This window comes from Silurus aristotelis (genome assembly GCF_946808225.1).
Source record: "Silurus aristotelis genome assembly, chromosome: 25".
NCBI lineage: Eukaryota > Metazoa > Chordata > Actinopteri > Siluriformes > Siluridae > Silurus > Silurus aristotelis.
In genome coordinates, this window is record NC_139598.1 from 5,873,334 (window position 1) to 6,017,512 (window position 144,179).

General features: G+C 38.6%; 4 protein-coding genes across 10 annotated transcripts in view; 2 read left to right on the forward strand and 2 right to left on the reverse strand.

Moving 5' to 3' along the window:
• dok6 (docking protein 6) overlaps window positions 1-13,467 on the forward strand; it is an 80,745-nt gene extending 67,278 nt beyond the window's left edge. The window contains exons 7-8 of the mRNA XM_083530314.1: window positions 2,187-2,307; window positions 11,131-13,467. Coding sequence (XP_083386440.1) covers window positions 2,187-2,307; window positions 11,131-11,282 — 273 coding nt within the window. The 3' untranslated portion in view covers window positions 11,283-13,467. The remainder of the gene's footprint in view (window positions 1-2,186; window positions 2,308-11,130) is intronic.
• A 5,895-nt stretch (window positions 13,468-19,362) lies between these two features.
• Window positions 19,363-35,448, reverse strand: cd226 (CD226 molecule). Of its 4 annotated transcripts, none has more exons than XM_083530313.1 (6): window positions 35,126-35,448; window positions 27,790-28,116; window positions 26,469-26,834; window positions 24,493-24,595; window positions 22,753-22,807; window positions 19,363-19,601 (listed from the first exon to the last, which is right to left on the reverse strand). In XM_083530313.1, the coding sequence occupies exons 1-6, from the start codon at window positions 35,190-35,192 to the stop codon at window positions 19,581-19,583; spliced, it is 939 nt and encodes a 312-aa protein (XP_083386439.1). In that variant the 5' UTR covers window positions 35,193-35,448; the 3' UTR covers window positions 19,363-19,580. The 4 variants fall into 4 exon arrangements, with proteins under 4 accessions (XP_083386439.1, XP_083386437.1, XP_083386438.1 ...); XM_083530311.1 differs by having other exon boundaries at window positions 19,363-20,850; XM_083530312.1 differs by having other exon boundaries at window positions 35,123-35,224.
• Window positions 35,449-38,585: 3,137 nt separating this feature from the next.
• Window positions 38,586-111,726, reverse strand: rttn (rotatin). Of its 3 annotated transcripts, none has more exons than XM_083530247.1 (49): window positions 111,553-111,726; window positions 108,507-108,694; window positions 106,173-106,356; window positions 105,929-106,009; window positions 99,692-99,782; window positions 99,447-99,561; window positions 96,874-97,021; window positions 96,480-96,645; window positions 95,517-95,668; window positions 95,229-95,351; window positions 94,714-94,880; window positions 90,576-90,788; window positions 88,094-88,206; window positions 87,782-87,908; window positions 85,929-86,054; window positions 85,563-85,679; window positions 85,122-85,261; window positions 83,647-83,818; window positions 81,141-81,240; window positions 79,423-79,511; window positions 78,703-78,820; window positions 77,712-77,805; window positions 76,792-76,857; window positions 75,575-75,766; window positions 73,996-74,235; window positions 73,772-73,916; window positions 73,514-73,668; window positions 73,089-73,308; window positions 71,573-71,701; window positions 69,218-69,328; window positions 67,818-67,976; window positions 65,932-66,009; window positions 64,841-65,009; window positions 64,591-64,676; window positions 64,396-64,477; window positions 63,554-63,743; window positions 61,563-61,653; window positions 61,126-61,276; window positions 59,742-59,879; window positions 55,192-55,379; window positions 53,651-53,756; window positions 51,543-51,640; window positions 50,595-50,672; window positions 49,510-49,636; window positions 41,520-41,710; window positions 40,211-40,493; window positions 40,001-40,104; window positions 39,814-39,883; window positions 38,586-38,725 (listed from the first exon to the last, which is right to left on the reverse strand). In XM_083530247.1, exons 1-49 carry the CDS (start codon window positions 111,581-111,583, stop codon window positions 38,643-38,645), a joined length of 6,585 nt encoding a protein of 2,194 aa, XP_083386373.1. In that variant the 5' UTR covers window positions 111,584-111,726; the 3' UTR covers window positions 38,586-38,642. The 3 variants fall into 3 exon arrangements, with proteins under 3 accessions (XP_083386373.1, XP_083386374.1, XP_083386372.1); XM_083530248.1 differs by having other exon boundaries at window positions 95,517-95,665; window positions 111,553-111,717; XM_083530246.1 differs by having other exon boundaries at window positions 95,517-95,671; window positions 111,553-111,717.
• Window positions 111,727-121,196: 9,470 nt separating this feature from the next.
• Window positions 121,197-127,723, forward strand: socs6a (suppressor of cytokine signaling 6a). 2 transcript variants are annotated; one of them, XM_083530302.1, is made up of 2 exons: window positions 121,197-121,434; window positions 123,197-127,723. In XM_083530302.1, exon 2 carries the CDS (start codon window positions 123,292-123,294, stop codon window positions 124,864-124,866), a length of 1,575 nt encoding a protein of 524 aa, XP_083386428.1. In that variant the 5' UTR covers window positions 121,197-121,434; window positions 123,197-123,291; the 3' UTR covers window positions 124,867-127,723. The 2 variants fall into 2 exon arrangements, with proteins under 2 accessions (XP_083386428.1, XP_083386427.1); XM_083530301.1 differs by having other exon boundaries at window positions 121,203-121,586.
• The last annotated feature ends 16,456 nt before the right edge of the window (window positions 127,724-144,179 follow it).

Below are 144,179 nucleotides of genomic sequence, written 5' to 3' on the forward strand. Positions count from 1 at the left end.
AAACTGACAGCGTGAAGCTTTTCGCTTCCGCTTTTGCATAACTGACTTTATATATATTCTGTAAGGTTTGTGGATGCCTAAGAAGATTTGTACAGGCTTTTGAACACCCAATTCCACATTTAGTAGCCATTTGCTGTAATAATCAATCAGTAATCGCTTTATTACCAAGTATGTTCACACAACACAAGGAATTCGACTTGGCGACAGGAGTTTCCAGTGTAGGAGAAAGTACAGACATTGTGCGCCATATGATAGTGCAGATGTACAGTACAATATGTTATTTACAAGGTTAATAATATCTCTATTCTTCAGGGAAGATGTTCCACTCCATTTTGGAGGCTGTTGTGAAGATTTTTTTTGCTCATTCAGAAGTCAGGTACTAATGTAGGTGAGGCGAGCAAGCCTGGGGTGCAGTCAGCATTTCAATTCATCCCAAAGGTGTTTATTAGGGTTGAAGTCAGAGCTCTATAGCAGGCCTCTCAAGATCATCCACTCAAACCCATGTAAACCATATCTTCACGGAGCTCACTTTGTAGACAGAATAATTTTCAAGCTGAAACAGTTTTGGGTCTCCTAGTACTAATTTATTGATACAATTGTTGGCCTCCAACTTTGTGGTAACAATTTGACGAAGAACCAAATTTGGCTGGAAAAGTCATGTGCCCCAAACCTTTGACCGTGTAGCATAAATAGTGGCTCTAAAAGTACAGACCTTTATATAAAAAGGCCCCGGATAGTTGATCATATTGTTGTTTCAGAGTTACTGTATACTAATAGCTTTCCAAAATTCAGATTATTATAATACAGTTACCCCGCTTAAACGACCTTTTCGCTTAGTGAACAGTTTTTTGACCGAAATTTGTGCCAGCTGAACGACCAAATGCCCAAATTTTTTTACCCCAACCCACATGGAGCGAGGGAAAGGATCTTCCCAGTCTCGCCTCAGCCTTCGTGGAGAGAGCATGTATCGTAAATTAAACTTCGGTTTGTGAACAATAAAGTGTTATTTAGCGGTCAATATAAAAATTAAGTGCGTTTATATTGTATATTGCGTGTACATTCACTTTTCGACCTTTTCGCATTTCGACTGGTTTTGAGGAACGGATTAAGGTCGATAAGTGGCGTACCACTGTAATTTTATAGTTTTAAATATCCATTGCAAAAATATATATTACAATCTGTACAGATTCTAAAATGACACATACGTTAGCCTCTCGTGTATCTGATTCATTACGATAAGTCCATTTAGCTATTGCACGTAACTATTCAGCTACTTTCTAAAAGTGAACAACACGTAGCTAGCAAGGTTCCAGGCATCTTTGGACATAACAACTAATCACTGCTTAGGTTCAACTGGCTACATACCTAACATATTGTTTACAGGAAGATAGCTTAGATAGACTATCATTACAGTGTATAAGTAAACTGAAATACTTCTGTTGTGAATGTTCTGTTCTGTTCTGAATTTTGTTTTTCACAATTCGGCTAGTGTGACATCCAACCGACTTTCCCAGACCACCACACATTTCTTATTGCTGTCAAGTAATGTAAGCAAAGACAGATGCAAGTTTAGATTTGATCGTATAATTGTGCTAAAGCTAGACTAAAACAAGGAACTAAAGGCATGACAAAGATCAGTGTGGTGAAGAACATTGATGAGGCATTACAGTGAGCTCCACAGAAACCAGAGATTCAGTACTGGTGGATATTAAGGTGAAACAAAGCAACAAGAGTGACTATGTTCAGTGATGTGTGACATGCCAGGAAGTAAAGTTTTTTTCTGCTTTTTATGCTACCCTGAAAAATCCAAATCAGATATTTTTTCCCTTCAATGAACCCTATAGGGAACCTTTGAGGACTTGCTGCATTTTATCAGCAAAACAGCATGAAAATGATATACCATATACTGTATATTTGTTAAATGATTAATGGGTTTGAAGTGTACTATATACAATTATTTGATGATTAAATTCATATTTAGGATAATCCTCTCTCTTAATCACTGTACACTCAAATATACAGTATCACATGGAGTTTTTAGAGGAACGCCTGCATGACTGAATGGTTGGAATATAAAATCTAAAAAGAAAATGCATGATTATTATTTGAACCAAAATTCTAATCTATGTAGACTTTAAAATAGCTAATGTAACATCAATGCTGTATGTGTGTTTGTTTTGTTTCAGGCCTTTTTGAGCGAGAACACATTAACCAAGTCGATATCTCTGCCACGGAGCGCTTACTGGCATCACATCACACGTCAGAACAGCATGGGAGACATTTACAGCTATCAAGATAAGACAACAGGTGCGCCGTGCACTAATGTTATTCCCTCAGTCAGGATTTGAAATACATTTCGACATCCTACAAAAAAAACATCTTAAAAGTGAGGGAAAAAAAAATAGCACTTAAAGCATCTGTTTCAGAGCTGTTTCTTGTATTTCAATGGCTGAACCATTTCATATTACGTTTATTAGGACTTTCTTTGTTGTTTGCATTAACGTGCAGAACTGGAGAGCAGTCGTGCCTTTTAGCGTTAACATGTTTTGAAGATGTTCTGTATCCAGAGCAGGCTGAAGGTCTGTGATGATTACGCTCATTCGTTTTTGATTCGCAATTGGAAAACAAATCATGAATTGCAACGCCTTCGTTTCTGGAAAATTGGCTTTTTATTGTTTCTGAGCGCACAAAGAGAGAAGGATTTGTTTATCCATTTCCTTTACTTGTTTAATCAAATAACGTGAAGTAATCAAAATCTCACAAACCCAAATATGATCACAGGCCTAAAGTGCACGAAATTTTCAATCTAACATCCAATCCTAACCTGAAAGTGAAAATGAATTCCTTTGCTGTCCTTTTCCTTAGGATGAAATGTCCACTTTGGTGCCATTCGCACAAATGAGAAATAATATGATACAAACTGGAGCAAAATATCCAGAGATTTAGGACAGTTTAGAAGAACATAAGATTGAACTGAAGATTTTGTGCACATTGTAAGAAGAGGTTGGAAACCCATTTACTTATCACTCTATTGTTGCAGTCTTTTTGAAAAGCACATAGTGATCTATATGAACTTCTCAGACCAAAGCCAGAATGTTAGCTGAAGCTACTGATGGATTTTACATTCGGGTTGTTCAAATACCAAATACCTCAGCGTCAAAACAACAAACAGATGACAAAAACGTTTAATTAGGGGTATTTGAAATATTTTACATTTTGAGCAAACAATTGTTTTTAAACTTAATTCATAATTAGTTTTTCATTAAAAACAATGAATGCAATGAATGTTTTGCTTTTAAAACAGCACCTGCTCTACCACTCTAGTTTTTGTTTTTTGTCCTTTTACGGTTGTCTGAGCTCCAATTAAAAAGCTATTTTCCAATTAAAAAGTCCTGACATTGTCAGGCTGAAAAATATCTGCAGTATCTATGCGCTCCTATGTGTTTGAGCACAGATGCTATTATTTACTAGCATGGTTACAGGATCGTACGTTATGTTCGAAATGCAGGAGTATGTTCATTTGTCACACTGCACATGACGAACTACTATAATTACTGTAATATCACTCGAACTGCAGATTTACCAACAAACAGGCATGTTACAGTTTGACTAATTTGCACCTGGAGGTGAAAACAAAGATCTTAATAAGAAAATAAGACCATAAGCTATATCTTGTCAATGGTTTCTTTTTTTTTTTTTCAAACGGAAATTCGTCTTTCTAATGAGGCAATGCCTTTAAAACGCAGCTCATCCATCATTGTGGCGTTTGTATTATCAAAGCGTTAGCGGTTGATGTAGTGGGTGTTCATCCCACTCATTTGTTATCCTTAGAAATACCAATTCGGCAGAATATAACTTGCGTTTTAAAAATGGAGAAATAAATTCTGCGTTTGAGGACATGGGAGAGAGAAAGAGAGAGTGTTAGCAGTGCAGTAAATGTTTCTGCTTTAATTCGAAAATAAGAAATAGTAAAATATTTCTCTTGGCAAAGCAGATGCCCTTTAGATTGCATTCTCGATTGCTAGATTTTTGATGAATGTGTAAATATGAACCGATGATGGGGATTTGATGACATTATTTGATTTGACAATGATTTATAGCACATTTTTCACTTTTCCTTTTATTATTTACCATTCCTTTAAAAAAAAAAAAAACACAGTTAAACAAGTTTTAACATTTAGTCAGGGAGTTTAGCATAAGTAAGGAATTTTTTTCCCATCTATCACCTGTTTTCAAAAACATTAGCGACTGACTTGTTGCGCGTTTGTCCTGCTTGTGTATTTTCCTCAACATGAAATCCAACAGAAAGTTTTTTTTTATTTTTTTTTTTTTATGATGAAATACACTTTGAGTGCATAACTAGAATACAAAAAAAACAATAGAGAGATAAAAAAAAAAAAAAAAAAAAAACTTTAAAGATGGTATGGTGATGTTTCAAAGCGTTTCTAGAGCTGTAAACGCATATAATTCTATCGAGAAAAAAAAATTCCAGATTCCTAATCACAGAGATTTAATGGTTCAATTTCAGGCTTAATTTTTTATTTGTCTGGCCCAGAATTGAACTTCACTCCAACCCGGAACAGACCTCCACACTTATATTTTAAAATAAACAACTAACAAAGCATAAGTAGTTTTAATTAAATGCATTGTTAAAATGTTTTTTATTTGTTTTGCAGTAGTTATTTAAAAAATTAGATTTTTTTTTTTTGCAATTTATTTAGCAGGCAGTAGAGGGCTCTTTAAATAATGCAAGGCAGCTTTTATATCTAGTCCACAGAACATTGTTTTAATGCCTGTTTCATATATTGGTTATTGACTCTGTACTGAGCTGAATTGCCCTCAGTAATTTAGACATCTTACCCACTTTGACATATAATGAATAATGCACACAGATCAGCTATAATATTAAAACCGCTGACAGGTGAAGTGAATAACATTGATTATCTCAGTGCAGTCACACCTGTCAAGGGGACATATTAGTTAGCAAGTAAAGGAAAATGAAGAAGTGTTTATAAAGGGCCAAGTTGGGATTTGATGACTGAGCCAGAGCATCTTCAAAATAGCAGGTGTTGTGAGGTGTTTCGATGATGCAGTGGTTAGTAAGTGCTGAAAGTGCTCCAAGAAAGGACAACCGGTCAACCTGCAACAGAGTCATGGGCACACAAGGCTCAGCGATGCATGTGGGGTGTGAAGACTGGCCCATCTGCTTTGATCCCACAAAGACCTATAAAAGGGCAAACTGCTGAAAAAGTCTATGTTGGGTATGACAGAAAGGTGTTAGAACACACAGTGAATCATAACATGCTGCGTATGGGGCTGCATAGCTGCAGACCAGTCAGAGTCCTCGGTCTGACCTCTGTACATCACCAAAAGCACCTACTATAGGCACATGAGCATCAGAACTAGACAGCAGAGCAATGGAAGAAAGTGGCCTAGTCGGATGGATTATGTTTTTTCACATCATGTAGACGGCTGTGCATATGTGCATCTGTGAGAAGAAGGCAAGCCACAGTGGTTTGGGCAATGGTTGGCTGAGAAACCCTGGTTCTGGCATTTACATGGATGTTACTTTGACTAGTACTACCCACCTAAACATTGTCACACACCAAGTGTACCCTTTCTTTAAAACTGTCTTCCCTATTGCCAATTGTCTCTTTCAGTGGAATAATGTGGCCAGACACACTGCAAAAAGAGTTCAGGAATTGTTTACGGAACACAATGAAGATTTTCAATTTGTTGAACCTGACCTCTAGTCCCCAGATCTTAATCTAATCAAGCACCTGTGGGACAGACTGGACACTCAAGTCTGATCTATGGAGGCCACCTTACAACTTACAGGACTTAAAGAATCTGCTGCTAACAAGCCATATACTGTACCACAGCACACCTTCAGAGACCTCAATGAGTCAGAGCTGTTTTAGAGGCACCAGGGGAACTTACACAATATTAGCCGCTAATCTATCATTCCTTATACCACAGCACACCTTCAGGGGACTTGTGGAGTCCATAGCTCTTTGATTGGAACCAGAGCCTATTCCAGGAACTCTGGAAATTCGCAAATAGGGGTTTCATGTAGCCAATCTAAATACAACATGTTTTGGGAGGTGTGAGAGGTCCTGGAGGAAACCTACACATATGTTGAATGAAAATATGAAGCTCCATATAACAGTAAAACTCAGAATCAATTTAGAGACCGGCATATAATGTCACCTATTCTGAAATATCTTACTTCTTTAATTCGTTTTCTAAACACGACAGGTATTTCAGTTGTAGATGCTACTGTTTGAAAATAAAACCAAAACACAATGTGATGCTGGAATTTCACATACACCATATGGACAAAAGTATTGGGTTGCCTGATTTTTTCAGCCATATGTAGTTCTGAACTGTTACCACACAGTTGGGTCAAACAATTGTAGATTCTGATGCAGTAGCATTACATTTTCCCTTCACTTTAACTAGGAGACCCAAACATGACAGTGACCCCTGTGCACAAAGCAGGCTCTATGAACTTATGCTTTGCATGGGTTGTAGTGAAAGATCTTGAGTGGCCTGCTTTAGAGCTCTGACCTAAACCCTATTGAATGCATTTGGGATGAATTGGAATGCTAACTTCAACCCAGGACTCAGTAGTACCTTGTTTTATTAACACCCTTATGGCTGAAGGAGCTAAAATTTCTACAACCACGTTTCAAAATGTAGTGGAACATCTTTCCAGAAGAGTGAAGGTTATTATAACAGCTAATTGGGGCTAAATGTAGAATGGGCTTTTCAAGTACATACAGTACACATTGTATGTATTTGATATTATCAAGCTGGACCCCTCATGCAGAAACATAAAATGTAAATAAATGTTCTTACCTAGACTGCACAATCAAACACGTAGACACTAAAATACCTTTGGGCAGTATGTGGTTCTAGTTCTGGATGAAGGTATATAACTTCCAGGAAAGTAATAGAAATAAGTTCCTAACAAGCTTCTGAACATGTATTGTTGGAGAATCACTGTTATAACTATGAATCCGTTATGGCTGTGTATTTAAAACAATTCTTATAAATTGACAAACCCTTCAACTTTTTTTGTGTGGTGTGAACGGGCTCTTTGTTCTTTTCTCAGAGCATAAAAACGTCAGTTCTTCTTTGTGGTAATAACACATACGCTACAATTGCAGTAGGCAGAGCTTTGTTTGACAAGTGCTGAAGTACTGTTTTAAATCAGCCGGTAGTGTACACTTGGTTCTGTCTCTCACTTGACTGCTTGTCTGGATGATTTTGTTTGTTTCTTTTGAAGAATAAGACAAAAGATACAGAATGCATACGTGGCTATTCACTTTGGCTTGGACAGGTGGAAAGGATGCACACACCCACACAGACACACACACACACACACACACAGACACACACACACACACACACACACACACACACACACACACACACACACACACACACACACACACACACACAGTAAAATGTTTTTATTAAGTGTATAAGTATACATGGTGCAACATACAAAATATTTCTATATGTATTTTAATAACCAGAAGGACCTTTAAAAAATGTCCCCACAAGATTTGGTCCCCATAAATTAAAATTAGTTAAAACACTGCGCACACACACACACACACTCACACGCACAAACACACATGTGCTGTGGCCTGCTTAGGAGGTTGAGAGCCACTGAAAGCAAAGATCAGCTTGATTGCTCCCAAGTGTGTCTTTCTGACTGCTTTGTTTTGATTAGTGTGTGTACATGTCTGTGTGAATGTGTGTATTGTCCCTCACAGTTACAGAAATGCCCACTTTGGTCAAAGCATGTGTTGCTCCTGTTAGTAAAAACACCAGTTTTGATGACAAGAAACTATTCAACATATAAATCTGGAATTATTGGCAATTGTTCCTCCCCCCCTCCCCTTCGCTTTCATTGCACATTAGCTATCATAGAAATCGATTTTTCCATTTGAAAGCTTCTCGCTTCGTGTCAAGTTAAAAGGAGAATGTTTTCGAGTTTACTAATGCGAAATAAAATCTGATGACTGACTGAATATCTATACTCCTGGACAAAAGAAAATAGACCAAACCCTTTACAGCACAATATGAATCCTTTAGTAGTTTTAAGAACAAACCATTGGTCAGGAAAGAAGCAAGAATTAAAGAAATGAACTGTTGAGCCCTTCTGTGCCACCCGTTGCTCTTGAACCTTTTAAAGAAACAGGGACATTCATGCATATAGTGTTTGTTTTACACTTACGATAATGATTTAAATGTTTAATGTCAAAAATAATATATAAAAAAAAAAGCAGTGTCTTGTGTGCAAACCTTTAGAAAAACATTTCTTTTGGGGTGTTTTTTTCTTAAAAGAAACAAATAAGTCATTTCTTTGGTTATCTGCCACATCTAGTGCAGCCCATCAAGAGCCTGATAAGCTTATAAATGGAACCAGGATTGATAGAGCAGGTAGAGATTTACAGTATTTGTTTCATTCCTGTTCATTCCCTGACTAATAATTTGTTGTTGAGACTATTAAAAGCATCTGATTTTGCCATTTGGGGCTTGGCCCAGTTTTTTTTTTTTGCCCAGTAAATACTTGTTGGTTGACTGTGTTCATTTGGAATTCAGCACAATTTTGGCCAGCAAAATATATTTGCTGAAAATGGTACAAAAACAATTATAAATAATAATAATCCCAACCACACAGTCATGGATCATGAAAGAGTTGCTTTCAGGGTCACTGCATTTTCTGGGAAATATGTGTAGATATGACACTGTTTTTTTTTACTGTGTATTTTGCCCTTTAAGAACCATTATCCAAATATCTAATTTAATTTATTTGTCTAGCGCTTTTAACAATAAACATTGTCTCAAAGCAGCTTTATACAGATAATGTGGTGATAAAAAATTTTCTTTATAAGTGTAAGTTTGTCCCTGACGAGCGAGCCGGTGGCGACTGTGGCAAGAAAAAAACCCCCGTCATTTTTCACACTTGCAACACAGTTCATCTAATTATTAACATGCTACACAGACGTCTGTCAAAGGTTTCTTTAGTGGAGGAGGTAAAAAAGGACCAAGCAATTGTGAGAACAGTTACAGCTACGGATGAGAAAAAAGGAAAAAGAAACTCTGACTTTACCCAAAAATATTGTATCGAAAATAGGTTTCTACCCTCATGAGATTGGCATCTTAAAACTAAACACCCTGCAATAAATATAAAAAATTAATGCTGGCAAAATAAATGCTAACGCTAACATTAATAACACATTAACACAAACTCTTTTTAACTGCACTAAATTTAATAATGCTCATTTAAAGGCTCGCATTTTTGTTTCCATTTTTCATGAAAAAATTAAAAATATAAAAAAGGGGAAATCAAAAACTTCAACGCAACACACGTTTATTCACGACGTCCTTTCTTTTTTTAAAGATAAAAAAAAAAAAACTCCACTGAAATTTTTTTTTTTATTCACTAAACATTTTTACTGATGCGCCAAGTCTCGAATTAAAATCGTCTGTTTGGTAATAGCAAAAGTTCTGTTCCTTATGAGATCAAAAATTTAAGACACCATAATTACTTTAAAACATTTACAAGAATATTTCGTCTTCATGCTCTATGTTGACTGATATTAAATATACATTTGCATAAAGCATCCATATTTGTCCATGCCTATGTTGATTAGAATATTAAAAACTTGAAAAGTATTAATTTAAGGTACATTTAAGACTATTTATTGCAGAAAGTAATGTGCGATCAAGTTGCGATTAATCACGACTGACAATTGCAATTAAGTGTGATTAAATATTTAAATCGATTGACAGCCCTTATATATTATATTAAGCTAGGCGTTTTGAGCCGTGGGCCAGAAAAAGCAAAGGGAGGCACCTGAGCAAATTTTGAAGTGTTGTTGCAAACAATTCGAATACTTATGTACATGTGATATTTAAATTATTTTAGTAAGCGAGCTGATTGTGCAACCTGATGCTCACTAGTCACGTCAGAACAGATCCAGTGCAACTGTCCTGAAGTTAGCAAACAGTTTACTCAATAGCACTTTATTAAACTACACCATTTTCACATGATGAGGAAATATGGTTTCTGCTCACCGCGCTGACGTTTCACCTTCATCTGTGACACCAGTGTGTTTTCTTTTCATGTGCTCATGCATCACCGTGGTACTTCCATCCCACACAAGCTCCACTTTGCATAACTTCCAGGTACAGTTTTCTTTGTTGGGTTTAACATAAAATGCTTCAACGCCTTGGATGATCCGGAACTTGCATTTTCGCAGGAGGCTGTGTTATCTTACCGTCACGCTAAGAAAGAGAGTTCACTCCTGATATATCATTTGACTTTTATGTGTGAAAGCCTTTTCCATTTTTATAGCCAACTTTGTTTAATATCAACTCCATTTTTTTCCAATATTTCTTTATTTATATATACCTAATTGTGTTTAAAGCATGTCTGTGTATTATCATTTATTCTGATTGTTAGCAGAAACTCTGGATAAAGAGAATAAATGGATATAAAAAATAATGTGGTTGTGAGAAGCAGCACTATGCCGTGACCAGTGCAGTGTTGCAGTGTGATTTTGAGATGCCATGATATGTAGGAGTAAATATAGTGGCAGTATAAATAGGAGACTGAACCAGCTGTGAATGTGTGTGTGTGTGTGTGTGTGTGTGTGTGTGTGTGTGTGTGTGTGTGTGTGTGTGTGTGTGTGTGTGTGTGTGTGTGTGTGTGTGTGTGTGTGTGGCTTCTGCTCCTTTATTCTTCTCTGCTCAGGCCAAATCTCAAAGCACCTGGGAGCCCCGGAATACACACAAACACACACACACACACACACACACACACACGCGCACACAGACAGAGCAACTTGCTTGACAGCAATTTCCAAGGTGACAGAATTGTTGGGGCACACACACACACAAACAGAGCTGTGTTTAAGCACAGAGGTGTGTACTGTTGAGTACGTGTTTAAGACCTGAGTTTCTCAATATCCCCCTTCACTAACTTTGGATCTCGATTAGTGATGTTCAATTCACTGTGATCAGCTCTGACATGAATTTCTGTTTGTGTGTCTGAATACCTGTCTTGCTGTCTCTTGCTAATAATCAGTCTTGTTTTTCTCCCTTTAGGCGTAAGTTCAATGATGACCCTCATCCCTCGTGCTCAGACTTTCCAAAGCTTTCTGACTGAAGAGAGAGAAGAGGATAGGAGACAAAAGGAGAGATCAGGCTCGCCCTCTAGTGAATATAAAGGGCACTACAGCTCGGCTCTGCTGCACTGACACTCATCCTTCTTTCAACACGGAGAGCAAGACGAAAAAAAGGAGAGAAGAACGGGGAGGGGGAGTAGGGGGGGGAAACATTTTACAGTTTAGAGAATCAGTAGACATGTACAGTACAGTACAGATGTATAGTTCTATAAATATCACTTGTAGAGATGAATATAATTTAGGACAGTTTTTTGTACCTGCTGTACAGCAACAGATGCCTCAAGTTACAACTTTATTTTTGCACCTTTCCTTTTTTCCCTCCTTCCACTGACAACACATGTGCAGATTACCATATTTTGTGGACAAGACAAAAGTAGTTTGCTGTGAGTTGCTCCAAAAAGTCAGCCATATTAGATTTCCTTTAGAGACATGTAGCTAGGATAATAGATTTAATATAATTTAATGATAATAAAATAATAATAAGTCATATGATCTGGTCTTTACACTCGGCAAATCTTCTATTGGTTTTATATAAATATATGTGTTCTAAAATATATAGTTTTATTTATTTATTCAAGGTGTTATTCTCAAAAAAGCATTCAAAACCATTTTTAAAAGCTATCTGGAAAAAATATATATAATATAAAATCGATATGAAACGTCTGAGAAGATATTTTGTTTTAATTTCCACTCTGTATGAAGACTTTTGGGATACTCAGAATAACAAAGCACACTGAAGCTCTATTAGAGTCTCATCATCATCTTGTATTGCCGATTCACTTCCTCACTAAGACACTGTGCAGTTAATTCGTCACCTGTTTCTGTGTCCATAGTTCTGCTTCCTCCTCTAGTTTCATAAAGACCTAGAATCATGTGTCCTCCGTTTCAAATAAACAAATTGAAATCAGGTAAATGGATAAAGGCCTCGACCTCAATATCCAAAACTGACACTTAGTCAATTCACTAAATATTCATTCCATACCTAGGCTAGTTTGTATTGATGCTAATGAGTAAGTAATATGACGTCACAGAAAGAGAAACATTTTGCATTTCAGTTTATCAAATCCAATACACAGCGCACATGGTGAGGACAAAACCACAACATTGTGGCCAGATGGAAACCTGCAAACTCTGTATAAAAGAGATGCTTGTTAATATGTCCAGAAAAATAAATAAATAAATAAATAAATAAATAGACTTTAGACTACAGAAATTGCTCTCGTGCCACCTCTAAACAAGAAACACACACTTGTCAATATTTATTAAAAAAATATACATATATGGTTTCTTTTGCCCAGGGCTTTTATTTCCTATTAATTTCTAGAACCAATAGAAACTTTCTTTCGGCTTCTCCCGTTAGGGGTCGCCACAGCGGATCCTCCGCATGTTTGATTTGGCACATGTTTTTACGCTGGATGCCCTTCCTAACTCAACCCTCCCTAATTTATCCGGGCTTGGGACCAGCACTGAGAGTGTCTGGGGTTGGTTCCCTGACCGGGGATCGAACCCGGGCTGCAGCGGTGAGAGCGCCGCATCCTAACCACTAGACCACCAGGGGACCTCTAGAACCAATAGAAACAATTTCTATAATTCCCTTTATAATACAACAAACCTGCCAACCATGAAGAAGAAGAATATTCTGCACAATAACGTTCTAATGTTCGTTATTAAATAATATCTAATTCATTGTAGGTTTATTTATTACATACGTATAATATATATAAAATTATAATAGAATAATAATACAAGGATGCGGCATTAGTGCTACTTTGAATCACAGCACAGGTTTAAACTTTGCTAGTGTGAAATGTGGAAAGTGGGTGGGGCTTTGAAGCATTCAAGGTACACTATATGGACGAAAGTATTGAGACATCTGACTTGCCACAAAGTTGGAGGCACACAACTGTATCTTTGGATGTGTTAGCATGACATTTTCACTTCACTTGAACTAAAAGGTTAGAAACCTGTTCCAGCATTATAATGACCCTACCCATGAAGATATGGTTTGCATGGGATTGAGTAGCCTGCTATAGAGCTCTGAACTTAACCCTATTGAACACCGTTGGGAGGAATTGGAATGCACCCCAGACCCTTTACCCTACATCAGTATCCGACTTTACTAACACCATTGTAGCTAAATGAGCACAAATCTCCACATCCAAACTCCCCAGAAAAAATGGTTATTATAACAACAAACAGACACTTAATGTGGAATTAGATGTAAAAAAAGCACATACGAATCTTATGGTCAGTTGTACATCAACTTTTGTCCATGAAGTGTAATAAAATGGGCACATCGATTTTGAAGGATCTTCCAATAAAAATTGTGTTCAAGGATGCAATTCCGATCCGTCAATAGGCCACGCCCCACTATATAAATTCCTCTACACTAATAGACATATTACAGTGTCTTAACATAGGTATCGATTTGTTTTTTTTTCCTCAGACAGAGGTGGGCATCTTAGACTGAGAAGATAGCGTCCATAAAATATGGTACATCGCTTGTACGTTTCCACTTTATTTTCATTTTCAAACACACACACACACACACAGAGGAGTGTCCATTCAGCTTCTCTCTATACAAGAAGAAGAAATCGTTTTGCACCCTGCACTTTTAACCCAAGCTTGGTTTGCACTTCAGTGTATTTGGCTCTTTGTGTATTGTGGAAATTTGTGACGTGACACTTAAAGTCTCACATATCTTTCATTTTCTTTTTTTTTCTTTTTTTTTTTGTGTTGTCCAAAATAAATATATAACAGTCTGTGCTTTTTTTTTTTTTTTTTTTGCCTGTCACTGGAGATAAAATCGAGGGTACATCGTTTCAACCTGTAGTTTGTATTTATGTATTTATCTCTATTTATTTCTTTTTAACAGGTGCATGTTCATTTAATTAGTTTTTAGGTCCAGTAATGCATCTTCGCATGTCCCCTTGATGGCGTCATCCCGGCTTTTATTTTCCCCAATACTGATAAGTAGTGCACCCTTATTGGCTTGTCTGAATCAATCATAAAGGTTGTCACATATCCGTTTTTAAGCTTGAGCGACTTCATTTTGAAGGGTGATTTTAAGGGTAGATTTAGAAAGGGAAAAAAAAATGGTTTTACCCAGAAGGCATTGGTGCAGTCTAGTGCTGATTCAGAAGTGTAAACAGGGTTGAGAGAAGACATATCCACCTTTCTGAACTCTAATATTTGACCATGTTTGGATTAGGATTTATCCTTCCAGCATGACGGGATGATGGAGCGTCGTGCGTTGTGTTGTGCGACTCTGTTCGGTGGACGCAAGTCTCAGAGGAAATCACTTCAGCTCTACTGTTGCTATAGTGCTGCGGAACAAGTCAACAAGGTCGTGGTGAAAACGGTACTGGAATAGAGAAGAGTTTACACAAGCCCTTCTATTGTTTGACAGATGTCCTCTTTTACTTGTCCCCTATTCCATCTTGGGAAAAAAAAAAAGACTTGCTGTTGAAATGTATTTTATGTTGTAAGTTTCCTTTTATTCAAAAACTGTCAACTGTCTAATGTGTCATGTTGCAACTTTTACTGCTGCATAAAACTCATTCCTACGTTCACACTAGCAAGTTGCTGAATTCACTTCTGGATTATCTCCTGTGGGCGTGGCCTGTTTCGGTTTCTTTAATTGTTCGCTTTTGTCTTTAGTAGCTATATTTATCACCGATGAAACAACAACAAGATCGTTCAGGTTATCATTTCTAGCAAATAGAAACGGTTGTTCTTTGAACGTCACTTTTTTTTTTCTAGTGAAATTAATGCAAAAAAAACAAAAAACAAGACTCTCCTAAGAAGAAACATTTTCAAATAAAAAGCAGACAAACACTGTAGCAATCATTCACCGTATCAGATTCCAATTTTATATTACAGGCATAATTATACAAAACGACATGCAAATTTAGTTTTTTTCCACATTTCTTATCCCTTTCAAAGTTACAAATCTATAATGTATATACACCAATCAGGCATAACATTATGCCCACCTGCCTAATATTGTGTTGGTCCTCCTTTTGGTGCCAAAACAGTCCCAACCCTTTGAGCAGTAACAGCATTAACTTCTTCAGTAATTTGGGCAACAGTATCTTGTCTGGACACGGACCAGCCTTTCTTTTACCACTATTTATAGATACTGACCACTGCAGACCAGGAACATCCCTCAAGAGCTGCAGTTTTGGAGATGCTCTGACCCAGTCATCTAGACGTCACAATTTGGCTCTTGTCTGACCCACTCAAAACCTAACGCTTGCCCATTTTTCCTGCTTCTAACACGTCAACTTTGAGGACAAAATGTTCACTTGCTGCCTAATAATATCCCACTCTCTACCAGGTACCATGATGAAGATATAATCAGTGTTATTCACTTCACCTCTCATAATGTATGCCTGGTATATAAAGTCAATGCAGCTGCATGTAGCAGCTTTTATTAAATTGTACAAATAATCAAATCGATCACAAACAGCATTCAACATCATATAAACATCTTAGAAAGCATAAGCAATATAAGTATGTACACAAACAGTACATGGATTCTATACGAATAAACATTATGACTCGCAATATTGGGAGAATCGATAGGTTTTAAGCTAAGATTTGAATTCATAGATTGGGTGGTGTTTAAAGACACTGAGTTTAAATTTTACACTGTTGGCTGCTACAGTGCTTGATTAGCCCCGCCCACATCATCAACCCCATAGTGACCCTGAGCGACTTGATTGCTCAATGGTGGATAAGAACCTGTTCTCGGTATTGTTTTGTAGATGTGCTTGCTGTTTTGAGGTACAGACATGTAGCTGCTTCTGTTAATTATTTCCTCTTCACTCTGGCCTGCTCATACATATACATGCTGTGACCATTCATGCACATAAGGTCAGCTTTTAGAATTAAAAACAATCTCTTCTATACCTGTAAGAGTTGTAGTGTGTGCTTAAGAGATGTTTACTTCACAGACATTTGTGATCTCGATCAACATAAATTATTTTAAACCATGTTTTAAAGGAAAATTTTTGGATGATGTACACAGATAGACTAAAAAGAGGCACTTTGAGCTAGTTTAACCTTAGTCAGGTTTTTCTCAAGCTTCATCAGGTTGGATGGGAAGCATCAGTGCACAGCCATTTTCAGATCTCATTCACAGAGTTGTCCAGTAGCCACTTCTTTGTTACCTTAGATGTGTGACTAGGGTCGCCCCAGTCTGAGGTCCAGAGCACTCTGGAGCAAATTTTTTTATCAAGGATGTTTTTGTACATTGCTGCATTTATCTTTTCCTTGATCCTGACTAGTCTCCCAGTTCCTGCCGCTCAAAAACATCCCCACAGCATGATGCTGCCACCACCATGCTTCACTGTAGGGATTGTATTGGCCAGGTGATGAGCGATGCCTGGTTTCCTCTAGACTTGATGCTTGGCATTCAGGTCAAAAAGTTCAGTCTTTGTTTCTCATGGTTTGAAAGTCTTTCAGGTGCCTTTTGGCAAACACTGGGAAGGCTTTGACTGAGAAGTGGCTTCTGTCTGGCAACTCTACCATACAGGACTGATTGGTTGAGTGCTGCAAAGATTGTTGTTTATCTGGAAGGTTCTCCTCTCTGGTCACCTCCCTGACTAAGGCCCTTTTCCCCCATTGCCCAGTTTGGCCGGGGGGCCCACTCTAGGAAGAGTCCTGGTTGTTACTTCTTCCAGTTACGGTTGATGAAGGCCTTTAATGCTGCAGATACTTTTCTGTACCATTCCCCAGATTTGTGCCTCGATACAATCCTCTATCAGAGGTCTAGAGACACTTCCTTGGACTTCTTGGCTTGGTTTGTGCTCTGATATACACTGTTAACTGTGGGATCTTATATAGAGAGGTGTAGAAACATCTCAAGGATGATCATTGAAAACAGGATGCTCCTGAGCTCAATTTTGAGTGTCATGGCAAAGGCTGTAAATACTTATGTTCATGTAATTTATTTAATTTTTTACATTTGGTAAATTTGCAAAGATTTCAATCAAACTTTCACGTCATTTTAGGGTTATTGTCTGTAGAATTTAGAAAAAAATTAAGTTTTCATAATAATGACTACTTTCTGGATGCACTGTAAATCGCTCTGGATAATGATATCTGTATAAATGTAGATGTAAAGTCAATGATCAAGTCAATTTCGGTTTCAGGTTGCTCTCAGGGAAGGAGGCATGGCAGTACTCTTCCCAGGTCAGTCTACACTCCATCACCCATAGCGCCAAAGCATACTCTAGATTTGTGATACAGTTTTATAACTTTTGTGACCTTTTACTGTGACATGAAATATAGCTCCGGTGTATCCCCTTTCTCTTTTGAGACGGAGTCTGCCTGTGGCAAATTCAATCGACTGGACATGATATGTAAAGGCACACAACTGTCTATATAAAGCCTGATACATATCAGAGCAAAACCCAGGCCTTGAGTTTAAAGCATAGGTGTCAAAATCAATCACATAAGGGCACAAAATCTAGAACAATGTGTAAGTTTATTTACCAAGGCAAAATTTTTTATTAAGATTTAAAAAATTTTGCGGTATCTTTAGTAAACATTTACTGCTGCGATTGCAGTCCGCCTTTTAATTCTTAGACGATTTAATGTTTTTCCTGAAGGGTATATTTAGCATACATAGCTCCATGTTTCACCACTGACACCGCCTCATAACACAAAATACACACCGTTTGTATTCTCGTATCACAAACATATATTCGCTTTTCCATCTTTCATTAAATTGCCTTCCTTCAACATGAACTTTTTTCTTCTTTGACACTTTGGAATTAATTGTTGATATTTTTAATCTCTACTCCTTATAAAAACGGCTGTGAAACCCTAAAGCATAAACACTGCACTCTAGCGCTGGGTTGTCACACTTGTGGCTTAAAGGAACTGGCTGTAGCTCCTCAGAGACTGGATTGTAATGAAGAACATAAGTGAGGAAGCTTACAAAACAATTCTGCTGCATTAAGGTTCCCAGTTGTACAATGGCTTTCATAATGCTTAAACAGAAGGCATTTGGAACAACCAGGCTATTCTTAGAGGTGGACTTTCCAAATAAGATGGCTAATCTGGGAGAAGAACCTTGGTAAGAGAGGCGACTAAGAACCAGATGATAACTCTGGTTGAGTTTCAGAGATCATGTGTGAACATGGCTGCAACTATCACTAAAACAATCAACTAATATAGACAAAATCTAAGGGGTCTGATTAATTCTGTACGTGGAAGAGGGCAGATAGCCCGTTTCCCAGGTATTCGTCTAGCGTCATAGTGTAAGCAGCTGTTTAAAAACATGCCAAATTTGGCATTGTGTACTTCAGAGGACGCTCATGCTAGCTTTTGCCTTCGGGATTGGTAGCTTTCCTAGCATGGGAAAGTGAGCTAGAAGGTATAACTTGGCAAGACTTATTTAAAGTAATAAAATGAAAATAAAAAAGAGAAGAGAATTCAGGAAAGGTGATGTGAATACAGACGCTCCCACCTTACAAACGAATTACGTTCCGAACGACCGTTCGTAGCATGGATTTTGTTGTTACTGTTTTAGTTATTGACTACGTATATCTCCTAATGAAGTAAAAGCTACAAATACTATCAAATGAACAATAAAATATTTAGACAAATTTAAATATTCTAAATACTGTACACAATATTTTGTATTAAATAATAAAAAAAAAATCATCTTCAAGGTCCCCTGGTGGTCTAGTGGTTAGGATGCAGTGCTCTCCTAACCACTAACCGCTCTCCTAACCACTAAGATGCGGTGCTCTCACCGCTGCGGCCCGGGTTCAATCCCCGGTCAAGGAACCAACCCCAGCCACTCTTAGTGCCGGTCCCAAGCCCGGATAAATGGGGAGGGTTGCGTTAGGAAGGGCATCCAGCGTAAAAACGTGCCAAATCAAACATGCGGATGATCTGCTGTGGCGACCCCTGATGGGAGAAGCCGAAGATTATAATTTTTTTTAAACTTTCTTTCGGCTTCTCCCATCAGTCTCTATACCCCCTCTTTCAATCCAACTACCTGCATGTCTTCCCTCTCACATCAATGAACCCCCTTCTCGGCCTTTCTCTTAAAGTGAAAGTGAATGTTCATAAAGTGGGAAGCGTCTGTGCACATTTTTTTTCCCATCCACATTTTGAATAAATGAAAGGAGTCTTTAAGGTAACAAAAACACTTTTTTTTTTACAAGAGTTCTTCAAACTTTTATCATGCACTTTTCTTTTTTACAGCATCACCTGAAAGCCAAATCATCCATATTGCAGCCAGTGTTTTAAAGTCATTAATAGTTTTCTGGGGCTTTACACAATGAGATAGACTTTATGGTTTATCTTCCAGCGTTGATCCTGTAATCCACCTACATTTGTCTTTTCTCTTCAGAGATCATTTCTCCATTTCTGTAGGTACGAAAGCAAAAGCAGCTTAAATGGATTACAGTGGATTTAAAAAAGTCGTGGATAATATTAAAAGATTAGTCTTATTAAAAAAAAAAATGGCACCGTAGTGAAAATGGAGTCATGAAGGATTGGGAAAATAAATAAGTATATAAATTTAACATCTTTCTCAGCATTTGACCAGTGTTCTATTCCTCTTATACCACAGCTATAACATTTTTTAAAACCATTAACATTTAATGATGTGAAATGTCTAGTGTAAGCTCCAGTTATCACATCCTTTGGTCCAAATAAACAAAAATAGAAAGCTTTCCTTGCTTGAACATTTTTAACGTTACAGCTTCAACACACAATAGCACAAATCTTTAATCGTTCTATATGGAGGGTCCACCATAAACTCCCCTGTGTGTGTTGTTACTATGGAAACAATAATGTATTAGAACAAGTGCATTCATGTAAACCAGTGATTCGAATTGCAACTGGGACTCCTATTATAGAAAAACAACTGCGGACCAATTAGTCTAATAAATTTAACAGTGCTGGTGTTATTCCAGTTAAACTTTTTCTTTTTTTTTTAATACACTGCATCATGGTTATACTGTAGCCAGGAAATTTCTCAGCAGCTCTTCTTTTCTTCCCTGCTTTAAAGTCCTTACTTTACTCAAAGCTCGTTATGGGGAAGTGGAAGCTCAGTGGTTAAGGCTCTGGGTTACTACTCGGAAGGTCGGGAGTTCAGACATCAGTATCTCCAAGCTGCCAGTTTTGGGCCCTTGAGCAAGGCCCTTAACCCTATGTGCTCCAGGTACACTGTATCATGCACAGACCCTGCACTCTGACTCTTTCTAACATCACTGGGATGTGTGATGCAAGAATTTCACTGTGCTGTAAAATACGTGACAAGTAAAAAGCCTCTTTCATTCTTTCGCCTTTACTTTCTCATTACCTTTCGATCAAAGACTAATGTCTAAGTGTCACAAGACTAATGTCTTAGTTCACAAATTTGAGTTCTATGATTCTTACGTCCTGTAAAGACAATGTCCATTGTGAAAAGCGGTATATAAATAAACTTGAACAAAAGGTCCCTCTGACATCACGCAGTCTCTTCAGCATAAACGTGAGAACGTCATCATTTTCCGTTCTTCTGTGTTCTCAGGTGTGGGAGGTTCATGTATATCGGATTGTTCCCTTTTTGGTTCCTTGCTGTCTTTTTCATCCTGTCATACAAGTCTCCTTGCTCATTAGTGTAAATAGGCTACGAGGGGGAAAGGAAAAAAAAAAATATTAATGTTAGTAATGAGAAGGTTATAAAGAACACGGAGAATGTACAGTCTAAGTGAGACAGTCATGTGTTGAAGCATATGTTATAATGCTAATAGTTAAGGAAGACACAATGCTGCATGGTAAACTGGAGGCTAGAAAGTTTGGATATTTGTTTGCTAGACCAGGCCTCATTTAGCAAGGAGTTACACAATTCCTTTTGTAAAGAAAAGGCCAATTAATTTTAGGGCATCACCACACCAGATCATCCGTCTCCATACTCCCCGGTCCCCTACATCTGCCTCTTTCAAACCAACTACCTGCATATCTTCCCTCACTGCATTCATAAACCTCCTCCTTGGCCTTCCTCTTTTCCTCCTTCCTGGTGGCTCCATCCATAGCAATCTCCTACCCTCAGCATGTTCAAATACAAACCAGCTGTATATGCTAATTTAGTTAAATATTAATAATTACATTTGAGATGTCAAACTCTGTAATTCCATTATAATGCAATTATAAAACAAAATTTATAAAATGAACACATATGACTAGCTAGTCAATTGGAACTAAAGAAATGCTGCTACATATAAAGAAAGATAAACTGCATTACTGCAAGATTTTGCACATGTAGCCTTTAGGAGGCTCTATCACTGTTTCGCTCTCAAAGTTTTGACTTTCACAGAGTTTTGTTGGCATGCTTGGTGATAATTGGTCAAAATATGCAGGTAAATATGGGAAGTTATTTGGTTTGTCCTATAAAAAACATTGGCACACATTAATTTCTACTAAAAGATCGATAACGATGCTTGATAACCAGGTGGATCTACTTCAAACTGATCAACCAAATGTGATGACAGTTTGGAGTTAGAGGAACATTTTTTCATAATTATGTTGAATTTTTTAGACTTGAATGAATCCAAATTTCGGCCTTGTTCACTATATGGACAAAAGTTTTGGAACATTTCCAGTGGTTCTTTCCCAAACTGTTACCACAAACTTGGATGCAAACAATGATCTTTAGATGTGGTAGCATTAAATATTGCCTTTACTTGAACTAGAAAACCCAAACCAGATTGAACATGTCAATGACCCTGTGCACAAAGCCAGCTTTTTAAAGATATGCTTTACACGGATTAGAGTAAAACATCTTGATTGGCCTGCTATAGAGCTCTGACCTTAACCCCTCTAAACACCTATGTGATGAATCGCAATGAATCCTAACCTCACCCACATCAGTACCTCAATTTAATAACGTCCCTGTGGCTTAATGAGCACAAATCTTTACAAGCACACTCCAAAACCTTCCCAGAAGAGTGGAGGTTATTATACCAGCAACAGGAGACGAAATGTGGATTGGGATGTTCAAAAAGCACATATGAATCTTATGGTCAGGTGTTCACAAACTTTTGTCTGAATAGTGGGGTTTAGATTTGCTGGAGTGTTTGTAGATATTAAACACACACCCGACAAACTATTATAGCTAACACTGGGCGCTAGTTTTCCTCCATGATGGATTAAAGAATGCAGCAATTTCAAACAAACAAACAAACAAATACAAAATTGATCTACACCTTTGGACAAATTGAATTTGAGAATTGAATGGTATAAATATTATCACAGTTTATATAAGTCTATTGCGTTAACCATCATCATCACTTTAAGTATGTTGACACTTGTTTACACACTACTGTGTTAAAGTTACATGTGCATTCTGTTAGTTATTAGTTTAATTTATTAGTGGAATAATTTTTAACCAGTTGCCTGTGTTTTATCAGTATTGAATGTTTTTTTTATATATAGCTTTTAGTGCATTTTTTTCATAGAAATATTAACAATATATTCCAGGATGCATTGCTCTATTACGCTAAGTGAAGCAAAATGATTTCTAGGGTTTTACCTGTCTTTTGGTGGCACATAACCGCGTCCTATACTCCAGCCTCCTTTCCTTCCTCCTGCAGAATGAGCAAGAGAGCATTAAAGCAGACATATGATTATTATTGTTGCACTGGAAAGAGTGAGACTCAAGCAGGAATACTAAGTATCAGGAAAGTGAAAATAATGCTAATGGGTTTAGCAGTGTCAGTGAGTGGGTTGTTTGACCTTTCTGATGTGAGCACTAATAAGCCCACTGAAAAAAAAAAAGATTTTGAGATACATAAACACTATATAGACAGAAATTTGTGGACACCTGACCATATGATTTGTATGTGCTTTTTGAACATCCCATTTTATTTTTAGTGCACTTTTGCTGTTATATTCTCTCCTTGGAAGAAGTTTTACTGGATTTTAGAGTGTGCTTGTGGAGATTTGTGCTTATTCAGCCACAAGGGTGTTAGTAAAGGCAGGTACTGATGTAGGTGAGGAGGTCTGGGGTGCGGTCAGTGTTCCAATTCATTCCACAGGTGTTCAGTAGGGTTGAGACTCTATAACAGGCCATTCAAGATCTTCCACTCTAAACCATGCAAACTATATCTTCATGGAGTTGGTTTTGTGTACATGGACATTGTCATGCTGGAACAGGTTTGGATCTCCTAGATCAAGTGAAAGGAAAATTAAAGCTATCACAGCCTATGCTATTGTGTGGCTCTGAATACATGGGAAACAGGCTGGAAAAGTCAGGTGTCACAATAGTTTTGTCTGTATAGTGTATAAACTTTGATTTATCTTACATTAAGAAGTGCAGTTGTGCCTAGTTGAACATTATGTTATTATTTATTAATAATCGCAGGTAGAGTATAAGGTTGTTTTTAAAAAAGTTGCAATACAAATGAACTAGTTTCAGTAGTTACTAGTATAATAGTTACTATTACTGTGGCGTTCACATCAAAACACTACATTAGATCCTTTTGATCAGGTGAAATTAAACCCTACTTTAAATAAAATGGAACATTTTTATGCAATTATCTAAACAATAAATCATGTGGCATTAAAAAATGAGAAAAAAAAGAGCAAACATGACAAAAGAAAAAGTGAAAAACTTTTTTTTTTCTTCTTTTTTCCGATCTGGGACCTGATGTCACTTCTGACATGCTTTTTCTCCCCCCCCCGAAATAGTTGTACAGAGAGTTTATCCAAATTACTGAAGACTTCTTGTCAGGTTCAAACCTGAATCTCACTTGGAAAGCACTAGCTATAGATGGCTCCACATAACCAGCAATGGACAAAACAAAGATACAGGAGATTACAGTGGATGGGTTCACCATGAAGGCGGCTTTGGACTGTAATTTAAAGAATGTTGCTCTCAAGTGTCCATCAGTGATATAATATAGTTGATATAATATGACATAAGGAACAGAAATACGGTGTCACCCTGATGAGGATCGGTTCCCTTTCGAGTCTGGTTCCTCTTAAGGTTTCATACTATCGTACAAGTTTTTTCTTCATCATTGCCACTAGCTCGCTCATTAATTTCTATTAATCTGATTTGAAACAATGCCCAATGATAAAATAGATACACAAATAAAATTGAATTGAACGCATGCAGAAATGCCGCTCACTTGACATATCTGCATAATTTCATACTTTGTGGTGCTGCCATTTGATTGGCTGTTTAAATCATTTCATGCTTAAAAACAATGGGTTTTCCTATTAGAGGAATTGTCGAGTATAGATTTTTATAGTGCATGTGGTAGTTTACCTGCTTCTCCATAGTAATAGAAGTGCGACGGTCACCAGGATGAGCGCACCTGCGACTCCTCCTCCAGTGTAAATATACCACGTGTACTGAGCTCCACTGAGACCTGAAATATAAAGAGTCAGACATGTCGGATGAGAGGACTGTAATTAGGGATCGCAAAGCTGCTTCTCTTGTGGCTCTAAAGGCTGCATTTAGACTTGTGACTGATTAGTCTGTTGACTTTTTTTTTTTTTTTTCCCCCAATCATTAGGTGGGTCTCAACATTTATCTGCGCCATGGTTTATCTTAGCCAGTAGAATGTCAGGTGTACTTGAAAACATAAGCCGCATTCACACTTGGCATTTCCATGCGATAACCATGATCCGATCAAGCACATCGGATCATCAGTTAATCGTAAAGAGGCGATCTGAAGTGGAGGGTATTCTTTTGAAAACTGTTTACAGACGCGGGACATTTTACAGATTACAAAATGAGAAGGATTAGGAGGCTGCAGTTAGGAATAAGGTGGATAGATTTTGTTGTGAAAACTGTCAATTGTGTGAGTTTCAACAGCGGCCTGGTGTCCTCCAGCTTCCTTCTGACATTTCGGTAAAGAGGGGTCGCAAAAAAACAAACAAACAAAAAAAACCGGTTTTGCGGGACGTCGACCTGCGAATGCATGTACGGTGGCTGAATTGCGTGTACATTACACTGAGATTCAATCACACGAGAAATTGTCTTTTCAATATGCATGTGGACAATGCCAGATGTTAATGCCAAATGTAAATGCAGCTATATATACACACAGACATATACACACAAGCTAGTTTTAATTAGCATTATAATTCAAAGGATCATAAATAAATATGAATATTTAATACATAAATAACATGTTAAATTCCAATGCTGGTCTATTCATTTTTATTTCAGTTGAAATATTTGTATGACATCCATAATAAATATATTTCATACAAATAACATGAATGTAATATATCTAATGTTAATCCTACATACTCAACTTAAACAAGTGCTCATTTACCTTCACAGGAAGCATTGAAACATTGCATCTTACAAGCAAGGAAAAATAAAAATGGAGGGGGCGGGGCTTCTAGGATATTTGTCAGTAAGTTGAAAATACTTACACATTGGTCTGTCATTCATTCTCAATTTATGTATCTATTGGCTGGTTATGTACACTATATGGACAAAGGTTTCAGAGACACCTCACTTTTCCTGCCATATGTTGTTCTTTTCCAAACTGTTACCACAAAGATGGAGGATCACAATTGTATAGGATGTGGTTGCATCACATTTTTTAAACTAGGATACCCAAACCTGTTCCAACATAACAATATTCCTGTGCACAAATGCCAAAATGTATGGTTTACATGGGTTGAAATGGAAGCTATTGATTGGCTTGCTATAGAGTTCTGACCTCAACCCTATGGAATTAATTGTAACAATGACTGCACCCCAGGCCTCCTCACCGCACCTACATTTGTGCATGACTTTCCCAACACCTTTCTGAGTGAATGACCACAAATCTCCACAATCACACTCTAAAAGCTTGTGTTGGTCCCCCTTTTGCTGCAAGAACAGTTCAGACCCATCCAGCATTAACAACATGAAGGAGCTCGTCTGTTGGATCGGATCACACGGATCAGCCTTCTAACACGTCAACTTTGAGAACAAAATGTTCAGTTGCTGCTTAATATATTTTACCCACTAACCAGTGCCATGATTAAGAGATAATCAGTGTTATTTAATTCACCGCTCATAATGTTCTAATGTCATAATGTTATGCCTAATTGGTGTATGTTGACTTAGACATGCAGTTTGTACAAATGATAATTAAGAAGCTTCATCTATATCGCATCAAGGGATATTAGCCTTTTAACTTTATTGCCATATAAAAATAAATTAAATCAGAGTCTAAACACAGCTGATGGACTACATTTGTGTTCAGGTAATAGTGCAGTTGTAATGCATTTGTAAACCTTTAGGACTGGGGAACATCACGAGCATGACAAGGTTGCTGGAAATCCCGGCATCTGTGCTGAAGTTACAGCGATACATCCCACCATCATCTTGGCTCACGTTGTTTAAACGCAACTTCAGCTCCATTTCGTCGCTGCAGTTCAGGTTTCCACTGGGCAGATACTCGATGAGCTTCACACCGTCTGCATCCTGCTTACACACTGCTAACAGACTGCTCCCTCCATCCGCTCCCTCCATCTTCTCCACGCTGACCTCGTACACGATACCGGCATGACTACAGTCGATGGTCACGGTTTCGCTTTCAGGCACGATAAGTCTGGTTTTGGGATTGTGCGCGAGGACGGTAGGGATGTTGGTGATGTTGACTGCAGGAAAGAAATTATCAGATTAAAAATCTCGGAGTTTTTTTCCCCCTAGTAAATACAGAGTTTAAAATATCAACCTTTATATATAAGGTTTAGGCACTATAATATTTTACAAGGTGATAATCATCCACCAGAGTCTTGCAAAACCTGCTTACGACTTCACTTCCTAATGTAAATGTGTTAGACAGGATTAAATTATTCAGTTCTTCTGCAAGGAGAACCTTGTTTACAGTGGACTTGAGTTGTTACCCTTGGCTTACAATAATCATTTTACCATTAAAAGTTATTGATGATAGTTTTCTTTTAATGAAATACTGAGACAAAGGTTGTACCTTGGGCTAAATCTGTGATCTAATTTTCCCACAGGTTTTATTCGAGTGGTCACTTGAAAAGTTTAAAACGGAGCCTCCTGAAGATTCCTGCAAAGTTTTGTGCGCAAGCTTGTATATGACATAAAGCCTCTTCCTGTTTCATGGCTTCAATGTCGGATTCATTGGTCCATTATGGGCAAACTGCTTAAGATATCCAAAATACTTTTAATGAGGTTTACTTTGAAGTCAAAGAAGGTGATAAATGGACAAAACTAATAACAGGAGTAGTGATGAAACCAGCAGAAAAGTCATTTTGACTCAGATTTGAATGGCTTTTAAATTTAGATACATAGTTTGAAAGTTATTTCCAAATGATGCCCAAACTTGACCTGGTTATGGCATTACAGTGTTGGTAGCACTTTGCCAAAATTTGGTCAGAAACTTCCTTTGACCCTCTATAATTAGTGTCCCAAATTTCTCAACTTTTGACTAGATGGTTCTCCCATTGGCTACCGTAGCCAGTCTAGGAAGACAAAGAAGTGGAAACAGGAGGAAGATAAAAAAGTAAAAATGAGACGATGATGATGATGATAATAAACAAAGAAAAATCAAATCAAATGGACTCATTTCTAATATTGTCATACCTTGTTGTTCCACCCGGGTTTCTTTGCTCCAGGAGCCACCAGGAAACGTCTGCACTGAACAATGGTACACTCCCTCGTCTTTTTCAGTGACGTTCGTTACTCTGATGCTGCCATCCAGTGCTGATGCTTTAATGAACTCAATTCTACCATCATAAGCGGAATTGAAATTGAAGCCGTAATCAGGATGATAAATGGCGATCGGAGTCGAATAGATTGCATTAGTCCATGACACCATGATAAGCTTCCCGCTCCAGGGACATGAGCAGTTCAGCAGCATCCCTTCCTCAAGCTTCACTGTGCTGCCTTTAGACTTCAGCTGCTCCGACGCTAACACAGATAAACACAGAGATATCGATATTCACTCTAGGTCCTATAAACTGCACACATTAAACTATGAGAAATATACACTATATATTGTAGACAAAAGTATTGGGGGCCTAACCTTTCCAGCCACATGTGGTTCTTCCTTAAACTGGAACCACACAATTGTGTAACATGTCTGTGGATATGGTAGAATTACATTTTCTCTTCACTTGAACTAGGTGACCCAAACCTGTTCCAGAATGACAATGAGCCTGCACTCAAAGCCAGCACCACAAAGATATACTTTACATGGTTTGGGGTGGAAGACCTCGAGTAGCCTGCTATGGAGCTCTGATCTCATCCACACTGACCTCCCCAGGCTTCCTCAGTCTACATCAGCACCTGTCTTTACTAACGCCCTCGTGGCTGAATGAGCAATCTAAAATCTAGGGGAACATCTTCTCGGAAGAGTGGAGGTTATTATAACAGGAAATGGGAAATAAATGTGGACTGGAGTTAAATAAATCTTATGCACAGCTGTCCACAAACTGTTATAACTATATCTATAAAGTGTATAAACAGTAAGCTGAGCTCACTGACTGTCAAATAATTCTTGGCTAGTGAAATAAACAATGAGACCCAGCACTTTCAGGTACCAAGCATTTGCCCCCTAGTGATGATTTCTCTTTTTGCTGTGTTGCAACATCGAGTATAATATTAAGTATAAACTTTCTTTCGGCTTCTCCCATTAGGGGTCGCCACAGCGGACCATCCGCATGTTTGATTTGGCACATGTTTTTACGCTGGATGCCCTTCCTAATGCAACCCTTCCCATTTATCCGGGCTTGGGACCGGCAATAAGGCTTGTGCAACCCTAATGGCTGGGGTTGGTTCCCTGACCCTGACCACTAGACCAATAATATTAAGTATAATCATTATAATATCCTCAGAAAAGAGAAAAAAAATGCTTAATTGATGAGTATTTACTACCTCAGTATGGAATAAATAAACATAGAAAACAGTATTAAAATATGCAATAACACATTCGTATAAAAAAAAGTAAGAAAAATCTATCTATCTATCTATCTATCTATCTATCTATCTATCTATCTATCTATCTATCTATCTATCTATCTATCTATCTATCTATCTATCTATCATTAGTATCTTAGTACTACTTTTACTAATTTTTAAATAAATACTTGAAAATAAACAGCACTGTATAATAATATAATTGAAATGAAATAATGTGATTATAAACAAAAAAATAATTGTGTGTGTGTGTGTGTGTTAATTTTTTGGATGTTTATCCACCCTGCTAATGCATCAAGTCGTTTGCTGTTTTAAAATTTGGATTCACTTTCGTATAAAACATGATTTTATACCACAGCATGGTTTAATCTGGAGGCGTGCATTACTTTTCCCATAACAGCAGCTCAGACAGAACGCCAGGCTGCAATATAAATGACAGGTGTGTATTAAAATGCTCTTTTGAATATGTCGCTGTTTCTATAGTAACAGCTTTTACACAGGGACTTCTAATGTGATATAATCCAAAAGTAATAATAATAAACAGATTCAAAAACATGTTAAGAAAAAATATTCTATTGTTGATATGGTGAAGCTTTCATGAGGATGCTCCATAACAGAAACAATAAATGAATAAAGAAAAAGCGGTGTGTTATTTAATATTAAATCATAGACTGTAATCATTGACAAATCACTGTGGTAAAAGAGGAACACCAGCTTGTGTATCACATGACCCCAGCATAGACTATTATTTTCCGAAAACAGCTTTGACTCCACTACGTTTGAATGCACAATAACTTTTTTTCTTCACTACATTTCATTTCAGCAAAACATGCTGCTTTTTCTCTACTTTGAAGTCAACACACAAACAGCACTCAACCTGTTGTGAGACCACAAGCGTAACCCCCATGGTTCAGGTTAGTGTGTGTCGAGTAAGGGTCTCGCTTTGTGTGTGTTACAATAGAAAACTCTCTCTTTATATACAACGCTTGTCAAATGTTTGGAAACACCCAGTCTTTAATGGCTTTTGGGACGCATGTTCTTATTTATGCAGAAAATTAGGTAAAGGGCACAGAGGAACTAATAGAAGAACTGGTATTTGACAGAAAATAGAATAAAAGATATTAGCAGACTGCTTAATCCCATAGTTTAAAACGGAGGTGGAAGCTTAATGATTTGGGGATGTTTTGAAGCAGGGAAGACTTATTTTAGATGAAAGACCATTTCATACTTTAACACCATGCCATCTGGACTGTGACTCACTGGAACCGACTTCACCTCACAACGAAACAATAACATGAAACATACATCCAAGCTCTGTAAGTGTAATTTAGAGAGCAAACGGTTAGATGGAGTGTTATCTATTGAATAGAATAGTACATCATGGAATGACCTGCCCAGTCACTACACCTAAATCCTAGTGAACTTCTCTGAGAAACTAATGGAGAACACCTTTGGCGAGTTTTACAAGAGGCATGGCAAAGGATTTCAACTGAATGTTGAACTGTCTGGAGTGTGTAAAGCGGTTGTTAATGCTAATGGAGGATTTTTTCAATGAAAACAAATGTAAAACTTTCTTTCAGCTTCTCCCGTTAGGGGTCGCCACAGCGGACCATCCGCATATTTGATTTGGCACATGTTTTTACGCTGGATGCCCTTCCTAACGCAACGGGCTTGGAACCGGCACTAAGGCTTGCGCAACCCTAATGGCTGGGGTTGGTTCCCTGACCGGGGATCGAACCGCGCCGCATCCTAACCACTAGACCACCAGGGGACCCAATGGAAACAAAGTGCAACTTTTATATATTTGTTTGTTCAAGGTAAATTTCCATTCCATTCCATTAACTAGTTTGTTGCATAGAAACAAAAGGAGCATGCAGGTGTCTCTCAAAGCATAAAAGACGAGGTGTTTCAAAACTTTTAACATGTAGGTATGATGTGCAGGAAAATAAAACACAAATTGACCAATTATTTAAATCTAGTCCTCGAATATTAAATATACTTTTAATACATAAGTCCATTCAGAGATGAGAACTTTTATACTTTTACTCAAGTGAAAATAAAAAAGGAGAACTTTAACTGGAAGAGGTTTAGTACTTTTGTTCAAGTGCAGGAATCGTATTCTTTTGTACACCACTTTTTATTACTAACACTACACACTTACTATACAGTTGGCGACATTCTACATTTAGTCCACATATTCTCTTATAATAACCTCTATCTTTCAGCTAACGAATGTAGGATGAGTTTTGGGGTTCAGTCAGCGTTCTAAATCATGCTAAAGTTGTTCATTAGGGTTCTATAGCTGCGCATTCGAAATCTTCCACTCCAAAACCATGCATATCATATGTTAATGGAGCTGGTTTTGTGGATGGGGCAGTGTTGTGCTGGGACAGATTTGGGTTTTCTAGTTCAATTGAAGGGAAACTTTTTTTATGCTGCCATCTCCAAAGACATCATGTTCCAAAGACATCATGTGCCTCCAACATTATGGTACTGGTTTGGGGAAGAACCATATAACTGGAACAGTCAGTTGTCGTAATACTTTTGCCCATATAATGTATGACAGTGTGACAGTGTGCCAGACAAACATGACAGACTGACCAATATACTGTAAATAGTCATATATTATAAATCAGCGGTCCCCAACCTTTTTAGTGCCACGGACCGGTTTAATGTCAGAAAATATTTTTACGGATCGGCCTTCAAGGTGTGGCGGATAAATACAACAAAATAAAATGATAGGTTTAAAAAAAAAAAAAAAGGTATTTTCTAAATATAATAATAAACGTAAATCCACTGCGTTGTTTTTTGTTTTTGTTTATTTTGCTAGCTTGGGAGTTTGAAATTAGCGGTAATGTATTATGTGTTAGCGGCCGGAGCAGCCCCTTTAAGAAGGTAGCGGATGCGGGTAAGACATGTGACTGAGGCATCTTGACATGCACCAAGAGTGAGTCATAAACAGATGTGGTGGAGAGAATCCGGTAATTTTCCAAAATAAAACATCGTTCAGAATCAGATAATAAATAAAATGGAATTAATGTAAGTTATCTATTTTTTCTGTGTGGCCCGGTAACAATTGACCCACGGACCGGTGCCGATTCTCAGCCTGGTGATTGTGGACCACTTTTATAAAGTGTTTTGCCTCCTGTTCACTTAGAAATTTGTGTTTATATTGGAGAAAAATATCCATATCCAATTGCCTGACTTATAGAATGCAAGCCTAGGAGATGGAGAGTTTTTCTAACCTGTTCTATTCCACTAACGCCCATGAAACATCATGTTGACGTCAGATAAACCCACATTTAGAAAATGTCCAAAGGGGAAACTCTGCTGCTGAAAAACGTGAACAACCAGGGGGCTTATTTCCCATCACTGAAGAGCAAAAAGAGTTTTTGTTTTGGTTTCCTTTCAGACCTTTTAGAACTCACACACATCTCTAAGTGGACAGAAGGCAAAGAATATAGGTTTGGATTATAAACAAATCATGCTGAACAGATAAAAGCTCTAATTTATGTTATCAAATGATCAGTACAGAGTGAGATCTTTAATTTATTAACAATACAAAGGGGACATGAATCTAGGATTGGTTTGCTTTTGCACAATCACACAGTGCAATAGAAAAAACAGAAAAGGCAACATCTGCTCAAAGCACTGAGCATTCGATCAGGGGACATGCATTGTCGGTCATATCTGTAAAACAATCTACCACATTGTTTTGACACAATTTGAGAAGCTTGATTAAAAGTCATATATGCATATTTGTTCTCCAGAGTTCGAAATTAATGAATTACATTTTAAAAGTTTTAAAAATTTGACATTACTTTACTTAAGTATTTTTGTTTGAAGCATTGTACTTAACTACATTTTAAATCATTTCTGTTACTGAGTAAAAAATAAAAATAATAATAATAGGGGTGGGGGGGGGGTGGGGGGGGGGGTAAAACAAATCACACCCTGAAAACTACTGCACTGATTGATTGATTGATTGATGGATGGGCGGAGAACAAACTCGCTAAACTCAAACATAAACCAAAAGAAAGATGGAGACGGACGAGACAGACGGCGGTGATGCAGACCAGCTGAAAGCAAAAATTTTAAAAAATTTAATCCAAAGTCGTTAAATGTGTGTGCTCACTGTCTGAATTCTGAATGTGCGTTTGCGATTTCTGTCATTATATTATTATTACATATATTATGACATTATAACAGAAGAAAGTGCACAACACATTAGACTCAAGTCATGGACTAGTGTTTTTTATCGATTAATTTTTGGTTATTTCACTTTAATTTGTAAAATTTGTTCTTCAATTAAAAACAACTAGTTTGAGATGTATATCCTCTTGTCCCTATTTGAACTACACTAGAATCCCCCACCCACCCCTGCTGTTAAAAAAAAAATAAAGTAACTCTGTAAAGTTTATTTTGACTACATTTTAAATGATCTACTTTTTACTTAAGATTTTTTAGAATAACTAAATGACTTGTACCATTAAAGTAACAGTATTTTTTTACTTGTTTAGGTTATTTTATTAGTCTTTCCACCTATAGTATACAGTACAGAGGATAGTATACATGTATAATTTTAATCAACATCTTATCCATTAAGCTGCCTTTACCCAAGTACTGTATTTATCATGTGGGAAGTAGTAGATGCACATTTACTAAACAACTACATTGTAAAGACATGCTTTTGGGTCAGAACTTGTCTTTTGAATCCTTTGAAAAGACGGACCTGAAAACAAGAAATAAAACTTTAATGAAAATAACTGAATTGACTTTAGTAAATGTGCATTTAATACTTCCCACATGCTAAATACAGATGTACTAAATACCAAATACAGATGTACATTTATAAAAAAAAAATACAGAACATCTACTTATCACATGCTATATACAGTATGCCTAACTGCCAATGTTAAGTCCTTGAGCAAGGCCCTTAAAGCTCACCTGCTCAGTCGTATGAATGAGATAATTATAAGTTGCTCCGGATAAAGATATCTGCTAAAGATATCGTTATGTACAGTACATTAGTAAATGGTAGCTCATATTTAGCATTTTCCCACATTTTGGTTTATGTTCTGTCCTTATACACAGTGACACAAAATGAGTTAATTTTCCCAAAGTACTGCCTTTAATCTGTAAGGCAACATTCTGCTTAAGTATCTGGAGACCTGCTGCCTTTCAGGCTATTAGTGATGATTTCTTTTGTCTGAAACAGCCACTGTACAAGTAACATTTGTATACTATCTTCCACAAAGTAAATTGAATTATGTATCCAGTTTAAATTAGATTTAATTGAAGGAAAATATAGTAAGTTAGAAAGGAATAAAACACAATGTTATTGAAAAGTAATCGACTGTAAAAGTGTGACATGAAGTTGAGTTACTGTTGCCGATATTTTCCTTTTCCGAATTTTAGGAACTTTCGTGGCAAGTTTGTTTCCTACTATCACTTGTTTTCTAGGAGCAATACATATTTGTTTTTTGAAGCTGAAAGACTTTCCTGTGGTAAAAAAAAAAAAAACTCCTGACAGTAACCATTGCTAAAGACTTCAAAAAATCTTTACAATGTGAACAACTGTTAATGTGCTGTCCAAAGAAATCCTGTTGATAATTGTTCAGTTGCAATTTATTGTTCAGTAAATTTGAGCAAGGGGGAGCTGGAAAATCTGGCAACTAATATAACAAACTAATTGTCCATGTAATATGACCCTTATAACAAAAATACTGAATGGAAACGAATGGGTTGACAGAAAGGCAAACAAATAATAATAAAAAAAATTTAAATAATAATATATTTAAATAAGTTCAAATGAATTGCACCACAAACTCTTAATAAAAAAAATAAATAAAATAAATCTAGTTCACTTTAGAATGTACTTCCAGCAGTCTTTGTAAATATTATATACTGATTAATACCATAGTTGGATATAAATGTTTTATAAATCTATTTTTTTTTTTTTTATGTAAACAATAATCAAATAAAAGCAGCAGTACACTACCTTCAGGAAAAAAGAGAATCAGAAGTGCCATTAAGTACCAGTTGTCCTTTTGTACAACAGCCATCATCGCAGTTTGAGTGAAAATGAATGCAGCATTGATGAAAAAGAGACGCAAAGCACAACTTCCTGCTCAGATACAATCAAATGAAATGCAGCCTTCGACTAGGAGGATTGACGTTTACTAAAAATGAAACTCGCAGTGAAACTGTGAAATGGCACGAATCGTACAAGGCAGACCCAAGAAATTGAAATGAAACTGTCTTTCAGGGAAAAGATAGGAGAATTACCCATCACCTTCACATTCACTAAACAGGAATAGATGAGCCATGAACATTGATTTAACAAACAAACAAACAAGAAACAAACAAACAGAAAATAGCCATTTGAAGTCCACCTTGTAAATTTGAAAAGATCTTCAGATCCATGGAGATAAGATAAACCTTTATTCATCCCACAGTGGGGAAATTTCCTAAACGTTACAATGACACCATGAAAATATTGTAAGTCAAGACATGACCTAGCCTATCCACGAGGAGACAGTATACTGTTAATTGCAATTAATTTAACTTAATACTGCAATGTACAGTACCGTTATGTTTAAACTTTATAGTATATACGTCTTAACTTACGATATTTTCATGGTGTCATTGTAACGTATTTCAATCGTTAGTCAGGGACTACCTGTATTTATAAATTGTTATAATTGTGTAATGCATATAAATAGAAAAAGGGCTAATTTGTTGATTGTTGAGCAGCCATACTGATTCGACGTCCCTTTGTTAAAATCACGGTTGAGAAGATCTTTTCAAATTGTGGAAGTGGGCGTGTGGACAAGCGCCGATTTGCGAGCGGAGGGCGAAGCTGTATGTGCTCTGTTTCAGTGTTCAAGAACATTGATAAAAAGGAAAAAGATTGGGCTTTGAAACACCAGAGACAAAAATACACTCTTACACCGAGACAACCGAAACCTGTTGACTGTTGGTGAGAGTTAGGCATCTCACAAGGCTGGAGATGAGTACATCCTGGCAGCGCCCCAACGTTTCATACAAAAATTTAAATGCAGCGAAAAAATATTTTATATCGCTATCATCTTCGTAAGACTGAAAAACTCAGATACTACCTGTATATGATAATTCAACGTACAATAAAGCAATATTGAGATATTGTCCACTATATGGACAAGAGTAAGTGGACACCTTTAATAACTCTCTTCTGGATAGATGTTCCACTAGATTGTGATCTAGGTTGAAGTCAGAGGTCATAGCAGGCCAAACAAGATCTTCTACTCCAAACCATGAAAGTCATATCTTCATGAATATAGCTGTTAGTGCTACGATGATTCTCACACTGGTTCACACACATTCTTTTGTCTGTTTAGTGTCTATAGAATATTTCCGATGTTAGTATGTAAGGTATACAGGAAGTCTTTATCTGGGCTCACACATCTGCGGCTACTATGTCTTCTTATGCAAACAGGAAACAGCTTTAGGTCAGGCTTTCTTTCCAATATGTATATATACTTGTCTTGTGCCTGCAATAAACCAAAGAAGAACATTGCTCCATTCTGCGTGTAGTGTGATTCTTCCCTAATAAGAAAAGGCACCACGGGCATCGCAGTTCGTATGGAAAACCTCTCCAAGAATTAAGTTTCATTTGATAAAAATCTAACAATGGCTTTGTCATGCTAGAACAGGTTTGGGTCTCCTAGTTTAAGTGAAGGAAAAAATGTTATGCTAACACATCCAGGATTCCTATACAATTGTGATCCTCCAACTTTGCGGTAATGGCTTGGGGAAGGAGCACATGTGGCTGGAAGTCAGGTGTCCTTGTTCTCTTGCCCATACAGTGTATATTCAATTGTCAAATTTGATTATACTGATAATTGTTTGAAGAATATATACACCTTTTCCATACCTACCTGATTGGCAACGCTGCTTGTGGTGAGAGTTTTGTGGTTGATATAGTGTGTTTGGTTTTCACCAAACTCTCCTGTGCCTGATAACCAAGTATTTTTCACAACCTGTAAAGTCATGCTCAATAGTTCTTTCAAAAAGCTTTTTCATATCTACTTTTCTCTGAAACCCATACTTTCATACAATCTATTCCTGTTTGTGCTGTCAAATAAGTAAGTTCTGTGTTTTTATAGGTCTACTGATGTAGCTTTTTGGACCGTCATTTTATCTCTGAGCATTAAACAGACCTTGATTGTCTACTCATGGAAACTGCTTTGAAAATATTCCATTTAAAATTCACTGAAATAGTGAATTTTAAACTGTTTGGAGATGGCCTTATAACCCCTCCCTGAATGAAGTGCAGCAAAGAAAATGCATCTCTGACCATCATGGCTGATGTCTTTTCTTCTTGGCATGAGGTTGGTACACATCTGAGTCCTCTACCACACCAAACTGTGAAAATGGATGGCTTTTTATAAAGGAAGTCACACTTCTTGATGATAAATCAATCACCTGCAATCTTTAGTAACACCTAACTTCTAATTACTTTCCTGTTATGTAACTTGGTTAAGGACCACAAAATCTTTTGATTAATTGAAAAAAAAATGGATGAGGTTTACATTCTTTCACCACAAGTTTACACAAATTTAGTTACGTTTTATTTTGTTGGCACTTTTAACAATAAAAATTGTTCCAAAGCAGCTTTACAGAGATAAGCAGTCTATAAATAGCAAGGAAAAACTCCTTGAGACTGTATGATGATGAAACCTTGAGAGGAACCATCCTCATCTGAGTGGCACCGAATGTCCATTCATTATAGTCTTATCATTGTTGAGGTGTTAATGCAGGCACTCAAATGCAGAACTGTTCATGCCAACTGTAGTCCTAAGCCTTTTGCAGGCGCTTTATATTAATTACAGTCCAAATCCATTTTCATAGTTCTTGAGTTGCTCAGTAACTTGATGGATCGTTATGCTGTTCATGTGGAACCATCCTCAACTTCAGTGAGAGGTCTCCAATTTAAAAGAACTCCATCCAGAGGTTGGGCATCAGGTTGGAATCAGGTGAAACTGGAAGGAAGAGCCTCTGGACAGAACCTCTGGTCATTACAGTTAAAATTTTGCTAAATTGCTTGTAAATTCATTCCTCTCGACATATAACTTTTTAGATCGTCATTCTTCTGGTAGTACATGTTTCATTGAATCATTTTTTGTTCTTTCTTTGCAACTAAAAACTTAGGGGGGGGAATGCAAACTTTTGCACTGAACAGTATGAAATCCTTCAAATGTACTAAAAAGCTACACTCGGACAGACTAAACAAACAGGGGAACCATTAAAACATTTATTGCAGACTAGAGAAGCCATGATTTAAATAACATTTATGTCAGGCATCTTTAAATATTTTGAAAAAGGGAACAACAAAAAATGCGATATATATATATATATATATATATATATATATATATATATATATATATATATATATATATATATATATATATATATATATATATATATATAAAATCTATTCACATTTTCCGTGACGTCTGTTACGCCTGAGCGGCTCATGTGTTTAAAAGGCGATTGAGATGTTCGAGGCATTTCAATAAATATGTGTTCGTGTTCTCTTCGGTTTTTGATTCCGCACCTGTTAATAAAGGATAAAAAAAAGGCAACATGTATTAGAATAGATCATGCTGTTTAAAAAAATACAAACGCTGCAAAGTATCCTTTTTACTGCTTTATACATTATATGGACAAAAGTTTGTGGACACCTGACCATAAGATTGTGCTTTATGAACATCCCATTCCGCATTTAAGTCACTATTTGCCGTTATGATATCCTCCACTGTTCAAGAAAGATGTTCCACTAGATTCAGAGTGCGGTTGTGGAGATTTGGGCTCATTCAGGGCCTTACTTAAAATAAAAAAAAAAATAATAATAATAATAATAATAATAAATAAAATGTAAAAAATAAATAAAACTCTCAAAATGTTTTCGTTCCAACCGAAAAAAAAAAAAAAAAACGTATCATTGAGCCTTTTAATCTTTATGCTTAAAGTCAGTGTAATGCTGGGTTACAGTAGGTCTGGGTTTAGGCTCCTGGTTCAAGTGAGGGGGAAAAAATAAAGCTATTAAGGCAGGACCTGATGACTAGCAGAAAATGGGACAGGTTTTTGCAGATCTCCACACAGAGGCTGATTCTGTGATGGGGGTCTTTTATGCACATAATGAGTTGATATGAGGAGTTTCTTAAAGCTACAGGACTAATTGGGGTGTGTGGGAGTCAAAATTCTTGCTGGTTAGTAGGGGATCGAATACTTTTTTTACCCGATAAAATACAAAGTCATTTATAATTAATAAACATTTATAAATTTTTTCTTTTGATATTCTGTCTCTCTCTGTTAAAATAAACCGACCATACAAATTCTAGACTGTTCATTTCTTTATAAGGGGGTCAATTTACAAAATCAGCAGGGGATCAAATCATCATTTCCTCCACTGCACATCAGTACTGGCTGATGAACACAAATCTCCACAAGCACACTCCAAAATCTAGTGGAACATCTTCCCAGAAGAGTGGAAGAAATTATAAGAGCAAATTTGGACTAAATGTGGAATGCGATGCTCGAAAAGCACATACTGTACCATACTTATGACCAGGTGTCCTCAAACATTTGGCTATATATATGTATATATATATATATATAAATAAAAAGTGTGTTATGTCAAACCTTTTTGAGCGAGTGTGTACGCTGTGTCCACTTTCAGTCTGATGGAGGGACACTTCAGGGTCACCTTTGCCTTTGAAGAGAAAATCAGAAACCAAAACATGTTAAACACGTATCAGTGTAGGGAATTTTTGTAGATTGTTTTAAAACACTCACACAAGCAATGGATGCTTAAAAAGCCTTGAAATACCTTCTGATAGTTGTGCAGTAAAGCCCACAGTGCTGAAGCTCCGAGAGCACGGACGTTTAATGAGCCGCTGTCCAAACACGACACGAGCAGCTCTACGGCTTTGTCTGAGAGATGAGAAGAATATCGCATTAACACGTATAAAAGCTGTCTCTCCGACACATGCGCAGACTCGAGACAGACGTCTAGACGCTGCTACTACACAGTTCCTACCGCAGGAAAGGACTCTGGGTTTGTTGGCCGAGCAGAAGCAGATGTTATGGAGGATGAGCAGAGCCATGTGTTTCTGATCGCTGTGTTTGCCCTGAGCCAGATCAGTCAGCATCTCCAGAGCTCCTCGCATCTTCATGATCATCTGCTGGCCGTCTTCTTCGAAAGAGATGTTCAGCATCAGCTGGAGCCACTGACACAGAACCACTGCTGCGGTGCTGCTTTTGCTGCTTTTACCGCTCACCCGAGGCACCGGGAGAGACAGGAAATGCTGCAGGAAGTTGCTCTTAAAAAAAAAAAAAAAGTGGAAGAGAAAAGAAACTAAATTATGACTATGATTTTAGCCCTTTGAGAAAGAGATTAAGTGTATACCGACCCCAAAGTTTCTCCAATTCTGAATTTAGTTTGGAATTTTCTAGTTTTTATTTTTTTTCCACATTGGTCACATTTCTTATGTTCTCTAACTCTTGTTTTTTTTTCTGGGAATCAACAAAACTGTTCCTTCTTTGTAATTAAAATAAAATAAAAACAAAACAAACCAACCCTGTACTTTCAGTGCCATATCCTTACCGAGCGCTGCGTTTTCGTACTGCATTATTAAAACAACAACCTCAATTCTCTCTTTTATATCATATCAATAATTACGAGTTTGAATTCATTTTTTTGTTTATTGTTCTTTTAATAGCATGCCAGCATCAGTGGCTATTTTCATGGCAGGATCCAGGTAGGTAAGATACAGGCAATAGGGGCGAAGCACTGTAAGCTTCGTGTAGAGAATTGAGGTTGTTGTTTTAATAATGCAGTACGAAAACGCAGCGCTCGGAAAGGATATGGCACTGAAAGTACAGGGTTGGTTTGTTTTGTTTTTATTTTAATGTAGAATTTATTTAACTATGATTTTTGGTGACCAAAACAACAAGGCGTGCATGAAGGAAAGAGAACGTCAATAATGCAGAAGCTCCGATAATTCCTAACCGAACTTGAAGACGGCCTTCACATTAATCCAGAGAAATTCAAAGGAAGCTGCAAAACTCTAAATAATTCCTCGATTTGAATCATTTAAGACCAACAGGAGGTGTGATCCTGAAAAGCTTTTTATGGAACACTCGGATTACAGGGATGGTTTCTCGAACTGTGTAAGAGACACACAGCTGAAGCTTCTGCTTATCGTTCTCCTTTATCATAAAAGATCGAAAGCCGCCTTGAAATACCGCTTCCTCCTACATGGAGCCCTTCCATAGACATTCTATTAAACCAAAAAAGTGTGCAGGGTGCAAACTTACATCGAGCGTACAGTAACATTGCACTGTACCTTCTGTAGGAGGCCTCGGCAGTCTCTGGAGACGGACAGATTAGCGAGCAGAGAGAAAGAAAGAGCATGGATGCTACTATTGTCAGGAGGAACCTGCGACGCCAGCTTCATTACCGCATGCATCAGAGAGTTCGTCACAGGATTTCGAGGTAAAGCGGCGTGAGTGGAACTACCACATACGGCGCTGCACGCTGAGAGAGAGAGAGAGAGAGAGAGAGAGAGAGAGAGAGAGCAAGAGAGCAAGAGAGAGCGAGAGAGAGCGTAAACAGCTAAACTAATAATAGCGCAGATGACAGCAGTGACTATGTGTGAAATACGTAAATATTAAAAAAACACGGGAAAATAATCCACTCATAAACCAATCAATCAATCGATAGTTTTAATGGATACTGGATTAAAAAAACATAAAACTAAATGTAAAATAAAACTGAACTTTATTACAAAAAAAATGAACGAAAAATGAAATAAATATGAATGTTAATTAATAAATATAATTATATAATCAATAAATTATACGCCTCTCCTTGAACTGCCACCTTAACGTGGTGGAGGGGTTTGAGTACTCGAATGACCCTAGGAGCTATGTTGTCCGGGGCTATATGCCCCTGGTAGGGTCTCCCAAGGCAAACAGGTCCTGGGCGACGGGTCAGACTAAGAGCGGTTCAAAACCCCTTATGAGAGATACTACATCAGGGACCGTGACGTCGCCCGGTATGGCGCAGCCGGGGCCCCACCCTGGAGCCAGGCCCGGGGTTGGGGCTCGTATGCGAGCGCCTGGTGGCCGGGCCTTCCCCCACAGGGTCCGGCCGGGCTCAGCCCGAAGGAGCGACGTGGGGCCGCCTTCCAGTGGGCTCACCACCTGCAGGAGGGACCGTAAGGGGCCGGTGCTAAGAGGATCGGGCAGCAGTCGAAGGTGGAGGCCTCGACAACCCGATCCCTGGACACGGAAGCTAGCTCTAGGGACGTGAAATGTCACCTCGCTGGCGGGGAAGGAGCCTGAGATTGTGCGTGAGGTTGAGAGGTTCCGACTAGAGATAGTCGGGATCACCTCTACGCACGGCCTGGGCTCTGGAACCACACTCCTCGAGAGAGAGGATGGACTCTTTACAACTCTGGAGCTGCCCATGGTGAAAGGCGTCGGGCTGGTGTGGGTTTGCTTATAGCCCCCCAGCTCAGCCGCCATGTGTTGGAGTTTACCCCGGTGAACGAGAGGGTCGTTTCCCTGCGCCTACGGGTCGGGGATAGGTCTCTCACTATCGTGTGTGCCTACGGGCCAAACAGCAGTATAGAGTACCCGGCCTTCTTGGGGTCTCTGGGAGGGGTGCTGGACAGTGCTCCGACTGGGGACTCCGTCGTTCTACTAGGAGACTTCAATGCACACATGGGCAGCGACAGTGACACCTGGAGGGGCGTGATTGGGAGGAACGGCCCCCCTGATCTGAACCCGAGCGGTGTTCAGTTATTGGACTTCTGTGCTAGTTACAGTTTGTCCATAACGAACACCATGTTCAAGCATAAGGGTGTCCATCAGTACACGTGGCACCAGGACACCCTAGGCCGTAGGTCGATGATCGACTTGGTGGTCGTTTCATCTGACCTGCGGCCGTATGTCTTGGACACTCGGGTAAAGAGAGGGGCGGAGCTGTCAACTGATCACCACCTGGTGGTGAGTTGGATCCGATGGCGGGGGAGGAAGCTGGACAGACTCGGCAGACCCAAGCGTACTGTGAGGGTCTGCTGGGAATGTTTGGCCGAGCCTCCTGTCAGAGAGATCTTCAACTCCCACCTCCGGCGGAGCTTTGACCAGATCCCGAGGGAGGCCGGAGATATTGAGTCCGAGTGGACCATGTTCTCCACCTCCATTGTCGAAGCGGCCGCTCGGAGCTGTGGCAGTAAGGTCTCCGGTGCCTGTCGAGGCGGCAATCCCCGAACCCGGTGGTGGAAACCGGAAGTAAGGGATGCCGTCAAGCTGAAGAAGGAGTCCTACCTGGCCTGGTTGGCTTGTGGGACTCCTGAGGCAGCTGACGGGTACCGGCAGGCCAAGCGAACTGCAGCCCGGGTGGTTATCGAGGCAAAAACTCGGGCCTGGGAGGAGTTCGGTGAGGCCATAGAGAAGGACTATCGGCTGGCCTCGAAGAGATTCTGGCAAACCGTCCGGCGCCTCAGGAGGGGAAAGCAGTGCCCCACCAATGCTGTTTACAGTAGAGGTGGGGAGCTGTTGACCTCAACTGGGGATGTCGTTGGACGGTGGAAGGAATACTTCGAGGATCTCCTCAATCCCGCCGTCACGTCTTCCATTGAGGAAGCAGAGGCTGAGGGCTCAGAGGCGGACTCGTCCATCACCCAAGCTGAAGTCACCGAGGTAGTAAAGAAACTCCTCGGTGGCAGGGCCCCGGGGGTGGATGAGATCCGCCCTGAGTACCTCAAGTCTCTGGATGTTGTGGGGCTGTCTTGGCTGACACGCCTCTGCAGCATCGCGTGGCAGTCGGGGACAGTGCCTCTGGAATGGCAGACCGGGGTGGTGGTCCCTCTTTTTAAGAAGGGGGACCGGAGGGTGTGTTCCAACTATAGGGGGATCACACTTCTCAGCCTACCTGGGAAAGTCTATGCCAGGGTACTGGAGAGGAGAATACGGCCGATAGTAGAACCTCGGATTCAGGAGGAACAATGTGGTTTTCGTCCAGGCCGTGGAACACTGGACCAGCTCTATACCCTCTACAGGGTGCTGGAGGGTTCATGGGAGTTTGCCCAACCAGTCCACATGTGCTTTGTGGATTTGGAAAAGGCATTCGACTGTGTCCCTCGCGGCGGCCTGTGGAGGGTGCTCCGGGAGTATGGGGTCGGGGGCCCTTTACTAAGGGCTGTCCGGTCCCTGTATGACCGAAGCAGGAGCTTGGTTCCCATTGCCGGCAGTAAGTCAGACTTGTTCCCGGTGCATGTTGGACTCCGGCAGGGCTGCCCTTTGTCACCGGTTCTGTTCATAATTTTTATGGACAGAATTTCTAGGCGCAGCCAGGGGTCGGAGGGTGTCCGGTTTGGTGACGACACGATTTCGTCTTTGCTCTTTGCAGATGATGTTGTCGTGTTGGCTTCATCAGACCAGGACCTTCAGCATGCACTGGGACGGTTTGCAGCCGAGTGTGAAGCGGCTGGGATGAGAATCAGCACCTCCAAATCCGAGGCCATGGTCCTCAGTCGGAAAAGGGTGGCTTGCCCACTTCAGGTTGGTGGGGAGTTCCTGCCGCAAGTGGAGGAGTTTAAGTATCTTGGGGTTTTGTTCACGAGTGAGGGAAGGGTGGAACGGGAGATTGACAGACGGATCGGTGCAGCTTCTGCAGTAATGCGGTCGATGTACCGGTCTGTCGTGGTGAAGAAGGAGCTGAGCCGCAAGGCGAAACTTTCGATTTACCGGTCAATCTACGTTCCTACTCTCACCTATGGTCATGAGCTCTGGGTCATGACCGAAAGGACAAGATCCCGGATACAGGCGGCCGAAATGTGCTTCCTCCGCAGGGTGGCTGGGCGATCCCTTAGAGATAGGGTGAGAAGCTTAGTCACTCGGGAGGAGCTCAGAGTAGATCCGCTGCTCCTCCACATCGAGAGGGGTCAGCTGAGGTGGCTCGGGCATCTGTTCCGGATGCCTCCTGGACGCCTTCCTGGGAAGGTGTTCCGGGCGCGTCCCACTGGGAGGAGACCCCGGGGAAGACCTAGGACACGCTGGAGAGACTATGTCTCCCGGCTGGCCTGGGAAAGCCTTGGTGTCCCCCCGGAAGAGCTGGAAGAAGTGTCTAGGGAGAGGGAAGTCTGGGCATCTTTGCTTAGACTGCTGCCCCCGCGACCCGGCATCGGATAAGCGGGAGAAGATGGATGGATGGATGGATGGAATAAATTATACAAATAATATCGCGCTCTATGTGCAGGGCGTAGTCTCACGTGGATAAACAAAGAGCACGTTGCATCAGTGATTCGCCTTTAGAGGCCGCTCTCGTAATGACAGCAGAGTGGAAACCGGAAAAACTATCGGTATGGATTTTTGCAGATAGACGATAGTTCCAGCAATCAACTATCGATGCAAACTCATCTGCAAAACTGATTAATCGGTCGACCTCTGATATGTAGACCTTTTGATGTTTCTTGTGTCTGTGTAACAACTATAGTTTGCGCTTTGGTCTAACAGCTCCAGAGACGAAGGGCAACAGAAAGAGCAACATTTTTTGCAACATTTTGTATTTACTGTAAGTGGATGCCAATAAAAGTAGACCTGTTAGGTATGATGTCTCTCTTTTCTGTATGACCTAAATGTTGGAGCATTTTTAATTTGTTGCCATAGCTACACACATAAAAAAAAAAAAAAAAAAAAACCTCCTGAGCCAGGATTTTCTCATTTACCAAAAAAAAACACTTAAAACTCACTTAATATATCCTGCTGGCATGCGACAGTAATATCGTGACAAAGATCAAAATAGCCGACACTAAATGAATGCATGTCTGTGAACTATTTATTGCCAAAAATATTAGTCATTATTATCTTATATATGTCACTGCTGGCTTGGCCCAGTTTATTCGAACATCTGCGATTACTTTTAAACAGCAGTAAACATTCGTTTCATTATTTTTGCTTCATATAAGTATGACAGATTCCAAATTCCTCATTTTGAAGACGTTCTTGTTGCTAAAAATAAATAAATAAATAAACTCTAAAGGAACAGCTTTATGTTTGACTGCTCTCAATGACTCACTGTTTTATTTGTGTTTTATTGTTTGCCTTAAGTCATTAATACTATATTTATTGCTAGATTTAATAAGCCCTTTGAACGATTTATTACTCATTCACTACATACTGTACTCATAACATCTTTTGAGTGACCGCCAACATAAAATTGCTACGTTACTATTTGACAGCTGTATGCATTACTAGAAGTCCACTGAGGCAGCATTTATACTGCCCCACAATGCACAGAGTAGGAGACATGAACAAGACTGTCATTAACAGGGTTTCTAGGTTGGCAGATGTTGTGCCACATTGCAATTTTGTCGGAAATATTTGTAACGAAACCTAAAAAAAACCTCCACAGGCAAAGTATGAGTGCAAACAGTGTGTCGATGATGCACAGAACCAAGTCTACTGCAAGGTGTTTTTGCAAGGCGTGAAAAAGGGGAAAGGAGGGACATGATATCTGTTTATCAGGAGTGATGTGAAAAAACGTGACCTTGTTTCCCACGCGACGGCTGAGAAGGAGGAGTAATTGATTCTACAAACGCTGAAATACATTCATACGTTCAATAAATTGTACAAATAATATCGCGCTCTTTGTGCAGTGCGTAGTCTCACGTGGATAAACAAAGAGCACGTGGCATCAGTGATTCGCCTCTAGAGGCCGCTCTTGTAATGACAGCAGAGTGGAAACCGGAAAAACTATCGGTATGGATTTTTGTAGATAGACGATAGTTCCAGCAATCAACTATCGATGCAAACTCATTTGCAAAACTGATTAATTCTCTGATATGTAGACATTTTGATGTTTCTTTAGATGTTTCTTGTGCCTGTGTAACAACTATAGTTTGCGCTTTGGTCTAACAGCTCCAGAGACGAAGGGCAACAGAAAGAGCAAAATCTTTTGCAACATTTTGTATTCACTGTAAGTGGATGCCAATAAAAGTAGACCTGTTAGGTATGATGTCTCTCTTTTCTGTATGACAATAAATGTTGGAGCATTTTTAATTTGTTGCCATAGCTACACAAAGAAAAAACCCTCCTGAGACCACCTGTGCCAGGATTTTCTCATTTAACAAAAAATACTTAATTTAATACTTAATACAATGTCCTCATTTGTTTTAATACATCTAAGCAGTTAAGGGTTAAAGGCCTTGCCCAGAGGCCCAATAATGGCAATTTGGTGGTGCTGGGATTTGAACTTACAACCTTGTGTTCCAATGTTTTATCCACTGAGCAAAAACAACATTAAGTGACAGGTTAAATAACCAAAAAAAACAACAACAAAAAAATGCTAATAATAATTCATAACAATAGCAATTGAGATTTTGTGTAGTTCTTCTACCACTTTGTGTCATACTGAAACTTCAGGTGAAATACAGCATGAGACCAAAAATTAAACATCTCGAAATACAATAAAAAGCTACATGAGAGGTGTGAAACCACATCCTGTTTTGTCACTCTGTGTTCTATGAGCTCAAGCATCATTGCTACACTCACATAAAAAAAAAAACATTACCATATTTTTCCAAAGTGAAGTCCATGGCAATACCTTGGTAAAAATAGCACCGCTTTTGCCATTTTTGCTTAACATGCGAACAAAACTTTCACTCTTGATAGAAGAACAATGGAGTGAAGCTACACTGTGGAGACAAATGCACTGGGACCCGCGACCTTTTTCCAGTCACATGTTCTTCTTCTACAAAATGTTACCACTAAGTTGGAAGCGCATGAATGACATTTTTCCTTCACTTGAACTAACAGATCTAAACCTCTTCCAGCATGACAGTGACCCTGTACCCAAATCCATCTCCATACAGATATGATTTAGATGGGTTGGAGTCGAAGATCTCCTGCTATAGAGCCCTGAGCTCAAACCCCAGGCCTCCTCAATCCATAAGTACCTGACTTTACTAGGACCCTTGTGTGAGCACAAATCTCCACAAAATCTAGTGAAACATCTTCCCAGAAGAGTGGAGGTTATTGTAACAGCAAATAGAGACTAAATGTGGGGAACGAATGCTTTAAATGTTATGTAAGCGAGCATAACAATAGAGCCTCTGCCAGACCTCATTGTTTGACGCATCTCAAACACTCCACTCAGACCAACAGTGTCGCTATTGTAGCCTTAGCGCTTATGTCAGTTATCTACGCTGAGCTCCTACAGTACTGAGTGATGACTCGGAACATGACTGGGGTTCATTCAGCTTTTCAGGTCTATAGAAGGCCACTCAAGATCTTTCACTCCAACTCATGTAAAGCATATCTTCATGGAGCTGGGTTTGTGAACAGGGGCATTGCCATGCTGGAACGTACAACGTCCCTTACAAGACTCAATATCAACTACTTATATACGTTTTCATGATTTCTTCAACTTCTAGGAAACGGAATCATTTCAAACATGTCTGACAGTAATTCCGGGCTCCAAACACCACGCCTTTTATCCCACCTACATTTTTCATATAAGGTCAAGCCTGGGACAGGGTTCCTACACATTATTCATTTTGAGATTTCATACTTTTCCAGGCTCAAATATGCAGACTTCCACAAGACCATATTATAAAGCACTAAAACACAGTGCAATGTTAATCATTTATAAATATGATTATGATTTGTATTTTTTTTTTTACTGTAAACCTTCAATCCTACAGTAACTGAAACCAAGAAACTATAAAACAGAACTAAAGTCCAGTAAATAAAATTTCCACACTAATATGTTTTCGTAAAAATGAAAAAATAAAAGAATTCTATCCGTTTTGGCCTTCCGTCACTGAGACAGCCAACAGAAAAAACGTAGCTTTTTCAAAACGGCCTCCAAAGTGGGTACATTTGAAAACACCTTTTCAGCGTGAACAGTAAAAATAGAAGCTTTCAAAAACGATGAAAGGGTTTTTTCTTTAAAACAGCATTTCAAAAAGCCGGAAAGTAACTAAACGGCAAGGGGGGGGGAAATGACCCGGGTCGAAGCGTCTTACGGTTTTTATTAATTTATTTATTTTACAGGACGTAAGCGTTTTCAGGCGTTTAATGTGCATGAGCAACTTAAAAAAAAAACGATTGAAAACAAAAGTGTAAACACAGAGCGTTTTTATGACGTTTTCTAATTAATCCTGATTAGTGCAGATGTAGCCTTTGTTTCATGGAAAATATTTGTACAGATTCTTAATTTTATATTTTAGAAAACCGAATACAGCAATGGGATGAAAACATGTATATTTCTCAATACTCAGTGACCTTATCCCCAATCCCCCCCTTCGTTTGAGGTTTGCGACTCACCTCCAGTGCAGTTTGCCGTGTACACACACAGCAGCTCCAATGCTGCACACGTGCCCGAGTCGTTCAGAACGAGCCACGGCCAAAGCGACAGCACGACAGAAGAGAGCTTTAAATCTGTTGCTACTTCCTGTGAGGAATACAACACAAACACACAAACAGAGTTTTACTTAATAATAATTGTAGTGTTTAAATATTTTAATGATTTATTCATTCATCATTTTTTGCATATTTGGTTCATAAACAGTGTTAAAGTTTGCCCACAATTCCAAGATGCCTGAACTGATTTCTGTATTATGCAATTATATTTTTTTACATTTATACATTAAAATTTTTGTCTGCTTCGTAATCTGTTAAAGCAACACTGGGATGTGCATGAAAGTTTGTTTCATGCCAGCAAGAGAAAAAAAGAAATAAAAGGCAAGCATTGATGTACAGGTCTTTAATCAGACACACACAAAAAAAAAATAGTCATGGCCATAAAATGTATATTTCAAAGTGGACTTCTTAGAAATTGTGGGAAACTAATACAGCCAAAACATACAAATAGTGCCATTTATTGAGCCATTGTAATATGTACAAGGTTACCCTACACGCTACACAATTACCTACACTTTTACGGTCCTCCTGCAATAGACACAAAACTACACGTACAAACGATTGCGGACACCTGCCTGTTAGATTTGTGTGTTTTTTTTAACATCCCATTCGACATGCAGTCCCCATTTTCTGCTATAATAACCACTCTTCTTTAATCTAACATCTAACAAATCCAAAAGGTATCAGATACCATTGTGTGCTTCCAAATTTGTGATATCAGTTTTTAGGAAAGAAACGCATATAACTGGTCAAGTGTCCCAATACTTTTGTCTATATAGTGTATGGCATATTAATTGCAGTCGTTTGATACTTATAGAGAAGTTCAGGTGAGATTTTCTTGGTACAATCTGCATTATCCCTGTTTAGATGTGTGATCACTGCTACAACCTTCAAGTGACTGCATCCTGATTTAACACTAAGATTACAAAATTAACCAGCATTTCTATTTTTATTTGTACAAGGCATAAATGTATAAAGCAGTTACATACTTTACATTCTTTATGCTGATACAGACAGTTCCTCAGGATCTCCAGCACCATCCGGAGCTCCTTCATGCCGTTTTCGTCCTGTGTACCAACAAACAACAATCAAAATCATTGACCACAGAGCAAGGTGACGATTCAGAAAGAACCTGAAAAGTATTTAGTGTTTGCGTAACAAATGCACAATTAAAAAAAATAATAATAATTGAGCCACACAGTTGTGGCTTGAAGATATGGTTTACATGGATTGGAGTGGAAGATCTTGAGGAACCTACTGAAAAACTCTGGAATAAATTGGGACACTGACTGCACCCCTAGGCGTCTCACCTCACTAACATCAGTACCTGACTTTACTAAAGCCTCTGTGGATGAATGAGCACAAATCTCCACACCACCACTTTAAAATATAGTGAAACATTTTCCCAAAAGAGTGGAGGTTAGGTGGAATGAGATGTTCAGAAAGGACATATGAATCTTATAATCAGGTGCCTACAAACTTTTGTCCATATAGAGAATGTCTTTCTGACCCAGGCCAGGGTTGTTTTCTTTGAACGTGTCTGTGGGACTATTTTCAGAGCTGCTGTTCTTGAAAATTAATCACCACCTTTTGACAGAACAGTTTCTACAACTCATCAGAGTGGTTGCACATGGTACTGAAAACATGTCTTGTTTTATTTTAAACCAAATGCAGGTGTGTGGTTTTTTTTTTTCTATCTCCAAACGAGTAGACGTTTCTACAGAGGAACTAAAATAGGAAACACGTGTACGATCTGTGACGACGCTTTTTTGCGCACTATATACGGCACTTGCGAAAATGTGGAAACTTGTGCTAACCCACAAGTGAAATCACACCATGTGATGTGGCAAACTATCAGTATGGATTTTACCACCTACACACTTACACAACTTTCATACACAATTTAGTACACACAATCGCAATGGAGATCTGGTTACCTTTTTCCTGTGTGTGGTTTTGCCTGGCCTGACAGACTCCAGGTGAAGCTGAGAGTGAATCTGCTTCATTTGTTCCACACAGCTGTCGATAAGACCCGCTGGCAGAGGAAGCAAAACAAAAGATCGGATCGTTACGTGGAATAAAAAGGGCTTGGTAACTTTCTGGCCAATGATGAGCCATAACATTATGACCACCTGCATAATATTGTGTTGGTCCCCCTTTTGCTGCCCATCGAGCATAAACAGCATGAACTTCTTCAGCTACTTGAGCTACAGGAGCTCGTCTGTTGGATCAGAACACACGGACCAGCCTTCGCTCCCCACGTGCATCAATGAGCGTCGGCCGCCCGTGACCCTGTCACCGGTTCACCACTGTTCCTTCCTTGGAGCACTTTTGATAGATACTGACCACTGCAGACCAGAACATCCCATCAGAGCTGCAGTTTTGGAGATGCTCTAACCCAGTCGTCTAGACGTCACAATTTGGCCCTCGTCAAACCCGCTCAAATTCTTACGCTCGCCCATTTTTCCTGCTTCTAACACGTCAACTTGATCAGTGTTAGAAGCAGATTATACCTGATCAGTGTATATAAAACGTGCAATAATAAGAGGCCACTAGTCACTTATAACATTACATCACAGTTAAATTCTTTCATCACGTATCCAAAATGTTGGGTCAGCCATGATACAGCGCCCCCTGGAGTCAAGTGCCTTGACTGCTGACCTACCGCCTCAAATAAGCACTCTTTACAATCGGGGTGAACAGTAAAGCAGGCACTTACAAAGTCATCTACAATGAAGAAAAATCTTCAGAACAATCTTTTGAATAAATATTCAAAAATATTAATTTCTAATTTGAAAGTACTGAAGTTATGCTGAAATAAAAAAAAAAATCTAAAAAAAAAAAAAAAAAAAAAAAACAGCATGTACTGCTGTGTGCTGCAATATAAGAGTCTGTCATGTTCCAATGCAAATAAAGGCCAAGCGACAAAAGATCTACCCAGGGAAGGAGGAGGAGTGTGTAGGCTTGGGGACGTTTCAGTTTGCATTTCGATTTAATCTGAATTTCTTAAAAAGAGCAGAGGAGTAGGTGCTTCTGTGAGGTTTTTTTTTTTTTTTGTCAAACCAGCTCAATACAATATTCAAAACAGTCTCTCACTCTACTATTCTGATCTCCAGACAAAACAAGTAAAAGCTGGTGGACTGGGAAAATTTGTATCAATACGGGAGCCATTTTAGATTTTCCAGTTTAAGTTAATAATCTTGTTATTAGGGGTGTAACGATACACAAAATTCACAATTCGAGACATACCTCGGATGTTTAAGTCACGCTTCGGGTTAAAATTGGGTGCGGTTGGGGGAATGCAAATTTAAAAAATTGCTTGCCGTTTTTAATGTGTTTAACGCAGTTTATTATTATTAACATTTGTGAACGTTGAGCGTTTTTTAAACAATTTTGAATCAAATGCCTGCTTGATTAAATAATATTAAATAATATTTTTTATATTTTATAAAATAAATAATAGATCTAAAAAAATATAAATCAAATAAATGCAAAAAACTTTTTATTATATTACCGAAACATTAGATTAAATTGGCACAAATCTAATTGATCGGATAAAAGGGAAAATAAAATTAAATAGTTTATAGTTATGTATATAAGAGTGTTTTTTTTTTTTTGACATTACATTAAATATGTAATGTATGTAAATATTTTCCATTGTTATGTTTTACTTAACTGCTCTACATATTTCAGCATACTTTTACAAATGTCTTCATTCCTTTAATCCTTCATTTATTCACTCCCTTGATATGTGGAATTGTCTAACTCTGGTTTATATTTTATACCCTTGGCAACATTGTGTGTTTTCAAGTTTATAATAATAATAATAATAAAAAAAAAACGCTTAAACTGTGAGGCGGAGACTAAACAAACTTGTGGTACGCCGATTAATATGTTCGTGAGGGAACTCAGATTGTAACTGTTGTTCAGCCTGTAAAAACAATTGCATTCATTACACATAAGTTCCGAACCGAAGCGGTTCTGTACGAATACGTGTACCGTCACGTGTACTTGTTATGCATGCTTCAACAGGAGGATTTCTCACCTTTACAGGCGTAACTCTGCGCTCTGTAGCTGCAGGCAAGGAGAGACATCAGGAGCTTTGCTGTGACCTTCTTCAGAGGGTCGTGGAATGGAGTTTTTTCATATTGCTGCACAACAGAACGGAAAAGGTGGGTGACATTTAACAACCTTCCATCCAGAGATCAATCAAAGCTTATAGAGGAAGTTGTTTTGCAATCTCAGCTTATGTAACATGGCCTGCAAACATGATAAGCTCTGTATTGTGATACAAAAGGAGCTCTGACACGTTCAAATGCCTTACTGTATATTTCCATCGCTCTTTAGATAAATGTGAGCGAGAACGCATTGGTTCTCACAACGGCCTGGTGTCCGTGCTCATCCTCACAGCGAGATTTCTGGATCAGTTCTGATTTTAGCAGCGACGCAATAACGAAACTACGAGAACAGAGGAAGCGATTCAAGTCTTCGCCGCATTGATGATCGAAAGCTTTGTATAACTCCAGGAGAAACTTTCCTGTGTAGGCGTTTGGTTAATGTGCAGGAAACTGATTGAAATCTGAAAACTTACAGTGACTTAGACCCGAAACACAGTACATGTTCCAGACTTAAAAACAACATTCTATCATTCATGACAAGAGGTGTCTTATGGAGTTGTTTATACACACTTTTCAGTTTAAAATTCCAATTCCAAACCAAAGGTCAGGTGTCCCAATACTTTTGTCTTAATATTGAGCCTAAAATGTATTTAAGGTGTAGTATTCCTTGCCTTTAATTCATAAAGGCCATCGGTTCTAATAAAGGTGGTGGAACGATGCTTATGACACCAGTGTACGTGGTGTTCTACTAGTTCTCTAGACTCCTATCTACCACAGGGATCCCCGAACTACGGCCCCTTTAAACAATTCCAGAGACAAATATCTGTATTTGAGAACAAAAGTTGGCTTCCAAACTAAAATTTCCATTAATTTTCCCTTAAAAGGGGTCGAGGCACTGACAGCTGATTGCTGAAACTATCGTAAAAAATCCATACCTATGGTTTTTCCGGCTTCCGATCATTTCCGTCATTACAAGGGCCGCCTCTAGGGGCGCATCAAAGATGCCACGTGCCGTTTGTTTTTATCAATAAACTGCTTTATTGTATTTAAAACTGATATAATTGTATTTATTAATGAATATATTTATTTTCTTCACAACATTTTCACGATTCTGTAGTTTTTGTATATATTTTTTTTTTAATAAAGTTCAGTACTATTTTATATATAGTGTTCATTTTGTTATTTTATCCAGTATCCATTTGAAAAATTATCAGTTGGTCAATCAGTTATTGCAAAAAAAAAAAAAAAAAAATCCAACCTACCTATCGGTAAAATCCACAATCATTCAACCTCTGGTTATTAATATTGCTTGAATTTGGTTTATTTTGGTTTCAATTGCCATGAATATAAAAAAAATAGTGTCATTATAATGTTAATAATGCCATTTTAATAGCCAATATATCTAATAAACCAAAATCATTTCTTGGACAGTGTTTGCACTTTATTTCAGTGTGCCGCTCAACTTTACCTCCAGCAGCAATCCACAGAGCTTCTCTCCTGACTCAGTATTCAGAGCAACGCTTAGAGAAGCGGACTTGTCTTCGCCCGTGCCTCTCTTCTTTGCCTCTTCGGAAAACAGCACGCAGAGGAATTGCGCAGACGCCGTGTAGAGCGACGAATCCGAGTCGCACTGGTCCACACAGGCACGGACGGTGTCTAAGAAAAGATATGGACTTTTAGGACTACTGTAATACAGCTGTTACGGTGCAGAGAAAACCAGTGGTGGATGAAGTACACAAAGCATGTAGTTGAGAAACAGCAGGTAAAATGTTACTCCGGTAAAAGTGATCCCTTTAAACTTACACTTGAGTAAAAGTACAAAAGTATTTACCTTCCAATGTACTTATGATTTATTATGTCTACAATGGTCCTATGATCATTTTTGCTACAAGATTCTTTGCTTATTTCAACTCAACTTCATGTGAAAAGACTTTAAATGTTACTCTCAGCACAATGATCTATTAATAGAATGATATTAATGATTGAACACTGATATACTCTATATTATAAGTATTGGGTCACCTAGTCATAAGTCTGGTATGTGATTTTTGAGCATTGCATTCCACATTTAGTCCCAACTTTCTCTTATAATTCCTCCGCTTTTCTTTGAAGATGTTCCACTAGATTTTGGAGTGTGCTTTATGGATATTTGTGTTCATCAGCCACAAGGGTATTACGAAAGGCAGGTAGTGATTTAGGTGATCTTCAAGATCTTCCTCTCCACAGCATGTAAACCCGATCTGGTAAAATTGTGTGCCTCTAGCTTTTGTGGTAACAGTTTGGAAAAGAACCACATATAGGCAGAAAAGTCAGGTGTCCAAATACTTTTGGCAATATAGTGTGTGTGTGTGTGTGTGTGTGTGTGTGTGTGTGTGGGGGGGGGGGGGGGGGGGGGGTGTCACGGTTTCTATATAAACATACATAAATGTATACATTATATACACTGTGTACATATGCACATAGAGTTATTTTAATATATACAGTAATCTCCCGCATTAACTTGGTTCGATTCTCCTGCACCCGGTTTATCACGGAATTGCAGTTGCCACATAACTAATATGAATACTAGTAAAATATGAATACAGTACAGAAAGCAAAGGAAAAAAAAAAATGCAGTGACGTATCTTTAACATGCCTCTTTTTTTTTTTTACCTTATAGGACACTTCAACCAATAATCAAGCAGAGAAACTACGCACAGGCTACGCTACAGAACTGTACACTGTAAAGTACATGTACTCACTATAAATGTGATTTCTACGACTTTACACTAAATTCAGCTCGCTATATTCTTGCAAATGTGTTCTGGGTGTGTTTAAAGTGTGTGGGCTTAAACAATAACAAAATCTTATCGCGGTTTTCGCTTATCGTGGTTTTTTTTTTCGTTTTGGAACGTAACCACCGTGATAAACTTTATTATTGCAATGCGTTTATTCCTACTGAAAGCTCTTTAGAGGTTGTACTTATTCAGCCGCGATGCACCTCTTATAATAGAAATCGTTATGTTACGTTTCTTTCTGTTGTTTTAAAAAGTAAAGGCACAATCGCTCAAATAGTCTGCAGTAACGTTGTAAAATGTGGGGCTTTAATAATGTTAGCGTTCTGACACTTGGAATTTTCCGATGCAGAAAAGTTCAATCCTGTTTGTATTGAATAAACTAAAGTTTTTTTTTTTTTGCATGGTAGTCTTACATTTTTGCTTTTGGTTTGCAATGTCCGAGAACGGCTTCAGATTGAAATTATTTTGTCTTTAATCGGATAAAAAATATGGCCATTTAATATACTATTTGTGTAACATTCAGAACTGAGTTACAGGTTTGTTTAATTTTAAACAGAATTTTCTAGGGGAAAAAAAGCAAAGTCGACAAAGTCAGCCACAGCAGCAATACATTTAACATTTGTTCCAGAACAAACCATGTGAAAGACGGGTAGGATGCGGTACAGAACTGTTGTCTGTTCAATGGTTTTTATTTTTAAAAAGAGAGATGCGTTTGTCCAGGCACTTGTGCAGTGTCGTTTTTATGTCATCCCACATGACTTTTCCTATGGACCCCCCTGACTGGTTCTTGGTCCCCCCTGTGCCACCCCCCATTAAAAAAAAAAACTAAAATCGCCCCTGCCAAGTGGCAGTCAAAACAAGTTCAAAACTCCACCACTGACGCAGCTGTAGGTTGAACGGAGTCAGCAATATATACAGGACAAACTGGGTCACGCTACCCTGTGCTCATAACACCAACGAGGTCAAATCATTTCCAGTGCTTCTGTTTAGAATAATCCATAGTCATATTTGTTTTTTTAATATGTAAAATTGATTAGGTGCAATGGTCTTACTGTGTTAGTGAAAAACATCCCATTCCACATTGAGTCCCCATTTACTGTTAACCTCAACTCTTCTGGGAAGATGATTCGTGTTTGTAAAGTCATGTACTGATGTAGGTGAGGTGAGGAGGTCTGGGGTGCAGTCAACGTTTCAATTCATCCCAAAGGTGTTTAATAGAGTTTACGAGCAGGCCACTAAAAAAGATCTTCTATTCCAACCCATGTAAACTCCATGAAGATATGCTTTACATGGGTTGGAGTGGAAGATCTCCTGCTATAGAGCTCTGACCTCAACCCTATTGAAGACCTTTGGGATCAATTGGAACGCTGACTGCACCCCCCAGTCCTCCTCACCCAAACGCGAAATCTCCACGAGCGCACTCCAAGATCTATTAAGACATCTTCTCAGAAGAATTTATTATAATAGTAAATGGGGAATAAATGTGGAAATGAGATGTTCCAAAAAAAAAAAGAAAAAAAAAAAGCACATGAGAATCGCAGGTGTGGTGTCCGCAAACTTTTGACCTTCCATGAAGTCATAATCGGAATCAAATCAGAGTCTTGTTTCTTTGTGTTTTGTTTTCCTCGTAAAAAAAATTAAAATTAAATAATAATAATAAAAAATAAATAAAAAAGGTGGAGGAGTGCTGGAGGAGATGCAGTGGATGTTCATCTCACCCACCTGCTCCACGACAATCGCACACATCTGTCAGAAATAAAATCTCTCCTTCTCTCTATCCTTCCCCATCCTTCCATCCCAATCTGTCACAAACAGCAAGAGCGCAACCCACCCAGTGATAACAAGCTGTCTCTCTTCCTTCCTTTCCTTTTCTGCTACCCCTCGTGCTGTCACTCATTCAGCAGTCATCCCTCGCTCCCTGCCCTCTCCCCTCGCTCCGTCCTCGCGTTCCTGCGCCCCGCGGGGCTCTCTTCATGCTGCTCATCCATTCTTTATCCCTCTCTTTGCTCTGCTCGCTTCCTGTCTCCGGAATTTGCTGTCTTTCCTGCAGCTGTCTTCCCTCCTGCCTTTATCGCTTCATCACTTGTTCCTTCCTCGTCATCTTTTTATACCTCGTAACCATCGACACTCTCCTTTTTTAAGCTTTCTTTCAGTCTGCGCCACTTACCTGTATACTGGATGTACAGAACTCATCCCTCGTTTCTTTCTCTCCTCTTATATCCCGTTCTTTTCAACCCTTTACCAGAACAATGTCTCTTTAGGAATAAACCCACTATCTCTTGTTCTTTTTGTTCTCCTTTTCTTCTTTCCTGTATCCTTTCTTTGATTCTTTGGGGGTTTTTTTCTGCATCATTTATCCCTCTTCCTCCCTTCATTTTCCCCTCTTTCTCCTTCTTTCATTCACCTGATTTTATTCTTATTCTGTTTTCGTACTGCACTCGTTCCTGCATCTCTTCTTCCCTGTTCTTTTTTTATTCATCTTCTGTTCACTTCTTCCTTCATCCCTTCTTCCTGTCTCCTTTCCCTTCTGTACCTCCTAATCATTTCTCTCCCCTTCCTCTTCTCACTGTACCTAAATCTGTTGTTATTTTGTCACCCCTCACTCTCTTCCCTTGCATTCTTTTCCTAGTCATCCCTTTTTCCTACCACTCATTCGTTTCCACTGGCTTTCTCCGATGGCACTTGTCCGGCCCATCCCTCGTTCCAGTTTTATCACCTCTGTCTGTTCAGCACCTTCCATTTTTCCTGTCTGGCTTCTTCCTTTTTTCCATCTATCTTTTTGCATCCTTTCTTTCCTCTGTGCTTGTTATTCATCCTGTTTTTCTCATCCCTTTATCCCAAAATTAAACCTCTCACTTTATCCCCTTTGCTTCACTCATCCATCATACCTCGTCTCCTCCTCTCTTTCACCACATTTCTTTCAGGAATTGCAACCTTCCTTTCATCATAACTTCATGTTCATCTCCTTAATCACCCATCCCTCGCTCCCTCCCTCTCATCACTCTCTAAACCCTTGGGCATCCTGCACCCACTGCTCTCCCCTCCAGCATCCTTTCTTCACACTTCCACTTCATCTTTATCCCTCGTTCTGTTCTCTCTTTCATCTTTCTCTCTCTCTTCCTCACCCCACAGTAGTCTGCTCGCTCCTGCATCCTTTCGTTTCTCCCTCCCTCGCTCCCTCCCCTCATTAATCACACATCACGTATCCTCACATCCCTCCTTTCTGCTTTTCTCTGCTCACCTGAGAAGCGCTGCCAGCATTTCCCCAGAGTCCCGCGCACATGTGGGCCGCAAGCGGCGTAGTTCCTGCGCAGCAGACTCGCCAGCAGCGTAAACACATCTGTCCAGGTGTTCAGCAATGCATTCTGGGTATGCACGTCTGAGGACACACAGACGAACACTTAGTCATCAAAGGCTGAGAATTTGAAGGGCAAAAGAAAATTTTTTTTTCTGCCTAGAATGATTTGAAACAAAATTAATTCGATATAAAAACAAATAGTAAAAAAAGCTATTATTATTATCACTAGAAGAAGAAAAGGAGAATCAAGAAGTTATTTTGCAAGGCGGAAAAAAACAAGAAGGATGAATAAATAAGCACAAAACAAAGAGGATAAAGATGACAATTAAACAAGAAGAAAAGAAGAAGAAAAAGCAGAAGTGGTGAAAAAAAGCTGAAGAACAAGAAAAAGGAAGAGAAAAAAGATAATGACAACAAGGAAACAAGAAGAGGAGGAGGAAGAAGAAGAAGAAATGGAGAATAAAGAAGGGAAAAAAACAGGAAGAAGGATACATTTTTTTTTTAAATGGCAAAGGAAGATGATAAAGGAGGAGGTTCAGGGGAAGAGGAGGAGAGGAAGGATAAGAAGAAGGATAAAGAAGATGACAATATTTCAAGAAGAAAAGAAGAATAGGAAGAGGTAGAAAACGTGGAAAAAGCAGTAGAAAAAAAAGAAAAGGGGGGAGGAAGTCAGGAAAAGGTAGCAAAAAAGAGAAAAAGTAGGATAAATAACAATGGTAAAGGAAGAAGATGAAAGAGGAAGTGCAAGTAGAAGGGAAAAAAGATAAACACGAGTATGAGGATTGAAAAGTGGCAATAAAACGAAGTTGTTAAATAAAATGGAAGATAGGAAAAAGGTAGAGGACAGCAAGGAGAAAAGAAAAAAGGAGTAGAAGCAGTAAAAAATAAGAATCAGACAGAAAAAGACGATAAATAAGAAGTGTAAGTAGTAGAGGAAGTTGTAGAAGAAAAAGATGAAGTGAAAGAAGAAAAAGCGGTAGGAGAAGATGAAGAAGATGAAGAGAAAAAGGTATTTGTAGAAGATGAAGAAGATGAAGAATAAGAGAAAGTAGAACTGCTAGTAGTAAAAGATGAAGATAAAGAAGAACGAAGAAAAAGATGAAGAAGTGAAAGAAGAAGAGGAAGAGGATGAAGAAGAGAAAGATGAAGAGAAAAAAGCAGAGAAAGAAGTAGAAGAAGAAGAAAAAGAGAAAGAAGAAGGAGAGAAAGAAAAAGAAAGAAAAGAAAGAACATGAAGAAGAGGAATGATGTGAGTAATAGAAATATACACAGATGTCTCAGGCTGTGTTCAGATGAACATGAACACAGACGACCTGGTGGAATTTACCGAGAGGTGTGAGAGAGAGTGTGAGGATGGAGATCAGGTTATGCAGCAGAGGTTCAATGAGCTCTGACTGGGAGAGAAAATCCTCGCTGAGCACAACGACGGCCTGAACCAGCTTACACACACTCCGCAAGTAACACACACTGCTCTGCACCTGAGCGTGCACGAGAGAGAGAGAGAGAGAGAGAGAGAGAGAGAGAGAGAGAGAGAGAGAGAGAGAGAGAGAGAGAGAGAGGCAGGAACAGTAAGAGACAAAAACAGATTAGGTGTCAAGTTGACAGCAACATGTTCACGAGATTGATACGATGCTCTGTTTACGTTGCACGTTCCTGCAATAACCATGCATTTATGCTGGAACATCACGGGGCACAAACTCGGAACAGAACAGTGTGTGTGTGTGTGTGTGTGTGTGTGTGTGTGTGTGTGTGTATATCACACACCTGGCTCCTGGCGTCCGTCTCATCAGCAGGAAGGAGTTCAGGTGTGTTAAGCTCAGTCAGGCATCGCTCGAGCTCTGCTACATCCAACACACTGCAACACACAATGAGGTAACACACCCTTGTACAACCCCAATACCAAAAATAAATACTGTGTAATATGTGAACAATGTCAATAAAAACCAGAATGCAAATCTCATAAATCTAAATACTATTCACCATAAAAAAAATTCATATCTAAAAAAAACTGAGGAGACCAGCTGCTGGAGTTTTGAGATTTAGCAACGTTGTCCCGTATGCGTTTGATACCGGATTCTAGCTGCTCAGCAGTTCTGGTGTCCTTTGTTGTATTTTTCGTTTAATTATTTTTTTAATTGGTGAAAGGTCTAGACTACTGCAGGCACCCGGACTCTTCTACTACGGAGTCATGCTACTGAATAGAAGCATTTGCTGCTCTAAAACCTGTATATAACCTTCAGCATTGCTGGAGCCTTTCCAGGCACTGATGCACTCCCATACCGTCAGAGATGCGACTTTTTAACTTTTTTGAAGCCGGGTGGTCCCTCTCCTCTTTAGTCTGGAGGACGTGGTGTCCATGGTTTCCAAATAGAAATTTCAATTTGTCTTCCATATCAGAACAGTTTTTCACTTTGTCTTACTACATTTTAGACGTGTGCCTTCTTCTTTGCATGACTGAGATTTAACCTGTATTTGTGGATGACATGGCAAAATGTATTCGCAGACCAATGATTTCTGGAGGAGTTAATGAGCCCATGCAGTGATTTTCATTACAGAATCATGACTGTTTAAATGTAGAGGGCACAGAGATCACGACCATCCGATACTGATTTTCGCCCTTGTGCACAGGTTAGATTAGATATTCAACTGTTTTCAATTTTACATTGAGGAACATTATTCAAAAATTTTAGTTGATTAGTAAAAAGCTCTTCACATCTTTACTTCTAAGAGACTCTGCCTCTCTAAGATACACTTTTTATACCCAGAGGCAGGAAGTAATGAAGTACAAATACTTCGTTACTGTACTGATGTTTTTTTGGGTATTTTATTTTTCGGAGAACATTTTACTTTCACTCGTTACTATTTTTGACACAAATATCTGTACTTTCTACTTCTTACATTTTCGAAAAAGGCTCATTACTTTAATCTATTTGGTGAGGTGATAAATATTTTTGTCTTCTTATTGCGTGCCGTTTTCAGCCCATTAACCGATTTTCCTGGCTTTTTTCAATCTTCCACTGGTGTATCATTTCCTGGCATTAAAAAGGCAACATTAAGTATAAGGCTAACGTGAATGAGACAGAGGGAGTCAACAATTCTACTCGTTCTGAGCATGCTCAGTAACAATCAGACCTGCCACTGTGACTGGAGTGTATTTTCTCGTGTAGAGGAGAATGGGGTTAAAACGTCGTGCCTTCGTCATGATTGCGGTCATAGACGAAAACTCTGACCAGAAGACTGGAACTGACCACATGAGGGGTTCAAACCGGATCACTGAGCTTTATGGGAAAATCGGGTTTTGCGTTAGTACTCAGTGCATATGTGGAGTTACAACTGATCCCACTCTCCACTTCTAACACACACCGGTCATAGCTTTTGCATTCTCTCTCACTCACACACACACACACACACACACACACTCACACTCACACACACTCACACACACTCACACACACTCACACACACTCACACACACTCACACACACTCACACACACTCACACACACTCACTCACTCACTCACACACTCACACACTCACACACTCACACACTCACACACTCACACACTCACACACTCACACACACACACACACACACACACACACACTCACACACTCACACACTCACACACTCACACACTCACACAGCAAAACAGGTGCACTGGGTGGCATTTGGGCACCTGGTGGTTTGTAGTTCTCAGTGTGCGTGTGCGTGTGTGTGTGTGTGCGCGTGTGTGCGCGCATGCGTGTGCACAGACCTGAGCAAGCCCTGCAGGATGTGGTTCTCTCGAAGTGCGGTGTGTGTAAACTCGGGCAGAACACACAACAGGTTGGTTAATAAGCCACACACAGCTGACAGTAGGTGAGGGGTTACTACAGAGACTCTCTCTGATCCGCCTACACACTCCTCAGACAGGTGCGAATCGGAGCAGTCGGACTCGCTCTGGCCTACAACGTAACAAAACCACAACAACAACGCAATGTAAAGCAAATACAACTACAACAATAACAACAAGAACTTTCATACTGACATTATTTCCTGACACAGTTTCAACACAACCGAGACAGAAGAAGGAGAGATGGATCACAGAGAAAGTGAGAGACGTATAAAAATAGAAAGAGAGTAAGAGATAAAAGGATGGAAAGAATAACCCAGATAAAAAGATAGAGAGTGAGAGTTAGTGAGAGCTAGTGGGATGGAAAGAATAATAGAAAGGCAAAGAGATAGCAAAAGTGAGAGACATACAGAAAGAGAGATGGAGCAAGTGAGAGAAAGACTTTGAGAAGAGAGGGAGAGGCATTAAGAGTGAATGTGAGACAGGGGGGAGAAAAAGACAGATGAGAGGAGACAGAGAGAGAGAGAGAGACACACAGAAGTAAGAGAGATAAATTAAGGCACAAAACAGAGAGATGGAGAAAAACAGATAAAAACCGAAATTGAAATCGCAGGAGAGGAAGAGAAAGAATGGAGAGAAAGACTGATGGTTTAAGTGCAACATCAGTGTGAATGTCAGGGCTACACCACAATGACGTGTGTGTGTGTGTGTGTGTGTGTGTGTGTGTGTGTGTGTGTGTGTGTGTGTGTGTGTGTGTGTGTGACCTTGTGTGCTGAGTCTGTTCAATGGAGGCTCCTGTGCTGTTACAGAGGAGGAGAGGACGGGAGAACGAGTGTCACTCAGGAGCTAGACAACACACACATGCGCACACATTAAGTCAACTACAAACAGCTGCCATTTACAAACAAAAAATGTTTTCATTGTTAAATTCTAATATTCATCTTTAACATGTGACTGACCAAAGTGCTGGAGGTGGAAATGGATCCGGAACCCTGGGTGGGATTCAGTGCAGCTGTACTCCCTCTCCACTGCTTCACAGAGTCATCTACACTCACACACACACACACACACACACATTTACATACAAGTCATAATATTCTATAATATGGAAATAATATTATAATAACACACACACACACACACACACACACACACACACACACACACACACACACACACACACACACACACACACACACACACACATACCAGCAGAGGCGCTGCTGAGCCGAGGGTGTGTCGGAGTGTAACGACCCGTGTAGCAACTCCTCACCATCTGAGCCACATGAGCAAAAAAATGGCAGTGATAGAGGAGAGCCTGCAGGGCCGGCAGACCTACCAACGACACGCCCGAGCCTTCATCATGAACACATGGGCTCTGAGAGAGAGAGAGAAAGAGGTGAGGAAGAGAGTGAGAGACAGATAATAAGTGACACAGTAAGGAGGAGTAAGCGAGAGAAGTCAGGGAAAGTGAGAAAAGGGTATAAGAGAAACCGATATGGATAGAGTGGAAATGAGTGCGAAAGATAGAAAGAGAGATAGACAGAGTGCAAGATGTAGAGAAAAAGATGAAGAAAATGAGAGTAAAGACAGTAAAAAAGATGGACAGATGGGAAGAGAGATAGACACAAAGAGACAGACAAAGAAAAAGAGTGTGTGTGTGTGTGTGTGTGTGTGTGTGTGAGAGGGGGGGGGGCAGGCAGAGAAAGAGAAATCGATAAAGAGATACAGAGAGAAAGAAAAATGAAGAAAATGAGAGACAGAGAGGAAGAGAGATGAAGAGAATATGAGACAGGGAGAAAGAGCAACAGAGGGAGAGACAAAAAGGCACAGGGAGAGGCCGAGAGAGAGAAAGAGGGAGGGAGAGAGAAAGAGATTAGATATTTAAGCCATACACACTATATTGCCAAAAGTATTGGGACACCTGACCTTTCCTGCTATATGTGGTTCTTTTCCCTACTGAACCCCTTTGGGATGAATTAAAACTCTGACTGCACCCCAGGCCTCCTCACCTCACCTACATCAGTACCTGCTTTTATTTACACCAATTTGGCTAAAAAATCTAGTGGAACATCTTCCCAGAAGAGTGAAGGTAATGGCCACTGAATGAGGAAATAGATGTTCAAGGAACACCTTCGAATCTCAGGTGTCGATAAACTTTTGTCCATGTAGTGCAGCTGGTGCTCTTTCCAACATGCTAGTTTTTTTTTTTTTACATCCTCCTGCTATGTTGCCTAAACTTTTCTTACAAGGTTTCAGAGGAACTTTTGTTTATTTGCAGCCTTCCTCTGTTCTCCTACCTGCCAGAAGCAGTCTTTGGCCTCCTCTGTGTTTGCAGGCATCGGCATCACAAGCAGGTTTTGCAGAAGAAACGCTGCCTAAATATAGAGAGAAAGAGAGAGAAACACTTCAGTCCGCAATGCTGCCATCTTGCTGCAAAAAGTGTCAGTGTTCGCAAAATGGAATCCAAAAACAAGTGTGAAGTCAAATAATGCTCTGTAGAAGTATATCACAAAAATCTTTCGTAAAAAAAAAAAAAAATTAATGAAAATAAGCATGGGTAAAAACATCAAAGATAAAATATTTAATGCAAAAATATTATTATTACATTAACAGCTTTAATAAAGCAGCTGCGTCCATGTTTTTAAAGGATGTTAAATAAACTGGAATTGTGCAGGTTTCTTTTAAAGACCTAGTTAACACCATTAGGAATAGACTTTAAGACCTGTATCACAACGTTAAAAACACAAACATTCTTCGGCCTTAACAGAGCCCTAAATCATTTTTTCACTTCCCCATAGATGAAAAAAAAAACTGTTTTACATCTGTGGTACGATCCGAGAGAGAGTCGCACCAATAACAGAAAGCTGATTGGCTGTTGCATGTTGATCTAATTTGTAGTCTAAATACAGTAGATTTTTTTTGGACTAGTGAAACTACAACACCGAAGAAACAAACAAAAATTACATACACATCGGAACATTAAGACCTGTTTAAGATACACTATACTGCCAAAAGTATTGGGTCACCTGGTTATAAGTCTGGTATGTGATTCTTGAGCATTGTATTCCACATTAAGTTCCAATTTGCTCTTATAATTCCCTCCACTCTTCTGGGAAGATGTTCCACTAGATTTTGGAGTGTGTTAATGTTTATTACGAAAGGCAGGTACTGATGTAGGTGAGGAGACCTGGGGTGCAGTCAGCGTTCACATTCATCCCAAAGGTGTTCAGTAGGGATGAGATCAGAGCTCTATAGCAGATCACTCAAGATCTTCCTTTCCAAAGCATGTACACCAGATCTTCAAGGAACTCACTGTGTGTCACAGGGGCATTGCCGAAAAAAATGATTGTCGAAAAAATTATTTCGGAGGCTGAGAACAGTGTACGAATTTAAGTGATTGAGCATAAGGATGATCTGTAAGTGTGTTGTCGTGTGTGTGTGTGTGCGTGCGTGGTGCTCTTTTCCGATGACGCCACTTAGTCGATTCGGCACAGAACGCTGGACAGGGCGGCGCCGGAAATGCGCAACCTCGTACATCCCTGCGTGCCGGAAAAAAAATCTGTAGACAGAACTTATTTTAAAAGATTATTATGATTGTTTACCTTTTTTTCCCCTTTACTTAGTAAAGCCTAAAAGTTACTCATTTTCCCTGCAAGTTGAGCTTAATTACCATCAGACATTGTTTAAAATCAGCCTTGTATCTTATTTTAACAGGTTTAAAAGTTGCCCTGGAAAATAAAAAAAATATTAAATAAATAAATAAATAAATAAAAAAAGCTCAATAATCCCAATTAGGACTTGTTATTATTATTTATTCCAAATGATGGATTTGAATAGTTATCTTGCTTGAAGTTTAAATGCTTTGTCTTATTTTAAAACAATATATCATTCTTAAATTAAGACTAATCCTCGGATTTAGTAGCTCTGGTTTTAAGATTTTTTATTTTTTTTAGACATTTTGTCCTTCTTACTAAAATCTTACTGTCATTTTCTGCACTGGCAAATCCTTAGACTTGTTTCAAAGTCTGTATTTTCTTAAATCATGCATTTCTTTCTTATATTTAAAAGTTTTTGCAACTAACACTCGGCACTCGTGTTCGCGTACTCGTGTCTGTGTGTGTGTGTGTGTGTGTGTGTGTGTGTGTGTGTGTGTGTGTGTGTGTGTGTGTGTGCTCATGCCCACCTCTCGGCGCACCATGCTGCACTCCTGTCTCTCCAGCAGGATGTTGAGCAGCGTCGCCCACAAACCTCCTGAGATGTTCTGGCAGCTATTCGACAAGATCACACAGCCGCTTTCTAATGAAGAGAGAGCCGTGCCCAGCGCCAGGCTGGCACAGCGCACCTGAGTGTACACACACACGCAAACACACACACAGTCAGGCTTGGCAAACGTTTTAACTGGCACCGCTTTTGTGCTCATTATGCTCTTCATTGATTTTTAAAGCTCAGCTTAAAAAACTTTCCTGTTTACTCAACATCATCCTCTTCACCCCCCCCCCCCCCCCCCCCGTCTTAAAGTGCATATCCTGAATCACATTCTTCTTATTTAACAGTTAAAAGTGTTTTTTCTTCTTTTAACTGCATAGTAGGGATGTGGTAGCTCAGTGGTTAAAGCTCTGAGTTACTCATCAGAAGGTCAGAGGTTCAAGCCCTGGTATCGCCACTCATGGGGCCCCTGAGCAAGGCCTCAGCGCTAACCCTCAGTGCTCCAGGGGCGCTGTCTCATGGCCAGTGGTGGACGAAGTACACAATGTATTTGAGTTGTAGTAGAAATGCACTGGGTAAAAGTGCTCCCTTTAAACATTCACTTGAGTAAAAGCAATAAAATGTTTGCCTTCAGATGTACTTTAGTATCCAAAGGATTAGGATTTGTTATGGCAATAATGTTCCTATCATCATTTTTGTCTCATGCAAAAAGACTCTGTTACTCCCAGCACACCGATCTATTAATAGAATAGGAGGTGGCAGCTCAGTGGTTAAGGCATTGGACTTTGAATCAGGAGGTCACAGGTTCAAATCCCACCTCCACCATGCTGCCACTGCTGGGCCCTTTAGCGAGACCCTTAACCCTCTCCTGCTCGGTTGTAAGTCGCTCTGGATAAGGGCGTCTGCCAAATGCCGTAAACGTAGAATGATATTGATGAGTCAAACAGCAATTCCAATCTATTCAATTGATCATGAGACCAAAACTCGACTACTTAAAAAAAAAAAAAAAATTATAATAATTATAATAAAAAAAATAAAACGATTTGCATTTTAATCCACTCACAGAAAATAAACAGGAACGACTGATTTCGCAAAAAGTACGATTCTGTTTTTAAAATGTGGGGAAGTGTGTGGGGGGGAACGTCTCCCCGAACAGGAAATACCTGTAAACTACAGACGTGCGGGAAAACCTGCTGAAGTGTAGTGTGAACTGTAGCGAATTTACTTAGTTACTGTCCACCGCTGACATTTATATTCATCCGTCTCCGCCGACTGCGCATTTACATGTGATCTAGCAAAACAGGCCGAGAGGGATGAATATTAATGCGCAATGCCAAATCTAAAGATGCATCTTATAAGAGTGTTTGTGTGGTTCACCTCTGGGTCACGATCCACCCACAGTGGGATTAACCAAGTGAGGCCGAACTGAGCTGAACACGGATCATCAGCACTCTGTTCGGGCCCGAGAGACCAGAGAGACATCCAGTCCTAGAGAGGGGAGAAAGAAGAAAAAAAAAAAACACACACGCACTCATAAAAACACTACTAGGCTCGACATTCTCTAAATATACATACAGCAGTGTGCAAAAGTCAGAGTCTGCTTTTGCTTGAATGGGTTGTTCATTATTCATCAAAAACAAGCCCTTGGTATTTAGGAATGTGCTATTTAAGGCGGCGTGTGAGAAACTCTGGTTTTATTTTTGCATTATTAAGGTGCTGTACAGAGCAGATCGTGTGTGTTTTTTTTTATATGACCCTGGCGTCGGTCGATCGAACCGTCCACCATATGTTTATATGACCACTACTTTTGTCTCAACTGAATAGTTATTAATATTACTTTCAAAAATATGGGTTGGTGCTGCTCGCCAGAATTTAGTGACAGGCAGTGCTTTTCATACCTGGGCCTTTAATCGGTGTCCCACCTTACCGAAGCCGCCTCTTAATAGCATCGTTATGATGCCACGGCTATAGAAAGCATCAATATCATACAGTAACGCAGTAGAACAGAGCGCTGCAACACAGACAGCTATCTCATACAGTGAGAATGAATGTCGGTACTGAAGCAAGACATCCAATGAGCACGATTGAACAAGTCTCCTTTCACTGGAGCCACAGCTGCACCGCCCGCACACATCATCTCTAGCAGAAGCATCAATATCAACCTCATATAATGACCCTGGGTTTTTCCGTGCATTATGGTTTTCTCGGGGAGTCGAAATGAAATCGTGAGTTTGTGTGCAAATTCTATGGGAAAGAAAAACGCTAAAGTATTGATGGTTCATGTAAAAGTGTAAAAGTGAAAACTGCTTTGAAAGTCCATCTTGTAAAAGTGCATCTGCGACCAAATCAATTTTCTCTGCTCTGTCAGCCTTTGTGTAAAAAATAAATAAATAAATAAAAATGCTATTAAATCTACATGAATATATTTGAGATTTTACAGTCCGGTCTCTGACCATAAAAGGAGATGAAAATGCTGATGAGACAGGACCTCTCTTTTTAACTACCGCGGGTGTCGTGAAAGTTCGAGTCAGGGGTTTATCATTTCAAAATGTTTTGATGCCGAAATGCATGTTGTTGCCAAATAAATACCACCAAGCGTCAATCAAAACAAGTTGAAAACGGAGCGTGTGCTCTGCTCTGATTGCTGCGTGTTTGACCAGTTAAGTTTTTATCCATTTAGAAATCAAAAGGAACTGATTTTCACAAAATGTAGTTAATTAAAAAGATTTGTCTGGGCTCTTGAAATGGTTCCTCTAATTTTGAGATAAATGTGGTTCTTTAATAAATAATAATAATAATAATAACAATAATAATAATAATAACAATAATAAAAAAGATCTGCCTCCATTATGTAATCATTAGTGCAAAATTGACAAAAAATAATCATATCTCGATATTTTTTATTATAATGATAATAGTGTAATATTACGATAAATGTGTACTATTTTGCTGAGTGTGTTATTGTTCTGGTACCTTAAGAACTACAGTGGACAAGATTTTGTCCTAAGATTTTTGATATTCTTCATATTCTGTGTGGTGCTCAGTTCACAGCAGTGACTTATGATTTATCTTTTCCACGGAGTTTAAATTGATTTTGATATTGCCATTTTTATCCTTCATGAAGTTATTTATTTGAAAGAAAATTCATACATTTGATCGGTAAATAAAAAGAATAAGACATGTTCACCAAGCAAACGGTGAATTTCGGTGTCAACTAAATTCAAAATTCAACTTTGCAATGCAGAGAAAAGATACTTTAAATGTGAAAATGTGCCAGTAAGCCGCTGTTAATAAAGGAGTCATCGCGATTGAAATGAATCACCCTTTGAAATGATTTGGTTCAATTGCAATGACTCACTGTTGCTCAGAGACGTAAGACTGTGGCTTTGTTCGGGATTATTATAGTTTGGAGAAATAGAGCAAAAACAGGCAATGCAGTGTTTATATATTAATATAATTTTAATATGTATATTTAATAATATTCTTTTTTTTTTTTATATTAATCCCTTGTTTATTAAACGGTATAAAAATCAATACTGCATTCGTAATCAGGCTGAAAACGAGTTTAACTTCGTCATAGGATGTGTGTGTTCACTCTGTAGGTGTGTTTTGTTTGGGTTTCGCGATACACCCGATAATGTAAAATCACACATTGTTAAAACAACAGTTACGATATTATTAAGAGTGATATAAATGAATGAACTTAAATGAAAGGTGCAGACATGTGAATACCTTCTCCTTGCACTCAGATATCATCTCATGGGACAGATGAAGCAGGGAGATCAATGCATTCTTGGTCACACCTTTTCCCATGAAGGACATCGCATTCCCTCCCCACTCCACATAGAAAGAGGAGATTACCTGTAAAAAAAAAAAAAATAAATAAATAAAAAAAACAGCAAAATAAAAAACAATTAAATCCTGTATGATTGTTGGGAACGTAAGCCCCTCCCAAAAAATGTTAATTTCAGTGTATCTTTTCGAGGGACAATAGTACAGAAATGAACCTGGATATATTTTAGTCAATGTGCAACTTGTTTAGCAGTGCAGATTTACTGTCGAAATACCTGGCCACAAAAGTGAGTACACCCTAAGTGAACATGTCAAAACTGTGTCCAAAGTGTGAATAATTAGCGTGAGCACTATTTTTATCCTGCACTGCCTTAATCCTCCTGGGCAATGAATTCACCAGAGCTGCACACGTTTTGCTGGGATCCTCTTCCACTCCTCCTTAATGACGTCACGGAGGTTCTGGATGTTAGACACATGGTGCTTCTTCACCTTCTGCTTGAGGATGCCCAACAGATGCTCAATAGGGTTCAGGTCTGGATACATACTTTGCCACTCCATCACCTTCAGCTTCACCTTAAGCAAGGCAGTTGTCATATAGGAGGTGTGTTTGGGTTCGATCATGTTGGAAAACTGCCGTTCGGCCCATTTTCTGAAGTGAGGGCATCATATTCTGCTCTAGTATATCACAGTACATGTTGGAATCCGTGTTTCCCTCAATAAACCGCAGCTCCCCAGTACCAGCAGCACTCATGCAGCCACAGACCAGGATGCTGCCACCACCATGTTTGACCGCAGGCAAGACACAATTTTCTTGGTTCTCCTCACCAGGGCGTCTCCACACATGCTGGACACCATCTTAGCTAAAGGACATGGATCCAGTAATTCATGCTCTTGGACAGGTTGCCTTCAGCAATTTTTTTGCAGGCTTTCTTGTGAGCCAGCTTCAGAAGAGGCTCCTTCCATGACGACAGCAATGCAAACCAACTTGTTGCAGTGTGTGGCGTATGGTCTGAGCAATGCTGTAGCACTCATGCGTCCGTTTTTTTTTTTTTCGAGGACCCCGGCCACTGTACTGTAACTCAGTTTCAGGGCGATACCGATCTTAGAGCCTCTTCATTTTTTTGTGAAGAGCAACAATTCTCATTCTCAAATCCTCAGAGAGTCTTTGCCATGTGGTGCCTTGTTGAACATCTGGTGGTCAGGATGAGAGAATTGTATACAAAGCACCACATTTATACTGCTCTAATACAAGATGCACAAATTTGTGCAGTACAGCTGTTATCACTAAGGGGGTATTTACTTTTTTTTTGTACTCACAGAGGACAGTAAATCTGTACTGCTATACAAGCTGCACATTGACTACTCCAACAGTATTTCTATAGTATTGTCCCTTTAGAACATATACTAAAAGCAGCCAAGATGAAGGAGAACGAGTGTGGGTGGTGTATGTGTGTACCTCAAGCAGGCCGCTAAGGTATTTCTGGCAGAGTGTGTGGGGCTCCATGCTGCTTGTGTGAGTGCTCCAGCCGGGCAGAGCGCTGGCGTGTGTCATGCTGTGTAGACATCGCTCCAGAGAGGGAAGGCCGTAAAAACGCGGGGCATCTGATACACGAAGACACTGCAGCAGACGCACAGCAAACTCTGATACTAACAGGCCGGACAGGAGCGTACACGTCCTGCATGAGGGTGAGAGAGAGAGAGAGAGAGAGAGAGAGAGAGAGAGAGAGAGAGACAGAGAGACAGAGAGAGAGAGGTCAAAGCAATGCAGGTACAATTTCATATCCCAATTGAAGAAAAAGAAAGATCTCTCTCTTGAATAAGAGAAAAAAAGAAAAAGAGAGAGAGAGAGAGAGAGAGAGAGAGAGAGGGAGAGAGGGAGACCTGTCGGAGGTGTGTGTGAGGCGCAGCAGCAGTGTGTTGAACAGTGAGCTCAGTTCTCTCTGCAGCTGATGTCCGCTGTGCTGAGTCGTGGCGTGTCTTTGAGGGTCCGTGCGAGTCTTCACTTCCAGCAGCAGGTCCAGCAGGACGTGTGTGTCCTACAAACACACACACACACACACACACACACACACACACGTCAGTCACTTCCTCCCGCCTCAACTCACCTCATATCTGCGAAGTAAAGAGATTTGGGTTCACCCCTTTCAGAACTAATTCTAGCAGCCATTTCAGGTCCGGATCGTCAGAATCGGACCGTCGATGCTTGAAGAAGGTGTTCAGAAACGAAACGACGTCCCCTAGCAGCATCTCGTCGTCAGGGCAAGCAGGTTTCACCTGAAGGAATCTAGACATTTGATGGAAAAACACGCTTTGGTGAGCAGGAAGACAAAAATTAAGTGGGTGTGTGTAAATGATATTTGTACCTCTTTACAGCTTCACGCCAGCGGAGTGTTCGCAGTGTGCGCTCGGCGGAGTGTGTGTTGCGTTTGAGAGCCAGCTGATCGGTCAGGAGGTAAAGGTGCATTCTGGTCAGGGCGAAGGTGACCCCGGTGTGTGATCCAGCAGAGCGAATGGCATTGACGCACTCTTCGAGGCCTGCTTTCAAATCGCACACTCTCACCGACACGACCTGGGATTCCGACATCGCCAGATCCGAGTGGAACCTGCAGCAGAACCGGGAGTGTGGACAAAGTGAAGCAAGTTCGGAAATATAATGGACTAAATGGTCCATTCAGATTATGCAAAGAATCTACAAAATAATCAGATTCAGGGTTTTTTTTTCTGAAGATTTTTTTTTTACAGCGTTTAAACTCATTTAGGACTGAAAAAAAGATTCGTAGACCGAAGTTAAAAAATAAAAAATAAAATCCCGGCCGTAATTATCACATCAATCGCTGCAAAACATGGCTTTCAATCTCATTCCACAGCCAGACTCGAGAATCCAAATCCACCACTTCTTTGAACTGCTGCCCACTGACAGGCGCAACTGATCACCAGAACATCAAGACATAAGAAGAGGTTTTCCCTTCACTGTATATACAAATTGACTGTATATACAAAGTGTGATGTGATTATATATACAGTAAATACACACACACACACACACACACACACACACACACACACACACACAAACACACAGTAGTGTGTAGAAATTGTTCAAGTGATGCAACGTAAAGCATAATGAATTATAAAGGAATATATACATAAAGAGATGTCTATAATAGAGCCAAGTTTCTGTTCATTAGGTGTCTGTCTGTCTGTCTGTCTGTCTGAGTAACAAAATACTTCAGCTGGTAAAAAGTTGGATCAAAAAATTTTACTTTATTCTTAATCAGTTAAAAATATATATATATATATACTTACCTTACATTTAACAGAAAGTAAAATCATGAGATTTTTGAGACAATCTTCAGTATAAGTAGAAGAAATATATACACTGCATATTTCAACTGAATGCAAACAGTCATTTATGAAATCGAAAAATGCGGTTTTAGAATTGCTCTCCGACTACAGAAACGTTCCTGCTGCACTGTACACATGTACAATTGTTTCATCATCCATCACAATGAGGAAACTCGAAACAATTTCATAGTGATTTATGGTGCTGATGAATTCTGCTAAGTATCAGGATATTCGACGCCACAGGCAGCAGTACTCTAAAGTCTGGAGTCTGTTGTACAGTTTCAGAGAGTGAGCGTAATTCCAATATTTCTGCTGGAAAAAAGATACGCTGTAACTTTAAGAAGGCTGTAAGTAGTTAAGTTACAAGTTACACTAAAAATTGCATTTACTATGACGTCATTAGATAATTGAAAGAGTTTTGCGAGTATCGAGGTTCCACTGCACATATATATATATATATATATATATATATATATATATATATATATATATATATATATATATATATATATATATATATGCCTACAAAGTGACCTATATGACAAAGTGCACTCATCCCATTCCTGCCACTCATCCCCAGCGTATACCCTGCCTTACTCGGGCGTCGGAGTGGCGTCGGTTCTCCCGCGTGCGAGCAGTGCGTCAGTGCCGCAGTACCAGGCTCTGTTCCAGCTGAAGCTCAGTGCCTCCGTGGCAGCTCTCAGCTCCATCAGATCAGCATAAAGAGGAAGAACGATGCAGTTGGGACTCACCGCGTGGTGAGACGCAGCTCGGAACGGCAGATTATACCTGTGCGATACAAAACGACATTTTAGCGCTATAACAGAGATTATACATGCTTGGGTGGAAACGGGGGAGGAAGTGTTCGAATGTGTGAGAAAAACTGCGCCACAAATAGCATCGTTACCAAAACGAGCCGAAAAACCTATTGCTGGATTTGATCATTTGAATGCACTGTAGTGTATTGGACAGTCCACGATGACGGAACTACATCTGTCAAGTAGTGGCTTCGTCAAACTTCCGAGAGTTAAACAAAAAACACAACACAAGCAGCCCTTTGTTTGACATCTTCAAAGATATTCCAAAATTAGGTATATTAATAACATGATTTTTTTTATTGCCATTTGTACTATTAGATTATACTATATTATACGGATATCTTTATTGTACAATAAAAAATGGCCAAAAGTATTGGGACACCTGACTTTCCCAGTCATATGTGGTTCTTTCCCAAACTGTTAAAGCAAAGCTCAAAGACGCACAATTGTACAGGGTGTCTTTGGATGCAGTAGCATGAAAATCTTCCCTTCACTTGAACTAGGAGACAAAAAAAAAAACTGCTCCAACATTGACTATGCCCCTGTGCCTAAAGCCAACTCCAGGAAGATATGCTTTGCATGGGTTGCTATAGATCTCTGATCTTAACACCTTTGGGATGAATTGAAACGCTGATTGGAAGGAATTCATTAATTCATTCATTTTCTCCCGCTTATCCGTAATTCGGGTCGCGGGGGCAACAGTCTAAGCAGGCCCCCGCCTTCGACTGCTGCCCAATCCTCACAGCACCGTCCCTTACGGTCCCTCCTGCAGGTGGTGAGCCCACGGGAAGGTGGAAGGAATTATGAGAGCAAATTGCGATTGCTCAAAAAGCACATACAGTACTTATGAGCGGGTGTCCGCAAACTTTTGGTGATAGTGTAATCAGTAGCAGCATCCCAAATTCACTTATGTTTAAATTGAGAGCAATTTGAGCGTATCTGAAGCCCTTTTGTTCAGCCATTCAACATTATTTGATACTAATATTACGCACTGACCTTCTGATAATGCAGAGCGGCAGAGAGAACGGAGTGAACGCTGTATCTGTGTCGGCTTTCCCAGTGCTGAGAAAATACATGACAAACACACATTAAGTTAATGGTGTAATCATATTAATAATAATAATAAAAGTAATAAAAATAATCAGCAAAAGCCCCCAGAATGTAGGCAATATAAGGACATTTGGAGCAAATGGTTTATATATAAAAAAAAAAAAACAGCATAAAAAAAATAATAAAAAAAATTCACTGCATATCTATTAGTTTCGCTCTAGCGGTGGGCAGTAACGGAGCAAAGGTAATTCATTACTGTACTTAAGTAGCTTCTTCGTGTATCTGTACTTTGACTTTACCTTCATTACATTCAAGTCAAATTTCCTACTGTTTTTTTTTTACGGAAATCATCTTGTGACAAAAAAGTAATAATAGGAACATTGTAGCCATAATAAATGATAGTACTTTGGATAGTTAAGTACATTTGAATGCAAATACTTTTGTACTCATTTTTCGTCCATCACAGTTCAGATCTGGGAAAGTATACGTATACGCATTATGCTCTCTGTAATCGCTGCTCTAGGGCTCAGAAATTAGCATCTATAGACTCTACTGAGTTTATAATTACGTCTGTGTCTGACAATGGCAGAAGAAAATAGAACAATGAATGCGTTTGCTGTTTAAAAGCTTTTTCAAGGTTAGAAATGAGTAGCTAAATAAGGTATATATGTAAAAAAAATATTAAATTATATATACATACATTTTTAAAACGTTCTCTCCTACTTTTATTAATAAAACAATGACTAGAAGAGACATTTACAGTGAGTGTAAGTGAAATAAGCATCCAGGCTGAAATATCATAAATGCATAAAAAGTCCAGGCATCCAGAGATGATGGGGGGAAAAAAAAGAATAAATTGTACGTACACATCTACTGTAGCGACCTCATCGAAAACCAGGAAACACACCAATGCTGCAGCTTCAGTCACGTCTCTCTGATTGGCCTTCAGCAGCAGTGAGGCTGAGAAATTGGCAGAGGTACAAATGTAATTGCGCTAAAGAAGAAGAATAAAACATTTACGGATATATAATGTTACTTGTAAATCAACGAGTGTGCGCATTATTTATTATGATTTTTTTTATTTAAGTGTTTTTATAATAGGTGCAATAATTATTATTATTACAGGTAGTCGTCGACTTACAACCTATGCAACTTACGACCATTCGACTTTACGACCACAATCGCTAGCCGCGGCGTACGTTACTTTTTTTTAACAGCTTCCGGCATAATTTCACAGTACTGTACATATGGCCTACTCTACTTAGGACCAAATCGTGTTACCACCGATTTTTCGGTCCCCATTGTGGTCGTAAGTCGACGACTACCTGTATTTGTTATTCTTTCCTACTTTTACAAATAACCTAATTATTGGTTTTAAAAGAAGTATTTAGCTCATGGACTCAATGCAAGCAAATAATGTGCCTTAAGAAAAAAAAAATGTTTTGGAAATTTTTTTATCTGCCTTTTAGTCATATTCTAAGCCAGCTTACTATGTGTCCTGACTCCGCCCCCATCTCTAATCTCTAGCAGTATCAAAGCTTAGCCACATTACGCTTTTAACGCTATTTTAACACTTTTAAATGCCAATGAAAATTATAAACCCAGAATAAATTTAAAAAAATAAAAATAAAAATAAATAAAAAATAAATCAAATTAATGAAATAGAATCAAATGTAATTAAACAAATTATTAAATAAAAAAAAAATCAATCAATCAATAAACAAGATTAAGCAGGTGCTTCTTGCTCCTGTAAATATACTTTCATGTTTTCCACAAAAAAAAAAATAAAAAATCATAGGCCCGTTCTGATCTTTTGGTCATGTGAAAACTGATATCATAAGATTTAGTTATTCGTACCTCGGAGCAGAGTGAGAAGGAAAGCTGGTCGCTGAGCCAGTGTGTGACGCACAGACGGATCTGCGTATACTAACTTTCTCAGCATAGTGACGCTCGGCTCGCACAGACACTCGACGGACTACAGGATGAGGGAAAGAAACAATAATAACAGTTCATTGTATTAATACATCTCGAATGTGTTTCATCTGAAGTACTCAGAGTACTTGATGTTATGTGGCACGAATCCTGTGCAATCTCCAGCGCATGCATTAAAATACATTTTCCTGACTGTGAATCAATAATGTGCGCACTTCTTTTGCGCATGTAGTGTAGTTTTATAAGATACAAAGAAAAAAATAAGTAAAAAAATACAGCAAAGGTGTTAAGAGAAGCAGAATGAGATACTGTGACTGTCCATAAAAGCGTTATCTAGTTGCAGCGACCCGAGTACCAGAAACTGGCAGACATTATGAAACATTATTCCTTGTAATTAGCCTCATTAGTGGGGCGAAACACTCCACAGAGCTGGCAGCTTTAGGCCTAAGGAGGCCCTTATCACACAAACTAATTAACACTGACAAACTCCTGACTGGCTCTGTTAGCGCAAAGCTGAACTTACCCAGCCTATCTATATCTATATCTATATCTTTATCTATCCTTTGTAAGTTTGTAAATGTATGTTTTATCATTTATCATTAGATTTTTTGCTTATTATTAACTATGGAAAAAAAATCCTTTTACCCCTCCACTGCTGTTCACGCTTTCTGTTAGCAAAGACACGAGTTTGTCAGTCAGTCCCTGCGTCTTCAGTACAGTGTGCATTGCGATGTCTGCAAAAAAAAAAAAACAACACACAAAAAAAAGCAAAAGCATTTAATCTCCAGGTGTATCCCGGGAATTGCGCTAGAGCATGTGAGTGAGAAGACGCACGTGAAGAGAGCTCCTGAGCATTTTATCATTTCGCTGTATTTTCTTCAGGCGACCCAAGTTATCTTTAGGCACCTGGCGCCTTCATTTCCATGAGCTAAATGTATTACTGTATTCAGTATGGCTTCTGAAAGACTGCGAAAGCGTAAATCGCCAACGACCATTTCAGAGAGTCAGGACTATAAGCTACCCCTGGATCAGGAAACTCTCTGCAAAAGCTAAACTCGGCTAATAAACAGCAGCCGGTATAGCCAGACCTATATGTGAAAACTGCACACTGTTTGCCCTCTGGTCTACTCCATTTAGATATAAAAGAACCTGAGACAAGCTTCCTGCTATCACTATAACAGCTGCAAAGAGCGATTCTCTCACCAGCCTTACTTAGATGTTTTGCTCACAGTGTGGGGAAATGTTACGCTCTAAACCGCTTTACTTTCCACTGTTAAGTCACGCTGGCACTGGAGACTCCTTCTTGAATTGTTACAAAAATAATTTATTTATTTCAATTTGCCATGAACAGGTTTTTTTTATATATATATATATTTTTCCCCCCATTCAGTGAACATCTGATGACCCTCAACGAAGACTAGAACTGATGGACACTCAATGACACCCAGACAAGGATGGGTTCTATTTGTAGTCTGGTTTCCCAAGTTTTCTTCCTCATACCATCTTGGGGACTAATTTATGATGTTAAAATTAATTGCTATCTATTTCCTATGCAAAAAAAAAAAAAACAATCGAATTCATAACTCGTAAATCCAACCGGTAATAGATTTATATAATCAAATTACAGTTATTATGGTTTGATTTTTTTATCTTACGTTGACAATATGGACCAATGAATTTTCCGTAAGATACTGTACATTGGGACAAGCTCAGTTGCCTCGGTGTTAAATTCGGCGAGCAAAAGTTCTTTAGGCTCCGCCCTCCACTCGTGAACCAGCGCTCAACCATGCGCCCGCTGCGCCACACACACACACACACACACACACACACACACACACACACACACACACACACACACACACACACACACACACACACACACACACACACACACACACACATATACAGCATATATACTGTACATTACGGTTGTGTAAGTTGCTCCGTTTTGCTAAATGATGATGTGTAACATGTAAAATGATTAACAATAATTTATGTCCATGTCCAATTGTCCATGTCTCGACTCGATGGGGTCACAGTAGCGCATCTCCATCGTAACTCGAGGACTACCTGCATTGTCCTCCTCAAAGAAACTTTGATCTTTAATTCAAATAAAAGGTGTTTCATATTCAATGATGAAATGTATCAATCACTATTAACTATTTATAGCCCTTCCGTTTCACACCATCCTGAAATAATCCACGATTTATTTGTTTACAGCACACACACACACACACACACACACACACACACACACACACACACACACACACACACACACACACACACACACACACACCAGTGTGCTAGAGAGCAGAAGTGTGTGTGTGCAAATAGGAGGAAGAAGCCTGACCTGTGCTTACCCTGCAAAACAACCACCAGCTGTTCGGCTGCAGATTTGCGCAGGACCATGTCCACCGTCTCCGAGGTAAAGATACTGTACAGCTTCTTAACACTCTCCACCTGCACAAACACACATATACACATATACACATTTTATATATATATATATATATATATATATAAAATGTGTATATGTGTATATGTGTGTGTATATATATATATATATATATATATATATATATATATATATATATATATATAAATATATACACACACACACACACACATACACACACACACACACACACACACACACACGTTCTTACTTATTTCATCCTTTGGTTGTGTTTAATTAGATACACGGCATGTGCAAAAGTATTGGGACACCCGAGTGTTTCAGCCACACATAGTTCTTCCAAAACTATTACAACAAAATTCGAGGCACACAATTGTACAGGATTTGTTTAGAGTTTAGTAGTGTAAACGTACACAAAAGTCATGGTTCCGTATGATCCTTCGGTTTTTAAGTCACGGCTCGGTTCGATTTCGGTACGGGTAGGAGGGAAGAAATGCAAACTGTAAAATTGCTGCGTTTTTATTAACGCATTTTATTTTTTATTTATTAATTTTTTTGTAACATTTGTGAACATCAACAGTTCTTGTTTTTAAAACAATTTTTAATAAAAATGTCTATTTGGTTAAATATATATATATTTTTTTTACATAAAATCAAAAAATTAAATTGGATAAATCCAATTAATGCATTAAAGGTTTTTTTTTTATTATATTGATTACATTTAGTAATCGATTACATTGGCACAGATTAAATACAATTGAATAAATAGAACATTTGAATTGAATAGTTTACATTTGTTAGACCCCATTTGGGTAATGTTTAAGTATGTGTATGTGTGTGTATGTGTGTGTGCTTTACATTTAATATTTAATTTTCTTAAGATATGATCTAATTAATGGTTGTACTATTTCAGCACACTTTTTCCTTTATTCATTCACTCCCTCAAAATGTGGAATTGCCAATTTTCTCCTTTTAAGTGAAATTTTTAAACTGGACATAAAATGCGAAAAAAAAATCTATATTGCTTGCATTAGTGATGACAAGGAAGTGGCCACGATTTTACGCGTGTGCAAAACAACGCGTTACAAATAGTTTTTTTTTCAGAGTGCAGAGCGAGTGGCCACAGGGACACTGCGACTTCATATCCTTGGCATTGTTGTGTATGTGCTCAAGATTGAATAATTATTCCAAAAGCCTAAACCAATCATATGGTCAGGTGTCCACTAACTTCTTGAATCAAGTGATAAAAAAGCTCTTAAATCTGGAGTCTATTAGTCTATTATTAGACCTTGCGATGGAGTTGTTTTTTAATCTGGTGACCACATGGTTCCACATCTAAAGATCCATGAAGCCTATTACTACAGTATTCCATGAACAGTTTTTGCATTCAGGTGTCCATCAGTGAACAGTTGATAACCTCAACAATGTTGGAAATACACTGATCGGGTATAACATTGACATTATAAAATGATGAGTGGTAAAGGGAATACCACTGATCTCCATCATGGCACCCGTTAGTGTGTGGGATATTATTAGGTGGCGAGTGACTGTTTTGTCTTTAAAGTTGATGTATTAGAAGCAGGAAAAATGCCAAATTGCGACGTCTAGACGACTGGGTCGGAGCATCTCCAAAACTGCAGCTCTTGTGGGATGTTCTGGTCTGCAGTGCTCAGTATCTATCAAAAGTGGGGCTTCATTGATGCACATGGGGAGCGAAGGCTGGTCCGTGTGTTCCGATCCAACAGACGAGCTCCTGTAGCTTAAACTGCTAAAGAAGTTAATGCTGGTAATGCTCGACAGGTCAGGACTGCTTTGGCAGCACAAGGTGGACCAACACAATATTAGGCAGGTGCTCATAATGTTATGCCTGATCAGTGTATAATAAATATGGTTTCTCTCAAGGTTTCTTCCTAATACCATCCCAGAAAATGTTTCTTTGCCACTGTGGCCATTCATTAGGGACCAACTTATAAAAAAAAAATATCTATTTTACGTCTGTGGTGCGATCCAAGAGAGATACAGAAATGTTGCATGCTGGTCTCATTTGTAGTCATAATACAGCGAATGAGATTTGGACTACTGAAAGAAAGAACATCGAGTAAACAAACAAACAAAAACATTCGAATGTGCTGCGAGAGCTTTTCAGTGAGCATTAGAGGTAGTTTTACATCTACATCGGAAAATTAAGACCTGTTTACCAGCTAATTTCAAACTTTTTTTGATATGACTACATTTTTTACTTCAAATTTTTATTTTATTTATTTATTTGTACTTTTCAACACTCTGGTGAAACCCTGGTTAATAGTTTACATGGTTGATAGTTGAAACAGCAAATCAAAAACTTTTTAAGACCAAGATTTTTTTGGGGGGGACTTTTTAAGACTTTGGCAAAACCCTGGTTGAATGGACAACTGAGTGGCCTGTATCTGACTGAGGAAAGAAGGGTTCACCTTAAGGAAAGACTTTTTGGAGTCAGCGAGTCTGATGTCCACACATTTGTCCGTACTGTAGAGAGACGGCAGAGAGGACAAAGCCGAGCAGTCCGCAGCAGGCCGGGGTGTTTTGTTGTCTTCCGAATCGTCCAGATGAGGCGCCAGGTGTTGAGCTGCCGTGCTTCTCACTCTGTAATATCAGACTCTGCATTACAGACTGTACACATGCAGTTCTCACAATGCTTATACAAAAGTACACACCAGCTGATACTGAGGTTTAGACTCGATTAACTACATACATTTTTATTTTTATTTTTTTATCACAGCATTTATATCAATTCTCAGCCATGTTAAACATAACCATTTTTTAACCAAGGGACAGAATACAGCTACTATTCGCTTCTCATATTGAGATAGAATAGAAATATCTAAGATATCTAATATCTAAATGTTTGTGGTGGTGCCTCAAATGTTCCTAGAAGGCTTTGACTGGACTTGGAACAAAGGTGGATCCAATCACATAATGCACAAAAAAAAAAAAACAGAATGGTGCACTGAAAAACCAAAATGTATCAAGGAAATATGTTACTCAATCAAGCCTAGCATGGATTACCTAGCATGCCCCACCCCTCTTGCTAATATCAATATCTGGCATGATTGGACGATGGAATGCACATGCATTACACAATATCACATGCCTCATTAACAACCTGAGAATTTGGATTTATGCATTGATTTAAAATTGCATTTAACTCCTGATAATTGATTTATTAATCAAATAAATTGGTAAAAAAAAAAAAAAAAAAAGAAGGGTGTGAACATTAGTTCGCATTTTCAAACTGATTTAGACTTCTAGAGGCGTAACGATACACTCTAGCCGTGATTCAATTCACAATACCGGCTTTGCGATATCGATTGAATCATCAAGTTGTTTTGAACAAAAACGAAACGAAAAAAGTTGCGACAGCTAGAGACTTTAAAAAATGATCAACTGGATCAAATGAAAATATTTATAACTATAAATTGTTTATCATAACTGACAAATGTATACATAGAATCAGAATGGCACACTTGTAAATAGCACATCTGTACATTCGTACAAAAAATATTTCTGTATACACTACATTATTAAATTGTCTGGTTTTCTTGTTTTTTTTTCGTTATATTCCATCTCCACTGTGTAATTCCTATGTATGTCTGCACTTTCTCCTGCACTGGAAGCTCCTGTCGCCAAGTCAAATTCCTTGTGTTGTGTAAACATACTTGGTAAATAAAGCGATTTTTGATTCTGATCAGCTGAAGTATCCGAGTCATGAGACATCCATGGCTCATCAGACAGCAGATTGGGCCTGGAAACCCTCAGAAGCACATCGAACAAACAGAAGAACGTGCTGTGCATTCAGCAGACCCTTAACCACCACTATTCCACTTTTTCTTTTTTTTTTTTCTTCCCTCCTGAGCTGAATCCCAAATTGGCGGTTAGGAGAACTCACACGTGTTGTTTGGTGAAGAGCAGTCTGATTACGGCGCGGAGTCGAGTTGCCGAGGAATGGGCCGTGTCTCCGATCTCGTCTGAGAGCCCACTCAACAGCAGGACGCTGCTTCCCAGGGCATCCTCCGTGCCGGCGTGACTCTAACACGTGTGAGAGCGAAATCATGAAGATGAATAAATATGCTTTGTGAAGAAGAGAGCGCACTTTGGCTCTGCTTTATTGACAGGACGATCCGATCAAGTGTCCTCTCGAAAAAAAAAAAAAAAAAGGAAATGAAACGTGGCGAGACTATGAATATTCATTAGCCTTGAATGTGGGTTTCCTTTTAGCGGGAGTGTATGAAGTAAACTGCTGCAAAATTTCTGCCTCTAGCATAGTTTTAATACATTAAAAGTCATTCTGGATTTTTACATCATCGTGTGTGAGTGTGTGTGTGTGTACCTGCAGCACGGGAATGACCGGGTAAAGTGCTTCATTAAATCTGCTCCAACTCAAAGCAGTCATCATCAATCGTCCTTTTAGCAGGTACAGAAGAAGATCCTTGGCAGCCGAATTCACCTTTCGGATCACACATAAACAGAGATGATGGCTCTGTGATGTCAAGCCTACACACTGTTTAATGCAAAGACGGCTCGGCGCAACGTAACGCCCGCACCGATGCGCCGTTTCCCCAATGTCAAACGGAGAGAGCGTGGCTTTATTGCAGGTTTTAGCGCCGGTTTATGATCCTTACAAAGCGATGCGTCAAAATATTCACACGTTCGTCCCGACATTTTCTCGAAGAGGAAGACGGAGGCGAAAGCTCACCTCTGTGGCTTGATCGTGAAGGCCGAAAGCGCTGATTTCGTAGAGGACGCGAGGGTGGAAGAGGAAATGCACACCGCTGCAGATGGATGAAGCTGGTCTTGACACGTTGTGAATCCCCAAACACTCCTACGGGAAAAATGAAACAGAACCGAGGCGCGGTGTTAATTTGTGTTCGTTAGAAGCACAAGAGTTCAGACGGCGCTGTTGGATTCTTAAATCCTATCGGGTCTTGAGGTGTTGATTTATTACACCAGCTGCAAATAATATTACTATGTTACCGTTTCTTTATTTGATAGAAGGGTATCTGTGAGAGTGAAAGGGAAAGTTTATAGGACTTTAGTGTGACCTGTGATGTTGTATGGTTTAGAGACAGTGGCATTGAGTAAAAGACAGGAGGTGGAGCTGGAGGTAGAAAAGCTGAAGATGTTGAGGTTTTCATTGGAAGTGACGACGATGGACAGGATTAGAAACGGGTTTATTAGAGGGACAGCGCATGTAGGACGTCTTGCGGACAGAAATAAACGCACAACAAATGTAAGAAATTAAACATTTTATTCAATAGTTCTTATTTGTTAGACCCCATTTGGGTAACAGATTTGTTCTGTATGTTTTACATTGGATATTTAATTTAATAAGAAAATTAAATATCTAATGTAAAACACATGCACTTACATACCCGAATGGGGTCTACCATATATATATATATATATATATATATATATATATATATATATATATATATATATATATATATATATATATATATATATATATATATATATATATTAATTTTCTATTTATTACTTTTTTTTTCATTTGTGACAATTTGATCGATTATTTATTAAAATTAATATAATAAAAATGTGTATTGCATTCATGTGATTTAGTGTATTTTAATTTTATTAAATATTATTTTAGATATTTTATATATATTTATTTTAAATAGATATTTAAATAGATATATTTATTTTTTATTATTATTATTAAGGCATTTTATTTCAATTTGTTTTTAAAATGTAAACTGTTGATGTCGACAAATGTTAATAATAATAATAAACGGTACGTACTGAAGCGTGACCTAAAAACCGAGGTACGTACCAAACCATTAATTTTCTGTACACCACCTATAATTATATATATTAGATGTGTAGGGCAGTTATTCATGCTAAGGGTGGATTTTTCAATGGAAATAAAGTGTAACTTCTATATTTATATGGTTAAAATAAATCATAAATTAAATTAAATTACCCGAGTTTGTTGCATAGAAACTTACACATGTCTCTCAAAAACCATAAAATACTACGTGCATCCAAACTTTTGACAGGCACTGAATTGTAAATGCAAATGAAAACCTGTAATAAAACAAGCCCATGTTGACATGAGGGAAATGAAATTAGATCATTTTTAAAGCGGAATAAGGAAAAACTATGCCTGAGGTTCATTTACTCCAAAATTTCTTTAATGTATGATTTATGACTGCCAAGGTTATGTTCCATATCAGATATTCACTGCATGTTCACACCTCCAATGCCAGCAGCATTTACACAGAGCCTGTGAAAAGGTTTTCATTTATATACCACTCATGCCATGATCTTTCCCCAGGTTTTAGTTTCAGCTCTGGACTCGCGGGTGCGCGGATTTTCCCTACTGTGTCCTTCAACTTTAAATCATCTACACAAATCATTTTATAGCCTTTGCGTGACATGCGAGTGAGTCCTTATTTGGATATAATAAAAAATAAAATAAAATAAAAATTCAATAATATTATTATTTTTCGTATTGCACCGGTTTAGCCTGGCTAATTCTCTTGGCATGCGTCAATATTGAGCATTCGGATCACGATTTTATACGACCTTGACCACGTCCAGGATGCGTGCGTACGTCTCAGTCTTCACTGGAAGCAAAGGATGTGCTAAAAGCTTTAGAAGAATCTTCTGGCTCTCCGTTCGAAGCAGTGGGCTCGCCTGAGCAGACTTCCACCTACAAAACACAGAACATACACATAACACAATAAATGCTGAGCTACGTATATATCATGACTGTTTGTTGTTATGGACTTTTAAAGTGATGCAATAATGCTCATAGCTTCTTCACGGTAGCCAATTGGCTAATAACATTTCTGAAAATATATTTTTATTCCTGAGAGAAACACAGAAATAGCTTACAGGTAGGAGCAGATGCGGATGAATTCCTTGACGAGCGGTAGGTGCTGATGGTATGGAAAGCCATCTACGGCTTGGCCGGTAAGCTCCAGCAGCTCCAGCCAATTTTTTTCTCCCTGCAGAGTAAATCACAATCCTGCTGAAACATGCAACCAAACCTACACGGTGGCTCGTGTACCACGACGCTAAAGATCGCTCTAAAATGGGAAATATACAGCGCTGTCCGATTTTGTGATCAGGATACCATTTTTGTGGTGATTCCCATTTCAAACTTTCTGGCAGAGAGCATCATTTGTTTATTTAATATTTGTTAATATTCGAGATAATGTCCAATTCTCATTTACCAATGAGAGCAGAATATTTTAGTAAACAGTAACCACTGGAATACTGTACAGAATTTATTAACTGAAAATTGCAAAATGTGGCATGTGCCACATTTTGGGCAACATCCAGTAGAAGAAATATCTTCATGAATAGATTCATCGGTTTTAATAAATGACTGCTGGAACTATCGGCGATCGTCAAAAAACAATACCGGGTTGTGTCTGTTGCTGGAGAGGCTGAGAAGGTGGCTGTCATTACAAGAGCGGCCTCTAGAGGCGTATGCTGTTAGTTTTTACACAAGAGACTGCGCGCTGCACGGAGAGCTCTATATTGTAATTATTCATAATAATTTATTATTTATAAAATGTTATTTATTAATATAATGAATATATTAGTCCACGTTCGAAGCACAGCTTTTTATTAAAACTGCAATTCGAAAAGTGTTATTTTAATCATTTATACATTTAATTTGTTTAATTTAATTAAAAAATGTAAACCTACAGTCCTACAGCAACAGAAGAATTGTTTACCCAGAAACTACGAAACAGAAATAAATTCCCTTAACAAAAACACCTTTTGGTCACTAATACAGTTTAGTTTGGTCACTAATACGGTTTCATTTGCAGTAGCTTTTTGAAAACGCTGTTGTCGCCTCACAATTTGGACGAAAACTATGATGCGTGTTTAGTCGGTGCCGCAACATTTCAAAGAGCCGGAAAGTAAATAAACGTCAGGTGGAAATTACGCCGGTTGAAGCATCTCGGGTTTTGCTTATGAGCAGTACAGGGACGTGAGAGTTTTTAGACAAAAATGTATCTGGATCAGTGATGTTGCCTTTGTTTTATTAAAAAAATAAATAAATAAATAAATAAATAAATATATATATATATATATATATATATATATATATATGGACTAATGTTCAGCATAGATTGATGAAATAAAAATTAAAGTCTTTTGCCACCAAGATGTTTATCACAGTTTGTGTTGCCAGAGCTTTCAGACACCCACAGACCTGCATGGCCACATTTGTGCTTTGGATTTTCTGCTGCACCCTGGACAGTTTTATCCTCTTTGTAACCGTCATTTGTAAATTTTTCTCCGAATAGCGAACGTGCTATTGCTTTTGAAGTGTACCTCTCCAGCCCACAGCCTATACAGTAACCTGTGACTGGAATGAGCATTAGTTTCTTTTTTTTTACCGCTTATGTGCACCTCATAATCTGAAAATACATGAACGCAGCGCAACGCCCTCTCTTTCAGATAGGGTGCGATTAACACTCGAGCAGCCGTTGTTTGGCTGTGTGTGAAGATGAAAAGAGTCTATGTAGCAACAGTGCTCCTGTGTGTTAACAAGGCTGTGTGTCCTTGTCCTTGTTTATACCTCGCTTTTCTTTCCGCAGGTTTTTCCTCTGCGTCATGAAAATTAACTGATTATCAGGACTTCGTTCCTTATTATTAGTGTCTAATGAAACATAAAATAATTTCCTTTTTGTTTTGCTCTCGGATCGACTGTGTGTAACACTGCAGAATGAATGCCATTTTTACAGAAACATATCATGGTCTCTATAATATGACTATAATCTAATATCCCTCGTATCTGTAGGAGAATGCTGAGGATGGAGCCGCCGGGAAGGCGGAAAAGTGGAAGACCAAGGAGCAGGTTTATGGATGTGGTGAGGGAAAACATGCAGGTAGTTGGTTTGAAAGAGGGAGATGTAGAGGACGGGGGTATGGAGATGGATGATCTGCTGTGGCGACCCCTGATGGGAGCAGCCGAAAGAAGAAGATGATCTAATATCCCTCATGCCTGTGTTAGCCTTTTGTCTTTCCGTTTTAGGTATGTGGTGATAGCTAGTCTTGCTACTATGGTGGAAATATAAAGCTTTTCTTCAGCCTGTATCACACCACAATATGGATTGTTTTCCTGTAACCTCATTCTGCCTACAGTACGATGACGGTTCCTCGGCGTCAGGGAGATCGTCGTTGTGAGTAGCAGTAACTCTGGTCGTGTCAGGCCGAGTCACATGACCCGGTCAATGATCTCTATAGCAGCACATCACAAGTGTGCGATTCCCATTTTCGAAAGAAGTCTAAAAAAAATAACTATCATAAATGTACATTTCATTAATAGAACAATTAAAAGAACTGCGAGCATTACCTCAGCCTGAACCTCCTTCAGAAAGGAACAGGTGGCCTCCATTGTGTTTGCAGCCCGGCTGACTCTGCAGTACAGGCTATGGTTTTCTGGGTTTGACTGCTCCAGGTAGGCCACTGCTGACTCGTGAATGCTGGGAAATGCGAGACTGAAGGGGAAATCCAGACAGAGTTGGAAAATAGCAGACGCTGTGCTCTCAGGAATGTTCTCGCTTGCCTGTATGGAGAAGAAACATAAACCGTAAAGGTCACGCAGGTGATTTAACGGGTACGAGTAATGGCCCGGGTATAAATGACGAACGCTGACGCGTTTTGCGACTTATAATTCGCGTATGCTTCACGTTGCCCGTCAATTTTGCTTTTGTTTCTATGCAACAAACTCGGTCATTTAATGGTATAAAGGTTTACTTCATTTTGACTAAACAAAATATATAAAATGTACAGATGTTTAACTTTATTTTCATTAAAAAAATCCTCCCTTAGCATGAATAACTGGTTTTCACACTGGATAGTTTGCTTCTCCAAACATTCAAATGAAATACTTTGCATTGTCTCTTGGTTTTGGAACATGCCAGCAGATGGCTGCACGCACAGTCACAGGGAGCACCGACCTTCATAAGTCAGTGTGCCAAAAAAATATATTGTGTATATCAGGAGCTGTTCCTGAACATGAAGCTCAAAGGTCGGCGTTTTGACACCGAAGATTCGGCAGGATTCGCAGAAGGTGCTTGACACTAGGGCTGAAACGATTCCTTGAGTGACTCGAATAAAAAAAAAAAAAGCAGTTGTTTGCAAGTTGGTTTAGTCCATTTAACTACACATGGAGCACTGTGTTTCAACATGGACCATTATTACTGACGTGCCACCTTCTAACCTCTGGAGCGCAATGGACTGGTAGAGGAGACGATTCAGGCCACAAAAAGCTTCCAAAGTTTCAGATCATTTCAAATCCATACTCTTGTTCCAAGTTACCTTCATGTCCATTCGATTTTGCCTCTTACAAAAGATTTTTATTGGTCACAAACATATTGCGGTTCGGCTTTCGCGGTCTCACTGTATCTCATTTTGTTGAGTTGCTGCAACTTCTCGAGTATGCAGTACATTCGTTTCATCGTCATCACCATCATCATTAGTGCTGCACACTTAATTCCTCATCTTCATCATTTAAGTTGGATCTTCACTGGTGAGTACCCATATAGATTGAAATTACGTAGGTTTAAGAATATTGAAAGTGTTTAAGAGCAGAGAAAAGGGTTAGAAATGTAGTGTAGGCACGCTTATATCATGCCGGGACTGTAGTTAAGCTGAAAGATATGCTGCACAGCATAAATGTAATGTTTAGGTTTTTATTATTATTTTCTTATGACTATTATTTTGATGAATGTCTTAGACCTTTTATAATTTGAATTTGAGTTCTATATTTTATTTATATATTTGTAATTGCACTTTAATGTTATATGGCACTTAATGGGTTCTCGCAGATATTCTTGTATATTTTTCTGGCAATGTTCTAGCAATAAAAATTTACATTCCTCAAAAAAAAGGAAACAAATTACTAGTTGATTTGAAGAGATCTGTCTTATTTTCTCTCGTATAATTTAGAGTTGCTCTTAAAGAAAAAGGATCCGATTATGCGATGGAATAATCGGTTGAATACTCGGATCGATAAAATATTCGATAGCTGCATCTTCGAAAAGAAGATTTCCAGGACGTGTCCCGGAAGTGGAGCGCTGGGGGGAGCTGTACTGCTGTGTGAAGGGACTATTTTGAAGGTTGTGGAGTGTAAATGGGGATAAATAACGTAGTTTCTTGTAAAAAGAGCTCTCAAAACTTCTTGATAGCATCTCGTAGGGCAGGCCATTCCATGAAAGATAACACTCCAGCCAACTGCTTGCTCTTCAAATAAAGCTTGAAGGACTTGGACGCATACTTCAGGTCATTGTCTTGTTGCATGCTGACATCAGTTCCAATCGGTCGCAGTCCAGATGGAATTGCATGGCGGTGAATTATGGATCGGTAGCCATGTTGGTTGAGTTTTCCAACCTTCCCTGCTTTAAAACAAACCCATTAAGCTTCCAACTCCATGTTTGACTGTGGGGGTGAGGAACTCTGCTGTTAGAGCTAAGGATGGGACTCCATAGAACTTTCTTCCAGTCACACACTGCCCAATTTCTGTATATTTTTGCCTTTGATCTAGTTTATTGCATATAAACAAAGCAAACTCAAAATAACAAGACTCCAAACTTTTGACAGGAACTGTATATTATTCGCTGCGTTTCAGTGAAACACATAGGAGCTGTTAGGAATTGTACGTCTGACAGAGTGGTAACACGGTCACTTGGATTAGCGTGGAGAAGAAATTTACCGCAATGCCTGAACGTCTATCCAGAAACAGGAGTGAAATTAATATAGGATTTAATTTTCTCGACCTCCGGCACTGGAAACAATATTTCTCGAAATACACGATCACACTAGAAGATGTGGAAACGCAACTGTTTTAACTGAAATAAACCTACAAGGCTGTTAACACCAACCATGATGCCACCAAATGGCAGGAACGTGTGAACGACTTGCAAATGATTTTTGCAGCGTTTTGCACCGAGTTTGTTTTACCATCAGCAGTAAAAAACGATTCACAACACTCTCACTCTCTCTCTCTCTCTCTCTCTCTCTCTCTCTCTCTCTCTCTCTCTCTCTCTCTCTCTCTCAAAGAACAAGCCACAACAGCAACAGTCAATTATATCGGAATTTCCTCCACAAACAGGTTGAAAATTAAAGTTGCAATGCGTCAAAAGTCGTAAAAAGCCATCAGCTTGTACAACCTCTCGCTGGCCAGAGTCATCACGAGGCATTTGAACAGAATCATTGTTTATGCCATTTACAAAGAAGCTAAACATGATCTGGAGTTGGAATTCCGATTACATTTCTGATACATTAACGACTTTTTGAAAGTTGTTGGCAAGTTGACGTGACATCAGCTGTCTACCACATCGAGAAAGGTTTTTTTCTAACACATTACTACTAAACTCTGGAAGTGCACAAGTATTAATTTTCTGTAACAGCAACAGCATCAGTCAAGTCGTACGTTAATATTAATTAGGGTTGCCGAATTCCAGGGATTTTTTGAAAACTTTCATTGAAAGTTAACAGGGAATATATGGGAATTAACGGGAATTGATAGGAATACACTGGGAATTTACAAAACAGGATCCTTTTGGTTAATTCGTGCAATTTCAGTTGAATTTCTACTCTGCATATTCATCAAATCACATGCGCGTGAGGCCACACCCCCTGCATGCACCGTGCAGTCCTCCATGACAACACAGATAGTTTCCTGAATCCTGCACACAAAATTGTGTATAAAAAAAAAAGGGGGGGGGTCTATCTTGGCATACATTTACGTAAATTATATAAATATTACATACGTTTATGCTTAAAAGTTCCTTGTGCTGTGTGTGAGCTACTGTGCAATAAAATTATACTAACAATTAAATCAAAGTAAGAAAATTTAATAAAAAACCCATCTGTAATAGTTTGCATGCATGTCGGCTTATGACCAAACAAAACGGTTATATTTATGTTTGTATACAACAGTTTATATAAATTTCCTAAAATTTCGAAAGAATTCCCATAAATTTCTGGTAAGTTTTCAACTTGGAATATTTCCAAAAATTCCCCAGATGCAGTTCCCATAGAAAGTTTCCGGGAAATTGTTCACCCCTTTGCAACTGTTAATGTGTCGATTCTACTGCGTTGTTGTTTTATTTAGAGGAAGATGTACAGTGAAGATGTACGAACGCGCATCCCGGAGCGTTTTCAATAAAAATCGGCCCAACACTAAATGGACAAAAGTTTGCAGAAATGAGGTAACAGTTTGGGAAAGAACCACATAAGCAGTCGGGTATCATTATACTTTTGTCTATATAATGTATATGGAAATGTAAATTTTTTTCCACACAGGAACACCTTTAGCTGGACTTTATTCCAAGTGTGGTTAGGGAAAGACTGTGTCTATCAGGGTCTCGAAAAACAACATGTTCAACAAAGTGAAAGCCCAGAAAAAAAAAATACATTCCTTTGCACCCTGTTGTTTGTTCATGCATTAATTATTAACATCCATTATGAACTGCACGTCTTCTCACCTTCTCCACAGGTAGGAGGGCCTGCAGCAGGCGAAAGGTGAAGACCGAAGTGCCCATGTAGGACATGCGGTGGTGAATCAGACTTGAGTCGGGTTGTTCTGACGATGCTACCTGACAGTGATGGTGCATGACGTCTCCCAGTTTTTCCATACACACCCGCAGCTTTTCTCTCTGTGGGGGGGGACGTAAAAAACAAAAACAACTCAAAGCGTCTTTATACAGTTTGAGTCAATGATGATGGAAAACCAGCAGGGGGCAGCAACACATTTCAAAGAGAGTTTGAGTGGCTGCGAGATCTGTTTTTGCGAGGGCGCATTAAAAATAAATGAAGGAGGGGTTCAAGCTTTGCAGAAAAATCTATTCAGCACTATTTTGGAGCATACTGTGAACCAAAAAAAGTGGGGGAAAAAAAATGCTTTTCAAACAAGTACCTAATATTACTTTTTTTCCAAAGTATCAAACAAGGCACCGTGACTTTACTTGTGACTCTTGCACCGTTAACAAATTTGAGACACTTGCCAGTTCATTCGCAGTGATGCTGCACTCGTCCCACAGCTCATGCGGGGACAGGATGACCCTCAGCAACGCGACGATGTCCGACAGCAGCTCCAGCGCCTTTTGGAACACCTTCATCGTCTCTGACACGTCCACAAGGAGACACGAGAGAGCAGGATGAGTAGTTGAAGCGGGGGAGAGAACATATCTGGAGCTGAAGTCAGAGGACTCTTGTTTCCGAGGAGCTTAGAAAAGGAATGAGAAAAACATCTGGAGGCTCTCGGTGGAAAGTGACAGAAGACTCTTACCTGTACTGAGAAGAGGAAGTGTGTGCTGTAGGGTCTCCATGCAAAATCTGGCCATGTTCCACTGCTGCACCCGGAGCTCCGGCGGATCCTCACCCTCCGGCTCCAGGTTGGGCCCGGGGGGGAATTCTCTCCGAGAGCTGCTGCTGCTGCTGCTGCTGTTTTTGTTGTACACACGGAGTCAAAGAGAATCTATAATCAGATGCTACAGGCACCTTGTTTAAAAAAAAAAAGAAAGAAAAAAAGCTTGACTTCGGATTCTGTAATTTTTGTTAAACCGAATCTGTACTGACTTATTTCAGTTCGCTTTATATAAAAAATTTGAAGAAAATGAGACAGCAGTCATTGCTTTTTTTGGGTTTTTTTTTCACAAAGTCCAAATTTAAGACTTTTTTTCAAGACCTTTCTAATTTCAAACTCATTTTATTCAAGTCAAGAATCGCTAAACGTGCACTTACTCATAGCAAAAATAAATAAATAAATAAAATCCGTTGTACGCCTGTTGTACGATCCGAGAGAGATTCGCGTCAATAACAGAAAGCTGATTGGTTGTTGCGTGTTTTTTACTTATAGTCGCAATACTGCGAATTAAATGTGGACTAGTAAAACTACTACACTAAAACCAAACAAACAAACAAAAACTCGAAAGTGCTGCGGGTGCATTTCAATGAGCATTAAAGGTAGCGTTACATAAACATCAGAAAAATTAAGACCTGTTTAAAGTTATTTAAAACCTAAAACAGCGAACGTTTTAAGTTCAAATCTAAAAGTTAAATTTTTTTTATTATAATTTTTTTTCCTAACTTAAGACTTGGTATACTGGCTCCTTCTTAGAGCTTCTTAGAACATAGCTGCGTAGCCCCGCCCACAGACTCCAGTACAAAGTGCAGTCTTGCTGCAGCATTAACCTGAAGTAACGCTCGCATTAGTCAGTACAAAAGAAAAGTAACGTGATTCTGTAGGAACCTGGTGGAGGCGGCATCTCTGTCCTGTCCGTCCCCTCGAACCCTCATACCGGGACGTCCTAAAACAGAAGGGCGGGGAGACAAATCTTCCGGGGTCGAAAGCCCTGACCTCTGGGTCCCTCTCATTTCCTGAGGATAGGATGCTGAGGAGTTCTGAGAGAGGGGATCTATGAAGAGCAAGGAGGAATAATCTGTCCAGAATGCTTTATTTGGACACTTAGAAGTGTTTGTTGCAGTGTTGAAAAGAATTGGTGTGTCATAATCGTAAAAAATTTAGCATTCTGCATTTTCAGCGGATTGGATTTTCCTAGCAGTCTGCCAATAAGAAATATGAAGAAGTGAGAAAACAGTTGCAGAGTTGTGGAGAGGTGTGTGTTAAGTCAGGTGTGTTATACCGTGCTTGGCTGAGCAGAAGCTGGGATCTCTGTGAAAACGCAGCCGACTTTTCAGGTTTCCGCAGAGCTGCTGAAGACAGGCCAGAGCGTGCAGAGCCAACGAGCTGGAATCGTTCGCGGAGCTCACGCCGAGAAGCTGCACCAAGTTCTGGGGAGAAAAAAATTGAGAGAAAGGAAAAAAAAAAAAGGTCTAGTAGTAATACAGCAATTAAAACGATATGCGAGACACTTCTCTTACTAAAGAACTCGTAACCTTCACACGCTTGTTTGATGGTATTTATTATCGGCGTCCTGCTGTAAGACGGCGAGTTGTGAGAGGAAAACTAGCGTATGGGATTCCTAGCCAACAGGTAAAGCTTCTGTGCCTGTCTGTCATTCAAGAGATGTGCCTCCTGTTGCCTTTCTTTGCCTGTCAGTCGCTGTGGAGGTGTGGCTTCTGTGCCTGTAAGTCACTTCAGGAATGCAACTTCTGCCTCTTTCAGTCCATGTGCTTCTTGTCCCTCTCGATACCTGTCAGTCACTGTGAGGGGGTGGCTACTGTGCCTGTCAGTCACTGTGAGGGGGTGGCTACTATGCCTGTCGGTCACTGTGAGGGGGTGGCTACTATGCCTGTCAGTCGCTGTAAAAAGTTGCTGCTGTGCCCGTCACGCCACACCTCCTTCAGGCCACAATTTTCCAGCGACAATGTACATGCCACCCCAGTGAAAGAGGCGTGGCCTATGCATGAATTCGGTGCCTACTCTGCCTTCAGTCACTGTGGCCTCTGTGTCTTAATGTTAGTCATAATGAAACTGGTTTCGTCTCAGCCAATGTCAGTCCCAGTGGCCACATACATGTCAGCAAATTTTAAGGAGGAGTCCCCGCTGTGCAGAGGTGGAAAGAGTAATAAAATATTCTACTCAAGTACCAGTACGGTTAGGTCAATGACATTTTACTTAGGTACAAGTAAAGTTACCGGTCTAAAAATGTACATGTGAAAGTAAAAAAGTTGCTCATGTAAAATTTACCTACTTTTTTTTTTTAACAGCAGGGGTGGGGTGGGGGATTCTAGTGTAGTTCAAAAAGGACAAGGGGAAATAAATCTTAAACTAGTTGGTAATTGAAAGAACACACAAAAGCAAACCACACACTACAGTGCATGACTTATGGGAATTACGCACTTGTGCAGCAAAATACATTTCTTGGTATAATTTAATATATAACGTATAATGATAATGAGAAATGCAGATTCAAAATTCAAGACAGTGAGCGCACACACTGAACAACTTTGGATCCGAACGCATTTCGCTGTCAGCTGCACCAGTGGCGTCTGTCTTGTCCTTCTTCATCTTTCTTTCTTGCAAGTTTAGTGCATTTGTTCCCCGCCCATCAATCAATCAATCAGTGCAGTAGTTTCAAGGCCGTGAATTTAATTTATTTTACTTAGTAATGGATATGATTTAAAATGTAGTTGAGTGCAATATATCAAACAAAACATACTTAAGTAAAAGTAAATTTACAATTACAACTTTTTTTAAAAGTAGTCCAGATGTACACAAAAAAAAAAAAACACTCAAGAAATGTAATTTGTTACTTTCAACCTTTGCCACTGTGCATGTCAGTGGGAGTTAGAAAGAGGTACGTGGGGAAGTGGTACCTCGCTGGTTAAGGCATTAGACTTAAAACACCACCAAACCAAGCTGCTGCTGCTGGGCCCTTGAACAAAGCCCTTAACTGCTTAGCTGTACTTGAAAGTCACTCTGGATAAGTGGGTCTGCCAAAAGCCATAAATGTTAATGTTAGAAGGCAGGGACAATGTACAAGCCAGCTTAAATGAAGAGGATGTGGCCTCTCTACCCATCACCCCCCCCCACCCCTTCCAGGGAGGACTGGCCTATACACCAGGAAAGCATATTCTCTGTGGCCTACAAGGTTTAAAAAGAAGTCTCTTTTCGAAGCGTGTCAAGCACCTTCTGCTATTCCTGTTGGATCTCCACAGTGGCATCAAAAAGGGGACCTCTGAGCATATTTGAGAAGATGGTGAAATCCGCAGGAGGCAAATCTGGCGAGTTGGGTGGGTGCGGAAGTGAGATCATGTTGTTTCCGGTGAGGAACTCGCGTGTGAGGGCTTTGGATTTGAATGAAATGGTAACGCTTTACTGTAAGATTCCATTTGTAACATTAACAGAAGTTAGTAAATGCTTTAGGAGTATTGTTTACTGTTTGCTTGATACTGAAAAATTGCTAATACATTTTTTTTTTTTTTTTTATCTGTTAACTTTAGTTAATGCACTATGAACTAACAGCATGTGATGTAAGTGAATCGCCTCTAGAGGACGCTCTTATACTGTATAATTACAGCGACTCCAGCTCAGATGCAACCAGGAAAAACTATCAGTATGGATTTTTGGCTGATAGATCCAGCAATAATTGTCAAAACGACCTAAGAAATGCCTAATGCCAAGAAACATAATAGGTTTGGCCTCTGTGCCAATCAGTCCCAATTAAAATGGGATAGTCATTTTGCATACTATGCCCTGTAAGTGAGGTAACCATCATTGAGAATTTTCTGTAAATGCATGGTAAAAGCATACTTGCACTATTCTTGGCCGCTGCAGGAATATTTCTGCTGGGAAATCCTGCATGATGACGTCTCTCAGAAGTTCGCAGGTGGTCCGGACCAAGTCTGGATTATCGCTTCTCAAAGAGCTGAACATTTAAACAAGATCGAGGTCAGACACTTTAAACTTGACCCTGGAATGCTACGAGTCGATTTATTCTGGACAGCAAGACAGCAATAATGGAACTTGAGCACACACACATACACACATATACACACCTTTCATTTGATGATAATATGTGTCTGTCAGTTGCAGTCAAGGACAACCAGGGGAAAACTGAAAACGTTAAGCATCTGACCGAGGTGTTCACTGCAAAGCACAAGATAGACCAATAGATTATTATTTTTTTTAAAAGGGTAAATATTTTAAACACTGGATATTGTTCTAGAATTTGTTAATTTTTCTTTTAACAATGAGGGGAAAAAAATAATCAGCATTTACAGTGAAAGTCACTCAGCATGTAAACATTATCAAAAGAAGCCTCCTGTCTCAGGCTGAAACTGAAGATGTAGCATGGAAAAATGCCACGGTACAAACACTTCTGAACTGCACACAGGAGTAAATAATAGATAAGGTGCGGAGAACAGTAGTGGTGATAGATCTGGCAATCCCAGAGTAACAGTGACATCCAAAGAGAGGAGCTGGAGAAATATCAGCGCTTGAAAGACGAGCCCGAGAGAACGTTGGAGGTTAAAACCATGGCTGTCTCCAAAAAAGAAAAAAGGGCTTCAAGAGATTCTGGGAATAACACCGGGGGCCAATTCAGAAAAGTGCTGAAATGCAAGGTGTTTTTATACAAAAAAAAATTAAATAAATCTGCACCTTTAAATCGCATGAGGACTTCTTTCTCATGTCATTTTAAGGCGTCTTTCCTTGCCACAGTCACCTGGGACTTGCATATTAATTAAAAAATATATAAAAAAATATATATATTTCTAATCTATTTGTTTCTGTAAAACTGCTCTGTGATAAGATCCGTTGTTTCAAAGCGCTATAAAATTAAAATTGCATCAGTGTTCTATCCAGGGTAGGGCAGGAACACAAGAGAAGAAAACCAGAACCCCCCGAGGAAACCCACCCAGGAGCGAAGAGAACGTGCACACGCACAGTTTATAAGGCAGTACTTTATTTATCTAAGTTCACACACCGTCCCCTTGCACAGCAATACAGCTCTCTTGCCACTTCTGAAATGCTTCCTGGACGTTTTTTGATGCGCATCAAGCACTTTCTGCGATTCGCGCTGGATCTCCGCAGCGGTCTCAAAACGGCGACCTTTGAGTTGGATCTTTATTTTCGGGAAGTGGGCGAAGAGCCAAATCTGGTGAGTAGGCTGGGTGCGAAAGTGAGATTGTGTGGGCTGTTCTCCGACGATCGTTATGCACAGGTTGCTGAATGGTTTCGACATTTTCAGGGGTTGAGCTCGTTGAAGGTCTACCTGATCTCTCGTCATCTTCCAGTGACGTTCTTCTGCTTTGAAGCTCAAAACACCTCCGACGACTCATTAAAGCATTGGCGTATGTCGAACGACCGTGGCAGATTTGCCCGTTTTCACAAAGAATTTCACGCTTGCTCTTTATCTAACTTGCTGTCCATGATGAAACCGCAGATGTGGTAGTCAGAATAGCACCAGCCAACACCATTAGTTACGGAACTTTTCGATACCACCTCGTATTATCAAGCTGTAATGTGACAAAGAGTGGGGTTTGCCCTGAAATTTGTGTACAGTCTGATTACTTGCTTACTTGATTGGCACACTGCATACATACAAGAGCATATTTATTTATTTATTTATTCTGGGATGTCTGTTGATTCTTTTTACTATATTTTTTTAAGATATAAGGTATGAATTTTTTAGACAATTTTTATCTGCTCACTACAAACCCTTTATTTCTGAGGCTTTACACCTGGTTGCTTTTTGTGAAGATTGCACACTTTCTCACATAACAACGTGACTGAATAGGAAATCACCCTCGGAAAATCTCCGGTAATGGGGATTAGATCTTTTCGATTCATTCTTTTTCGTTTTATAAAAAGGATGTGAAAGATTTCATAAATTTTCCATTTTCATTACCAGCTTGTATGTTTTTAAATGGGTGATTAATACTGTAATATTTAGGTGATTGTTTTGACCTGAGAACAAAACTTTTTTTTTAAGGAAACTTTACATTTTAATGGGAAACTATGGCACAGTAAAAAAACTAAATGTTGGTGCTGTTCTATTTGGATGTTGTGGAAATACCTGGATGAGAAGAATGATTACATTGAAAGATATTCTTTCTGTCTGGAAGCAAAATTCACAAAACATTTTTTCAGCACTGTGTTTTTATTATTCTATGCTATAGTGCAGGGGTCCGGAACCTTTTTTCGCCTAAGAGCCATTTTTAATTCTTTTTGCAGAATGAAGTTTTTTCAAAGAGCCATTGAAAATAAATATATATATATATTACTACTATAAAAAAAAAAAATACAGCTTTATTTATGTCCAACTCAAAAATAAACAAATATAAAGCATTGCATGTTGAGCAAGTGCATGAATGACGAACAAAGTACATTAAAAAATATTCTCGTTAATACATTCTTTTTGTTTTCTTCAAAAAAGGTATTTAAAATAAAGAAATTTTACTATTATAATAAATAGCATTTAAATAACAATTTTACTTAGGTCAAATAACTCAAAGTATGTTGCCACACATGTTGAGTAAGTGCACGAGTGAAGAACAAAGCACTGTTTTAGTTTTGGATAATGCATGTTTAAAAAAAAAAAAAAAAAAAAAAACTTTCGGGAAAAAAATATTTTACTATTTTTAAGGAAATAACAGTTCAATAACAATTTTATTTAGGCCTAAAAACAACTCAAAATATGCAGCAACACAAGTTAACAAAAAATATTTCCATTGCTTTTAAACATTCATAAAATAAAGCTTCATTACACATCCGTTACCCTATATTCGGCATACTCGCAATTAGAGCGACTTCTGGCTTTGCGTTGTCCTGTTAATAGCTTTGAGTCTGGTCTATAAGTGGTCAGGTTCAATTTCCTGCAAGTGTTTAAACTCTCATCTGTCAGATTTCAAATTGTCTTTTAACATTTGATTTTCTTTTATTCAGAGGAAATGCGTTCGGTGCAAACCAGACAGAGCACCAGAGTTTTCAATAAACGCATATGTTTCTGTCCACTCGTTTTGAAACTTTCCTCTAAAATTGTTCTCTTCTCCATCACCACTCACGGCTGTTGTTTGAATCTGCGTGCGCAAGTTTCCCATGGAAACGCAAGTGGTTAGCCGTTTATTGGTGTGGTGGAGCTTAAACACGGTGCCGCATTGTTCGGAACGACGTCATTTCATTGTAAACTGACTTTTCATTCATTTTGATTTGCTGTAAAACAAAGGAATTGTAATTGTCTTTTCTGTAGGGAGATGATTTCTGGTGACTGTTATATGTATTTTTTTTAACAATAAAATTTTAGTGAAGGGAGACAGCTGGAGAGCGACGTAAATTCTGTCAAAGAGCCACGTGTGGTTCCCGACCACAGCTATAGTGTGATGCCACACCTAGTTTAGGTGTGAAACTAATCCCCAACCAGTTTCACACCGCGGATGTGCGCGTTTGCGAGGCGGATTAGCGGAGTCAAGCCTCCATGGCTGACTGACAGCAATATCGATAAGCCTCTCTGACTGGAAATCAAGGATAGGAAGAATAAAAAAAATTTAAAAAATACATGCACACCGCATTTGTAAATTCCCTGCAGACTCGCCTGGGGCAAGTGCTCCTGAGGCCTCCCTGTCCTACACTGGACTTGGAACGCTGCATGCTTTGAGTGAACCTCACTGAAGACCATTACTATAATGCACCATCTGTCACATACGTGCTCCTGAAGCCGCCACGTGTGTCCTACAGCACCTTCGTGCCTTTTACCGTGTCGCACAAGAAACATCGCTTTCTCTCATTTTCGCCACTTTGAAGAGAATAAGAAAACTTTGCAAATATCTTTTACACAGTAAAACGCCAATACGGCTCATATGTACACCCAATCTACAGGACAAACACACTGTCACTGGAAGAAAGCCTCTTCAGGTATTGAGGTAGAATAAGGAGGTCTGGGGTGCAGTAAGCATTCCAATTCATTCCAAAAGAGTCCAATAGGGTTTGAGCTCAGAGCTCTAGAGCAGGCCACTCCAGATTTTCAACTACGTCCCATGTAAAGCATATAGTCAAGGAGCTTGCTTTGTGCACAGGGTAGGGATGTGCAGTTCCATAATTGCGGCCGATAGATTCACATCACGATGCATAGCCAACGACATTAAAGATACGTATGAAGCAGCTACCGATGCGATACGAGTCGCCCCTATTCTATCAGCACCGTTAGAACACTGCATAAAGACTATGTATAATCACTGTACGGTTGTACATACAAAGTACATATTGCAAATTAATATACCCCTCATTCTCTACATATATTGTGCCTTACATAGATCTTGCATAATATTTTACATTTACTGTCTCTCACAAAAGTGAGTACATTTCAGCAACCATTTTAGTCTTCTCGTGAGACAATACTATAGAAATAAAACCTGGATAAATTTTAGTCAATGTGCAGCTTTTATAGCAGGAGATTTAATGTCCTCTTAAAATAACTCAACATACAACCATTACTGTCTAAATCTTCTTCTTCTTCTTTCGGCTGCTCCCATTAGGGGTCGCCACATTACTGTCTAAATAACTGGCAAAAAAAGTGAGTACAACCTAAGTGAACATGTCAAAACTGTGTCCAATGTGGGAGTATTTAGTGTGAGCACTATTGTTATCCTGCACTGCCTTAATCCTCCTGGGCATGGAATTCACCAGAGCTGCACAGGTTGTTACTGGCATCCTCTTCTACTCCTTCTTAAAGACATCACCGAGCTGCTGGATGTTAGACACATGGGGCTTCTCCACCAGCTTAAGGATGCCCCACAGGTGCTTAATAATGTTCAGGTCTAGAGACATACTTGGCCACTTTATCACCTTCAGCTTTCTTAGCAAAGCAGTTGTCATCTTGGCGGTATATTGTAAAACCTCCGTTCAGCCAAGTTTCTGAAGGGAGGGCATTATGTTCTGCTTCAGAATGTCACATGTTGGAATCCATGTTTACCAATGAACCGCAGCACTCATGCAGCCCCAGACCATGATGCTACCACCACTATGCTTGACTGGCGGCAAGACACGATTTTCTTGGTTCTCCTCACCAGGGGCGTCACCATACATGCTGATACCTTCTGAACTAAACAAGTTTATTTTTGTCTTATCAGACCACAGGACATGTGGTAATTCATGATCTTGGACATGTTTTCTTGAGCAAATTGTTTGCAGGCTTTCTTGTAAGACAGCTTCAGAAGAGGCTCCTTTCATGAAGATGGCCATCCAAAACAACTTGTAGTGTGTGCTGTATGGTCTAAACACTGACAAGTGGACCTTCCACTTCTGCAACCTCTAAAGCAATGCTGCAGCACTCATGCGTGTTTTTGAAGAAGCTTCTGTACCTGACGCACAGCATGATGACTCAACTCCTTTGATTGACCTTTGCGAGTTCTGTTCCGAGTGGAACCCGTCTTGGAAAACCTCTGTATGACACTGGCCATTGTACTGTAACTTAGTTTCGGGTAATAATGATCTTCTTGTAGCCTCGGCATCTTTGTGTTGGGCGACAATTCTCATTCTTAAATCCTCAGAGAGTCTTTGCCATGAGGTGCCTTGTTGAACATCCAGAGGTCAGTATGAGAGAATTGTACACAAAACACCACATTATAACTGCTCTTTAACTGCCAAGCAGACAAAAACATGAACATGATGAATAGGACGTGTGTCTTTGCATGGTTAAATGGCGCTCACATTTGTTGCCAGTTATTTAGACAGTAATGGCTGCATGTTGCGTTAATTTCAGAGGACAGTAAATCTATACTGCTATACAAGCTGCATATAAGCATATATACTTAAATGTACTTGCTTAATGGCTTTTGCACATTTTTACTGCTATAGTCTTAATATTTATTAGCTGTACATATTTACAAATTTTCTGCACTTGTTTATTTGCACAATTGCTACTACTTACACTTCTGGTAGATGCTAAAATGCATTTCGTTGCTGTGTACCTGTTCTTTGCAAGGACAATAAAGTTCCATCCATCCATCCATCCATCCATCCATCCATCCATCCATATAGTAGATAATGATACATTTTCGATTTAACACAATGCCATTCAATGCAATATGATACAATGGAAAAATATGATGCTTATGCAATTCAATGTGGTACAGATAGTTTGCTTTTATTTCTTTGGTTCAGACAGACATACTGTTTATACTTTTGTTGATATGGTGTAGCTACACGCAAAGCCAAGGAAAATACACTAAAAGTTGCATCCAACGTCCATGGCATCATTTTATGAGTTGATATGAGGTTTTTCAGAGGGCACGTACCTAATACACTGGGAGGCGGTGCAGCATCTGCTTGGCTCGGTGCGTTTTGCTGGAAATATCCTCTAACTGACATCTCCTCCACTGAGAATATTAAAAAACAGCTTCAGTGAGGTGCCATAAATCAGTTTTATACTGGCATGGTGAATGAGATGCTGCTGGTACTCTTTGTTAAGGTGGCGCTCTTGGAGGACGTTCTTTTATGCCGTGCTGCAAATCAACATAATGTCGCGTGTTAGAGGCTTACCGGGCTGAAAAGAGGAGCTCGATTGCTGGTTCGAGGGAGTGCTCGGTGAGTAAATATGAAGGTGGAAGAGCTGGTCGAGGATGGTCTCGGTGAGAGGTCGAAGCTCGGGGTCAACATTGGACGAGAGCTGCGTTAAAAAGTCCACTCCTCCTACATCTCTAAGCATGTGGGCTCCGGTTGGGTGCTATAACATACGATAGCAAAGATAGACTGACAATCTACATTTGTGGGTCAAGTTTAAAACATTACATACAATCAACTCTTATAGTCAGTATTTATGACACATGTTTTAAATACGTATTTCAAATATAAAATAGGATTTTGTCGTTTGTATTTGATAGGGTTGATGGAAATGGCTTCATATTTTGAATCGAAATACTTTAGGGTTTTGCATTTCTGTAGTTTGAAAATACTGTAAAATGCTTTGTTAGAAGTCTTAATGATGACATCATAAAAATGCGGCCTCTGATCGGTGCCTACTCAGTATTTTGCCAGACTTCTTGAGATCAGAACAGAACATTTCTCCATATGGAAGAGAATAGTGCAGGCTGCCAGCTTTCTAAAAGGTGTCCAATGATGGCTTAATAAATGTTGGCCAAATACTGTACCCTAAATAAAGTAGCTGTTTAGTGGGATCATGATTTTGCATTCCACTGTATGAAAGACTGCCTGACATAAAATATTATATTTATGATTAACAATTAAATAATTAATTTGTTAGAAACTAGTTGCCATGAATTCAGGTGCCATCAGTTATATTGTTATGAATGACTTGTTTGTGATTGAGTCAGTGTTACTGATGTAAAGAAGCCCTTCATTACCAAACACCTAATAACTAAATTAGAAAATAATGAAGAGTCATTTGCAAACTGTTAAATATTAAACTGTTGGTTACTTTAAAATTAACCTTCATCTGGAAGATCACAGGGATTATGCATGTAAATATTGAATCTGTTAACTGGTTGCATATGTCAGATTTATTGTGTGGCTTCACCAGAGAAAAGCTGTTGCTATCAAACATTGTTTACTTTATCAACCAAGTCGGTGTGATGGTGAAGAAACAGATCAAAAAGGCCAATTGAAGGAAGGTTTGTAAAGAATTTTCTTTTTTTTTGTATTTTTTAAATACAAAAATGCAGTAGTTTATTTTAATACACAGTGTGGCTGCCGCATTTTGTAGTTTATTTTGATACGCTTAAAGTTAAGGTATTTGGTATTTTATTTAAAAATACATATTGATGTATTTTCCTGCGTATAGTGATGATTCATTGACTATGTTGCTCAGTGTAGTTATGCACAATAAGCAATTTTACATTTTTTCAATTTAAAATTGTATAACATTTGAAATATTTCCTAAGTCTGTATCATACCAAGGTATCGAATGTGTGCGTAACCTTTAGTGTCTGCGTTCCTTGCATCATTGCAAAAGGGTGCTCTGAAAGCGGTCTGGGCGTGACCTAATATTCGAATGAGTCTGCTTGATTGACAGCCTTTCAGCCTGCTACCACCCTCAGGATTATTCAAACCCGTATTTGTAGCGTGTGTAGTCCCAAATATTTTGCGTTAGAAACCCGAAAATGGATTATGATTTTTATTCGCGACATCAAGTCTTGATCATCTGACCATTTTTTTTTATTATTATTATTATTTTTAATTTGAAAGCTTTGGAATTTTTTTTTTTGGAAGCCTGTTTTCTTCACTTGTTTCACTGTCAGATTCATCTGATGCTATCCGTACTGATCTCGACTCGTTTGGCCTGCACGTGACCCGCGGATTAACTTTTCTTTTTTTTTTTTTTTTATCTTGCAAATTAATCTTAATTCTTTAGCGTTTGCAGGGTGAAAGGCAGGTTTTTTTCTTGCCAATATTGCTTTTCAAGTCATTTCGTAAGTACACAGAGTGTGTACACATGTTCACGTGAACGAGTCGTGCTAATCAGTCGACGACAATCGCTAGCTGAAGAACTTGAAAGGTTTTAAATCGCAATTATGGGAGCATTTCCTTACTGTAACTTTTCTTATAATAAATGGAAAGCAATACATATTTGTCTCCCCATTTATTTTTTGCTGATCCAAAAAATTATTCGATCCGTGACTCAAAAAACGCAATCTGATCTGAACCGTGAGTTTTGTGATCCGTTGTACCAAAACTATTAGGATCGCCCACATTCGCTGCGAAAAAAAACCCAACATGATCCTGATGGAGTTCATGTTTACTTTGGAAAGTCACGATTATTTATTTTAATTCTCTATGGTCCAAAAAAATCTACATGCACTATAGGATTTTAGGTCGCGCTTGTTGTGTGGTTTTGTGTGATCGTTTGCGATACTGTACCGTAGCGAGTGTGTTAATGAGCTGCAAAACTTCCTCCTGCAGCGGGACTTCAGGGAAGTTAAACCAGTGCAGCAGGTTAATGAAGAGCTGCCGCTCCTGAACAAGATCAGCGGGGGAGACGAGGCTGAGCTGAAGCTTAGAGACAATGTTCCTCAGGGAGCGCACTCGGATCTCCACTAACGAGTGAGCTGGGAGAAAGAAAAACAATAATAACAACAGCAACTCCACCTAGTCGGCCCTGGAGGGAGATCACCTAATGCGACGTGCGGAGTGTTACGTGAGCATTTCGCACTCAGGCATGGACAGCACACACTGCCTAAGCTGAAAGAAAACATCACCCTAAAACACCATCAAACAATTTCATCGGGAAATGTGTGTGAGGTCTTTCGCAAGTCTGTTGCTTTGCTAGCTTTGCTGCAAACTCCCTGATCTCGAGCATGGACAATTAGCAGTCTTTTTCTTCTCGCATCACTAATACACCATCAGGAGGATCCATCTGTTTCTGTCCACACGGGCCACTCAAGTGCTTGTTTAATCGATCGTCATCCCAAGACTGGACTACTTCAACTCGCTCTTGGGATGTCTGCCTCTGAAAGACATTCGACCGCTGCAACCGCTCCAGAATGCAGCCGTAAGACATGTCTTTACCGATCCAAGGTTCTCCCACACCACCGCACTGCTACGTGACCTCCACAGGCATCCTGTAGCTACAGCATAGGATTTAAAACCCAGTCCAGCAGAGCTCCACCTCAGAGATCTTATTACACCTTGCACTGCATCACGCTGCCTCAGATTCTCAAGGGTACAAGGAAGACATGCTTCCAGACTCGTCTTTATTCTGAAACAAATTCCACCTGATGTCTTCCACCTAAGTTTCTTGCGGTCTCCAAATGACGCCTAGAGACAGACCTCTTTGATGTATTGCACTTCTTTTATATATTCAAAATTAACTCACTTTCTAACCATTTTCTCTCCCAACAGAGTTTTAGACTGATAGTATTCTTAGTCTTTGTCCTAATAAACCAGCATTAGATTGTATTTAATGGTGACCTATGAAAAGAAAAAAAAACTGCACTTTCTGATGATGTTCCACATATTAACGAAAGCTCGAACATACAAACTCTCAGCGGTATTAGAATTGTTTAGCCGAGGAGGTGAGATAATTTGACCGACTAAAGCAGTGGTCCCCAGCCCCGAGCCACGGCACCGGCACCGTCCCGTGGGTCAACTGGTACCGGGCCGCACAGAAAGAATACATAACTTACATTATTTCCGTTTAATTTATTATCTGATTCTGAACGATGATTTCTTTTGGAATATTTCTGGATTTTCTCCACCACATCTGTCTATGACTCACTCTTGATGCATGTCATGATGCCTCGGTCACATGTCTTACCAACATCTGCTACCTTATTAAAGGAGCTGCGGCAGGTAACATAATACATTACCGCTAAATTCAAACCCCCAAGCTAGCAAAATTACCAAAAAACAACACCGTGGATTCACGTTTATTATTATATTTAGAAAATACCAGTTTTTATGCCAGTCGTATCATTTTATTTTGTTGTATTTATCCGCCACACCTTAAAGGCCGGTCCGTAAAAATATTGTCTGACATTAATCCGGTCCGTGGGGCAAAATAGGTTGGGGACCACTGGACTAAAGGAAAGCGCTACTGCATCGCTCTTTTTCCATGGAATGTATGCGAGGGCTAAACCCCACAGCACTGTCGAACAGCATTGTATAACAAACTCAATATAGGATGCCAACGTTAAAATGCACCGTAAGGTCAGATAAAGAGGTTTCAACAAAAACAAACAAAAGCTTAAAAAAAAATAAAAATCAGGATATAAACACTGGAAATCAATCAAATTGACAACTTTTTCTTGTATTAAATCTACTGTATCAGCATTATTATGAGTTGGCATCACAACAACAAGAAATCATAAAGAATTAAGCACAAATTAACACCATAATCACTGAAAACTCCTCAAATACTTTTAAACACATTTATTATGTTTCAGGGTGACTTTTCCTTTACACCCAATTTAGACTGGGGGCTCGCCATTCGGAAAGACTTTTGAAAAAAATACGAACAAGATTCATGTCTCTCATTAGTGGTCATTGAATATCTGTATTAGGCATTTAACTGGATTATAAATAGGATTGTTTCTCATTGTTCCAGAAGTTTCACTGAACCTGAACTTTTAAAATAAATCTGCATTAGTTAAGCAGGTTACAGAGTTTTCTATCTATCTATCTATCTATCTATCTATCTATCTATCTATCTATCTATCTATCTATCTATCTAATAATTAAATTTACTTTTTTACCCTTCATAGGAAAAAAGTTTAAGCCCCCCCTGCTACAGACTATTATTGAAAAAGTAAACTGGGGGCGTATCTAATTAACATACTAATGAATATTCATGTTTACTCAATTTTTAGACTTTTGACACGTGACAACAAACAAATAATTGTTTTATTTTTTGAAAGACATTTTCAAAACTATCCGACATATTCACTCTAAATCATTATTTATTATCTATTTATTTCGTAAAACAACTCTAGAGAGCGTTATTTCTAACGGTAAGAAATCACCATGGCAACCAAATTTATTCAAAGCAGTAAGCTGGATAACGACAATACTGTATAATAACACAAAAAAAAATATTAGTTGAATATTTTTGAAGCTAAAATTTATTTCTAGTTTATACAACTTTAAAGAAATAGAGTCTGTTAGGTGTTAAGAATGGGTTAAAGGAAGCTAACTAGCTAAATTTTTAAAAGTGCAGCATTAATATACAAATGTCAGAATGAACTCGGGGCACACAAAAAAACAGACTTTGCAAACTAATTAATATATATATATATATATATATATATATATATATATATATATATATATATATATATATATATATATATATTATTATTATTATTATTATTATTTATTTGGGAGCATGTTCATGTTCCGTCAAACCTTCATGGCTAACCTCGACTAGCTTTAGTACTTAACAATAGCGCGAGCACAGGCGTCCACTTACCGAGCTTTTTAATAAGAGATGAAACTTCCATTGTAAAGTTAGTTGTAATGAATTATATGAGTGTCTATAGTATTTCCAGGCAGCCCATGTTTCCTCTTTAACCTCCTACCGCGTTGAACAGCGTGGACGCGGCTTTGTTTTTTAACCAGGGCGCCAGTTTTAACTACTTCCGGCTCTGGAACAAACTGTTGCGCTGGCTGTATCCCGAATGTCTACTATCCCCTATTTCAGTGCACTACATAGTAAGCAATTCAATAGGAGTTTCTGCGCACTACACAGTACACTACATGGTGATTCTGGATTCACACAGTGCCAGCCTTGAAAGGTGGAGTGACAGTTGGAAGACCAGAGACGGGACAGTGATGCGCGGGGCCAAAACTTTTACTCTCTCATACATTCATTCATTTTCTCCCGCTTATCCGTAATCCGGCTAAGCAGGCCCCCGCCTTCGACTGCTGCCCAATCCTCACAGCACCGTCCCTTACGGTCCCTCCTGCAGGTGGTGAGCCCACGGGAAGACTTTTACTCTCTTTAATACTAAAATAAACTGCTGTTTTACACACAACCATTCTCCTAAAGCTTTTTATATAAATACATAAATAAATAAAACACCATCATCATTATCACTATTATTATTATTAGCATCATCATTGTTCTTTGTATTAATTTATTAACATTATTAATATTAATACAATAATATTTAAACAATGATATCCTGATTTTCTGTTGTTATTAATATATTAATATTATTATAAATACTAGAAAATATTATCAATATTTATTACAATTATTCGTTTTCAAATTATTATAATCATCATTAATGTTGTTGTTATTAATACATTTAACATTTTTATAATAAATATTTTTATAATATAATATTTTTATTTAGTCATTAGTATTATTAGTACTATGAATTATTTAGCATGTATCACCTTTTAATTGTTATAATATGAATACATTGGCATTAAAAAATACTTTTATTAACATATTATATTATATTATATTATATTATATTATATTATATTATATTATATTAGAAATTATTATATTATATTAAAAGCTGCTTGGAAAAACTGTAAAACACCTTTACTCAGTCAGTGAGGAAAAATAAATAAATAAATAAATAAATAAATAAATAAATAAATAAATAAATAAATAAGAGTTGTGGTAACCAGTTTGTTATTGGTTTGGTTTGTGAAATGCAAAGCTTTCAAATTTATACCAATGCTATTCTAGCAAAAATTAGATTACTGTAAGTGTACAAGATCTCTAGTGTAATAGTCTACGTGCAATTATCGGTTATAAAAAAAAAAAAAAGGAAAGTTTGCCAGAAAAAACGCAACAAAACTCAGCGAGAAGCTCATGAGAACGGATGATGCGGTAGCTATTCATGAAAGCTTGTGAAGACTAGCCATGTCATGTCACTTCAAGCAGCGATGTTTAATGCTAGTGACATTGGAATCGTTGTTACAGTAATGCAAGCCACAACGCTCACGTCTTCATTAACATCTACCGCCTTAAAATAAATAGACAACAGCGCTACTATTTCTCTCGTTCGTTCTTCTTTAGCAACTTTTTCTACAGCATTTTTAAAGTTGCCTCAGGCTTAGCTGATAAATAGATGCCTAGATGTTGCCTGAATGGTCTAAAAATAAAAAACGAAATAAATCTTTCACTTGAAAACTATCAATCATCTAAAATATAGCAAGTTTCTCATTTCATATGTTATTGTAAAGACAAACTGTACACCCTTGACATTTGCACTGTACATCTATCAGTGATTCAAAATGGCAGCCCAACACCAGTCTCTGACGGTTTACACACAGATATTTGTCTTTATAGGAGATCAATACTGGCATATCCTTTTTGATCTAAGAGCCATTTTTTTCAGACACTGATACTGCAGTCATTTCTACTAAAATAACGACAGTGTGGATAGTGCTAATCTTACAGCAATCAATATAGCCAGATGTGTGTTAGGTATTAGCCCTGTTGGTAGAAAAAGCTTATATGGTGACATTTTACACCCAATATAGTGAAATATCAGTTGGTCGGAGTTATGTGTCATTTTAAGCGTAGCTTTTACGTCTTAATTGCGTCCGAGGAACACGTTAGTAATCACAATCAAGTCTAATCACTACATGCGCTCATTATGTTTCTGTTATGAAAGTTAGCATAGGTAGCATAGTGGTGCACTGGCTTGTTGGTGTTTCACAGCTCCAGGGCCTCTAGTGTAGTGTTAAGCTTGGGTCATATAGCTACCTTTCTCCTCATGTCCTTGAGTATTTCCTCCAGGTGCTCTGGTTTCCTCCTACCTCCTGAAAACTACATGAGTTAAATTAGGTGTGAATGAGTGTGAAAATTTGTGTGTGGGTAGCGTCTTAATCAGGTCACAACCATGACTAGCATGAAGCTCTTTCTAAAGATAAATGAATGAATGAATGAATGAATGAATGAATGAGAAACTGAGAAAAAGAAATAGAATCTTACACAAAATAGTCTAAGAGGAAAATCTGTATATTTGGAAAATCTGTATAACTGAGATTTGTGATCATGCACAATTATTTAGAAAGCTTTAACAGTTAAGTTGTTGCTTAATTGCTTCACATAATAAGACCTTTATTATTAGCATATAGTTACATTTCTGAATTAAACAAAAATTCGTCTTGCCTCAGACTTTGGGTTCCTCAAATGATATGTTCTTTTCTCAGTACAGGAGAAAACATGTCCAACGTCCCCATCCATGGTAATCACACATATGTCACAGACATGGTGAATAAAAAATTGCAACTTTGTGCTTGCTCTGTTCCAGTTTGAGACTGCAGCCAATATAACACGGTGTGTGTGAGAGGGTTCGAATCGTAAATCTTTTTTCTCTGTGTGAAAGCCTGTCCTGGTAATCAAACTTGATTTGAAATCACTCATTCACATCACATGGTTCACAGGAAATGTGCAGCACCTGTGTGTGTCCGCAAAAACTACTGCATGACTCATAGCTTTACCCTCTCATGCCAAAAATCATTGTAAAAAAAAAAATCAGTGCATTTCTCGCAGCGAGACGCACTTTCTCAGCGAGACGTCTCCTCGGGCGGCGGTGTGTTTCGGCAAAATGGCCCTCAGGCCTTTTGAGTTATTTTGGTGTTCATTTTTTTTTACTTGTTTGTTTCTTGTCCTTTTGTCCAAATGCACTGCCGAAAACATACCAGGTTCATGGACCGGTCTACCTTGTTATACTGTGGGGTTTTTTTATAGAAAGAATGTAGGAATATTATTGAATGGAGCTTGAGGAAATTGATCAGCCAGTTAGACAATCCACTTCAGAATTATTAGCAGCCTTAATTATTATTAGTATTATTATTAATTATAATTTTAATAATAGTAACAACATTTAATATATGAGATAATATTTGCCAGCCCTATAGTGTAATATTGACTGAAGTCAACTGGGATAGACTGAACTGCAAAACAATGCATTATATAATACATCAACATACAAAATACACTATAGTGACAAAAATATCGGGACACATGGCGTTCCCAGCAATACATGGTTCTTTCCCAAACTGTTATCACAAAGCTGAAGGCACACTATTGTAAAGGATTTCTTTGGATGCAGTATCATAAAATTTTCCCTTTACTTAAACTAGTAGACCCAAACCTGCTCCAATGCTTTTGTGCACAAAGCAAACTCTATGAAGATATGCTTTATATAAATTGGTTTGAAAGATCTTGAGTGGCCTGCTCTAGAGCTCTGACCTTAAGCTTATTAAACATATTTAGGATGAATTGGAACACTGACTGTACCCCAGGCCTGTCATCATCATAAATCAGTACCTGACTTTACTAACTTTACAACAGTACAAAACAAAAGAGCTAATTAGGACTAAATGTAGAATGCAATTCTTAAAAAGCACATACCATACTTTCTTTACAGTACATCAATGTCATGTGTGTGCTATCTCCATAAAACATGGCAAAAGTGTGTATGAATTGAATTTCTTGTCTAACACCTGAGTCAATATGTATGTCACTATGGGCTATTGTACCCATTTGGTCTCTGATGTTGTTCAACATCAAACCAGTGGACTTCCCTATCCCTTATTATCTCTCTCTCAGCATGCATGTTGTGAAGGCGGGTGCTTCAGAACTGTGTGCATATGACTTCAAATGGAGCAATGATCCAAATTGTTCTATCTGATGTCATAATGGCACAACTGAGGTTTAAGAGGTTCTAATTTTAGGTTGGGTGTAGACAAATACCCTGATCAGTGTTGCCTGGTGGCACTTAAAATAGATTAAAAAACAAAGAATTGGAAGTTTTGGACACTGTACATATATTCATTAAGCATTACATTACTGTAGATGTCAGGCACTTTTGGTTCCGCGGCGTGCACTTTTGGGTCGGCGGCCATCTTGCCATTTTTCTTACGCCTCCCGGTATTTAAGGACACACAAGACTTTGCTCCACTTTTCATATTAAAGCCTGTTTTCTCCTTAAACCTGTCGCATCCTGCATTTGGGTCCTCCCTCACTCACCTAATAATCTGGCTGTGCTCCGCGCTTTCCTGACAGTAGATCTAGCTGCCTGATATTGTGTCCCACTGGTGTCACCAAAACAAGCTTGACTTGATGAGGCATTAACTTATATGCTATTTGGTACCAAAATTATCAAACGATCCTGTGAGATGCAAAATGTTGTCTCTGTGTATTAGTTTTGTTGTCCAGCACATTTACAGATGCAGACTGAGATCTGGGGGGATTTGAAGTCCTTCTCTTGTTCCTCCAACCATTCATATACTATTTTTGCAGTTCGTCAGGGCGCATTATTTTGTTGAATTAGACCACTGTTATTGGGCCATGTCAACATTTAAATGAACAGTGGTGGACAGTAATAAAGTAAATGTAATCCATTACCGTATTTAAGTAGCTTTTTTGCGTATCTGTACTTTATTGAAGTTTTTCCATTTAAGGAGACTTTTACTTTAACTTCACTACATCCCAAAATCAAATATCCTCTTTTTTTACTCAACTACATTTTGTGAAATAAGTCGTTCTTTCATTCATGAGAGGATCAAAACTTAAACGGTCAAACATTGCCGCTTGGTGGTATCTTCTTAGCACCAACATACAGTTCAACATCAGTTCAACAGCAAGCAAAATATTTTGAGAGGAATTAACAATGTAAAAAATTCCTGACTCGAACTTGCCACAACACCCGTAGCCTTATTTGTGCGATTTTTTTAAATTTGTTATAAAGAAGGTTTTGGGCTTATGATCATTTTAATAGATATTAATCAGTTTTAGAATCATTAATATCATTCAATTATTAGATTGGTGAGCTGAGAGTAACATTAGAGTCTTTTCACATAAACTGAGTTGATTAAGCATGAGTTTTGTGACAAAAATTATAATAGGAAAATTATAATATATTGGACACTTAAGTACATTTAAAGGCAAAAACTTTTACTCAAGTCAAAGTTTAAAGGGAGTACTATTACTTTTACTTGAGTCATATTTTACCCAGTGTATTTCTAGTTTATCTCAAGTACATGGTTTGTTACCTTGTCCACCACTGCAAGACCCAAGGTTTCCCAACAGAACATTGCCCAAAGAGTCACACTGCCACCACTGGCTTGTCTTCATCCCACAGTGAATATACTGTATATATTCAACATGTTTGCAAAAAGCATGAACATAATCTGAAAGTATGTAGTGCTTTATTCCATGCAAATCCTATTATACTGAATGTGACACTTAATAGGGACAATCATGTCAAAAAAATGTACAGTTTACAGATGGGTCGCTCACATTTTTAATATTGGTTAGGATTGCATAAATCTAAAAGTATGGCCTATGTATAAGGTTTTAAATCTTATGCATGAGCGTAAAGGCTGGTTTACACAAAAATGACAAACCTTGCACTCTTATCCAAGCAACTTTAGCAACTACTTGACAAATGTAGGTTATCATTTACTCTTCTCTATCAATAGCTATCATGAGGCAAAACATAAAAAACACGATAAGAAATATAGAAATCAAATGAATTCATTAAATTAAAAATATAATTAGCGTTCCATATTCAGGTCGCAGAGCAGCTGACTCATTTACTTCTGTATGACTTGATAGGACTCCATCTGCTTCAGGTGTAATTAATGCAAAGTCTGTCAGACGCCTTAAGGGCCCTAAAGAGGGTATAAGGGCTCGGAGGAGTGATGCAGCCTCATTTTCTCTCCCTTCATGTTTCCAGTATCTGATTATAGCCACCAAGTTCAAGTTCAAGTTGATACTACACACACACACACACACACACACACACACACACACACACACACACACACACACAAAAAAGAAAAAAAAGCGTTTTTATGACATCCGTAGCCTGCAAACTGCCCTTTAATAATTCAGAAACTGCCTTGTGCATACTTTTATATGAAGATAGAAAGGTTGGTAAAACTGTCTGTATTTTTATTCACCTTTGACCAGACGAAAATGCAAAGAGGAAAATGTTATTCTTTTTGTTATTTATACTTTTTGGGGATTATAAGGCATATGTGCCATTCTTCATATTTGTTTGTAGCATAGAAACATCTGAAATTAGTTTTATGGTCATAATTTGAAAAGATAGTCACCCAGTAAATACTATGTAGATGCAAAGGGAAGTGTGAAGGATCAGAAAAAGCTGAAGCATCACTGAACATCATTCCACCCCCGATGAAAGGACAAGAAGAATCAGAATGGTCTGAACCTTACAATTTCTGCCTGACGTGCCAATAATACACATTTTCTGCTCTAAGGTTCTGAGTTTTCTTGAATTCATGCAGGGACCTCTGATTACCTTGCCATTGGCACAAACTGTCACTTTGAGGTAGTAAATCAGTGTGAGTGATGCTCTGGACATGCTGAACAAATCATGTCTCCCTCCTTTGGGTTCTTCTTGAGGTAAGACAAATAATCCCCTGTGTGGATTTTCATGTTTGTGTGTGTGTGTGTGTGTGTGTGTGTGTGTGTGTGTGTGTGTGTGTGTGTGTGTGTGTGTGTGTTTTATCATCAGCGTATGTGTTGAGGCTATTGCTTTGGTATTTAAATGTCTATTGGTGTGAAATCTCAATAATGTATGAACAGAGGATTCTTGTTTCTGCATATAGTTAAATGTAATTTCTTAATCTACATTTAAATACGAATGCAGGAGATACAGGATTTGCATATTGATATATATTGATCAGGCGTAACTTTGTGACCACCTGCCTAATATTGTGTTGATCCCCATTTTGCTGCCAAAACAGTCCTGACCGGTTGAGCATTAAAAGCATTAACGATTTTAGTATTTTGAGCTACAGGAGCTCGTCTGTTGGACCAGCCATCGCTTTCCACGTGCATCAATAAGCCGTGACCCTGTCGCCGGTTCACCACTGTTCCTTCTTTGGACCACTTTTGATAGATACTGACCACTGCAGACTAGAACATTCCACAAGAGCTGCAGTTTTGGAGAAGCTCTGACCCAGTCATCTAGCAATCACAATTTGGCAATGGGAGATCTGCAGGAAGACTCTTCCCTGAAGTACTGAACTTTCCCTGGTTGTCCAGACCGCTTAGTCACTAAATGCTATTAAGTATGAAACTATATCACTGTACTATAGATTATAAATCTTACTACTTTTCTTTTCACAGTAAGCCCCAGCAGGCTGCTTGCCCACCCCTCCACGCCTCTGTGCTTACAGTGTAGCTTATCTAAAGAGAGACTTTCATACATAAATACCAAATTACTTTCCATGGTAATTGTCTAATCCTGTTTCTTATCACAGCAGCTGCTAGACAATAAACGGCAACAATAACGGAACGCATTTATTACAAAACGAATTAGAATCAGTGTAATAAATACATTCCAGAATTGTGCAATGCACTTTCCTAGTTGTTTTTTTCCCCTCATTGGAATTGTCCTATTCAAATTTCAGATATGGTGATATGGTCATATTAGTGATCTGTGATTATTAGTGAAATATATTACATCACAATAGCTTTATTGACGTCTGAATTATTTGTACTAGCTTCTGAGCTGTACTTAATTTTACATTTGTAGGTGTTGATGATAATGATGATGATGGCGGTGATGATGCTGCTGCTGCTGATTATTATTATTATTATTATTATTATTATTATTATTATTATTATCATCCAAAAACATTGGAACACATGTGGTATGAAGAATCTCTATCTGCTTCTATCATCAACATCAACAAAGGAGTGGATGAGGGACACTGGGTGGCCAGATTGGTTGTAGTCACTTCCAGATTGTCCTGTAGTCACTTCCAATTCCTATTCCTATACTTGCTATCACATTGGGATTTATAACAAATATTCTGACATAACAATATTAAGTACCTACCACATATTACATTTATTTCAGAGTCCTACAATGTGTAAAATCAGCACTCTCTAAACAAGACTAACAGGACATTTTCATACAAATAATGAAGAAATCAAGCAAGAAACAGATAGTATTTTATCGGTTAATAAACACAAAACAACTTAATTTAAAAGTTAAGATAAGCAAAGGTTTTATTTGCCTATACCTATATTTATTTTATACTTAGCCTGTTATTTTTGTATGATATTAAAGATATAAGAAGTACAGTCCCACTGGGGAGGTGCCTTCTTAATGAAATTAGTGAAATGGTTCACAGCTTACTACATAAAGCATTGAATGTTTTTACTTATTATATTCTTCTGTATCAATTTATGGGCTTAAAATCATAATTTCTCAATTATAATAATAAGAAAAACACCAACAATAATGAAGAAATGTAGATACGTATCAACCAATCATAATGAAAAATTATTTAATATTACAAACAAGCAGATTTCTTATTAAATTAAATATTGATAATTAATGTATTATTTTATAGTGTCTTGCAAAAGTTTGGAAACACTTTTATGTTTTTTGAGAGACACATGTATCTTCCTTTTGTTTCAATGCAACAAACTATTCAATGAAACAGAATGAAGATTTACTTTGAATAAATGAATATATAAATGTACAGATGTTACACTTTATTTGCATTGAAAAATCCTCCCTTATCACGAATACCAGTTTTACACAATCTTGGCATTCGGACAGTTCATTTCTCTAAACATTCAGCTGAAAATGTTTTAGAGCCACAAATGACAAATTTGGACTCCACAGACCATTCTTGCAGACAACCAGTGTCCATTTCTAGGAACAGAAATACGCATGTGTTTAAAAATCGAAGAATGACTATAGTGAATGAACTCCACCATAGTGTTTCCAAACTTTTCACACGCTTTGTTCATAATATAATTATTTCCTACATCCATTAATTTAATACACCGAAAACATTTATTTCTCACTTAATTAAAACATTAACTTTTATATATTTAATAAACTAAATAAATAAATTGGTGTAATACATTTTATTTACAAAATTATTTGTCTTTATGATGATCTTGTATTATTTATTACATTGTTTGTATAGTTTTAGTTGTTTATGATCGACATTAAAAACGTTCAGTATTTTTTTATAATATTTAAAATGTAAAAAAATTGTTCAGTTATAAAAAATATATAATCGTATTGTAAGGTATCGTATCGCGTATACCCGGAGTGTATCGTGACATCCCGCTACAGATTGAATCGTCTCAGTGGAAACGTTTATATCTGATTCAATCTGGCAACCCGAAGAGGAAGGGGCAAAACAGCAGAGCCACCAAGAAAGGAAGAAACGGCAGATAATTTCCTTTAGCTTTAACCCGATTATAAGGTGCTTAAAGAAACGTTATAAAGGCAGAAAGACGCGTTATAACGCCGGACTGAGGCTCACTCAGCACACAGCACATCCTCAGACTATCATGCAGAACAGTAAGAGTGTAAGAGTCCCACCTCGGCACGTTCATACTCTATAGTTAGCTCAGTTAGCGACTTAGCACAGAAGTTAGCGTGTTAGCTAACACACCAGCCCTGCCTAAAAAAGGCGTTTAAAAATACAACAAATCCAAGTTTTACTCTAGAAACTCCAGAGGTGCGTTTATTTCTGTTTCTTTATTTGTTTAGTCATTTGTTTGTTTGGTGTTTATCCACAGTTTAGCTCAGAATCCCCTGTTTTGACTTTGTTAGTGCCTGCTAGCTTCGTTAGCATCTCCACGTTAGTATTTCCAATAAACAGAAAAAAAATATTTACGCTGTAATTAATAAATATATTTAAAAATAATCATCCTACAACACCACCACGACAGCTGTTGTTTTAATAAATGTATTTTTAGGGCTGAATGTGTAGGCCTGGTCCATGCTAAGAGAGCTTTGTTTAGTTAGGCCCATACCTAGCTTAAAGCTACATGAGTGAGAGGTTCATTGTAGTGCTATAAGAGGTAAATAAAGGGACAATTTTAATGAAATAATTTAGCTTCAGTTTAGAAAAATATTGTTCTTATTGCCAATTTTGCGTAGTCAATAGTATATATGCTACCTGGCTAACAAACTAGCAGGCACAACAAAGCTAATTCTAATGTGTTAAATTCTATGGTAATATATGTGTGTGTGTGTGTGTGTGTGTGTGTGTGTGTGTGTATGTATGTATATATATATATATATATATATATATATATATATATGTATATGTATATGTGTATATATATATATATATATATATATATATGTGTATGTATATATGTATGTATATGTGTATATATATATATGTATGTATGTATGTATATGTGTATATGTATGTGTATATGTGTGTATATATGTATATGTATGTATATACACATACATACATTATGCAAACCAAACAGAACCTTTGCTATGTTTCCATACGGACGGTTTTAATTGCCGGATGTGTGCATCATAGAGGATTTTGGTGTTTGATTTGAGACTTGCCGCATTAGTAAATCAAATGTTGTGATTAAAAATAATTTTTCGTTGGAGTTTATTTTTTTTAATTTTTTTATTAACTGAGTAAAGAGAAGTAACATAATAAGAAACATAAATGTGTAAAAAATTTATTTTGAAGTCAATATATAGACTAAATGCAAACAATATTCTATCTATCTATCTATCTATCTATCTATCTATCTATCTATCTATCTATCTATCTATCTATCTATCTATCTATCTAAAATGCAAAACATACTGATACTAAATAGTAAATTAAAATACACATAAAACAAACTTTTTTACCTTTACTTTCTGGCTCTTTCATCGCTTTTAATCGCTTTCGAAAGCCTCTGTTTCCACAGGCGTGAAAACTTTGGGAAAGAAAAAAAAAAACTAAAAAAGGCTACATTTTCTTTGACTGAAACCGCCATCTCAGTATACACAATACTAAAAACACTTTACTGAGTTTACACTTGTCCACAATGTTTGCATGTTAAATTTGGCAAGGAAAATGTTTACAATACTTCTGTTGTTGGCAGCTGTGGGGAATATTAGCTCATAAATTGCCCAAGGATTAACACTACAGGAAATAATAGACCTTTTTTTAACATGCTATACTTTGTGACACACTAATTCCAATTTTGGATACTATTTAGGACTGATAGTAGAATTGAGAAACAGCAAGAGGAATTTAGACAGGAAAGATTTGCTCAGTGCATTCACACATTTACCATGTTTTTATTTTTTTAATCCTTACAGATGAGGAGGATTACAGTGTTGTGATCAGCCTTTCCCAGTCACATGGAAGGATAGTAACCATTGACTATCACCTCCCATGCCGTGGAAACATCAGAATGAAGAAGACGTTCAGCCTTAAGACGTTCCGAAAGTCGTTTAACATCAAGGGCAAAGAGGATGGAGAATTTGTGATGCTCCAAAAGCCGTCGTTGACCCCCGAGTTCACGAAAGACGATTCTCTTTTTGGAAATTGTTACACCAAAGAGCTAGCTTGCGACCTCCATGGTGAGGACTTGAGGGCCCACAAGAACAGATCAAAGAGTGAAAGTCTGATGGGGACTTTAAAAAGGAGACTTTCCTCCAAGCAGAAACCTAAAAGTAAAGGCGGGTCAGCCTCAGTGGGCTTGGGAGACGATGACGACACGTTCTCGTCCTCTTCGGTCCCCATAAGCTTTAACGAAGCCAAAACCCAGCGCCCTTTAAGATCAGCTTCTCTGCGGAGTCATCATTACAGCCCGTCCCCCTGGCCCATAAGACCTGTTGACCCTGAAGAAGCTTGTATTAAGATGGAGGTGAAGGTAAAAGCCATGGTTCACACGCCAAGCTCCAGTCCGTCCCTTAACGGCGTCAGAAAAGAATTCCATGACATCCAAATGGAGGGACTTTTTGACGATCGAAGTGAATCTATGAAGAATTTGGAGCCCCCAAACAGTGACTTGCATTTAAACATGGAAGAACATGTGCCTGTAGTTATCGGACTGAGCCCTCAGGACTACATCCAGTACACCATGCCTTTAGATGAGGGAATGTACCCCGAATCATCCCACTCGTTGTGCTTGGATGGCACCTCACCAATCGAGGTAATGGAACAAGTCAATGACGAATCATTGAATGTGGATCAAGGCCATGTCCACCATGATCTTTTAACTTCGGATATTCTCATGGATCAGTCCATGAATGGGAATGTGCTTGGTACTCCAGGAATGAATTCAGGATCCGAAGCTCCTTCACTCTCACCCTCACTTTCTCCGGTTTCCACTGGCGAAATCCCAAGAACCTATTCCGGATACGGTGGTGCCGATTCGCACGTTGCCGAAAGGATGAGGCACCATCTTAATTTCGACCCAAATTTTGCTCCCGGTGTCAGCAGGGTATACGATTCAGTACAAAGCAGTGGACCAATGGTTGTCACAAGCCTCACTGAAGAGCTGAAGAAGTTGGCTAAGCAGGGTTGGTACTGGGGACCCATAACAAGATGGGAAGCCGAGGACAAACTCCTTGACCTTTCCGACGGTTCTTTTCTGGTGCGAGATAGCTCGGATGATCGCTATCTCCTCAGTTTGAGCTTTCGCTCGCAAGGCAAGACTCTCCACACCAGGATCGAACACTCGAACGGAAGGTTCAGCTTTTACGAACAGCCCGATGTCGAGGGTCACACGTCCATCGTCGACCTCATCGAGCACTCTATTAAAGACTCCGAAAGCGGCGCGTTCTGTTACTCCAGATCGCGCCAGCCGGGATCCGCGACATACCCGGTCCGGTTGACCAATCCCGTGTCTCGTTTCATGCAAGTGCGTTCGCTGCAGTACTTGTGCCGGTTCGTTATTCGACAGTACACGCGGATTGATCTGATTCAGAAACTACCTTTACCAAACAAAATGAAAGATTACTTGCAGGAAAAGCACTACTGAACTGGGAACCAGTAGTAAAATTGCACTTTTGGATTAAGTTGATGTTAAATGGTTTACAAACATTTTGTGGAGCTCAAGTGATCCGTTAGGTTTGTTTTGTTTCAAAAGCATTAGTTTAACTCATCTTGGTAAATTTGTTGTTGCTCAGATTCAATACTTAGGTACACTTTCCTGTTTTGAGCAATCGGGGAACCTGACAGTAGAGTTCTAATCCAACAGTGTGTGACGAGCTAAAGTCACTCCTTCTCTTCCAAGCCCTTGAAGTTATTGATTTTTGCTGCTGTTATAACATAACATTTTATACACACTATATGGGCAAACGTTTGTGGACACCAGACCAGATGCGTTGGATGTGCTTTTTGAGCATATTACTCCACATGTCCCCATGCACTTGAATTAGGCGTGTGGGTGTGGAGATTTGTGCTCATTCAACCACAAGGGCGTTAGTTGTCAGGTACTGATGTAGGTGAAGATTCCTGGGGTGCAGTCAGTGTTCCAATTTTATTCCAAAAGTGTTCAGTAGGGTTGAGTTGGCTTCTTTATGCTTGTACATCGATATGTGGTAAAAGCGGCGATTTAATAGAAGTGACAAAAGGGATGACCGGATTCGCTCCCAAAAAGAGTTTTTCTTTTTTACTTGCCAATTTTCCAGTAACGGTAAAAAAAATTCCAACAAGGATTAAATGGATTCAGAATCAGCTCAGCCAGTTGGCAGTATGGTAAGTGCTGCTGCACCGGACAATGCTAATGCTGAAACTTGTATGTAAGGAAATTACTGCGAAAGTAAATACAAAGAAGTCAACCGAGAGGTTCATTCGAATCTGTTATAACATTGGTAAAAGACTGAAAACGTACGTCGTTCAGGGTGGATTTTCCTTTTAAGCGCCGCGATGCTGCTAAAAGTCAAAATAAGGTTAAAAATGCCAGACATAACAGACCGATGTCAGAACAAAATATTAATCAGGCTCAGAAACCTATGCTTAATTGTTTAATTTGCATTCATATCACACACTTTGCTCCAGGCCTGTTAATACATATCAGTGCAAGGGCAAGAGGATTGATTGGTGCACGAACAGATGAATCAATCTGTTCTAATTAAAGCAATCTCAGTGATACTTTAGATTTTGAAAAAAACCTTTTTTTTTTTATTTTATGTATTTTTTTCAAATTTCACGTGAAAATTTTTTTTTTAATTAACGGCGGTACTTTTATTTAGATTAATTGAAGAGATGAATGAAGTCGTTGTCCAAATGTACCAAATCAATCAAACGTTGACGAATAGCTTTTTATTTGGAAATCAGATTTGGTAGCGAAACGATTGTGATTTGGCGAACCTTAGCTCTTCTGATAGAGCTTTGATTATGATATGACACTCGCTCCTCCGTTACTAACGTGTGATCTACAATGTGAACTAGAAATACACCGATCAGGCATTACATTATGACATTATGACTGGTGAAGTGAAAAACACTGATTATCTCATCGTGGCACCTGTTAGCGGGTGGGATATTATTAGGCAGCAAGTGAACATTTTGTCCTTAATGTTGACGTGTTAGAAGCAGGAAAAATGGGCGAGCGTAAGGATTTGAGTTTGACAAGGGCTAAATTGTGACCTTTAGACGACTGGGTCAGAGCATCTCCAAAAAACCTGTAGCTCTTGTGGGATGTTCTGGTCTGCAGTGGTCAGTATCTATCAAAAGTGCTCCAAGGAAGGAACAGTGGTGAACCGGTGACATGGTCACGGGCAGCCGAGGCTCATTGGCTGAAGAAGTTCATGCTGTTAATGCTCGACAGGTCAGGAGTGTTTCGGCAGCAAAATGGGACCAACACAATGTTAGGAAGGTGCCTATAATGTTACGCCTGATCAGTGTGAACAGGAAGCATTTTATCATTTTACTCTCTAGAACCGAAGCAACCGTTTCCGTAGATCATATTTTTAATATTCGCTTTTTACATTCAGTTTATTAGTAAACCAAGACAACCTTCCATCATCTCAATTAGTATTTACTTTGTTCAGGATTAACAATAATGAAGCCGATAATAATGCACCTTCAGTGGCAGCTACGGATAACCGTGTCCGATTGAAACAAGACTGCACCCGGTGATCAGGTTCCTCGATCAGCACATTCATCCAATCGTTTTTTTTCCGAATCTCCGCAACAACAAATTGACGTTTTTTGTTACACCGCGAATGCAGATTTGTATTAGGCATGCGCCGATAATCAGTTGTATAATTATAGCAGGATGTACGTCTAACTCATTTCTCTTATCCTAAACACAAAATATCTTCAGTAACCCTGCGTACATTCAGGTCGTGTCTCACCCCCCCGCCCCCCTTCCCCCCAAGGCTTTTTCAACCGATTCAAAAGCAATCCTGCCATTCTGTTGAAAATGTTTGAGAACGGCTTTTTCTTTCTAATCATTTAATCAATCAGTTAATGCAATATCGGCACATGCCTTCACAAATATTACTTTACATATCCAACCTGCAGGTCAAACATACATGCCAAGGATCTCGTTGTGTTCAAAGGGAACAGATGAAGAATGCTGTTTTTTTGTTGTTGTTTTTTTCCTTTATGTTTGTGTGTGTGATATTTGTGCTTCCTACAGTATTTCATCAAATTGTTTTTATCACTATCAATGTTGTGTTTTAACATCTCGGTTTTCGCCCCAAACGTATCAACTTAACGTAAGGAGCAGTCGCGGAATAGTAATTGATGGTATTAATGAATTGTTTTTGTTGGGAGAAACAATTGTGGAACTCTGGGTGAGTGATGTCATTCACGAGCACAGCTTTATACAGATGTGTTACTTCATTTGGGAATAAAGTCAGTGACTGAAGTTTTTCACCACCAAAGATTAATGAATATTATAATTACGTACAATATAGCAAAAACACACAGCCTGCCGGAAAAGCCACACGCTAAAATCACCGTACACCGCCTTTTTCTTTGATTATAGCATGGCATCACTTCAATAAGCTCATGCAATGTCATCACATGATTATTTTTTGTCCAGAATTGCATTCATTTCTTGCCAAAATGTTTGACGGTGCTCTGCGAAAATGAAGAAGATGCTCAAGAAAATGCTCTGCGTTTCTCCAGGACGTCCCAAAGATTCTCATTGGGGTTGAAACCTTTCACAATTTTTCACAAAATATATTTCATGATTCGTTTAAAAAGATTGAAATATTATGTATTTACATTATATGGAAACAGGCCAATGTTTGAAAATCACCTTTCTTTTCTTCATTTTGGTTAGTGTTAACTGCAATAAACAACATTTTACAAGTAAAAAAACAAAACAAAAAAAAAAAAAGAGCGGCTATATGACACCAATTTGACTGTACTCAACCTGTAACAGAGACAAATCAAATGCAAAACTCAAATGTAGCCACATCAGCACCAGCCATTAAATCACTACATCGGTATAGCATAACTATGTTTACTGTTTAGAGGGGGCTTACAGTATATGGGATTACCTGTAGAGGAGCCTGAGCTTTTTAAAGCTCAGCTATTTCCCTCTGTATTTAAAAAAAGATAAAAAAAATAAGAACAAACAAGAGCTGCTACATCACAATCAAACATGACAACAATGCAAAAATTGCTACTCAATTTACCAACCAGACAAAGAATTAATCGTGTTCTGGATAATATTCATTTCATAATAAGGAATACAACATAATGACCTGTGTTCTAGGCAATTCTTTTTGGTTGTACAACAGTAAGTCCATAATGTTCAAAAAGTTAGTTTCTATTATTGCTGCATCCCCGAACTCTATTCTGTCTCGCCCTCTCGAAAAGATAAGTTAAAAGTCTTCAGTAGGGTTGAGGTCAGTGGTCAGGGCACTGTGCTGGCGGCTTCCACACCAACCTTGGCAAGCGATGTCTTTACTGAGCTATTGGAACAGGTTTGAACTCTGGGCCCCTGAAGAGACAACTAAATGACATGCAAGTATAGGTGTAGGTGTGATGGAAGATTTCCACATACCTTTGGCCATATAGTGTGATTTTACAAAACTTACATCCAACAATGAGTAAGACAATGGACCTCCAGCAGCACCTCTGGAATTTTCTGATTGACTTAACACCGTTTCCAAAATGTAGTGTCATTTGGTGTTTTGAAGATGGTGGTAGAAATCTAATACATTATTCTGCCATAGGTTTAACAGTAAGTAGTGAGTGTGAAGACTATAGCATCCAAATGACTTCTCTAAAAGGGAGCTGGTGGATTTAAACCATACCAGCAAATCAAATGCATCAATCCACAATGATTCTTCTTCGTCAACCATCTGTATTTTCTTTTCATACAGAATAAACAGCTGTAGTATACTTATAGTGTAGTAGACAGTATAGTATACAGTGATCAGGCATAACATTATGAGCACCTGCCTAATTATAGTGTTGGTCCCCCTTTTGCTGCCAAAACAGTCCTGCTCCGTTGAGCAGAATGACCTTCTTTAGCAATTTGGACAGGAGCTTGTCTGTTGGATCAGACCATACGGGGCCAGCCTTCGCTCTCTACATCCATCAATGAGCCTCGGCCACCCGTGACCCTGTCGCCGGTTCACCACTGTTCCTTCCTTAGGCCACTTTTGATAGATACTGACCACTGCAGACCAGAACACCACACAAGAGCTACGGTCGTCTAGCCGTCACAATTTGGCTTTTGTCAAACTCGCTCAAACCCTTACGCTTGCTCATTTTTCCTGCTTCTAACACGTCAACTTTCAGGACAAAATGTTTACTTGCATGGTGCCATGATGAAAATATAATCAGTGTTATTACTTCATCAGTTATAATGACCTGACCGTTGTATAGTTCTAGTGTTATTACAGAAGAAATGTGACAGGAGGCGATCATCAGTTTGGCAGTTTTTTCAGAGGTAAATGTTAGGAAAGTACCAAAATAGATCAGGCTAACGGTGCCCTTGAATTCAAACGCACTGCGATTGTGACATTGTGTGTGGAAAACATGACCGTTTGACAAGCCCATGGTGGAAGAATACCAATTTCTGATTTCACTTTACACTGTCATAGCAATTTACTCACATGGCCGTACTTCTGTTTCATCCTACCGCAATTGGTGCTGAAAAGAAAATACAAATTGCAACCAGGAATTCAGATGCAAAAATCTGTTTTTCTGATCACCTTTTTACCTAGTTTTGCTAAATAAAATATTTACCCATTGTATTAAGTTGGATTCTGACAGCATGGTTGAGAAATTACAAGCGCTGCCTAGCAAATATTATTTTTTGTCTGCCTTATGATTTATTCATAACGCATAGCGGTGGTCGCTTGTCATACTTGCGTCCCTTATGAAATAAAGTGTCAGTTTGAACGGGGTGAACTCACTGGAAAAAAGTTTAAAAGTGTAGTTTATTGCGAGATCTCGGAAAAGAAACCCTGTTATATAACAGAATATAGATATAATTCAGAATAAGGTGTAGTTCATTTTCAGTAAGCACCGTACCTCTCTCAGGGTCATGCTACCCCTAGATTTAGGGAATGTTCCAGACGAGAAAGGAAAGTCCATTGGAGGGGTCCATGCACACAAATTAATTCACTCGTTCACAGTTATGGGCAATGGTATGGTAGAGTGGACAGTTCACCTACTGGCATTCTTCTCAAAGGGGAGAGAAACCAGGGGACCAGGAAGAAAACCACATTAGCTCAGGATCAATTTCAAATCAGGGTCCCTGCATCCTTAAGGAGACTAAGGACTTGCTCCAGTATACCATGTATGTATGTACATATGTCCGTCTGTCCGTCCAATCCAACTTCTCGCATGTTTTTGAGAGGTGCAAAGAAATCCAAAGTCAAATCAATGACTTTGCGGCTGTGAGGTGACATTTATTGCTGCCGTATTTGTGTTGACTCAGCAGTTACAAGCGGCTTGATCAACTATCGTTTTTAATCCTGATCCCCCAAAAACTCTTCAAAGCCAAATTGTACGGTGGGCAAGAAGTGCAAAACTAATCCTAAAACAGATTAACAATTTAAAAAACAAAATAACAAATTAATTTTTTTTTTTAACAAATCAAAAACAAATGACCAAATCAGAAAACACAACAGTTCAGACAAATCGGATAAGGTAGGTATATTTAGACGAGACATCTGTCATGCAATATATACAGGAATTTGTTGGTGTTTTTTTGAATTTATTATTTTGTTTTCAGATGTTTGTTTTTTTTCTGGTTAATAGGTTTTTTGTGTGTTATTGTGTTTTCAGATTTGTTCATTTGTTTTGCACTTCTTGGCCACAGTAAATGGAAAAATTTAATCATTTTTTTAGTATAGCATCAGTTTGTTCCTGTTTAGAGGAGACCTAAATTGGATGACCTGTAAAGGATCAACTTCTCTATACAGGTGTTTCTCAAAGTTTGGTGTTTGAGCTACTTCTCATTTTGTTCTAGATCTTTTTTGCATTTTTCTGTTTCCACTTGAAAATTCTCTTCCCATAGAGCTATTCAGATTTATATGTGTAAATCAGAATGTCTGATAAACCTCAAATAGGGAATATTGTCAAATAAACCTGAAATAAACCTTGATCCTTTGAGAATTACTTTACGTTGAGGTGGTAGCTTAGTGGTTAAGGCATTGGACTTTGGATGTATGTTTAAGCCCCCCGCAGCCACACCAAGCTGCCACCTCTGGGGCAGTAAGCAAGGCCCTTAACCCCATAGCTACTTATTTGTATGAATGAGATAAATGTAAGTTCTGGATAAGGCATCTGCCAAATGGCATACTTTATCAGTCATAATTCTTAGCACATTGTTGTCCCTGCTTGGACAAGAGAGTTCAGACTCCAATGAGGCCCCTCAAGGTGCTTTTAATTCATGTTCTTGGGTTCTTGAGTCTCAGGACTTAACTACTGTAACTCATACATGACTGGTCTTTGGGTTTGAGAAGTTTTTTTGGAAAAAAAAACTCAGAAAGCCATGCCCTTACTTGCCTTCAATATTCCTAAGGAACAGGATACCAGTCTACTGCTTTGATCTCTCCATTGGCTTAATAATTTTCGACCAAGTTAAAAAAAGACCAAGACAGGACCACCCTTGACTCCCCTAAGGAGTTAAGGGTTGATATAAGAAAGACAAGCAGTGAGACTCTGGTACCCAAGGGTGGAAATAAAGTTCAGCCATCAAACACAGACTGAAGACTTAGTTCTACAAAACTACAGGGTATTTCTACAGGAACTTGGTGGCCCTGGGGAGCCAAAGGTTACTGTTACAATCTCACAGCTCCAGGGTACTTGGGTTGACCCTGAGGCAAGTATAATTTGTGTGGAGTTATACCTGTTTTCATTGTGTTCTTGTGGGTTTACTCTCGGTTCTCAGGTTTCCTCTGTCTCCACAAACCCATGGTGGTCAATACTCTAGATAGCTAAATGTTAGGGAGTATGTGAATGTGTGTCCATAGTGTTGTGCAATGGGACTGGAGTCTGGGGTGTATTTCCAACTCAGATCTATTGTTCCCAAGGTTCTGGATCCATGATGACCCTGTCCAGAATAAAGACGTTTATTTGAATACTAAATTGGCCAGGTTTATTGCCAACTCTATACTCTTAACAGTTTATAAATTATAAACGTGATTTGTCTAGTTCAGGCTTGTTGAATAAAATTTGCAGCTATTTGTTTTTTGGTCAGATGGGAATCTTATATAACTCCATCTATCAATTGTCGTATCTGTCAGATTTATGTCTCAGTCTTGCCATCTGCTACTCGGGATGAAGTTTTGTCTATCACCAGCAGGTAATAAAGATGAGTCTGATTAACCACTGCATATACAGTACGGCTTTAAAACGACATGCAGGAAGAAATGCCAGCTCATCTTTTGCATAACGATAAGCCCTGAAGTACCTGCAGGGAACAGATGTGCTTTTATGTTTGGCAGTAAAAGTTTTAGTTTGATGAAAGTCTCAGATTTCAGGCCAGCAGTCTAGTCACAACAGAGACATCGTGTTATTTATTTCACAGAAACTAATTAAACGATAAATCATCAGACAATTAGTATGTCATCCTGGCATAACCATCTATGCAAAAAAAAAAAAAAAAAAAAAAAAAAAGTTAAAGTTAAAGTCTCGGGAAATAAACCAAACAAATACCCTGAATAATCGTTGGACACTTTATGAGGACATAATTTTTTTATTTATTTTATGTTGGAAAGAGATTTTGTCCACATGAGAACACTTTCAAACATTTTGGAAAAAGGTATTACTCTTTTTATGTTTGCTATTTAATTTAATTGAATTTTATTGCATTCTCATTCTAAGGCATTTGCACTGGATATGTTGGGGTGCAACTACAAACACGAATTGAAATGTAAGACCCGGGTTAAACCTTAACATACTCTTTGCTATTGTCCGAGCTTCAAATCAGTTTTTTGAAACGAGGTACAGTATTTTTTTTACATATTTAAAAAAAAGAAAAAGAGGGTGGTGCTTGTTCTTGAGTAAAAGCTAGGCATTCAAAATAAATAATCACATACACATGTGGACTAGGGGTATGAGCAGTACTACTATCTAGATCTGGTATGTGTTAAGTGCTGCAATTAAATATACCTGTATCCAGTTTTAGACCCGAAGTAAATGTTACCTACATCACACTGGATTCTGTTCTTCCCTCATTCCCTCTTTACCTGATTTTAAACCCCACAACTGCAACTTAATGCCCCCAAACAGAAAACCTAGAAAGCAAACTGCCAATATGAAGTATAAACACTGGCTTTGACCATTCCTCAAAATCAGTTACATCACTCTAAGTCATACAGTAAGAATTGGTTAAGCTAATTATAAAGATTTTAACTGTTAATTGGATTTCTTGCCAGAATTTAGCTATATTTCTATATCCAGTAGCTGTAAATTTGACTCACCACAACCCTGACCTGATAAGGCAGCTACTAAGGATGATGCACATGTATCCCATAGCATAAACATGAATCTGGGCTTTATTCTCCTTGTAAGCTTTGTGTCAGATTGTTTGTGTCCACATAACAGAAAAAGCTTCTCACATGCATGACTTTTTAGCCTTTTTTATTCATGACATCTCAAGCAGAGAGTCAAGACAGCATAGTGAGACAAGTCAATACGGCAGTGTGTCCGCTAGGATTGTAGTGTTGTTTTTTAGCTCCTGCATTCAGCATTGAAATGATTTGTGCTGTGTGTTAATGTCTATAAAAAGAGGGCACCCTAAAGACGGGAAGCTGCATCGGCTAACAAGCGGAGTAATTGAAACAAACCAAGCAATGAAAAATAACTGCTCGTGACAACGCAGCCAGGACTTTTTTGCAATGACTCACTGGATTTTGACAAAGGCCTGACAGAAGCAGGAAATATTTATAGGTTTTCCTAATGATGGGAATATGAAGGATATGTCTGAGTGCACTGGGAGGACACATCCATGAGGGTAGGACACGTTTCTGTTTCAAGCACATATTATAAGCTCCAGAATTTTTTATTTGATTTTATTTTTATTTTATCTTGAATGGCATTGTCTTTGGCTTACAGAAAAAGAAAGACAGAAAAAACGTTGGATTTTCACTCTTTTATTTTCACTGTATAGATTTTACAGCTCGCAGTCACATTGGTGGGTGTAAACCGTCTTCGTACTGCTTTCACTGCTGAGATCTCTTTGTGTGGTGAGTCATCTACTGTCGAGATGAATACCCATAATCCATGGGAGCCCAGTACTATGGTGTTTTCAAACCAATAAAATGGGGTAAATAACTGAGAGCGTTTTTTCAAAGAAATTGTATGCACAGATAGCAGTTGTGTAACCCCTCTTTTAGTGCTCCCACATGGCTGTTCAAAAGTTTGGATACATGTATTACATTTATCATTAACTTTTACATTATACATATAAATAATATCAACCTGAATATAAACCTGTTTAGTGTCATTCATGCAAGTGTATATAATATACAGCGACCTGCCATAACAGTCCTGTTCTCTCGAAACTCCAGAAGACCTCCAAAGGTTTGCTGTGGTATCTGCCAGCAATTCCTTCAAGTCATGTAAGTTGTGAGGTGGAGTCTCCTTGAATGGGATATGTTTTCCGAGCAAATCGCAGTACTGCTTGATTGGATTGAGATCTAGGGAACTCAGAGGTCAACTCAAACTTTGTCAAGTTTCTTAAACCATTCCTGAACATTTTTCGCTGTATGGTAGGGTGATTTATTAAATCTGCAACAATGTTTAGGTAAGTAGTACATTGGACATGGGTCAGCATTGGCAATCTGACCAGTCTGTGGCAGCCCCAAATGCAGCAAAGGGCCAGTTTGTGTTACAAAATCCCTTCTGTGCAATCAGACTAAAAAGGCTAGCCTTCACTCCCCATCTTTGCATCAATGAGCCATGGGCTCTCATAATGCTGTTGCCAGTTGCTTGCCGGTTGTCTTTTCCTTGGACCATTTTTGTTGGATACTAACTATTGCATACCTGGAGCACCACACAAGTATTCTATTGATCACAAATTGGCTCTTGTAAAAGTTACTTAGATTCTCAAGCTTGCCGTTTCTCTTGCTTCCAACACATTGACTTCAAGTACTGAATGTTCACCTATTGCCTAATATATTCCACTCCTTCATAAGTAATACTGAAATGATATACACCGATCAGGCATAAAGCTATGACACTGTAACATTATGACTAGTGAAGTGAATATCACTGATTAACTCCTATTAATGGCACCTGTTAGTGGGTGGGATATATTAGGCAGCAAGTGAACATTTTGTCCTCAAATTTGATGTGTTAGAAGTAAGAAAAAGGGGCAAACGTAAGGGTTTGAGCTTAGTTTAAAAAGGACCAAATTTTGATGTCTAGAAGCCTTGGTCAGAGCATCTCCAAAACTGCAGCTCTTGGGGGATGTTCCCAGTCTGCAGGTGTCAGTATCTATCAAAAGTGCTCCAAGAAAGAAACAGTGGTGAACCAGCGACAGGGTCATGGGAGGCCGAGGCTCATTGATGCACGTGGGGAGCAATTGTTTGGAACCAGTGCGACCTCGTTTAGTTATATTTAGGACATCAGGATTTTGTCCTGTCTGCTAATTTAGAAGAAACATGGTCACCAAAAAAATAGAAGGGGTTCTAAATGAATTGCCTGTTCCAAAATTTGCCCTTTCCCTCACCACTTTTTGGGTACAATTTGGTACACCAGTATAATTTGTTCAATGATATACAAATTGAAATTGAATGGAACCACAGGATGACCTGAAAGCAGTGGGAATCATCTCCACACCACAAAAATTCATGTCTTAAAGCATTCAGACAAATCAGAAGGATTTATTTTGCTTATGCAAGCACTTATCCTTTATTCAGAAGTCTTCCAAATCTTTTAATCCACTTCCTTACCATTGTTTCCAGTTTGTAAATAATGTAAAACATCTGTGTTAAAGCCGACTAGCCTTGAGTCATGCTTTAATAATGAATTTGGGGAGCATTCTGTTTGAGAACTGATGGCTAAAGGTCTAAAGCTGTCGTGAAGCACATCTGCAGATTATCTGAGAGAACAGAATGCTTTAATACTCCTTTACATATTTATTCTTAGTCCAGTCCGAATTGAAACACTATGATTGTGTTAAGGAGGGTTAAAGAATATCACTGGGTCTGGAGGCGAACTGCCGTTTAAAACATTCTCTGATCTTGATCTTTTCCACTAACATTAGCAAGCTATGCGTCCCCAAGTGGACTGTTGTGCTACAGTACTTTTGTCTTAACCATTGGTGTTCATTCTACTATCGTCCTTGTTTAATCAGTCTAGATACAAGTCCATTATAAGGCCAAGAATTTGTGAAATTTTACTTGACCACTATTATAGTAGCAACATGCTGCAGTGGCTGAGCTGCATTGCTGGAAAATTTAGTACACATAGGGAACCACTTCTACACAGTACTCAGTAATAATCTTAGCACTGATTTCAGCTCACTTTGTGGTTTATGTAGTTCTATGTGCTACTTTATGGTTGACTGATACTGTACGAATGTGGAAACATTCTGTATAACAAAGACTTTATAATGTAGCATAATACTTCTGACTGGTAAACAAGGGGAAACCGAGCACACTGTTATAGCCAATAAAATTGAGCTATTTTTGTTTTAATGGAACAGTAATGGTGCTGAACTCTGGGTTGATATAATCGTGAGAATTATTATTACAGATGATAAAAGTAGCCACAAATCTTTGCCCAAGTAAAAATGCAATTATCCTCTGAAATATATACTTTAAAATTTTCACTCAGATGTAATACAATATCAGAAGAATTCCCCAAAGTCCAAGGAATATGAAAAAAACATTAGCATTTCTTTTTTAATCCCACCAAATGCTTGTTAGAAAGACAATATGTAGCATTAGACAGTCTAAAGCTAGTTAGTAATAAAGTAAACTAACCAATGCAAAGAGCTATCTGTCAGAATACATGCTGTGTTGATAAGTAAAAAGTTTATGTAAAAAGATTTGAACTACATTTTAGCAGAAGGCTATTCGATAAATCAATGGTCTTAGATTTCCAAGGATCTTCAGGAGCTGATTGATGGAGTTGATCTGCAGAAAAATGTAGCCGACAGTGAGTATGCAGGTTAGACGAACAAGACCCTTGTCTGATACAGTATGGCCATGCTTCTTTAAATGTATAATTCTTTTATGTTCGAGTTAGCCAAGAGTTTTGTTGTTGTTTTGAAAGATTCAGAAGGAAGCATATCTGGTGCTGTTTTATCATCCATCAGGTGAAAATTTGATTTTCCTTCTGAATGATCCTGATGTAGTCATTTATACAAAACATGCTTGTTGCCCAAATTTAGTTTTTTAATTTTAACATTGGATTTAGTTGAACATTTCAAACAAGCACTAGTTCCAGCAATACAAGACAAAATCACCACCACCACCCCAACAACAACAAAAAAACATTCTGCCCCCAGCATTCAGCTCCACTGCAAAGTTTCCTTTATTTCCTTTATTATCCTAAACCAAATTGAGAAAGTCCAGGTATGTTTTAGAAGACATTTGCAGAAACAATTTAGGCAACTTTGCATTGACCGCATGTGTTTGTTAACCTATTGGCTGTAGCTTGAATACTCTGAAGCTGTGGGTCATTGAGGGAAACATGGATTCCAACATGTGACATTTCTACTATTCTGAAGCAGAACATGATACCCTCTGTTCAGAAACTCGGCCGAACGGAAGTTTTACAACATAATAATGACTCCAAACACACCACCAAGATCACAACTGCCTTGCTGAGAAAGCTGAAGGTGATGAAGTGGATATGTATGTCTCCAGACCTGAAGCCCATTAAGCACCTGTGAGGCATCCTCAAGTGAAAGGTGGAGAAGTGCCATGTGTCTAATATCCAGCAGCACCATGATGTCATTATAGAGGAGTGGAAGAGGATCCCAGCAACAACCTGTGCAGCTCTGGTGAATTCCATGCCCAGGAGGATTAAGGCAGTGCAGGATAACAATGGTGCTCACACTAAATATTGACACTTTGGACACAATTTTGACATGTTCACTTAGGGTGTACTCACTTTTGTTGCCAGATATTATGACAGTAATGGCTGTATGTTGAGTTATTCTAAGAGGACAGTAAATCTGTACTGCTATACAAGCTGCATATTGACTAAAATATATATCCATTACTGTAGTATTGTCCCTTGAGAAGATACACTAAAATATTTGCTGAAATGTGAGGGGTTTACTCACTTTTGTGAGGTACCGTATAAACACTATGGACAAAAGTTTGTGGACACATGACTATAAGATGTGTATGTATCTTTTCAACATCCTATTCCTCATTTAGTCTCCATTTGCTGTTATAATAAGCTCCACTCTTCTGGGAAGATGTTCCACTGGAGTTTGCTTCTGGAGATCATTGCAAAATATCCATACTTGCATCTGTGCTCTGTATTTCTTACTGTAAAAAAAGAAAACATAGCACACAGTTAGCATTAGTGTATATATACACACAGTACATACAAGTGCTAAATTCTGAAAACATGAATCAGGCGTGCAAAGACGTGACATGGTACATTGATGTAGCACAATTAATAGTGTTAATATTACAGTTTGAAGTGTTTTAGAGTGGGAACATACAGTATCTGCTCCAACTCAACATCAACTCTTCGTTGATTTTACAGTTATATGATTTTAAACATGCGAGAAATGACGTAATGTTTAGAAAAATGTAATTCAAAAGATGTGCAAACAAAATCCATAATTGCTATGCCAAAGGAAAAAAGTGCATTTAATAAAAAACAGATTTAAATACAGTCACAAAGGAATGATTCTATTGATGATGTAATAAAGATCCTAAATCTTGCATTAATTTAGATTTGTACACAAAGCTCTAGCTGAGTAAATCAAGCACGAGCCAAAAACTTACATTCTATTCATATATTAATGTTGAGACCACCTTTCCTAAACGTAACCCCTGCATACAGTCAATATGTATGTAAAACAGACACGGAGCAAATGTGCGTGTGCATGTTATGAGGTATGGAAATATGTTATTATGTTTGTATATGCTTTTCCTGTAATTACTTCAGGGAGTCATTTGTTGTCACCAAAGGGGAATTTAACGTAATGGTCTGCATTACATAGTACAATCTCTGGACTTGATAAACTATATGGACAAAAGTATGGGACACCCTATTTTTTTAAGCTACATGTAGTTCTTCGCTGAACATTTACCCACAATTGGAGCCATAGGGTGTCTTTGGATGCGCTAGAATAAAATGTTCCCTTCACTTGAACTAGGAGACCCAAATCTGTTCCATCAGGTCAATGCCCTTGTGCATGGGTTGGAGTGGGAGATGATGTAAACTGTTATAGAGCTCTGACATGACTAGCATTTGAACACCTTAGTGACAAATTGGAATGCTGAGTACACCCCAGGCCTCCTCCCCTTGCATTAATACCTGAGTTTACTAACACCCATATGGCTGAATGAGCACAAGTCTCTTTAAGCACACTCCAAAATTGAGAGGAACATCTTCTCAGAAAAGTGGAGGTTTTTATAGCAGCAAATTGAAAATAAATGTGGAATGGGATCATTAAAAATTACACACCAATCCTATGGTCAGGTGTCCACAAACGTTTGTTGATCTATGCTACTGATTAGTTCTCCAGCACAGAAAAGTCTTCAAGGCAAAGAATTTGACACTTTCTTGGTTCTCAGAAAAATAACAAGACAAATGAGAGAGAAAATGAGATTTTAATGAGAAAATGATTGTTCTATTACTACAATTTCTATAATGTACGACTTATAACAAATTAGCTTGAATGTAAACATCCTACAATATTAATTCTAACTATACGTTGTTTGAATTTGCAACTTTTCTTTAAAAAGGTTATATATTTGATTTGTTGATGTGGTATAAGTTGGAATAAGCCAATAAAGGCCATATCAGACCATCCAGCTGTGTGTGATATGCAAGTTTTGTGTGTTATTTAGCTTTTTCAGTGACTGCACTGGAAACCAGTGATACAAAAGCATCACCACATGATTATTTATTTTTATTTGTTGGACATAAATTGTTTATTCTCAGTCTGTTATGTTGAACTTCTGCCACAAGTCTCGACATATATTATGTATCTATAGAACCAATAATAGATGAGCTGTACATAAACTAAATAATGTTTCAGCCAAAAGTACTTTGATGTGTTTGTTCAAAAGTAATGCACACTTTCTGACCAATCAGATTCGAGAATTCAACCATGCTGGGGTATAAAATATGTGCTACACATAACCGTACAGCAAAATAATTTAGAATTACAATCACAATTACAAATTACAATTTCCAATACCAGCACATTCCGATGTCTCATTCTTTTCACACTATTATAAATTCTTCAGTGATTACATTGCTTATTATTTTAAGACAACAATTTTATTCTTATATTTATTACTTTTAGTAGCTGTAAACATTCATTACTTCACCAGCCTCTCTTTTTCTCTCCCATGAAGTTAATAATACAAACTTGCAGGGCAAACACATAATACATTTGTCCTAAAGTGTCAAAAAACATATTTATTGACACTGGAGACGCCATAAGTCTCAGGCAATGTCTACACTAATCTGGATAAATTTGAAAACTTAAAACGTTCCACGTCTACACTATCGTTTTTAATCGTTTCTCAAACGGAGCTCATCCACAATAAAACTTCTGAAAACGCTGACATCCCTGTACTGCGCATGAGTATGTGAAACGCTTCCACGTCGTTTCTGCCTGCTGTTTATTTACTTTTTGGCTCCTTAAAACGTTGCGTCAATGCTGTCCACCGTCTCGGTTGTATTGGTCACATGACTGCATCACATGACTAAAAATGCGTCATCATTTTCGAAAGCCTCTGTTTTCACAATCACGAAAATCGTGTTTTCAAATGTATCCACTTTGGAGAGCGTCTCAAAAAAACATGTTGTCGCTGACTAAAAACACCGTCATTGTGTGGACGGAAGGTCAAAACGGAGGAAAAAATATGGTGATGCGATTAGTGTGGACATGGCCTGTGTCTATGAGACATGTATATGTCTCTGTGCATTCAGTTCTCTCTCTTCCATGACTCTCATCTCACCCATTTCCCCTTTCGCTGCAACAGAGAATACTCATTAATAAAACTATGTACAGGTGTCTGATCTTTACCACTTGTTTACTTCATTTCTGCTCTTTATTTACAAACCAGCACTTTCCCCTTTCTGCACAGAAGTATTTACTTTGTATCCATTACATTTCAATCTGTAACATTTTTTAATCCACTACATGAAAAAAAACGAAATTCCTGATGACTTTGAAGCGAAGACATAAAGAGCTTTAAACGAGAAGCCGTCACATGACCACAAGTGTTACCCTAGTGGTAAAATATGTACTTTTCCCAAATTAATGCCAGTTTGCTCTTTAAAATCATTATTATAAGCCTTAATAAAGGAATACCATTTGTTAATATGAATACTGTGACAGGAACAGAACGATTTCTTCTCATTACTTATTTCCATTTCTTTCTCTTGTCCCGGACCACAAACCCGGTGGATTTGCTGATCCTAACTGACATGAGGATAAGTCTGAGGGTTTAACAACAAATTGTGCAAAAGGGAAAAAATGCTGCTAATAATCATTACTTTATTTTTTTTAACCCATGTTATCATTACTTTAGATCAGATCCGTGTCATCCCATAAAACCACCCAGCTGAGGGTGATGCTAAGAGACGATAGATATAGCAGGGTTCACCCCCTAGATGTCCTTGTTCAGCTAGTGTTTTTAAAAGCTCTCTTTCTCCTGTTGGATGGCTTTGTGTAGCGAATGGTATGATTGGATTTACACACTGTCTGCTAAATGACTATACAACTTTATTACAGTTTATGGGAAACTTATGGAATTTAAAAGAAATGTGCATACGCATAAAAATAGCTTTAGTTGTGCAAGTTAGGTTTGTCTTAGATTTGAAGTTAATTATCAACTGGATCAAAAAAAAACAAACAAACAAACAACAAAAAGTATTCTTTTTAGATCTCCCAACATTCTGATTAAAAAAAACAAAAAAAAAAAACAGGAAAATGCATATATTCTATAGCATCTATTGTATATTCTGTATATACAGTATTTTAGAGCTGTGACTGTAAACAAAATTCACGGTTCGGTGCGTAATTCGGATTTTAAGTCACGGCTTCGGTACGGTTACGGAGGGGAAGAAATGCAAAACATAAAATTGCTTGTCATTTTTTTTATTATCGCAGTATATTATTGCTAATAATTGTGATCAACATTTGAACAATTTACATTTTTTACAATACAATTTACCTGCCTGATTGATTGAATAATATATAAAATAATACGTTATAATATTCTATACAGTTACAATAAGTCAAATTAATGCAATACACGTTTTATTATATTGAAATTTAGTAATCAATTTAATTAATTATTATATATAAATAAAAAAAAGAATTAAATGAAATCGTTTACATTTGTTGAACTCATTTGGTTAATACAGGTTTAGAAATGAGTTTATTAGAGGGACAGTGCATGTAGGACGTTTTGGAGACAAAGGGAGGAAGGCGAGATTGAGTTGGTTTGGACATGTGGAGAGGAGGGACATGGGGTATATCGGTAGGAGGATGCTGAGGATGGAGCCACCAGGAAGGAGGAAAAGAGGAAGGCCAAGGAGGAGGTTGTTGTGATGAGGGAAGACGTGCAGGTAGTTGGGTTGAAAGAGGCAGATGTAGAGGACAGGGGGGTATGGAGACGGATGATCCGCTGTGGCGACCCCTAATGGGAGAAGCCGAAAGAAGAAGAAAATTTGGTTAATACAGGTGTGTGTGTGTACGTGTGTGTGTGTGTGTGTGTGTGTGTTTTAAATTGGATATTTAATTTTCTAAATATATTGTCTACTTAATGGTTCTACTTATTTCAGCATACTTTAAAAAATGTCTTCATTCCTTCCATCCTTCATTCTTTCACTTCCTTAATATGCAGAATTGTCAGGGTTTTCTCTTTTTAGAGAAATTCTCGAAGCTGGACATAAACCGCTAAAGAGTCCAGGAAGTTTGTGGTCTGCCAGTTTATACATTCCTGATGAAACTCAGATTTTAACTATGTTCCGCACGTAAAAAGGATTGCATTCAGTACACGTGTACCATTACACCCTTATTTTATATAGATATAGATAAATAAAAGATAGATAGATAGATAGATAGATAGATAGATAGATAGATAGATAGATAGATAGATAGATAGATACATAGATAGATAGATAGATAGATAGATAGAAGAAAAACATATCAGATATTAGCAATGATGTTTGTGCTGACATGTGCAGTCATGCTGAGTCATCTTACTGCCACTTTGTACAGCCTAATTAAGCTAATGAAGTCTGAAAAACTAAAAAAAGCAGAGAAAACACACTCTAAAAACACAGATTTTGTGTTAATTGTGGGCAATCATACAAAGTTCGAATGCACCCCAAGGTATCAAAATCCTGCATGCATCACTTGCTAGCTGAAGCTTTTTTTTTTTACTAGTGAAAGCTTCAAATTTGTATTCTGTAGCCGTCTGACACCTAGGCCACGAATATCAGGAAAATTTAATTCTTAGACTCCCTGTCATGCATGCTTTTCCTTTGCTGCGCTACAAACCGGATTTTACAATGCAAAATATGTAATATGTGCACCGTTCGGATCTATGAATCACAACGATGAGGACCTGTCAGGAGAGGCTGCAAGTACTTTTACAAAAGGAGAGAGAGAGAGAGAGAGAGAGAGAGAGAGAGAGAGAGAGAGAGAGAGAGAGATACACACAGAGAAGATGTGGGTGTTATATTAAAGTATAT

Coding starts and splice junctions, on each gene's coding strand:
- socs6a (XM_083530302.1), top strand. CDS start 123,292: ATGAAGAAGACGTTCAGCCTTAAGACGTTCCGAAAGTCGTTTAACATC.
- rttn (XM_083530246.1), bottom strand. CDS start 111,583: ATGGAAGTTTCATCTCTTATTAAAAAGCTCG. Junction 77,806..78,702: donor CCTTCTCACTCTGCTCCGAG/GTACGAATAACT, acceptor CCAATTTCTCAG/CCTCACTGCTGCTGAAGGCC. Junction 61,277..61,562: donor AGACGGACGCCAGGAGCCAG/GTGTGTGATATA, acceptor GTGCACGCTCAG/GTGCAGAGCAGTGTGTGTTA.
- cd226 (XM_083530310.1), bottom strand. CDS start 35,192: ATGATGGCTGTTGTACAAAAGGACAACTGGTACTTAATGGCACTTCTG. Junction 26,835..27,789: donor AACCCGGGTGGAACAACAAG/GTATGACAATAT, acceptor TCTTTCCTGCAG/TCAACATCACCAACATCCCT. Junction 22,808..24,492: donor CTATTACTATGGAGAAGCAG/GTAAACTACCAC, acceptor CTCATTCTGCAG/GAGGAAGGAAAGGAGGCTGG.